This window comes from Ptychodera flava, chromosome 6 (assembly GCF_041260155.1).
Source record: "Ptychodera flava strain L36383 chromosome 6, AS_Pfla_20210202, whole genome shotgun sequence".
Classification (NCBI taxonomy): Eukaryota; Metazoa; Hemichordata; class Enteropneusta; family Ptychoderidae; genus Ptychodera; species Ptychodera flava.
Window position 1 is genome coordinate 10,695,922 of NC_091933.1, and position 129,686 is coordinate 10,825,607.

The 129,686-nt window shown below is 37.3% G+C and overlaps 3 protein-coding genes and 2 long non-coding RNA genes across 6 annotated transcripts; 4 read left to right on the forward strand and 1 right to left on the reverse strand.

Moving 5' to 3' along the window:
• The first annotated feature begins 939 nt into the window (after positions 1–939).
• LOC139134190 (D(2) dopamine receptor A-like) lies at positions 940–1,815 on the forward strand. Its single transcript, XM_070701104.1, has one exon. The coding sequence runs from the start codon at positions 940–942 to the stop codon at positions 1,813–1,815; it is 876 nt and encodes a 291-aa protein (XP_070557205.1).
• A 34,748-nt stretch (positions 1,816–36,563) lies between these two features.
• On the reverse strand, positions 36,564–38,271 carry LOC139134263 (uncharacterized). The gene is made up of 2 exons (XR_011552758.1): positions 38,183–38,271; positions 36,564–37,304 (listed from the first exon to the last, which is right to left on the reverse strand). It is a non-coding gene; the product is annotated as an uncharacterized lncRNA (long non-coding RNA).
• Positions 38,272–46,468: 8,197 nt separating this feature from the next.
• LOC139134804 (monocarboxylate transporter 13-like) lies at positions 46,469–116,634 on the forward strand. 2 transcript variants are annotated; one of them, XM_070701860.1, is made up of 5 exons: positions 46,480–46,593; positions 95,824–96,141; positions 110,609–110,752; positions 113,886–114,659; positions 115,087–116,634. In XM_070701860.1, exons 1-5 carry the CDS (start codon positions 46,575–46,577, stop codon positions 115,203–115,205), a joined length of 1,374 nt encoding a protein of 457 aa, XP_070557961.1. In that variant the 5' UTR covers positions 46,480–46,574; the 3' UTR covers positions 115,206–116,634. The 2 variants fall into 2 exon arrangements, 1 of the variants encoding a protein (XP_070557961.1); XR_011552876.1 differs by lacking the exons at positions 95,824–96,141; positions 110,609–110,752; positions 113,886–114,659; positions 115,087–116,634 and adding an exon at positions 62,110–62,249 and having other exon boundaries at positions 46,469–46,593.
• LOC139134801 (uncharacterized) lies at positions 48,885–52,508 on the forward strand. The gene is made up of 3 exons (XR_011552875.1): positions 48,885–49,508; positions 50,523–50,830; positions 51,129–52,508. It is a non-coding gene; the product is annotated as an uncharacterized lncRNA (long non-coding RNA).
• Positions 62,251–73,353, forward strand: LOC139134807 (monocarboxylate transporter 12-like). Its single transcript, XM_070701862.1, has 4 exons — positions 62,251–62,426; positions 65,578–65,721; positions 69,027–69,806; positions 72,951–73,353. Exons 2-4 carry the CDS (start codon positions 65,628–65,630, stop codon positions 73,097–73,099), a joined length of 1,023 nt encoding a protein of 340 aa, XP_070557963.1. The 5' UTR covers positions 62,251–62,426; positions 65,578–65,627; the 3' UTR covers positions 73,100–73,353.
• Positions 116,635–129,686: the final 13,052 nt, after the last annotated feature.

A 129,686-nucleotide genomic window follows, 5' to 3' on the forward strand; every position in this document is an offset into this window, starting at 1 on the left:
AAAAATTTTACTCGGCAGAGTCTCTCTCCGGTGAAGAGAAGTTGCTCAGATCGCACTGCGGTATCCGCTCTTTAGTTCGATGCCTGACCACTCCATCGAGCAGCAAGCGCACCATTCGGGAAAAAAAAACTATGAACGTAACACACAACGAAATCAACTTGACAACGGTAAAGGGTACACAATCGCGCGACAGTGTACCTACACCTGCTGCAGAGTATGTGTCTGATTTCCTGAATCATTCTCTGGTGAACAATCATTCCCAGCACGGAATACGCAACAATACAGGCATATTTAAAGTAACAACGCTTTTTAATTCAACGGATAACACTTCCTTGATCGGCAACTGGTCGATATCACAGCAGTATGTGACCACACAAAACTGGTCTGGAGCAGAAGATCACAGCTATCATCATGACAGAAGCGAGGTGACAGTTCTAGCGATAACAGTTCTATTCTCTGTGATTGCGATTATCACAGCTTTGTCCAACTTGCTAATAATAGTCGCTTTCTGCAAAACTAAGAAACTTCGAAAGGCAACGAATATTTCTACATCAGTCTAGCAGTGTTCCGATTGCCTACTAGGCATGACTGCATGCCCTTATCTTATATGAGTGGTACCACGATGAGTACTGGCAGCTCGGTAAGATGGTTTGCATTTTATGGCTTGTCTCAGACTATTTCTTATTTACAGCTTCAGTGTATAACGTAGCGGCAATCTGTCTGGACCGCTATCTAGGCCTATTCCACGGACTCTGGTACCGACGCATACGGACAAATCGTTTCGTCATCAAGTTGATCATCGTAGCCTGGCTTTTGGGATTAGTAATTGAGGTACCAGCTATTACTGTTTGGGAGTACATTATTGGCAATTCTACAATCGACTACAATGAATATTGCGCCGTTGAATACGAAGATCACGCTTTCTACACCACACTTACCATGTTTCTATCACCGATCGGTCCCTGGGTCTTCATTATCATCGTTTACGTACGAATCTATGCTATCATCCGTAGAAGTCAAACTGATAGGAAGCCTCTCTATGGAAGTGACAGCGATCGTTCTGGCATTGCTGTCACCAGTACCAATCCCACTGCTACAAGTTCTGGTTGTGCCGACAGCTCAGAAGTTGAAAACTTCAACGCCAGCGCTGGCCTAGGGTGCCCATCGTCAGCCGGCAAATATATACAACCAAGAGAAAAGCGTGTAACCTATTTCGTTGAATCTTCTCCCCTACCCTCTGATCATAAACAGGGAGTACATGGACATGAATGTAGCGATATGAAAACATCTAAAGTAGGCTTTAAATTTAGGGGAATGTTCGGGGAAGATGGTGGGATGGACATAGAAAAAAGTGCGACTGACTTGCAGCAAGGGATAGCTAATAATGTCTTTGAATTGGAAGATATAGGGCCCCACGAGACGTGCAGATGTACCCGTGTAGCAAATATTCCAGACGGAAGAAGTACAACAGCGACTACCTCACAGTCAACCGTCGCTTCATCCCAGGCCGGCTTCAGTCCAGAGGGCAAACCTCACGTTCACAACCTGAATAAAAAGGGGCGATCTCTCAGTGGTGACAAGGCCGCCATACTTGTCAGCATGTTAGTAGCTTCTTTTCTGGTTTGCTACACACCATGGGTTGTGATTTCTGTAGTAGAAGCTTCGTGTAGCGATGAATGTTTACCGTTCAGCGTGTATAATGTTGCAGTGTGGCTACAGTACGCGAACTCTCTGGTTAATCCATTCTTGTATGTGTTCCAGGATTTAAATTTCCGACTTGCTGTTATCAACATATTTTTCAGGACGAGTACATAACCCGAATGACACTATCAAATTTATGAATTTTTTGAGCACGGTTATATTACGAGTTTTTCTATGATGTTTCTGAGTACTTCTCTAGCTCGAATAGAAGTAATATAAAAGGATTGCGGTTCCTAGTAGCCAATGCCAACGACGAAACTCTGAAGGAAATGTCTCGGTATGGTTCAATTTGAGTGTCCCGAACATGCGATTGTCGGATCCCAAATAATACGTGTCATTAGCGGAAAGTATTCTCTGTGTCCTGTATATTTGTAAAAAGTTCAAGTTTGCAGTTTTATCTGTGAAAAGAGAATTCTGTCTTGATGCTAACTTTAGTGCAAGAAGTGAAGATTTTGAAGGTACATTAGGAGATTACTATTTCTGATACTTGTTTCTGCTACTGATGTGAATCGTTGTAATTGTGCTCGTAATGATGCTACTATTCAATTCAGGTCAGGTCAGTTCAGTTCAATTCAAATCGATTCAATACAATATCATTTATTCATCGCAACCTGGGCAATGAAATAAATATAACCACAAATATTTCAAATAAATATGACTCAAATTAAAACCATCACAATACAACAAGTACTCATAGTATACGCACTGCGTTAGAATGAAGAAAATTTGTGCCAGTCTGACCTGCAAACGGAATACTTAAAACAACGCCCTTAAGGAAGTAACACAAACTCTGAGAATAAAACGTGAGCTTTATGATACAGTTAAGCGGGCTTTCCTGAGCACCTGTTGGCTGTAAAAATTCGACAAATTTATATTGGTAAACCAATTGGTTTAAAGTTACTGATAGCAACAATTCTGTCCTGGGAATTCCTATTTTTGAACGACAGAAATTTGCAATCCAGCCAACGTGTACAAGACAATGTTCAAAAACTTTCGCTATCCGACCATCGCATGTTCGTGACACTCTAATTGAACCATACCGAGACATTTCTTTTGGGGTTTCGTCGTCGGCATTCGCTACTAGGAAACACAAAACAGGCTTAAAGCCTTTCTATAAATCTAGTTTTCTCAGAAACTACATGTACAAGCGTTGCGAACTCCTTTGAACAATGACTTCGGTATTGGCATCTCATTCAATTTCTTATCGAAAGTGAAAGGTAAGAATAAGTTGAAACGATTCTTACCTCTTGGCTATGTTTACTGGTTTTCCCGTGGGCAGGGTTCATGTCTGCTAAAATCAATAATCATACCTTTTGTCTTGGAAATATTGAACATTTAGAAATAACTAATCGCATCGGTCAACCATAGACTGTCTATGGGTCAACCAACTATAACTGTTTGTGATCATGTTTGTTTAGCTTATTGGAGAAGGTATATTTTGGCGCGCTAAATGTCATTATCCCACATTGTAAAGGCTCTTGCCCACTTTGAACGTTCGTCTGATAAGACTTGTTAGAGATAATTCATATGAAAAACTCAGTTTCTGATATTCTGCTGATGTAAACAATGTCTTATTTCTGTAATCTTCTAAATCTTCAAAGCTGTTACTTCAAAAACCAATGTCCTTAGACAAGCCTTCAAAGTACAGGGATTGAGTGTATTATGACACACACATGGAACAATTAAAAAGTGAAACAGGGATGCACACAAAGCATGGTTTGCGCAATAGTATGGCTGACATCCGACCTTTACCACTTGTCTGAGTAATTTTGCTCTATGATCAAACGTGGCTGTCAGGAAGCTACACGTTTCCTAGCCCTGAGCTGTCGCTTAAGTATATCTTCACAGGTCTTTCATCAGATTAAAGGCACAATGGTAGTAACGCGAACATATGTGGGTCTACTTAAGGCAAGTGGGTAAATAACGACATCTTGCATCTTCCACGTTAATCGAAAATACATTGATTCATATCGATAATAGAAACATGCATATGTTTTATGCACTTTTTTACATTAACAGGCAGTGTTACTGGGTTCTTTAAACGCCGTTATGTAATACAAACCCTTAGAATGTCCAACGAGCTGTAATTGAGCTCTTTACTGAGTACCTGCATCAATTTTGTGGTAAATATCTGTAACTGTAAAACATCAAACGATGCAACCCTCCTTGACCACTTTAAGATAGGACGAATCAATTTCCAATGGTCGTCTTTATTATGACATTCCTCAACGTGTGGAAGAGTCGCAGTCGGAAAAATGTAACAACTTAGCCCGGTAATTGAACCAATCTTTTTGAGAGTGTATATTTAGCCGAGCGGTACTGTCTGTTGCTTCCCCGCTAGGTGACTGAATGCCGTATGCAGTGACTTCGAACTCGACTGAAAACACCATATTTCCAAGTACATGGTGTGGATGGATCCTAGGCTCACGCCAACCATCACCGCGGAATACCACACTGGTCTCTCACATCTGACTGCAATTTGAAGACCACCTGGAAACGTTTCATATCCTATAGCATCACAGCCCAGACTATCTACTTCTCAAAACTTAAATGCTACATCTCTAAGAGACTACCTTTATGGAGTAATAAGCTCGGATGTAAAATTGATGGGCCAACCCCACCACGTTAAAATCGTACGTGCCTAGAATGTTTGGAGCCTAAAAACATGAACGAAAAAATATTTTTTTTAAATGTAATTAACACGTTTTAAACATTGTCAACCTGGAAGTAGATGAGATAGAAGCGGCACAGAACATGTTTGTGTGGTTTGTCGACTTATCCTACGACAGTTATTTGTTAATGTGATATAAACACGTTAAAATAATCATATTTTTCTTGTAATATTTATCAAACTGTGAAAGGCAAGGCTCTCAGATTAAAGGATATGCCATCATAACCATGTCTTACGTAATGTTTGTTTTTGTAGAATGTGAATGGGAGTGAACGTCTTCATTTCTGTGCGAAATTTTACATAATCAAAAAAGCCAATTATGCAGATACAATAATCGCTCCTCGGATATGTTTGTCTTGAAGAGCAAAGGAGGTGGCGAGCTATATTTTAAAGGTTCGTACTTGATAATTTTATGACAATGAATACTCAGTACGCTTACATCTTCGTAGAGACACAGAAATATAAATATTAGTTTCAATATTGACTCTAACGAATAAGTAACTTAGGACTTTATCTGATATGTTATCAATATGTTTATTCTTTATCTCGCCTCTATTGTCAACGTACCGCGTCTTCAGCCGATTTACCACTTTACTCTTCATCCAACTCCGTCGTTTTCTATTGTTGACATGAAACTGTACGGAGGAAAATGGGATTAGGAAATGACTGGCATTAGGAAATGACCAGTATTCAACTAGCTTGTCAACACTCCCTGCATATAACTTGAATTCCATTGTCAATGATAGTGCACATTACAAATATAGACAGCGTTTAGGATTTGAAGGATGAGTAGTGTAAGATACCTTTTTTGAGTAAAACAATATATATTGCAAAACTACAAGACAAAGTGCTGAAAGGGTATGTAGCCATGTGAGTGTATTACCAAGTATACTTCATTAAACCTTGCGAATTTGGGGCCTAATATTGCTTTCTATATTACTTTGACTATATGTTTTGGCTGTTTTTACCAGACTGTGTCTTAATACAGTTTTATACAATAATGTGCTGTGATCCAGGTGATTTTCTAATCATCAAGCAGACTAAGCCACGCATTCTACTATAGAAACTGCAGTTCTTACAGTTATTGTGCTGTAGTGAGTTCCGTCTCCTCTTGATTCATAAGTCACACCTTGTTGTACAAAAATCAGTATTTTAGAATTCATGATGGCTTAAAAAAGGGCTTGCTGAATAAAAATATCTGAAACAAAATTATGCATATAAAAGAAGTATTTGTGGTAATTTTAAGTGATTGCAAAAAAACCAAAACAAAACAAAACAAAAACCCCACAAACGCAAACTTACAAATTGGCGAATAAAAGTAAAGGGTGATATAGAGAAAAAATGTACTGGTCTAATCCTGTTTTGCAAAAATGGACACGGTACATGCAAGAGCAATTTCTGCAAGTATTGAAGATACGTAAGAAAGCTAACCCAACACATAAATTGGTGAGACGGAAAGTATTACTACTACATTCGTTCGGACATTTCTGTATTATTCGAGCTAGAGGCAAAAACTCCCTCCCTCTTGTCACTCTTTCCTGCTCAGAAAATTTGGGATGTAATTCTATCAGTACCTCTTTGATAATTGTATGAACCATCTTCTATTAGGAGCACGGTATGTGACAGGAAATCGACTCAACGGCAATCATAGTACTTCTTACATCTATAATGCATTCTTCATGTGCCAATTGGGATGAAAGTGGTAGAAGCAAGCCATCCATGGTCAGTAGTCAAGAATTCTGCACGTTTTACATTTTTTACATTTATTCATGCACGAAATACATTCTTTATATTTAATATATTTTTTATATTTATTACACGGAAGGTCTGCACAAAATACATTCTTTACATTTAATATTGTTTTCCAATGAATGTCCGTACGAAATACACCGAACTATCGGGCCTTCGTCGGGAGAATCGATCTGCACGTTGTACATTTTTTTACATTTATTCATGCACGAAATACATTCATTCGGGCCATCGTCACGAGAGCCGATCGGACATCATCGAGACTTTGGGTCGGTCTCGCACGAAATACATTTTTTACATTACATTTTTACATGAAAGGTCTGCACGAAATACATTCTTTACATTTAATACATTTTTTACATATATTACAAAAACGGTCTGCACGGAATACATTTTCCGATCGGCTCGGGTCCAGCTGGGCTTGCACGAAATGCATTCTTTACATTTGATACATTTAATACATTTTTTACACGAAAGATCTGCATGACATACATTTTATGATCGGGGCCGGGTCTAGATGGGCTTGCACGAAATACATTCTTTACATTTAATACATTCTTTACAATTAACACATTTTTACATGTTTTATATTGATGACATGAAAGTTCTGCACGAAATACATCATAAGCTCGGGGCAGGTTATTGATTGGATTGCAAAAGTTCTAAATACGCGAAAATTGTCCTAGCACAGCGTACATTTCCGCTGAGCATGTATGTTACATCCATGCGCTGAGCGATGCTTGGAACAAGTTTGACACGGCCAAGTGTTACATAATTTATTGTTATTCAGAACTCATTTACACCTTTGTCCATTTCGAAGTCCAGACGGTTAAACCACAGCCGCTGCAATGTGTCTTTCGCGCGGACATTAAAAAAATGTATTAATTGTACAGAATGTATTTCAGGCAAGGCCCGCCTAAACTCACGATGAGGTCCGATCGTCCCTTCCGGCCAAGTCCTGATAGTTAAGTGTATTTTGTACGGACATGTAATGAAAAATGTATCAAATGTAACGAATGTATTTCGTGCAGACCTTCCGTGTAATAAATGTAAAAAAATGTATTAATGTAAAGAATGTATTAAATGTAAAGAATGTATCAAATGTAAAGAATATATTTCGTACGAGCCCATCTAGACCTAGCCTCGATCGTATGTACTTCGTGAAGACCTTTCATGTAATCGGTCGTGCATGATCGGTCCAAACTTCCGATGAAGTCCGATTGGCCCTCGTGACGATGTCACGAAAGTTGGGTGTATTTCGTACGGACATTCATTGAAAAAAATGTATTACATGAAAAGAATGTATTTCGTGCAAACCTAGCTACACCCGACCCCGACCTTAGAATGTATTTGGAGCGAACCATTCGTGTAATAAATCACGGTCCCTCCGTGAATAAATGTAAAAAATGTATCAAATATAAAGAATATATTTCGTGCAGACTTTTCACGTAAAAATGTATTAAATGTAAAGAATGTATTTCGTGCAAGCCCAGCTAGACCCGATCCGATCACAGAATTTATTTCGTGCAGACCTTTCATGTAGAAAAATGTAAAAAATGTATTAAATGTAAAGAATGTATTTCGTGCAAACCCAGCAACGCCCGACCCCGACCATAGAATGTATTTCGTGCAGACCGTTCGTGTAATAAATGTATAAAATGTATTAAATATAAAGAATGTATTTCGTGCAGACCTTTCACGTAAAAAAGGTAAAACATGTATTACATGTAAAGAATGTATTTCGTGCAAGCCGGTCGGAGCTAGACCCCAACCCGACCTTCGAATGTATTTCGTGCAGACCTTTCGTGTAAAATGTATTAAATGTAAAGAATGTATTTCATGCAGGCCTTTCGTGTAAAAAATGTAAAAAAATGTATTAAATGTATTTCATGAAGACCTTTCGTGTGAAAAATGTAAAAAATGTATTAAATGTATTAAATGTATTCCGTGCAAGCCCAGGTAGACCCGATCCGACCTTAAAAAGTTTCGTGTAGACCTTTCGTGTAATAAATGTAAAAAATGTATTAAATGAAAGAATGTATTTCGTGCAGACCTTTCGTGAAAAATGTATTAAATGTATTAAATGTTAAGAATGTATTTCGTGCAGACCTTTCATGTAGTAAATGTAAAAAATGTATTAAATATAAAGAATGTATTTCGTCCAGATCGTAAACGAAAAAAGTTAAATCGGCAACTATTGGCCATAGCTCAAGCAAGCCAGAGTAATATGTCGGTGCTTCAAGTTAGTTGCGATAGTCACGTATGTTTTCACCAGAAATCACGGACGTATAAGTATTGATCAACCTATCGTATCCATCAATCCAGATGCAATAGTATGTTGGTCGAAGCGGTGTGGCGGTTCAGCGTTCTTCACAGTTGTCGGTCTGCGCAAAGTAGATGTGGCGGGAAGAAGGCCATCGAAGGAAAGACAATCAATATTGATCTTCGACAGTTTCCTTTAAGGGGGATATCGCGAAGTGCTGTAACATTATAGAAGAAATTTCGATTGGCTACTACGACTGAAAAAAGTAAGATGTCGCACGACTCGAACAGTGAATCCTTCGTTAGAGAAATAGTGGTAAACGTAAAATATCAACTGTTATTCGTCGACATGGAATTTATAACAGTCATAAAGATTAAAAATTGTATAACTGAAAGCTGTTTCGCCGAAGGATATCTGTCACTGAAGTAAAATATTAATTATTTAAAACAATGTACATAGAAAATTCGAGCCAAGCTAAACAGTTTTGACGGATAACAAATTTTGAAGTTTCTGTGACAGACCGAATCTTTGTCTGCGACAAACATGTTTTTGTCGATGAGGAATATGTCCAATACCACTTTAATTCTCTTGTCATGCCCTTGAACTACTTGAAGGAACCAGAACTACTCGGAATGAGGGTAGCCTTTTCACTGTCGATGACCTGTCGATGCTATCAAATCAAGCGTTTGTAAGTTGCAGTGCCCTTTCATGACAAAGAGTACCTAAATAATCATGGCGTACATTGAGTCAACACACTGGCCTTCTTTGATAAACCTCTCCGGACCCCTGACAGTACCCGTCACCAAGAATTATCCAGTTGGAAAAAGGCTATGCTTATTGCAATAAGAAGATGTTAAATTTATAGCTATAGTTTACCTCTAAAAATGTGCAGTGGCCTTGTTGTGAATATTGAGTCACACTTTCAAAATTTATCCTAGGGTCGCTTAATAATTTAGGTTGAGAGCTAATATTAATCATCAAACGATATTGATGTTGTAATTAGTTCGTAATTTCTTGTGACTTAATGCCTGTTTTCTACGCTCCCATGCCATTCTACTGGAGAAGCAATTTATCTTGCTCATTTCAACTCTTGCTAATGGCTTTCCCTCACGAATAATTGACACCTAATATAAACAGTGACATACAAAGTAAAAGTCGTCTGATACTTCTCTGTAATATTTACTCTTGCAATATAAAACGGATAGAAAAACAGCCATTCATAAAAATTCCATCTCTGTCAGATCGACAGGTAAGCTTTAGGATGGGGATATCGTATAGTATGGGCTAATTTTGTTACATGTATGTGTCAACGTCAACTCTACACAATTGCCTTCACTGCGCCTCTAGCATCATTTTCGCTCGAACAACAATGTTACATTTAAAATTATGTTACTTCCATAAATCATTCAATAAGAAATGTGGCATCAACCGATGAAGTAAATTGATGTACTATCATGCATCAAACTTTAATTCCAGTTGCTATGCCATCGAGTTCATCAACGAAATTGGCGCTAAGAAGCCTTACCAGACTAACATTGCAAGTAGGTTAGGGCCTTTAGAGCATGAGGTCCCGACATTGTCTAATAATATTGAACATCCAAGGTAGAATAACACGTTCAGCGCGGTATCTTTATCGGCCGACCTAATTATTTGTAATCATTAAATGCAATAGGAATTACGACTTCGCTACCCCCTTCTCTCTCTCTCTCTCTCTCTCTCTCTCTCTCTCTCTCTCTCTCTCTCTAGAAACGTTTTTGTAATATGACAGGTTCCCCAGTGTTGTGTAGCGTGGAAATGTATTATAATTGTAGTAGCTAATGAGAAAAATCACACAACTGCATCTGATCGTCTCTACACTGCAAATTTTGGGGCTTGAAAAAAATGACCCATGTAGGACATGAACCCTTGTCCCCTGAGTTCAGTTCGGATGCACTACCAACTGAGCTAACGGATCAGTTCTAGTTGGTTTGACGTGCGCCGTCCTGTTGGCCTTTTTTCTTCCCCGAAAGAGACCTCAGATTTACAGTGGTTTTTCACCCGAAGGAGTTGTTTTAAGGAACCGTAAATTTGTAACTAGCAACGATTTTGTAATATAACAGGTTCCCGAGTGTCGCGTAGCGTGGAAAAGTATTGTAGAAACTAATGAGAAAAATCACACATCTGATCGTCTCTACACTGCAAATTTTTGGGGCTTGAAAAAATGACCCATGTAGGACTTGAACCCACATCCCCGGAATGTATTTATAAATTTAATTAAGTGATATATATATATATATATATATATATATATATATATATATATATATATATATATATATATATATAACAATGCAAAATTACTTCAAGTACAAAGTAATGACATCTGTTGCTTTAGTTTCATGCATCCTGCAATCATCAGACAGAAGAAGTGAAATGATTCTTAGCTCGACAGTGTTATATATGTATGATTTAGACTATATAAGACTGTCGAGCTAAGAATCCTTTCACTTGTTCTGTCTGATGATTGCAGGATGCATGAGACTTAAGTAACAGATATCATTACTTTGAACTTGAAGTAATTTTGTGTTATTATTTATAACGCTCTGCTTTAGCATCGACGTGCACGACAGCGCGGTTATAATTTCATCTGTGAAGGTCATTCGTCCGGCAGTTTCATTCTAATCCCATGGACGCAGTATAAGTTTTTTTTTCTCCCTGTAAAACATTGGTTGCGTTTTTCTTTTCCGATCAGTACTACAGTGTCTTCCTGTAATCTGTTTTTAGCCATAACAATGCCAAAGTAAACTCACTTTACAAATGTTAAATATGCCAACTACCAATCAGCTGACGTGAATTTGTACAATCAATCTACAAAAACAGTTTCATTATCATTGATATTAATATGAAAGTCACGAAGTTGCTTACGCGAAAATACATGTAGTAAGTTTCGTCAGTTGTAATTGAGTTTTCCGGTATATACGATGATTTAGAAGAGTGTGTTAAATCTGAAAATTGGTTACTAGCTGATATAACGATACGAAATAACTGTTGTCATAAAACATCATGGTATCTTCAATGAACATAGCAAGTTTCATCTAAGATGGTCGAATCAACCAATAACCAATATACATCCCTAATTGGGAAAGTTCACTAAGTATATATACAAGTGAGCAGTGTCCTTGTCTTAAATTTTCAGGTTGATCTTGAAATCTGCTTACCTTGATTCACATCTGAGCAAGATTTATAATATGTTATACTATCATCCTAGGAATGTTATTCCTAAAACAAATGATTTTCCAAATTATTATGAGTCATTAAAGCCACTCGCATCATAACCTAATAGTTTCTTGCTATTCCTAAACAGATTGTATGTACCATATTTGATTCCAAAATTGTTGATTGGCAGTTGGCAGAGAGACATCGGTACGACATAAGCTCACGTGTGTGAGCACGTGAGCCAATTAAACCAAACACACAAGACGCGTTTGACAGCTTGGTATTGATCATACCTTTAATTTAATGCTTTGAATGTACCAGCAAAGAAAGGAATTACATTTGATCTCATTTATCTGGTGTATCAACGTTTCAGGAGATAATCGAGTATTCCTACCATCTGTTTAATTCAAATGTCTTTAATGCATCAATACAACACATTAAAACAAAGATTACCGAATATAATCGAACAGTCATGTTGCAGGCTTCCTACATCCCTTTTACAATTATTATGATATAGCTTATATGTCAGCGTCCAAGTTAGATTTATAAGCATACAGAGAAGCACTGTATTTAATCGCATTTGCACTTATAGGATGAAATAACATTGTCCCAATTTTTTGACTTGTTGCCTTTTTGTTTATAATCGGCCATGGTATGTACCCCTCCAGTAAAAAATTTCTTTTCAGTCTCCTCAGCTGTTGCCTTTTCATAGGCCACAAATCTGCATCCTTCAGCGACGACCATGGCAGACACCAGGTTGTTCCATTTACTACCATGCGTACGCATTCTGGTCCTCTCGCGAACTTCTTTTTCGATAGTTACTGTATCACCACGGCAATTATCCGCCGGATCATCACTGGCGATGTCATAGAGTCGAGCGCAGTCCGCTGCATCCAAGTCTTTCGGATCCGGGCACGCGGCGAGGCAGCTACCAAATAGCGCCAACATAATAACGATGAAGCCGAACTGCATGGTGTCAGCAACGCTTATTGTTCTTTCTGGAAAGGCATTATATAGTTGTGTATATACATTATTAACATACGCACATATCGTCTGAATGACAATGTCCATGGCGCCGAATGTAAAATAATTAGTTACAAACTGAAACACTTTTAACGTATTTGCAGTGAAATTAGATATTTAGTATATTAGAAATGAGATACATATCTTAAACAACACGTTTGGATGTACAAGTATGCATGTACGTAGCCAAAATTTCAATTGTGTACGCGTTACATGTTACCAGACATATACATTCAAACCTTTGTGCACATACATAGATAGTGTACATACACAAAGTGCATACAGACGTCGACGTACACATGCACATCGAAACACGCACACACATACACATCCATGCGTATGTACTGTTACAGAGGTCATTGACTCTGACGTCAATTCTGCATAAAGGTTAATTAATCAGGTTCAGACTTGTTACTTAGGTGCGATGACTATACCTTGTGTGAGAAATCTAGCAAGTACATACTGTTCTGGTGTTTATGGTCTTGGCCATTGGTACATGTAGGTACCTTGGCACTAAATACGTCAGGGAGAGACTTTGCATTTCATTTGTATGGAAATAAGGATTGTACGCATTGAATTGTATATACAAGGTGTCTTTACGAACACCAGCTCAGACGAAGGGACAACATCTTGAGAGAAGGAACTATCTGGCAATATGTAACATCCATTTATAAGAAACAAACGGTGTTATCTTTGAAGACTTGGAGTCTCTACGCTGTTTCTGTATCCCGACGTCCTCTCGCATGGCGATTCCCCGAGGAATGGTAATAGTACAAGCATAGAGAAAACTTATATACAGAGAGAAATATGTGAGTACATGTACATACGTACATGCATACATAAAATTCATACACACATGTTTATCTTATACACATGCAAATGTGCATGCGGTACAGACAAACGTGCAGCAAACGGTGATGAAGGGACCGTGAACAGACACGCATCTAGAATATTCTTCGCAAGATACTATGAGGTTATATATACGGGTGCGCGCCGCATCACACTCTTCTTCGACTCGTGTGATGCGGCTCGCACCCTCACTCGTGGCAATACGTCCCAACCAAGCGCTGATATCGTGGGATAACCGATTTATCATATGCCCATGACCGTATATTTATGTAAAAGGTAATAAAAATGAAGAAATTTTATTAGTTTTTGTCAGTCTTTCGAAGGGACTATGTTTTTATATTCTGCCGCTGGTCTGAGCGCATTGATACATGTTTGTTTACAACAGCTGATCAAGTCGTCGATCGCATCGTTTCGAGTGTATACAGTCTAAACAGGATCATTTCAGGGCAATTTACCGCAGTTCAGAAAAAGAATGGAGCCAATTTACTAATTCTGGTCACAGTCCCGGTGTTCTGGTGGATAATTATTACACGGACAATATTGTAAGTTTGAATTCACTTTAATAACTCTTGCTGAAACATGGCTGACTCGTGACGTGAACACGAACGACGAAGTAGCGCGAAATACAACAGATTGTAAACATCAACTTTTCATTTTCTACAACAACCTGTCCTGTAACTCTCTTTAGATCTGAAATAAAGGAACGTTAAATTCATATGTACTAGTAATATGTTTCGTTTATATCGGTAAATTTTGATTGAAGTGAAAAAGATGGATTTGATCGTTAAATGCAAGATGAACATCAAAGCATCAAAATCGGAAATAAACAACAATTGATGACGTATAACGTGCCGTATCAGACTGATGTTTTACGTTCCACGTCACACGACGCGTCAGAGGAGACACGGATACGGTCATGAGTATATGATAAATATAAACATAGGACGCGCAAACGAAAATCACACACATACACTCGATATTATACTGCACATCATTAATACCAGCTAAAACGTTTACTCATATCCTCGTACTTTGGAGATTTAACAGATGGAAAATGTAAAAACAGACATTTTTATCTCTCTTCCCTCCCTCCCTCCCCCCCCCCATCTCTCTCTCTCTCTCTCTCTCTTCTCTCTCTCTCTCTCTCTCTCTTCTCTCTTCTCTCTCTCTCTCTCTCTCTCTCTCTCTCTATATATGATAAATACACAGATACTGTACATCCAATATCCACAAATATGCATGCGTATGTGCTCAATACTAGAGTAGAGCTAAATACACAACTGAGTTGATCAGGATAATCTAAAATATTACATTTCCACTACAAATTTGTTTCGTATAGGCTGCAGAGCCGCCTACACTCATCGGGTGGCTGTGATCGACTGAAACTTTAGGCGGAAACGGACATTCCATTCAAAACAAGATGTAATAACCACATGCTATCATTCCGCAACACAAAATACAGAAACAGCACCGAACTGAGCAAGCACATCTGGTCACTGAAAGATGCAAAGACAGAATACAGGATTGACTGGAAAATAATAAAGCAATGCAATCCATACTCCAACGTCACAAAAAAAATGCAATCTGTGCCTCCACGAGAAATTCATACTCCTCAGATATCCAGAAATGTGCTCCTCAACAATAGAAACGAATTAGTATCGACCTGCAGACACAGGAGAAAATTTCTCTTGTGCAGTCACTAATTATTCAACCTTTTGCAACAAACAGGTGCCAACAAAACAAAACAAAAGAAATCGTTTCCCGCCTAAAGTTTCAGTCGATCACAGCCACCCGATGAGTGTAGGCGGCTCTGCAGCCTATACGAAACAAATTTGTAGTGAAATGTATATTTTAGATTATCCTGATCAACTCAGTTGTGTGTATATATATATATATATATATATATATATATATATATTATATATATATATATATATATATATATATAATATGTAATATCACATGAACTGGCCCCAATCTCCACCTGTGTGACGTAGAACAGGACGGATAAGAAATCCGAATTACCCCTGTTTTACGTCATCAACCGGAACTTTTTTCGTGCATGGTGCCGTTCATACATACATGCAGGCGTCGCGACAGAGACAGATTTGTTGTGATCGATGCCTAGATCTCACGTTTATTTTATAAAAAGGTGACCCGATAAATCCAGACATGGAAGCATAAAAGGCATATTTGTCCGACGAAATTTCGAGTCGCTAAAACTATAACTTTCCCAAGAATCGTATCGAGATATCGGGATTGACGAGTTGACACCTGCAGAGACCGGTGACGGCAGCGTTGTGGGCACAAACATGCAATGAGTGTGTCATCGAACGGAATCTTTCGCGCTCGCATCAAGGTCGTAAACTTGTGTGATATTTTGAAAGCCATGGTATCTCTAACAATGAGAATTACTGTTTCGATCGTGTCGTTGCATTTACTTCATAAATCTATTTTTCAATATTCTAAATAACTCTGAATACTATGGCTTATCCGTCGCTAGCACATGTGAAAGCTATGTCCGCCGACGGCAAACTTGCCTTGGCATCGGTACAGCGCGAGACAATGATTGACACGTTCACGTGACCGAATCCGTACGTCTGGTGGTGGAGATACCATTTATGTAGCAAATTTCAGCTTGATGGGATTTAGTATGAAGTATCTCCTGGGTGACGGGCCGCTTTACTCTTTAAATGAAAGTAATCCGCGTAAGTAAAACACAAATCGCGACGAAATTCATAGCAATTTGTTACGATAATTTTATCCATTTACGTCAAAAGAAAAATAAGAAGACTCTTCATGTGATAAATATATAATCCCATGGTATTTTTCTCTGTTTGACGTCATCGTATACTCGTGTTTTTCGCGGAGCCGCACAACTTCTCGCCTTCGGCTCGAAGTTGTACGGCTCCGCGTAAAAACACGAGTATACGATGACGTCAAACAGAGAAAAATACCATGGGATTATATATAAATATTATAATATATATCACATGAACTGGCCCGAATTCTCACCTGTGTGACGTAGAACAGGACGGATAAGAAATCCGAATTACCCCTGTTGTACGTCATCAACCGGACCTTTTTTCTTGCACGGTGCCGTTCATAGTGCACGCAGCGATACAGTCCGATTTGTCGTTATCCATGCCGTGCTCTCATGACATTTTTACAAAATGTTGACCCAATAAATCCAGACATGGAAACATAAAAGGCATGTCCAACGAAATTTCGAGTCGCTAGAACTATAGCTATTCCGAGAATCGAATGAGGATACCATCGATTGTTGTACTTGGGCCTCAGCCCAAGTACATTTGTTTTCATTCCGTGGGAAAAAACTCTGTAAGGTATAACCATTCCTGGCTGAGACCAGGGAGGGCAAAATGTCTTGGCTTCATCTTTCTTGGCATATAAATGGCGTAATGATGTTAACTGAATGGAAGTGCTGCTCTCAGCCAGTCTTGAATAAGTGAGATGTGAATATTAATGCTTCTCTATCTGAGTTTTTGCCACAAAATCTTCTGAATATAATCAAAATGTGCATCGAAATGCAACAATTAATGCACCCTCCGTTTCCTAGGCGATGGCACGACCCTTGCTACACCCACTGGACGAGCCAAAGTGGGAGGGGTAATTTCAGTTTGGTCGAACAAGAGGGCTCGAGACCAGAATTTAACATTTAAACTTGAAACATGTTTAATCGCTGACAAGATGTGGACTAGTGTTAACCGAAGTAAAATTGTGAAAAGGAAAGGTTTTATATCCCGGACACAATGAAAAACATTACGATTGGAAACTGTACCCCCAGTTGAGAATAGTAATGCCCACAGCGATGGAGAACACTTATCCTTGAGCTGAGAAAACCAGACCATCATTTCGAAATAGAGCTGCAGATTCGAGAAGCTCGTTCAAAATAGCTAGGTACAACCCCAAAGGGGTGGTTTCGAGTTTTGAGGGCAAATTTCGCCTCCTTCATATAGAAATCGTACGTTTGTTTTCCAGGAGAACACACCATTTGACACAAAATTTGCATGTAAAGGGGTCGCCAGTAAGCACGTGGTCAAATCTGGCATAAGAAACAAATGAAATGTTGGGTAAAGCCAGTCCAAAATAAACTGATTTGAACTTTTGTGTTTTGTAATTTATACCACTGCAGTAACATTACCTTTTTTGACAACATCACACAATGTAATACGTTTTGAAACTGAATACTCCGACGTATTCTGTGTCTCCTTGCTAAAAAATACGGTATGCCGATTACCATGTAAGGAGATGATGACGTCAAGACAGATTTGTAGTGTGTTTGGTCCTGGATGGTGCACGAAGTTTTGTCAAGGTAGCTTGTGTATTTATTTCCTAAATGGGAGAGATTAGGGTCGATCTAAACGAAGGCCGAAGAATGTTATGATCCTCTAAGCGAGCTGAACTCTAACGCGAATGGTTGGATAATTTGGAGGATGTCTAGAATGATTAGTCTCATTAAGATTATTTGGCGGTCAGTATTGAATTTCAACTGCGTCACAAGTTTGCGAAATGAGTATTCCGTCGAACGGTCAACGAACGATATTTTAGAAATCTGGAGACATGGCACATCGCATTTTTATATTAATATTTTATATTTTACAAAAGATGTAAGAAGCAATGATTTTGTCGAAAATTCTGAAAAAAATATAGGAAGATTTGATCGCGAACACATTTTCACTTGGGGTCAACTAGCTCTGCGTACGATGCGTGATGCTGTGTGTTCCGCTACAGCTAATCGCCCCGCTCACCACAGCCCTGCAAAGACCCGTACGCCGTACGTAGGGTCGGTGACTTCAAATCCATTTTGGGACTTGACGTAAAAAGCCAAATTACTGCCGAAATTCAGCGTTCTTGGGCCCAAGTCGTATCCCAGCCTACCTCAGCTACTCGATCGCTTCCAAAAATGACAGTCTTTTATTCACTTCTCGTAAATAACCGTCGATGTCGGCAACTCTCTCGCTAGCCCTGCGTACGATGCTGTGTGTTAGCTGTACCACATAGCATCGTACGCAGGGCTAGAGGTCAAAGGTATCTGCTAAAGTGCGGGCTGCGGGTTGCGGGCTGCGGGTTGCGGGCTGCGGGCTTTTAGAATTATGGCTAGATTTCTAATATATGTAATATGGCATTTAGTATATACGAAATAAAACCTTTAGAAGGTGTCTATTATCAATAATCATGATCAGGTCTATCGTACAGTATCCCTTTTCCTGCCAAGTCCATATTTCACCATCAGGTCAAGATGGTTAAAATTAATGAAACACAACATATTCCATATGATGTATTTTAACATAATACTGTACATTTGAAGGCTGTTGAAAACATAAATGCTGTAAACTTGATTTTTGGACTAAATATGCTATAACAGACCAAACCAAGTGGGTGAAAATACGTCAAGTTTCTGAAAAAAAAATCAAAATCTGCTAAATTAAAAGCGGCGATTCCGAGGACCACTTTATTTATTCCGACCTGCCTGGCCATTACAAATAATTTCGGATCTGAATCACTTTTCTTTCTTGCCATGGATGTCAGTGAGAAATATACGTAATACCAGACTGACAAAAAAAAATTCGCGCCTCGGAAATGTCGCCACTTATCGCGGAATGAAAATTGTTACATTTCTAGTATCAGGCCATAGGAAGTAAATTCTTTGTAATGCATCCATTCACAATTCGGTTCCAGGGCAACACATACAGAAAATTAAACAATGCCTACTTAAATGCAATGTGTAAGTTATAGAAAGATTTGACTTCAAAAAGCGTAGAATGAAGTGATGTGTATTTAAATGCCTTGTATTTTTCATGAAATCTTTAAAAAGAAAAAGACGTACAACAAAGGACTTAGTTTACTTTGCCGTTTCGGTTCAACCGAGGTCGCGACCGCAGAGAACGACATTCCGCTAACATTTTACGCGAGAATTTCAGCGGGAAAAACACACCCGGTGCGTGACTTATTTTCAGGAATCGATCTAATAGGAATATTTTTGAATGAGTTTGTGTTCTGTAGCTCTCAATAATTGTGTATCTCTTAATATCATGAACGTGGTATGACTTGCACCTGCAGTATGATAGTCGCTCCATGCATTTGATCTAGCGTGACTATGAAAAGTTTCCTAGGACTATTATCGTGTTCACCACAATAGAATAATTTTAAACGGCATTGAAACGATTTTGAATATTGTGCTTTTATCGGCGGTTGAACTAATCTGAAGTGTGAGAAGGGCATGGCATTCTATGAAAAAGTAACAAATTATTAGGCGTGTCCAGTTTCAACGAACTGAAGTTCATCTCCCAGTTCATCTGTGCTGTCAACGATCCGAAACTTACTTTTAAACTATCCATCCTAATCATAACATAAAAAGTTAATATAGCGAGTTGTTGTGAAATCTGTCTTGTGCTCATATTGTTACTCATCCGTGTTCAGTCATATCATTTCGAAAGCTTCGATCGGCAGTGCGCTGTGCAACGGCGAATGTTGGATGGGAAATGGACTGTTCTGACGTTGGTGGCGCTTTACCAGATGTAAGCTGAAATAACGGCATTATTCAAGAAGTTCACGGCTTTTATTCCATAAACAAATACATCTAGATACTATTTTGGCATTTATTCTAACTACTAGCGAAAATGATACCGAAAATCACGCATTTTTATGCCCGCACCGGCAGCCCGCAACCCGCAACCCGCAAAGTAGCGCATCCGGGGTCAACATGGGGTCGCAGCCATGTTGCCTCAAAACTTATTTCTGTCTGCACTCAAACTCAAAAATGTCGGATATGAACCTGAAAAATCGATGCAATTTTGTCAAACTTCGGCGAAATTTCAGCATATAGACAAAATTTCATCTAGGTAACTAGGTAAATTTACTGAAATTTGATCGACAAATAATCCTGAGCTTGAACGTGACAGCTCGCCTTCTCCGGGAAGTCAAGTATCCAGCTGCTCACACACAGTTGCCCATATGGCCAGGTTTATGAGATTGTTTTCAAGCGACGGCGGCAGACCGTACGGGGCTCTGGATATGAACCTACCGCCGGTGTAGCTGTAATAACTGTTGCGTTGTTTTTAGTGCCCACGGACGAAGTCCTGGGGGAGTTATAGGTTTGGTCATGTCAGTCCGTCCGTCCGTCCGTTCACGCAGATATCTCAGACATGCCCTGCTCAATTTTTTTCAAACTTTGCACAAGAATAGTACCCAACCCCATACAGATGCACGTCGATTTGTTTCACAATGCGATCGAATTTGGCCGTGTTAGAGGACTTTTTAGTTTACACCTCCATAGACTCCCATGTAAGGCAGTTCTCCATAGACTTTCATTTATAAGGCCAGAAAATAAAATTTAGTTTCTCATCGTATTCATATTGCCTAAAGGATGCAGTGACACAGTTTTTTGTCCCCACGGATAAAGTCCAGGGGGCTTATAGATTGGGTCATATCCGTCCGTGAGTCCATCAGTGAGTCCATCAGTTCACGCAGATATCTCAGACATTTTGACAAAATATCATGTGACCTTGGTGACCTTTGACCTCAAATATACATTATTGTCCATAACTCAGTAACCACAAGTGCTAACCTTTCATATTTGGTATGATGGGACACCTTATGACGCCACATATTGTACCTCATTAATTATGCGCATATCTAATTTTGAGCGAGCCAATAGAGCTAGAGGTCTGATTTTTGGTATATAGGGATAAGTTAACAATACAATTATTATGACAAAATGTAACGTGACCTCAATGACCTTTGACCTCAAATATATATATTTGTCCACAACTCAGTAACCACAAGTGCTACATCCTTCATATTTGGTATGATAAGACACCTAACGACACCACATATTGTACCTTATTAATTATGCACATATCTAATTTTGAGCGAGCCAATAGAGCTAGAGGTCTGATTTTTGGTATATAGGAATAACTTAGCAATACAATTAATTGACAAAATGTCACGTGACCTCAATGACCTTTGACATCAAATATATATATTTTGTCCACAACTCAGTAACCACAAGTGCTACACCCTTCATATTTGGTATGATGGGACACCTTATGACACCACATATTTTACCTCATTAATTATTCGCATATCTAATTCTGAGCAAGCCAATAGAGCTGGATGTCCGATTTTTGGTATATAGGGATAACTATAGGGTAGAAATCTAAATATGCCCATCTAAATATTAGACATCTACCATCGAGAACAAAGAAATTTGCTGTAATTTGAATATTTAAGGAGTTTAAGCAATTTCACTATAAATAAAGAACCCCTGCCTCAAACTCCCAAAAGTTGCTAGACATATTTTGCCGTTGTCATGCCATTGCTTCGTTTAATAACCAGTTAATCAAATGCCTAATTGACAGGAGGAAATTCAAGACCATATTTGAATAGTAATAGTCCTCAAAATTACTCTATCTTCGGCCCAAGTACCATTGCCTTCAGCATACTGCCTTGTTTTTATTTGTAATGGTTCAGTAACAACATCGCGACTCCAGTCGAGTCGTAAGGCTCAATGTGGACGCCGTTCCTGGCGATCCCGGTTGGAGATAAACCCGAAATCTACATGTCAACGTAAGTTCAAATAATCTTCGGAAAAACGACATAGGAGACAGAAGCATAAAGTCGTTCGACTAACAACGATAAATTTTCTTCATCACATAAAAAGTTCCGTAAGTTCTCGCTCGGAATCAAACCTGCAGCGTAAGGCTGTAGGGAAGCTCTCGAGCTGCTCTGCAGTGCAGCGCCGTAGAATCCGATGTATTTCGAAAGTTGACTCAGACAACACTCACAACAGAACAGAGTTTCCGTCAAGTAAAAAAATGCGGATGTATCTACGGGCGTGATATGTGTCACTGCAATCATCAAAGCCGAAAACATTGACGACTGAGATCGGTATTGACGAGTTTACACCGGAGGAGAACGGTGACGGCAGCGTTGTACTATGTGTCATCGAACGGAATCTTTCGCGCTCGCCAAGGTCGTAAACTTGTGTGATACTTTCAAAAGCCATGGCGTCTCTAAGAATGAGAATTACTGTTTCGATCGTGTCGTTGCGTTTATTTCAAAAATAACTCTGAAAACTATGGCTATCCGTCGCTAACGTGGTGAAAGCTAAGTCGATGGCCGACTTGCTTTGGCATCGGTACAGCACGAGACAATGATTGACACGTTCACGTGACCGAATCCGTATGTCCGATTGTTGAAGATACCTTTCGATGTATCAAAATTAAAACTTCTTCTGGGCGACGGGCCGCTTTACTCACTAAATGAAAGTAATCCGCGCAACTAAAATATAAATCGCGATGATATTCACGCAATTTGTAACAATAATTTTGATGCATCTACGTCAAAAGAAAAATAAGAAGACTGTTCATTTGACAAATACATAATCCCATTCGTGTACGTTTTTCGCTGAGCCGTGAGTATTCTAATATATCTCCAGTCAAAAATCTCTAATTACAGTACGACATTCGTTTCTACTTTTCTTATCACACATTCTCAAGCAAACAATAAAATTCTGATGTCTTTTTAGTATTTTTTATGCAATCCAATCTTTGTTTCACATCTTTTAATATGGAAATATATGTACGCTTATATTGTTGTCAGTTGCATTTCGTCCAATATATCCAGGGATAAACCTTCAAATCCCCCTTCTACTACCCCGAATATTTTCAAATCCCATCTGAATTCCTCCAGCCTTCCGCCAGCATTTGTCAAGGCCTCCTAAAAGAAGAGTATTTGTGCCATAAAATCTAAATATTACAAAATTCATCATTTTGTTATATGTAAGGAGTATCAGAAATTGATCAGTGATTCCTATCGACCTATAACGACGAGTGAGGATTTTCCTCTGCAGTGGGTATGTCCACCTACTCTGTTGCTGATTGGTTAGTAATTTGAAACTTCACGATCATTTCTAATTCGCCACACATGCCACAACATAGTAATCGCTTCGGCGCCTTAACGCCACCCGAAGTTACTCTGCGTTGTTGCCCTGTATGGCAGAAGTTTGTTGCACGGCCTCTCCTTCTGTAGTCGTGTTCACTGTGACTGCGTCCTCAGTAAACAAGCGCGTTCAGTCCAACGCTTTTTATGCGTTAGCTACCTCGTTCTCATTGTGCAACGCTGATGTCAGCCGACCGAGGTTGCGGCTAGCGTACTAGCCACTAACAAAAAAGTTGAAAACTTCAATCGCGCTTGCAAAGCTCAAACGCCACCATGTATCTGTAATTGACTGCAGCCTCGCTGGACAAGTCTTGCTATGTGTTATGTGTTATATAAGCGGACACTTTACTTTGGGAAGGACATTCTGTACAGATAATTTGGCTGCGACCTCTGTATGTACATTAATATAGAATTTTATCTATGGAGATACATACATACACACACACACACACACACACACACACACACACATATATATATATATATATATAATATATATATATATATATATATATATATATATATATATATATATATATATATATATATATGTACGTATGTATCTCCATACGTAAAATTCTATACTAACTGACTGACTCTATGTGTTACTATGTACACATACGAAATCAGTGACTCGCGTGTACCAGTGGTATTAATGTATGTACACTCATGTGTATTGAGTTTAATTGGAAAATGTACGTATCAAATTATTCTCATGTGTAAACCAATTATTTGACATTTTTGCGCCCCATACCAACAAAGTTATATTCACCTCAAATATCGTTGATACTTTTTGAATCGGGATATTGTCTTTAATGTAGTTGTCAAGTCGGAGGATTACAGAAGTTTGGCAAAGTGCATCTCGGGTAGTCAAGGCTGGGAATGGCTAATGACACTGGGCACTCATCTCAGCATAACACACTGGGAAGCAGTGTGGTAAGAGTACCACTTCTTTGATGGTAATGCCAACCTCATGAGAGTACAATGTATCCATTGAGCGTGTTAAGAAAAAAACTGTAGACTTCTATCATGATGATTAAACTATAGACCATCGTCGCAGACATGTGATTTTTGTATGAAACAATCCCTTGGTGAAAATGCACTTTTCAAAATGGGAAATATAATTATTATGTCTTTCGTAAACATTTGTATTATATTAACATGAATTTGTATGTAAATCAAATGAATTAAGTTATATAGCACCAACAATATAAAATCCCTTCAAAGTTTACAAAATACTCTAATTCGCAGATAATGAACTGCCCATCGAAACATTCAATAATTTGTTCCGATAAACCGAGTGATCTTAATATTTCAACAATATAAGGAAATGAACTTACCGAATATGAGGATGATTGTGGCAGAGTGTTCAATTTAGAGGCTAGCTGCAGTTTGATCGTGTAGGCGACCAAATAGAAGTCTTTATATAAAGAGATGACTCGACTGCATCATAAATTTATTTCACATTGAAGATGTTCTATAAGTATCTCGTGTATTTTGTTATTTTAAAAGTTTTGTCAGACAGACGCTCTACATCTTTCGAATGTATTATTGGAACTCAAATTGGGTTACCTACTGATTAAAAGTAACACCACGTTTACTATGGCAAATCAATATGGCGGTTTGCCAAAGTGAAGTAATTTCAGGCTTCTTGTATTTTTAATTTATTGGGAGCTGTTCAACAAGTTTCAGAATCCACACAAACTTTAAGCATGTTTTCCGTCCTTCATTCGAGGTAGTCTTAGCGTGAGTAAAGGTGCAGCGTTCAGCCCAATGTTAATGTTAAACGATCTATCATGACGTCTGCCCCATGCAGTCGAAGCAGAACATTTGTTTTGCTTGGGTAAACGTTTCTACATCTACATGGAAACGCATTGCTTGTATCGCTCACTAGACGGGCATGTAGCTTAGACTGGACAATGTACCTGTTTGCGGGTAGAATTATAGTAGGTGATTTCTGAAGAATCGTGTTTTTTGGCAGACGTCAGAGGCTGGCAAATGTGTCTGACATAAATGCCACCATTAGAGAGTGACTTCTACTACGATACCTAACACATAAGTACGCCATTGCATGTTGGCTTTGCCGTATACTGTAAAGGTCCGTAATCTTGTGACGTGATTGTATCTCGTCGGCAATGATTTGTCCTTTTTTTTCACTGTCAACTGCTTGCACCTTCGAATCATTGAAATTGTAAAAATAATATCGTATTCATTTATTTGCCCGATACTTTCACGTCGAAACTATCCAGTGATCATTTTAGGAGATTTCGTTCGTGTAATCCCTGTCACTTGATATTCATTTCAATTAAAACAAGGTCCTGGGATTGGCTTTGGCTGCTGTCCTGTCTCTCGGATCAGGATGTCTTCGTGCTACCCCAAAGAGAGATAAACAGATGTCGCCAGCTTAATAGTCACCCCTGCAATTAGAATACGGAGAAGCGCAAGACATTTTACGAAGCTGTCGCTTATTTGTTTACGAGTGTACTGTTACACAAAGCAACCGATTTATCACATACCAGGTGCCAGAATACTTGCATGTGATAGAAAAAACTCCAAATTTTGGTGTTTTAATTTTATTCCACCACGCTCATTAATTTTGAAATATTTATGAAAACATGCTTCATTCATAAACTACATGACGTTCCAACAGAAGTCAACACCAAGATGCGAAAGAAAATGGGACTCAAGAAATGTTACATTGTAAAAATGCTTATGGTACAATATGTTATTACAACCGTCGTTTATCAAAAATTCTCCTCTGCTTCAGATCTCTCCCGATTTCGATTGCGCCTGACCGTCGTTCGAAAAGGAGGGCGTAGTACCGTAAACCGTCAACTGAAATCGAGTCGCTATCTTACATACTTTTTCCTGCCCCGGGAGGAGGGGGGGGGGGGCAAACTATATGATATTCAATAAAATTGTGGGTGAAAAGTCGAATTATCCCCACAGCAACAGTTTTAGATATTTATCTCGTAAATACTTTTAAAACAAAATGCAATAGCTGTCACTAGCGAAATTCAGCGATATTTATCTTTTTCAGGCATTTCTGGCATTAAATTCCTGCATAAAAGTTTACTTTTACTTCGGTAATCTTATGTGTTTTACCCGAAGAAATCCGCCATATTGAAGACATGGTCAACCACAAGAGACATTTATGACACACATATAGGTGGCAAAGTTGAATTTAACGTAAAGAGAATTAAATACCAGGGCTATTTTAATGCAAATGATTATACACTAAAGTTTTTAATGTGTCTCTGAGCAAAATGGCTGCCGCTCTCCGCGATGCCAAAGCGGCAGCTTTTTGTACACCAAGGGTTTTCATGCCGACATGTAAGTGTCGCGCGAATGACGTGGCTTTCACGCAAGGTGCTAACTTCCTGTTTAGAGGTAGACCGTGTTGTACGATCTTATGTTTTTCTAGAACTTACAGATAAAATTACAAGAACTTTAATGGAACTACCATAGCATACAATAACAAGATTCTTACGATAATGTGTTTAGAGACCAAAAATATCTTTATCGCTGAAAGCCCTTCACATTTTTATGTCGGCAAAATTGCATTACAGACAGACGGCTGCGATCATTTCGTTTGTTTATTTTGTTAACTTTCAATATGGATAGTTCGGGAATACTCTAACTGAAGACATTTATATCGTGCACACATCGACGTTTACCGTAAAATATCTCGGCTGATATTTTACGGCAAACGTCGCCAGGATTGAGCGATATGGGCATGTGTATAAGATCACAGAGTAACATGGACAGAGTAGCAACGCTTGCATGCCTTTTGTTCCATGGTCGTCTCGGTAGACTATTGGCTTTTCATATTAAAATGAGCTCCAAAGGTGTTAAACTTTTTGGAGGCTTTGTTTGTGGTTGATAATTACACGAGATTATGCGAAAAATACGACGAGATGGCATCGTACTGCCAGTCGCGTAGCAACCATAGCTACTTTGTGAGCTCTCAGGCCAGAAACACTGCTTCACGCCAATCAAAACATAACACGGCAGCAGTTTCATAAACATGTCCTTCCTTGACGCACGTGTAAAAGAGGGTACGACTAACCGTAAACCATTGAGTAAAACCAGACAGTATCGATAAAAGACTTTCAAATTTGGTTCAAACACACTCATTATATATTCATGAAAATATGAGAGGAATCTTTAAAACGGTTAAAACTCATTTTCCTGAAGCTCAAAACACTCCCGTTTTCGCCAGCACGTCAATTCTGCTCAGCACCACACGACAACAACAACACAAACTTTGCCGAACATACTTTCGCTTAACAATTGGCGGAAATCCGAAAACTACCGAAGGATTCATGGTCGGCACTCTTCGGAAAAGAGAGGCGAGAGCAACCTGAGGCGAGGCGAACATGGATGGGCTACGTAACCGCTTCACGCCTTAAACAATACCCGTTGCCACTCTATCTATGTTTCTCTATGATAAGATGAATGGCCCGTATTGGGATAGAACACAGCGGTCAGCTTATCAGTGAACGCATGTGACCTTCTCATTGACGTGATAGAGAAGGGTGTTGAGAATAAGCTCCTGAACTGACGTGGCGTTCCTCCTGTCTCATTTTCGTAACAGTGATTGTAAGTTTTATCATCTGTTGTCGTGTAATCCTGAGATTAACATGTAACAGGTCTGACCTGAGAGCGGGTGCAACGCAATGTATTGATATTGATGTCACTATTCCCATCATCTTCATCATTATGTATTCTATGCCAATCACTATGTTCGCCGAATAGTTTTTCCATGCCAAAGTACTATAGAGGTAATAGAGAAGGGCTGTCGATCATTTTCAAAATTAATAATAGTTTCCAGCAATTTAATTTGTAAATACAAAGCAAAACAGGTAAGCAACGGAAACCATTTAAAATAGGCAAATTACATGGCTAGGTCAGTTAAGAGTTGTAACCCCGTAACTTGAAACAGAGACCGTGAACAGAGGACGCCTGACACAAAACAAGTGACTGTTATTGCTGTTTTTTCCTCGATTTTGAATTCAATGTGCAGTATATTGCATCAACCTTATTCTCAGAATATTTGGCTTGCTTTGAAAAGGTGATGCACAGCAATAAATGCGCACAGCTTTTAAAAGGGGTCTAAATAACCATTTTGAATTAAATTTTCTGATACGGTCTTTGGAACTGAGATTGCATCGTTTTTCAGCAAAACCCACAGTCGAGTAGAATTTTAGTAGATTGCATACTTTATTTCACGTAATCCCTGACAAGGCAGCCAAAATACCCTAACTTGCCGTTTATAATCTGTAAATGAAAGTTTGAGAGAACGAGCTGTTTTTCTAGATTTAAATTGTGTATTTAACATGCGGGTTTGGTTAGTGGCTTGTACATATATAAATATTAGAATGCTTTTGTTAAAAATAGCGTAGTGAACAGACATTTGTCAGCACTTTTTATATCATGTCATATTTTAAAGAAGTTCATCACATGATTAGACGATAACAATCTACTTTACCAGTTTGTTGAATATTTCCGTCATCAGAGCTGACTTGCTAGTCGTTCGCCTCATTTCCAGAATGACGTTGAAAAGGATGAAGTTTTACTTACGACAACGCAATTTTAATGACAGTCACTTCTGATAATTGTTATATCTGTTCTCTTTATGTTGTGATAGAAATTCCGTAGCTGATAGCTAACCAAACAAGGTATGCGCTTATTGTGATCTAGGTGACCCTTATCGACTAGAAGCCCCTACTTCTCGTGAATTTCAAAATAGCTTGGAATTACAACGTGCGATAGAAAATGCAATGACGCCACCTGCATTCATTACAAAAATTCTCCTTCAATAGATTTTGCAACAATTGAACCCAATACGACGTTCACTGTACCACAGTCAACCTCGTCAGTGTTGCCGTGCTCCCATTTAAAACACTCGCCCGTACACTGACTGCTTGCAAATTCTTATATTGCCGTTATTTTATATCACTTTTCCCGGCGATGAAACTGCACAGAACGCGTGTACAGTTTGTACGGGTCGGTACAACGATTGGTGTTCCGTACACTGAACGTGTTCTGTAAGTGAGAACAGTTGACAGTGGGTTCAATTGTTTCAAAATATATCAAAGGAGAACGTTTGCTATGGATGCAGTTGACGTTATTTTCTATCGCCATTAATGTTTTTACAATCACCCAAGCACGTTGTAATTCCAAGCTATTTTCAAATTCACTATAATGGTGATGGTTATGTGACCTAAACCACCAGGCCAATTTTTGGAACCAGCCAAAAGTAGCTACATGCCTTTTCACGTTCGATTCTCCCTATATTGACAATGATCAACACCACACGGCTCTAGACGCACACAAATTATTTTTCTAATGTAATATATCAGCGAACAACAGTTGATGCTGATCAATGATTATTACCATATGTCAAATCACCGCCTTATCATACAGTCAAACATTTAAATGAATTTTTGAAATGCATCTGTTATTCTTTTTCGATTTCAATATCAATTTTCGATCACACTTTTTAGTTTTTAACCTTTTAGGCCAGAAGTTGCATTTTGAGTAGTTGTTTCACAAAGGTGAGTGAGCCGTATTGATAAACTACTTGTACAGTTTGTTAGGGTCTGTAGCATTCACTTAGATTAACGGCAACATCGTTGTATAGGCAAATTTTCTTGAAATAAGTTAAAACCTCACTACTATGGAAAACTACACTACAAAATTTGTGAATTATATTATATTTAAAGAGCTATGAAACAATTAACGTCAGTATGGCCATGGTCGTCATTATCAATAATACACTAAAAGGAACACAATTTGTGTTACCTCTCTTGTCCTACATGACTGAATTTCACTACAGGCATGCAGAACAAAACCTTCTGAATCTCTTATCGAGTTGATTGTTGTTGACTGCATATTGAAGTATCAGCTTTATCTCTTTGGAACTTTTGTTTCTGTTCATTTCGATCAATACTGATCTATTGAATGCGGAAAACATGTTTTCGGAGTACAACTGCAGTGCGTTGGTGGCAAATCACCTTTCTCGACTGTCTATGATTTACGTTACAAATGCATGAAATGACGATGAGCTAGTCCCAGATATAAAAATATACAGTTTCTGGGGGAAAAACCTGCCCGAGAAGCAATAATAATCCACTCCTCTACCTTTAAATACGTTAAACGTTGGACACTTCGATGTTTTAACCAGAATCACCCATGTCAACATCTGATAGCTTCAGTTCTAGAATACGAGAAACTCAACAATAAACCACTAAAATGAAGATAAAATATCGTTATGGTCAAATAAACCGCTATAACAGCAACAAATTCCGTTTCTGATTAACAAATACACCCTGAAGTTACGGATTGTCGACGCTGCAATGGTGGCGGTACTACGTTCTCTTTGTTTGTTCCCCAAGTGGAGATTAATCGACGAAAGATGATAATTGGAATTATCAATTATTATTCACTTTGGATACAAATAACAATGAAAAGATGACCATGTCCAGTGAACGATGTAATTATTGTGCTGATTAATTGCTAACTTTTAAAAATAAGTCATTACCTTCGATTAAATTTCAGCTGTCTGCCTGTTTTGTTTGCGCACTCGTCCCTGTAAAGCTATCAATCATTTACTTAATTATGGATGCCATGAAAATTTCTAAATTAACATGGTCCGCACATTCATCTACGGTAATAGAGGCAAACAATGCATTTGATGCTTAAGTCTTCATATTCCGATTTCTAATTGAGCAAGGTAACCATAATGATACTTAACCTACCTGTTGTTACTAATTTACAACAACAAATCATTTTATTGAAGTGCGTATAGAGTATGTAATCATAACTAATGACAATATTGTCCACACTTTATAAACCAGCGAATGACGGTGTATACACAGCCGCTGTCATTCAGATGACCTCGGGTCCTCAGTTAAATGTAAAATTTTCAATTATGCCTTTTCAACACAAATCGACAGAGTCGACGCTTTGCATTGAAAAGTTAAGAACATAATATCCAACAACTCCGAACTGAATATTGTCATATCTTCAACATTTCTATTTCCACGGGACGCTACGCTACGCCTCGAAAAGCAATGAACGTGATATCTAACAACACCAAACTCATGGCGACGACAGTTAAAAGTATTTTATACCGTGAAGGAGAACTCCCAACAGGTGCAGTGTACTTGCCTGATATCCCGAGAAGTTCGCTAGCGAACAGTATTTCAAATTACACAAATTATGGCCGAGACAACTACACGGATTTTGACAGCGAAACAACGCCTTTTAATCAACTGAATAATTATAGTTCTCTGGTCAGCAGAATGTCAACTTCTGGGAGAGGCAACCAAAACTGGTCCACGAGTCATTTTGACGTTAAATGGGAAGAAAAGAGTTACTGGAGCAGAAGTGAGGTATTAGTTCTTGCATTAACAATTATTTTTCATTAATCGCCGTACTGACAGTTGTATTCAACTTACTGATACTGGTTGCTTTCTGTCAAACGAAGAAACTCCGAAGCTGTCCAATTACTTCTACGCCAGCCTAGCATTTTCCGATTGCCTCCTTGGTTTAAGCACGCCTTTGGCTGTATACGAGTGGTATCAGTATGAGTATTGGCAGCTTGGTAAGGCGATTTGCATTACTTGGCTTGTCCTTGACTACATGTTGACTACAGTCTCATTGTACAACGTGATGTACAACGTTGCCGCGATGTGTTTGGATCGCTACCTGGCTATATTTCACGCACTGTGGTATCGACGTTTCAGGACGAATCGTTTCGTCATTAAGTTAATCATCGTTGCATGGATATTTGGATGTGTTATTGAGGTACCCGCTATCACTCTTTGGAAGTTCGCTGTCGGTAATTCTACTGTAAATTTTGACGAATACTGCGACGTTGAATATAGAGACCATGTTTTGTTCACCACGACTACCATCTTTATGTCGCCAATTATACCGTGTACTTTCATACTTGTCATTTACATGCGAATTTACGTTTTAGTCCGAAGAAGAACAACGAGAGGTCAGAGAGAAAGAAATCCACCCCACGACATTAAAACTCACCACCTTGACGATAATAATATACGTATCACTACCACTGCCAAAAGTGAAACCTGCATAAACACACTTGATGCTAAAGCTTTCAATGACAGTGTTCGACCCTCATGCGCATGTAGAGAATCGTTAAGCACAGACGTAGCACAGACCGTAATACCCGGCAAAGATATCTATGATTCAAATAGTTCCGCCCGTCAGGGTATGGTATGCCTACAGAAAATAGGCTGCTGTAAATCTTGTAGTGACAATTTTCAAGCTGGAGGTACATATAAGCTCGGCCAAGGAGGTGAAGTCGACATTCAGCATTTCAAATCTGATTCTACTCTGGGCAAAGTAAATCACTCTTTTGAGGCAGAGGAAATGGCGTCAGGAGAGGTACTTGCATGTAGTGATGTAGCGAAGAATTTTGACAGAAAAGATTGTACAGAGAATGTCTCCGAGTCGCTGTCAGACGTTGACATGCAATCTATAGATGACCTCAGATTAAATGTCAAATATGCCAAGAGTTACGAGTCAATGAAAATCAACCGATCTCTCAGCGGTGAGAAAAAAGCTGCCTTTCTTTTCAGCATGTTGGTAGCTTCTTTTCTTGTATGCTACCTTCCATGGGTAGTGATTTCTATAATAAAAGCTTGTTGTAGTCATGTGCATATACCATTTAGCGTGTACAGTGTTGCAGTCTGGCTCGTGTATATCAATTCTTTTGTAAATCCCTTTTTGTTTGCGTTCCAGGATTATAATTTCAAATTTGCAATTATTCAGATTTTTTGTCAAAAGCATTCACATGCCTGAAACATTATTGGTATACCATGTTTTTAGAGCCTAATCAATGATATAAACTTAAAGCTTATATATTTTTTGTCACAACAACAACAACAACAACAACAGCAACAGCAACAACACGACAACGTCAAAGTTTGTCACATTTGTCTGGTATACAAATTTCTGTTGTAGGGTAAAATAATTTGTACCTACTATTGAAATACTATTGTCAATGTCAGTTTAAGTGTCACGAGCTTGTTTTAGGAAGATGTCAGCCAAATCTGAAAAGAACAATATAAATAGTCTCCAAACACCACTTAATGAATATTTATGCATTTTTATAAAGTATGAACCTATCAAGAATATTGCAAACATTATTTTAGAGGTCTTTTCTTAAGAGCAGGCAGTAACAAGTGTATATACGAAGTTGGCTGCATATCTAGAAGTTTCGTCATTCAGGTCGCTATTCGTATTCAGGAAAACCAACACCAAATTTAGTATAACACCCAATTTGTAATTTCCATTTGCATTGTTGATTACAAATAAGGTTGGCCGCAAAAGATACCGCCCTGAACGTGTCATTCTTAATTGAGAAATACAATGCTAACAGATCAAATTCAAGATCAAAATTTGGTCCTATTCTAATGTAAATGGTCAAGTGAACCGATGAAATCATGAAATTTGCCCATATTTCGACTTTCATTCTCTGATTTCAGGGTGACAAAATGGTTGGCCGAATAATGTCACGGATTGAAACAACATTCAATGAAGATTGATGAGCTTTGCCAAAACTTTATGTTACATCAGTTTTTGGTTAAATGTATCGAAGGAATTATTTTATTTTCAATAAATTATAGGGTATTAGAAAATTAAATATCTTGTGTTGTATTTTCACTAAAATTCTGTGTCAGATACTTTCTTCATTTCATTAGTACTAGAATAGCTTCACACATTGGAATTTTAAGACTTACGCAGAGGGATAGCCACATATTTGTAATATTGCAATGTTCAAATGTTCAAGGCCGCCTCTGATATATTAGGTGAATATTATTGCTTGACATAGGAGACATCCCTTTATATGCTCCTTGGTCACATGTGGTATGTCACGGGAAGATAAAATATCATATCTTCTGTGCAACTGAAAAGTCGAAGGCAACATGTGATATGCCACTGCAGGTTCTAGGACAGATGAAATGCTTTTAAAGAATTAAGACTGTAATCAAGATGCCCTTGAAAATTAGAAAATCGAGTAGTTTTTAGTATTAGAATGTCGAACGATTAATTAGTGTCAACCTTGGTTATACATGTATCTGATCATCACAGAGACGATTAGACCCATATCGATAGCACATCAGGCCTCATCCGTGTTGGCGCAATTTTCACGTGATAGGAAATTTCCATTCTGCTCTCTGTCATAATTACGATCATAATCATATATGATCTGAAACTCAGTGCTCAAGCATCTCAGTGTATGTTTTAGTTGTTTGTAAATTATACTTTTCTCTGACAGAATTCCATGAGTTTTTAAGTTTAAAATTCTTATGTTCACTATCACGATCAATATTCATCGCATAAGCTTCAATTGAAAATATCACTAAGTATGCAAATTTGTAATGAAATGAACAAATTTAAATTTCTTTCTTGCTTTTTATTTCATCACGTAATGTGGTCGGCTAGATTGTCTTAATTGTCTTAGGTCAAGTTCTTCAAGATTGATTTGCGAACTTTTGAAAGCTCGCTATGTAAACTAATATTAGCTAACCTCAAAATACAATATGTCTTTCACTTCTAATGTGCCATGTGGTATGATCAATATACGTAGCTCTTTTATCATCTTTAGTCAAGTTCCCCCAGATAATATCGATAAACTCGAAAGATTCGTTAAATAATTATTCAAATCAGGAATTTCCTTTGGTTAAAAATGCATAACTTCTTTTACTGTAACTATTCCACAGTCTCATACTAAACACCTATTGCCTGGTCATGACGGCTGTAGCGCCCGTTTATTACCCCGAGGGGCCGTGTGTTACCAGAAACACATCGCTATTCCCCGAGGCCGTAGGTCGAGGGGTATAGCGATGTGTTTCTGGTAACACACGGCCACGAGGGGTAATAGACGAGCGCTATAGCCCGAATAAAGACCAGGCTATAGGTGTTTTATAACACACCACATGCTCATGTTGTATTGTTATATAGTTTTTAATGTGTTTTGATATTTTGCACCGCAACAACCCATTGTGACGAGTTCACTGGGCGATGTTTCCACAGCGTTTCAGTTGTACGTGTAGTACCACTTTCTTTCAAAATATTCTAAACATACCTAGCGAAATCCTTAGTTGCACTTTAATCTTTTCCGTCGATGAGCTGTTCAAGTTCATACGCTGTTGGAATGTTGGAAAATGTTGGAAAATCTGTTTTAGAGAATGTGTCGTCACCTATCCCGGACGCACATGTACATCACGTTCTAGTCACCCTCCATTGTTGCAAAGATGCAGAAGACACTGCGGTCACGTGACCAAGCACTTTTCCAAATTGGATCAGGACTATTTCCCTAGGGAATAGCTTTTCAAAAAGTGCCCTCTGACGTCACTTTTGTCGATCCGATGGGGACTAGACGTATCTATTTTCTCGTCACGTGACGTATTCTGGCGAATCGCGACAGGGAATGAGCATGTGGCGTGTTATAAAAATAAATGGTAAATGTAATCCTTCCAGTGAAATAAGACGAATCAGGGCAGCTTATGTATGATATAACAATATGTCATAATGTGACAATGCTAAATTATTTGGTCGAGTCAATCAAGCTGTATATCCCCAAGTAATTCTCTTACTATATAAAATATTTGTGTCATTGTCATAAAATGACAATGTCAACTGCTCCGGGGGAACCGATTCAAGCGAGAGATGATACCTGTCATTGTAACAACCTATTTGTGAACAAATTATTTTGCAATGGGTATTATCAATGCAAACTGCACCAACCAACACAATCCGTGCTCGTTATTCTCAAAAAGAATCTATGTACCATACATGATTCCTATTCGAAAAGACTTCTTGAGATATATCGCCAACAGACTGACGGACAGACAGACCGACAAACCGACAGATGTCAAACAGGCAGACAGACACACAGATAAATAGATAGACAGACAGCCAGGCAGACAAACAGACAGAGACACACAGACAGACAGACAGACAGACAGACAGACAGACAGACAGACAGACAGGACATACAGACAGACGACAGGCAGGAATCCAGACAGACTCGACACACATTGGATGAAGTATGTGAACACTTCGGCAATGAAAGCAGATACAAAGGACGTGTGTAATAGCGCTATATTGATCATACTTAAATTTTAATGCTTTGAACGTACCATCAAAGAAAAGAATTACATTTGATCTCATTCATCAGTAAAATCAATGTTTCAAGAGGTAATGGAAGATTTCAGACTTCAGTTTAATTCAATTGACTTCGCTTCCTTGCAACAATTTAAACCAAGAACCATTGGATACAATAAAAATATGGCAGACTTTCAACAAATAATCTGGTAGAGTGCGTTTGTTTATATTCCCCCTTTTCTGGTAGAATTATTATAACATAGCTTACTGAACAACCAACATCCAATTGGTCTATTAGCATGGAAAGAAGCATCGAATTTAACACATTTGCAGGTATAGGATGAAATAACATTATCCCAATCTTTAGACTTGTCACTCTTTTGTTTATAATCGGCCATGGTATGCACCCCTCCTTTAAAGATTTCTGATCAGAATCCTTAGCTGATGCCATTTCGTATGCCACAAATCTGCATCCGTTAGCGACGACCATGGCAGACACCCGGTTGTTCCAGTTACCATGCGAAGCCAATCTGGTCCTCTCTCGAACGACCTTTTCGATGGTTAATGTTGCACCACGGCAATTATCCGCAGGATCATCACTGGCGATGTCATAGAGCCGAACGCAATCGCTTGAATCCAAGTCTTCCGGATCCGGACACGCGGCGAAGCAACTACCAAATAGCGCCAACATAACGATGAAGCTGAACTGCATGGTGTCAAGAATACTTTCGCCGTTTAACCCTGGAAAGACATAATACATTTTATATAGATAAATAGACATTACATACATGCGCAATATAAAGTATGAATTGTAATGTCAAGTAAGAAAGTTATATTTCGTAGCGACAATGTTTGGTATTTTGTTGAGTCTGGACACAGGGTTCTATATAGGTTGCAGTATTGCTGGACTTTGATACTTCATGACCCCCTACCCGGACATATACTGGAGGGCGAGTTTTGGCACATATCTCGTATCGCTTTCAACAAATCTTGTCAGCCATGCTAAAAACAGTGGCTTTCATTTTGAATATGCTACCACAGCTCAATTTTTCGTTTAACACATGTTCTTTCACTTTCAAGAATAAAGTGAATTAATATTTGCTACACTCAGCCGCACTACCTTATGGTGAAATGGCATTACGACTACTTAAAAGGCAAAACATGGCATATTTCATGTGATATTAAATGACGCCAGACATTTAGCACAGAAACACATTCTGGAAGGCATTGCTATATTGTTTTGAAATGCTCTGATAGTCAACCTCGTGAGAGTAATATTTAATCATAAAACATGCCAAGAACGAAACTGTATATTTCCATCATGATGACCAGACTCTAATCATCGTTACAGACGTATACGATTTTTCATAAATATTCACTTTCTACAAATGAAAAATATTATGTCCTTCGTTTATAAACATTTGCACTGTACTCATATTTGTACGTGTACGTCAAACGGATAAATTAAGTGACACAGCACGACAAATGTACAAAGCCCCTGAATCTCTAAATGTTATATCCTTGTCATGTTCAAAAGTGAAAAAATCGATATGCCCAACAATTTGATCCGATAGACCAAGGGAGCTGAACATTTCTACAATATAAAGATATAAACTTACCTAGTATGAGGAAGATTGTGGCAAGGTGTTCAATTTTCAGATGGTAGCTGTAGTTTGATCGTTGAGGCATTGAAACAGAAGTCTTTATAAAGAGATGAATCCGCTGAGTCATAAATTTATTTCACATGGAAGTTACTCTATCGCCTTTTGCTATTTAAATTTTCTCGGGCAGAGGCACTTAATTTTCACCTAATAATCTTTATTTACAGAAGTTATATTGTGTTAACGACTGATTAAAATAAAACTGTGTTTACTAGGGTAATATAATTGTGATGTTTGCTAGGGTGAACCTGCTTTAAGATTATTACAGTTTTAACATACATGAAAATGTTCGATAAGTTATGATAGTCGGACAAGTTTCAGCATGTCTTTCCTTCCAGTCGATATTATTTTTAGGTGAAATAACCTATTTCCTTTAAATTAGATTTTCTAAGATAATAAAACTTCGGCACAAAAATGCTTCAATATTTGTCATCTGACAGGTCTGAACGTACAAAATGTCTAACGATATGACAACTGATAGATGGTGTCAGTAAACAGTCGTTAAAGATTTTGTCACATATCAATAATGATAAAGCAAACTCTCAAATGTAATGTTAGCCTTTTCCATTGTCACAACACCTTCGTCTTCACTGAACATGATTTCATGTAAGATAAAGTAGTTTGAATGGCATACATATATGGTACAACAACTATTCGTTGAAACCTATTAAATATAAAAGCTTTCTAAAATATAAAAAAAATCCCTTATTTCGCATTTATTAAATGTTGTGCAATATGTGGTTACCTCTAATACGTACGAGCCAGAAGCAAATTTATCCCATTTTACTCACAGAATTATTTACTTACTGAATAATTTACTGCAAACATACGTTTTCGCTTACTGCAAAGAGCTTATGTGGACTTTTCAGATCAATAAATAAAGGTTGATGTGTTGTCATAATTGTCTCGAATTTAATTAGTATCAAATTTCTTAAACTCATGGAAGCTGTTATGTCAAAATGCTTTGTTACGTGTTAAGTAATAATTAACGACATCTGCCTCGTACGCCCCAAACACACTCCCATTCAATATTTACTACTTGCGTCTGAAATTTCTATCTTGTACATGGCAGCACAATCGACCATGATGCTATTTAGCTGCTAACTTGCTTTGAAGGACCTGTAGGAGCTATGCCTCTCGCATGAAGAGTTATAAATTAATTCTTAACAAAACGTTACAATGCCTTTGACACAATGAATAGAGTGATTTGAAAAACATGCCACTACCTGCTGTGCGTTTCCATTGACGTCAGTGAGATTATTTGTACTTTTAATTGAGTCGATTCTATCTTGCCTTTTTTTGCCTAATTTGTTAATTTGCTTATTTCCGTCTGGTTTAACAAGCTCAGAATTTGTAAATATAATATCATGTCCCTCGTGCGCAAATTGCTTTCATATGGACACAAACTGGTCATTATTGAGGGAGATTTCTTTCATTTTGTATTTCCTGTCACTCTTTGTCCGTTTCGAGTTAAGCATCCAGTAAACCATTATTGCACATTATGATTTATACTAACTGTCTCCATGCTCGCAAATATGGACAAAACCGCCAGGAAGAAAAAAAAACAACATAAAAGATCCATGACGAAGTTGCGTCCAACTGTTCTACAGCAGCGAATATTTTATAAACCAAAAGACCCATTTTGCCCATTATTTTATTGGCCCAAGCTGGTTTGTTTCCCAGAGGGGTCATAAACCGGTTACTGCAACCCTCACCTCTGGTTGATCGCTCCATGCTATTTATGATACGGGATAATGTGTCACTAACTAATATGAGATCTATGGGTGCTACATATTCAGACAGGCATTGTCGAGCTCAATACATCTTATTATAACATATGTATCTTCACACCTTTCATTTCCCTAGGGGACCTGATTCCCACTTAGAAACACTGTCATCATTTAAAATCCGGATTGAAGTCAGACATTTTCAAGAATTCTCCTGACATTCGTTCTCGTCCTGTGGTTTTGAATGTTGTCAGGTGCAATTGAATATAGACTGTCCTATTTAGTTTCTACATCTGATAGAGAACATGTTCGTTTGAACAGTCATTATATGATTATAGAAATGTGAAGTACGTTCACCCCCCGCATTGTCTACGTTTCAGACATCATAGCATGACATCTATTTGAGCGAGGTGCCTTAAACAGAATCGCACTGTTGCTTGCACAGTGTTTTGTATGGAAATGATATCGAAACAAAATTCAAAAAAAGCGTTAGGCTGGAAAGTTATACAGTAAATTAAAGTCTTCAGCAGTACGTCCATATTTAGTGTTAAATAATAAAATCTTGATTGATGAGAAGCAATGGTATGAACTTGGTTTTCTCTCGAGTCGATATTTCTCTGTGTCATATACTCATGCTAAAAACTATCAGAATATTATTTACATTATAAACGCGTATCTCTATATTACTGATATCTTCAATTTAATGCTTTGAAAGGGGATAACGTTTTAGCTGATAAATATTTCAAGAATAAATGGGATACTCAGATCAATGATTAAGCTCATGTGATTCGATGAGTCTATGACACATTTTACACCAAGGACCACCAACTTCAATAAGTACGTTGGAGTCATTTTACAAATTACCTTGTAAACGACGATCATTATATTTATTCTCATATATTTCAGGCATAGGTCATTGAAATACCAGTGTCCAATTGATCTATTACCAAAGAAAGAACAATTGAATTTATGTATGCACACTATTTTCATGTATAGGATGAAATAATATTATCCCGGGTTTTCGACTTGTCAACTTTTGTGTATACACAAAACAAGACACCCCTTCACCAAATATTTTTTCAGTCTCCCCAGCTGCTGCCTTTTCAGAGGCCACAAATCAGTATCTCTCAGCAAACGACCATGGCAGAAACTCTGTTGTTCCAGGCTCCATGTGAATTCATTCTTGTCCTGTCTCGCAAATTCCTTTTTGGGTGAATTATGTAGCACCGCAGCATTTTTTCACATAATCGTCACTGCCTAGGCCACGGAGTCGAGCGCAGTCTTATGGGTTCAAGTCCACCGGTTCTGGACACACGGCGACGGAACTACATAAGCGCAAAATTTAACATAACAACTAAGCTAAACTGCATCGTGTATGTCTTTTTTCACTTCAGTCGCCCAAGTTTGAAAGATATGAGTCCAAAATAAATATCTTCAATAAAATGTCAATTAGCGCGAAAAAAACATTTTTTATCGTGAGTGACAATTCGTGGTCAGAAAGTAATATTTAAGTAGTGAATATTTCCTGAGTTAGACAGTGAGTAATTAATAGAGGTGGACTACTGGCGTTTGGCGAGCCATGCTTGCCATGACCTGAAGGACTGATTTTCACAAGGACATATGCTACTTTTCTTCAGGCAACTATCATTCGTTGAACGACTGGTTCACATTTGAATAACACCAGTCATCTTTCTCAACATCACACACCTAAAGGCAATGCTATTAAGGTGTTACCAAACTGGTGGGGTACTATTGTCAAGAAGTCAAGACTGGATAGTCATCCATCACGAGAAGACTGTAGAGCGTAGTTACGTTTACGATGTCAATATATAAAAATTCTGGTAAGCATGTATTTTCCAGACAGTAACCATAGAAATTTCTGAGTCTTTCTTCTAGTAAATTTATATCTTTGTGTTAACTCTTTGGGAAAATATACGTAACTTTTCGATTTTTGAAAAACAAAGAAGATAAAAATACTCCAGACGTTTAAAGAGTTAAAATGAGTCCCACAAACGGTGGACCAGAAAAGAATTGTACAAAATTTGAGAGCCCTAATATTTGTCCCCGAGACTCACTCTACCTTAAAATTTATTATACAGATGAACTACATTTTTGCATCGTAATCTGTATTTAAGGAAGGCAAATTAGGTTGCACGCTATATTTAAAGTAAAACTGCGTTAACCAGGGCAAATCAACATGGTCTGCTTACGTGAACAGTCTCACGGGATTTACATTTTATTTTAATTTATTGGAAATCATTTGATTGACAGAAGAGTTTCAGTCCGGTCTTTATTATTTTTAGGAGAAATAACCTACTTCCTTTATATGACGAATTTGTATTATATGGCTGCATCAAAAGCGCGTAAATGTTCATCTGAACGTCAATCAATTCCTCAAAGAAAATGACATCGAATATTTCATTTCATCCTCTGCCGTCAAGAAATTGCTAGCGATGGGGTCGTCGAGGTATACGGACAAGATATTGGCTCTCTATCTTCTCAGCAAACGCTTCCTCGTCCGCAGAAGCTACGTACTGGTATTGCTTAACAAAGAAATGCCCTCTGGTGTTAAAATGATTCAACTCATCTACATTATCTTAGCCTAATCGTAATTGTACATTCAATTAAACTATCGCCAAAGATATGAGTTAATCGGTCATCAACTTTAGAACACTCTTACGGTTATACGCAGGCTACAGTTATGGTATCATTAATATATGTCGTAATAAATGATGTAATTCGTTAAATACATTTCAAATACCCTCATAAAATAATTAATGAAACACTATTGAAAACAACACATTTTATAGTATTGCCTACCCTTAAAATCTAGGATGTTCGAGGAGACACCCGCTCGTCTAGCTTTGAATCTCTTGTCGCTTTGCTAACACAATTTCATAATCAAGGTGAAGTGCACCACTTGTAGTATATGGTGTCGTATTTAATGTTCGAGTTTACAACATTACTGTTGAGTTGTAAAATTGAATTCATAACAGAATGTTGAGTTGTAAATTGAATTCAGAACAGTAAAAGAGAAATTAGGTATGTTGGCGTGGACTATACCACATGCAGCAGAGGCGTACATTGCGAGTAGCGAAGCCACGAGGAGAATACCACTGTATTGCATTGTTATGATGGAAACCTGGCCGATGAAATGCGAAAGTTTGTAAGTAAATATTTAAGTAGATGCATTTGTTGCATAGATAGCTCTGAAAGTTCGTCAGTATTTAAGTTGATACAGGGAGTCTATAGCTAGACCTGAAAGTTAATAAGCAAGTTTGTAAGTATAAATAAGTAAATTAGTAAATAGGTACGTTAGCTGATACAGGAGGTGCGTAGCTCTTAAAGTCGGAAAGAAGCAAGTTCGATACGTTGACACAAGGGGTGCATAGTTAGATTTGAAAGTTCGAAAATAAGTTACTACATCTTGAGTGTTTTAACTCCCGTTTATTTTCCCGAGTATAAGAGAAACACATCGCTTTTCCTTGAGGCTTTAGGTCGAGGGGTAAAGCGATGTGTTTCTGGAAACACTCTGCCACGAGGGGTAATAAATGGGCGCTAAAGCCTGAATAAAGACCAGGTTATACGTGTTTTATAAACACGCCACACGCCCATTAGTATTATGATTAAATGTGTTTTGATATAGTGCACCGCAACAATCCATTGTGAAATGTTTACTTGGCAATTCTCCACAGCGGTAACAGTAGTACCACTTTCTTCTGAAAGATTTTCTAAGTATACCTAGCAACATCCTTGGTTGCACTTGAATCTTTTTCGTCGATGAGTTGTTCAAGTTCCTACGCTGTTCGAATGGAACATCTTACTGTTTTAGATAGAGGTTCGTCGCTAATCCTAGTCACCCGCCATTGTTTCAAAGCTGCAGACGACACTACAGTCACGTGACCGGGCACTTTTCCAAATTTAGTCAAAAACTTTCCCAGGGAATAGTCTTTCAAAAATAACCTCTGACGTCACTTTTTCGATTCAGCGGGGACTAGGCGTATTTATTTTCTCGTCACATGACGTATTCTGGCGAATCGCAAGACGGCGTGTTATAGTAATATCTAAAAGTTCGTGGGAAGTCAGTACATAAGTTGATTCATTGAAGTATGTTCGTTGATACAAGGCATTTGTCAAAACTCTTGTTCAGGTAAAAATGCACTGGAGAAGGCTTTAGGCTCAGATTGAAAGCTGGATGACAGCTTGTGAAACTTTTCATCTTAACGTTGCATACATCAGCATACCATAGTCGGCTACACGGACTGTAGGCCGAATTGCATGGCTACCCATGCAAATGAACCGAAGTCAACTCAAGTCAACTGATTTTAGTACGACCAGGTATCATTCTCGCACACACTTTTTACAAGTGCGTCCGTCGTTGTTCTGCGTATTTAACATTTCCCTACATTCCAGGGTAAACCTGTTTCTTACACATAAGCTCTGCTGAAGAAATGGCATTCTGTTGGATCTTTTAGAAATACAGGGTTCCACACTCGAGAGAAAAGCCAAATTAAATTTTTCGGTACCGCCTCAAGAATCAACTTGAATTTAGGGAGGCACTATCAGAGGATGGTGAGTTCGGGACCCGGTTCAAGACCTAGAGGTCCAGAGTAACTGTTAGACTTACTGTCGGGGGACGGTGAGTTCGACTCGGAGACTCTGGCACAGTTATTGTGCCCCTGAGCAAGGTACTTTACTCCTCAGTGCTCCACTTGGGGTTAGAGGGTTATGTGTATCTCATCCTATAGTAATTTGGCTAACGCATGTTGGATGGTGGACTGATAAAAAATTGACTCTCTCCTCGCCCTCGCACATTAATAAACTTCACAATCAGTGCGTTTCCTCATTCCCTTATTAATCCCTTCTACCTTCATTTCCATTAAAGTTATCCCGAGGAAGCAAGGAAATTGATTCAAAGTATGAGCTTTGGCTTTGGCGATCATTCAAGTGTTTCGTTCTTTAACCAAATCTCAAAAATGATCATGTGGCAATTGACCAATCACAATGCGTCATTCGGAAGTCTTTATTTATTGGCAACAGTAGGGAGGGCACTAAAGAATAAGGAAATTGTGGGATGAAATTTATAAAAGCACACAGTTTCTTAAATGCTTTATTAATAACTCAAGAAAGTGGCGTATTTTATGTAATAGAATCCTTTACAAGGCCTTGGCTTTTTATATAACGACCTAGAGCTCACGATCCAGCTGGTAAAATGCTATTATTACATGTTCTCGCCATTACGCTTTTATGGACTTCCAAAAGAAATACAGCAGCCAAAAGGTCAGTTCGGAGCACTTACCCACAGATCAAGCAACATGGCGGCCAGCATTTCTTCCGCGATCGAAATTAGTGGCTGAGGTGAAATTTCGTAACAATCACTGTCAGTTGTAAGTATTCGAGTCCGACAAAATAAATCTACTCGACAAATTTTGAATTATTATGTTTTATTTTTGCCAATATGGAGGTTCGTATTCCTATATCTAGACTCAACTGTCGCCTGAACTTTCGACGCACCAGACTTCGTGCAGGAAACATACAGTAACTGTAACAAAAGGGCGGGTAAACCGTCTTGGCCGCACGCCGCGCCTCCAAAGTCGTGTCGTGAAATCAAAATTTCATAATTTGCGACAAATAATTATCCGAACAATGAAAAACAAGAGTGATATACCCGTATATTCATGAGGAATCTTACCTGAATAATTTTTCGGAAACAACGAACTCGAAGCAGGTCGCATCAGCTTACTAGGTTTCGTAAACATTGCAACGACGGTGAGGCGCGGCCGACTGGACCGCTGTTACAGTGTCCACTGTCATGATTCGTTTCTCAAAAAATAGGGTAAATTTGTTTGAAGTGAAATTCTCTGCCTCTGATAATTGCTATCTTAAATCATGTATAACGTCGCAGAAGGAATATGTAAAATGAGCGATCGTTTGGTATTTGTTCAGAATACTGTGTTTTCGCCGTTCCTCGCTCATACGACCGACGATTAGAAATAATTCAGAAGTTGCCCGCGGCGTACTTATACTTTTACCAAAGTAATTTCAATATGAAGAAATCCTCTATAAGGTAATTAAACTAGTATTACAGTAAACTTTAATGATAATAAATTCTTCACATAATGTAAAAGGTTCATAGTTGTGGCAAGCAACGGAGCACCAGCGATTGTTACCATTTGCATGCATGCAACGACATTATGGAAGCTTATATGGCTTATTGTAAAGTTTTCTTGTGGTTTTAAATGGCCAATCTAATTTGCGCGTTCAAAAATTTTGTCCTTGTATTTTCATATTCAGGCCACAGACACCAGCATGTAATCTGTGTATGAGATTTTATATCAATCCAATCATCGTATACGTTTTGTGATGCCGAGTAAATAGGAAAGGAGCTATACAACTATAGCCTCTCACAGCCCCTCGTTCGCTACGCAGCGGCTCCATCTCCAACCATATGGTGATGCGCCCTCAACGGCTCTTCTCGTAGCGAGGATAACAAAGCCAGCCGGATTATTAGATAGGGGCCGTAACTGATCATGTGGGTTATTACTTCAATAGTCGCCAGAGGCACATGTTGGCTTGAAAGACTTGCAATTATCCATCCTACAATGTCTTATTCTTGGGAGTAAATGACGCAATTGGACACAGGTAAGTACACAATACTTTAAGGTTTTTGTTATAATAAGACACGTTTTCTCGAAAAGATACATTGTGATTTCTTTCATAGCTCACTTGCCGACTACGATGACCTCATATCAGCAGCTTCAACAGAAAACTGTCACAGTAAATCTCATAACGGTATTCTACTACACACAGTGGTTTACAATGGCATACGAATATATAAGGTAATTTAACATGGTTTCCGTCCATCGAATCACGTACCATTAAGTGTATGAACCAGAAGCACCAGCTTCCGGGAGACATACTCGACCTTGTTATGATTTTTCTCAAATATCTAACTCAAAATTAAGGGTGACGAGACAGTCAGCGAAAAAGAAGTCAAATATAGGTGATAGAAACCTGAAACTTCGACTCAAAGTGACACAGAACATGTTAGAATTTTTTCGTATAGTACCCATCAGAAAAAAAGTTACAGTCTTGCATGGGTATTTTAAGACCACTGAAACTTAAATAAATCACCAAAATTGACTCAATGAATACGTTTCACATTGGAAACAGGTTGCTGATAACGAAGTAGATTTATTTTTCGTGCCAGTGCAAACAGGCTTACCATTGTTATTTAGCATATGTGTAGCCATGGAGTCTATACAGAGGAAATGCCAAACGGCCGCAGACTTTAATTTTACATGCGTTCACACGGCACGGATTGTAATAAGTTAAAAATTAACATTTAATTGACACAATCTCTCTATGCTTTTACCGATTGTGTGATTTGGACCTTGAGCAGCAGATAGCAGCAAATGAAGTCAATGTGAGTAAACATGGGCCATTTATATTCGCCAGCTTAAAACGCGGCGTGCAGAAGCGTAATCATATTGTTGCGCTCGTAGTTTTGGGAATTAGAGTTGAAGTACCAGTCTGGATCGTAATACTCTCTGCAACTGAAGCAAGATGTTTGGTGTAAGCACCACTTAAGATCTTTATTACAAGGTGGCAACCGTGACGTTATACGGGTCTCGATTTGCGTGTGTGTGTGTGTGTGTTGTGTGTGTGTGTGTGTGTGTGTGGTGTGTGTGTGTGTGTGTTTTCATCCTCTACAAAGTTAAATACTTTTCTAAACTTACATAAGTACAAAATTATCATGATACAATGGCCATCACATGTATATTTCTGTCAATGTTTGATCGTTTTCTAAGATTAAATACGATCACATCATGGAATATCCCGTTCTCGATTGTTGTTATTCACGATTTTACCAATTATTAATTAAAGATGTGACGTTCTCTCCTTGTACGGTCTTGACCAACGGTACACACCTTGGCCACATGAAGGACGCTTGGAGATAAAATGTTTACAAGAGAGGGCGTTACAATATCAATAAAAACATAAACTAAATATGTCTCAATGGGAAAGAGACGCAGGCTGAGTTTATTTGGTCTGCTGTTAAAAGTAAATTGGTATATCCCGTACGAAAGTTACAAGGTTGCCCCAACAAACTGCAACGTAGTGTAGACTTTGTGACATCCTTGATAAACCTGCCTGATACTGACTTAGAAGTTGCCCATCTTTGTAACAACCCTCACATGATATCTACAAGAATCTGGCTACCTTGTGCAATCCTTGTACAAAGTCCATCTTGCTTGTATGATATTCAGGCAGGGCGTATAAAGATTACATAAGGATGTGTGAGCCTTGTAGTATTAGTCCAATGTATAAGATTACCAGTGAGCTGGCAAATGTTAATCATGACAACATGATACTGAGATATTTCAGTTGGAAAACAATTGTTTGTAGTTTTTTCTAATTTCTTGAAATATTCTGTCTTTTGTAACAAACACAATTACATTTTAAGAAAACAAAAATACTTATTACGAAGTAACAGTTCACTTTTCATCCAGTGATATTCATGAACCTATAGTTGCAGCAAATTATTTTTATCAAAAAATGTATTTTTTTTTTCAGAAACATAAAATGACTGTCATGCTACAGAAATATTTTGAGATCTTTTTGTTATATTTTGAACAGGGGTATTCTAATACTGACCATATTTTAAGGCATTTAAACTCCATTCAGATTATAAATGTTAATGGTACAATGCAGGTGCATTGCCACCTACAATACAGATTCATTAGTTTTACAAAACTTGGCTGTCCTAGTCTCTTTCACATGTATTTGGAAATTTACTTCTAAGCCAGGGGCTCATCTGCACCTGTTTACATAAACACTTTTATCCTATACCACTGACGGAATAACAAATGTGTTTCAACCACAGCAAAGTTTACATTTTACAGCTACTTTCATCAATGTTACAGTAATTTGAAGATACTGGAAGAAAAACACCACACCTGACCAAAGCAACTTCTACCACATGAGACCTGCAGACTGCCATTATTGTTTACATCAAATCTAAGACTATAAGTCCAGTGGTCCGATGATGTCATACATCATGTGAATGTTTCTTACTGATTGGCCCAAATGAAACATGTGATATGCCTGTTATCTCTGGTGCCAAATCAACTACCTGAACAAAACAACTACAATCAACCTGATCAATCTGGATGACATCAGCAATCATATGAATGTTTCTTACTGATTGGTCCAAATGAAACACGTGATGTGCTCTGTTATCTTTGGTGGCAAATCAAATAACTGAACAAAGTTACCGTTGAAATATACTATATCTGCTTCTAGGTTCTGCTGCGTTAAATACTACTTCATTGTTATAATTTGATATTATTTCTCGTTGACTGATATTTATTTGGCTTCGAACAAGTTTGCTCTCGTGTATTGGTGAATTGAAGAAACATGGTCAGACTGTTTCTTTCATCGTTGTCACTGAGGACAAATGTATAAAGGTCGGGGAAAAATACTGGTACAGCATCCCATGGAAGTTTGGTGGTAATTTAAACAGCGTTATTTTCGCGCCATAGCAAAGAAATTGGGTAAGTGTTGTCTTCTGCAAGTTTATAGAGATAGCTTTAAGGTTGCAGTATTGGCTGGGTTTTGGAGAACTGTTTACACATTTAATCAAATGAAACAACAATTGACCCCATCAGTGATCTGAATGTCTCTATAATCATATTCTGTGCCCAGTATTCCGAAAACGTCAGGTTGGCAGTGCAAGAGCAGTGCAGTCTTGTGTGAAATACATTACACTCGATAATGAACTGGAATAAAATCCCATGTACATTTTCACCTATTGACAGTGGTTGTAGGGCTTCAAACATCAGATCATTGAGAAAGTCGATCAGCTTACAATTCTCCACATTTCAAGCATGATCATTTCATTCATATTTTCTGAATGTTGCATTAAGTAGTATGGTTGAGAATTCATACTGTGTGTCTTCCAAAAGTTCATTATGCAGAAAACTTTCTGCACGTCATGAGTGAATTATGTATTTCTCAACGTAATTTATACCATTGTACTTTGTGAGCTGAGGAATATTATCTCCTTCCAAATCTAAGAACGCATATCCACCCGGTATTATGTAACAGTCACCTACAACTAACCTTGCATTTGGTTCTGACTGCTCGTGTACAGTTGTGAAGTGAAATGACTGTCAGCTTACTATTGTAAACTTCAAAGAAAAAAGATTTCTATCTATCATTTTTGTTAACTGGTGAAAAATGCTCTGTCTTTATTTTTTAATACAAAACCAATTGAGCCATGATGAATTTTGAAAATGAATAATCTTGGTAGTAATTAAGAATTTTTCAGACTGTGTATATTATTGCAACACTATGAAGACCTAGAGGGAAGGTTGGTTCAAATATGCGTGGTTGTTTGTGAAAATTAACCTGACCAAAAAAATTGCGCTCATTTAATTATCATGGGGACTGCTAGTTGTATTATAAATTCTTTCCACTGCATAAAATTTTAGGACTCTGACACTTGAAGACTAATTTTTTTAAATTATCAAGGTTTTATGTTTCATGCATGATTTCAATTTTTTCAGGAGACAGGAAAACTCTGAATGAGGTACCTCAAACAGCAATGAATAAATGTCACACATGGGTAGAGGTCGAAGGTCACCAAAACCAAACCAGTAATACCCAATCAAGGAATCACACTGCCTGTGAACTGGTAAGAAATGGAGTGCAAAAGGCCAAAGTAAAATCATGGAGCCCAAGAAGCAGTGCAAATCATCACATCGCAAACGCCTTTGAAAGAAAAACTGCAGCCACCACTAAGGATAGGCAGTGGCAGAATTCTGGATATCATGGTTTAATACTGTAGAAGTTGAAATAACAGGATCGATAAAGGGTATGTATATTAATATGCAACTTTTAATTTATGCTGTCAATAACAGCTGCTTTATTGATCAAACAAAATTTTGTATCAATCAGTGTCATTGTAATGTAGATCTAGACAGGGGGACCAATTTCGTGGGGTTCTAATGCAATGTATGAATATTAATAGGCATAGTAAGTTCAACTTTTTTCAAATTTAAACAAACGTTGGCTGTAGTCAAGATGAAAAAGCAGAGGTTGTTCCTTGTACTCCTGCACTGGACAAAGGTTTTATTACTCATCATTTACGTTCCAAATTTCTGTCGTTTCAGCTTTCATCCACAAAAAATATCAAACTGACAGACTCAGTGTACCAAATTTCAACGATATCATCAACGATTAATGTGCTCCAGCAAGACAATGCAGAAAGAGAAAAACAGATAAATTGGTAAGCCATAATTCCACTGAGGAAAAATTTCAGTAATTTGTAGATCTATGGGACTTTTGACGCTACTGTACCGTGTGTTTTATTTCAATCAATTTGACTTCAATCATGACAAGCTACATCACTGGCACAAATATGTGCTTTGCATAATTCACTGTTTTTGTCTACAATTTTGTGCTGTCATCATAACTTCTAGCTTACTTAGACTTAAATGAGTTGCTTTGTAATGATAGGTTTTTTTAACTAACGAGAAAAGCACTGTTTTATGCTTTGTATTCATTTTTTTATTTGCAAAGGTAATTTACATTACAAGTCATACTGCCACAAATTTTTGATATTGCAGTTGCATAGTTTACATGAAGAAATATTTTTGTAGCTGACAATGATATGATAGTAAGATGTTAACTTCAAAGAATCTGATTCAAATACCAGCCTGATATAATTACTTCAGCCTAATGTTGAGAACTGTATGACATTGATAGTTAGAATTCTGAGTTTAATTTCTAAAATTAATATAATTATGAATAGAGGCATCTCAAATTTTACCAGGAACATAGAAACAAGTGCATGCAACAAATACCTAAATGATAGTAATTTTTATGATGAAGAAGGCTTCATAATATTTATACATTGGGCGTTTTACATTCACAAAATGTAATTGCTGTTACCAAACTCGTGTTTCAAAAACGAGACAAGTATGATTATAAGTAACCTTTCCTATTAACAATAATTTTTACATTTCCATGATGTAATCATTATAAACCTATCCTTCACTTTATAATGTACTTCATTCATACATTATATATTTATCATGTGTAAAAGGAAAGTATGTCAGGTTTTTTTAATGTATTGACAAGTTGGACCGGAATATCCTTTATTTTTGAGTGTATTGTAAGGCTGGACAATTTACAAAAGTTATTTCAACTCTCATATAAGCTTTGTCTCTCATTTTTGTAGTTTTATTCACGTACACTGCTATTCCTTTTCATTTTAGCAATAAATAAGTTCTTTCATCCTACATTAGGTCTTATCTGGTTCATGATAAAGAACTTGTACTTGACTGTTGTGGAATGTATGAGTGACACTGACCCTAAGTGGTAAGACTTTTCAAACATACTTATGCATACACCTGTGCAGTATTAATGTGCAAGTACCCCGGTATAACCATCACTACAGTTTGGTAAAGGAAAGAAGATGAGGATGCACTTGTGATGGTTCAATATATTGCTAGAATGCCTGCAGGAATATTGGTATTATCCCCAAATTAATGGAAAGGGTGCGGGGGGGGGGGGGAGTAGGATATGTAAAGCTGTTATGTAACATTATCCAATCTATGTACAAAGATTGCCATAAGCGATATGGGGAGTCTCCAAGGTTCAGGCAGGGTAAAGTTTACAAGCTTCTGACAAAGTTGGCACCAGTTCTAGCCATTCCATGTCAACAATGAATACCAACCTTGAATACCATTCTAGTAACCTCCTTGTAACAAAGTTGTAAGACAAATAATGTTGCAAACTTGCACCATTATCTTGTCACAACCTGGTAGCTTTCGTACGGGATCTGCTATTTCGCTGGCAGGAAGGCTTCGTTTTCTGACCCACTGGCATGATCTACCATAAAACTGTTACAAAACTTTATTCGTGTCATCCACGGAAAAAATAATCTCCCCTTGTGTGTGCACAAAGTAATCGCAGGGCAGTTCTCTGCAGAAATATGGTGAAGAATGTATTATCTTCAGCTTTGCTGTAAAGCTATATCAGCCCTGTTATAAAAATTTGCTGAGTTACTCGTTTTTTAAGGGCATGTAAGCGAAATTGAAGGTTTATAGGATGTTGAGCAGACGTCTGCATATAATTGTTTAATGCTATCCACTTGGCGGTTCACTACAGGCTTTTACAACACACTGTTTTCTAAGAATGTCACTCCCATGCAGACTGCCGTAAGGATGCGACTCAAGTTCATTGACACGTATTTTCAATACGCATTTTCAATGTGGTAGTTTTTATCAGCTAGGTCACCGAAGAGTTTAAAAATGTGTTAGCGTTTCAAAACAGTGCGCATACGTTTATTTTACTTAAATACGCATGTTTTTTTCGTTTTTTGCTAAAAATTGTACGTATAAATCCACCTTGGTGATCTGTTTACGCAAACAACAGCTTTGTTTACTGGGTAAAAACTGTGTCTTGGATTTTTGAAAGTCGCTTTGTTGTCGCGCAATGAGCCTTCAAGTGCCAACTTTACAACTTTACGTAAATAATGTGTCTTCGTTCACGTTTGTAAATATATCTTCACTTCCAGGCTTTCTAACAAAAATCTGAGACACAGTCTTTCAGATAAATTCTTTCACTGCCCGCAGGTGAAAAATCAGGCAAATCTGTGCAGGCGTCGCATACTTATATTTATTCGAATGAAGTACGCACCGCCTAAAACGGAATACAGAAAATCAACGATTTGTGTAAACGAACCATGCGTCACACACTGTGGCCAAGAAGTCCAGCTCACGCACTATTTTCTGCAAAATTTATTTCATCAATACTAACTTGAAATATTTAACATCAGCTCTGTGAATTTAGAACATGTTTGGCATTGCAGATTGTCTAAAAATAGAAAGAAATTATACAATGAAACAACTATTGCTTGGTGCAAGCAGTGAGTGGTATAAAACCACTGACCCCATCCCTCCAGGGTCTATGATAATACACAACAAACACAGAAGAGTAATTCACGGTTTAAACCATTTGTGGAACGCTAAACTAGCATATGAACTGTTAACTGTTGTCTCAACGATTACATTGTGGTTATTTGAGTTCACGGTCAAGTTGAAAATGTCAAAATTTGTGTAAAATAGTCTATATCTCCAACAACCGTGTGCTGTCGTCTCGCCGGGCTGGCATGCATTTGTTCTCAACCTTCAGTCAAGTGGTAACTTCCTATCTCGCGATCGGCAATTTATGCATTTTTTGTGAGAAGTGATGTAATTGTCAAGTTCATGTTAGCGGCGACTTCTGTGTGTAAACAGAACGTCAGTTGCTAGTTTTCCGACCTCAAGATGAGACGAACAACTCTTGACACCATAAAATCTTCAGTGTAAAAATGTATTTTGAAATTCTTAGCTTTTGCACTGCGCTGCAGACTTGTCCCCCTTCTTTTATACGACAGAGATTGAGTAGTGTTATTTTACAAAAACTTCATTTATGTGTTTCTTGCCTTACCAATTTGACACTAATAACCACGCCGTAGCGTAGAGTGTGGACTGTCATCGACGGCGTGTTCCGAAATTGTATCGACTACAGTCTATAGTGGAGTTACGCAATCGGAAGGTTTCACTCGACTAGCAATATAAGCATATTTTTATCAAAGTGAGGACAATTATTTTTGCATAGTGTTATCCAAATTTTATCTTCTTTCAATGTGAATATCATAACCCTTTGTTTTAGTTTTTCCCAATATAAGCGCACATGATTTCGGAAATTTTTCCCACGTTTACATTTAATAATCAAACTCAATGACCGACCATATTTTACCCCCAACTCTTTGTTCATTGTTAGTTGAAATTCTCGGCACCGCTAAAGTAAAAGAAAAGAGAAGCCTAATGTATGTTAACTAATGCAGACCGTACCGATCGATGTCTTATCAGTCATTTGGGCCGTCGTCGTACGCAGTGAGCACGTATCTTTGAGATACTTAATGAAGTTCCACAGAATATGAACACAAAACCATTGCAGCTACTATTTCATGAGTATATGTCTGACTTGCGTGAGTCAACCTCAAATAGCAAAAATTGCTAGTTTAGGCACTTCTAGAAATTCCGGTTTCTTTCGAGTTTGGGTCCAGCTGGAGTCTGTTCGGGTAGGTCTAACTCCCTGATGTCAATGAGGCTTGTTACTGGATACGGTAGTTCGATGTTTGTATAGTCGTACCTGAGCAGACACCGTGAAGAAAAGGCTGTGCGATAAAGGATAAAACTTCGAGTTTCAAAATACAGGTATAAAAGAACACGATATTTACACCAAGCAAGTACAGCCTGGGGATAAAAATACTTATTGCAACTAAGAGAAGTTTCGATTCGCCGGGGCTAATTTTAAGACTAGGGCATAGGCCTATACTACAAGCTGCTACCTTCTTCAAATGAACAAGATAATCAAGGTCCAAAATGTTAGAAATGCACCGGATCAGCGCAACCCACTAGTTCGAAATGCAACATCTTGGGCTTAAGAGTTTCATTGTTGCTTATTGTTAAGTGGGTACGTCTCGGTCTCGGCCATTCAAACTGTTCACCTTGTCCTTGATTGTTGTTGCAGTATGAGCCAAGGTCGAACTGTTTTAAATCCGCAGACAAGAAAAATTTCATACATACATACATACATACATACATACATACATACATACATACATACAAGTAGAAGGAGGACAAGAAACCGTTTGTCACATTTGAAATTGTAACTAGGGCAGGTAACTCACAATGCTGTACAAAAAAGTGTTGCATGGAAGTAGCCGTTATGGTGAGTGTACAAGAGGTTGTGACATGCAGATCTTGTAAACAACTAGCTTTTTCATTTACAAGTATGCAGAATGACATAAATATATAAAAACACAAACGAAAATATCATCTGTACAGATAGCGAGCTTTGCTGTTCAATCACTAAATCTTACATCTGTGAATGGAAATAGGTCAATGTTTTATTTGATAAAAGCTGAAATTGCTTTGAGATTGGATTTCAGGCTGTTTGTCAATTTCCATTATCATATAGTATATTTATGGAATTATTTGTCTCTGGAGGCCAATAATGGCTTCTGCATAAATTCCTGTTTTAATGCTTTCAAATTTGCTTAGAACATGAATGTCTTTGAAACAGATGTATATATCTGATGGCACAGGCTCCTTGGTAGATGAAGGTTTTTGTTTTAAAGTTTCCCCATTTGTCTACGATTCTGTATGGAAAGCAATGATAGACTTAAGTGGTGTAATATTATTAATGTCATGAGTGTTATCATGTTTTGATGTGCGTTTAACATATTTTTTAAAGCATTGCCAACGTTCTCCAGGATTTACCAATTTTGCGCAAGGCATTTGTGTTGTGCTAGGCATTCAATATGTTGTCCCAGGCATTTACCATATTGTCCTAGGCATTCAACATGTTGTCCTAGGCATTTAATATATTGCACTTGGCATTAGATATGTTGTCCAAGGCATTTGATATGATGTCCCAGGCATTTACCATATTGTCCTCGGCATTCAATATGTTGTCCTAGGCATTCAATATGTTGTCCTAGACATTCAATATATTGCCCTAGGCATAAGATATGTTCTGTTAGGCATTTAATATGTTGACCTATAGGTATTTAATATATTGTCAGAGGCATTTACCATATTGTTCTAGGCATTTAATGTGTTGTCCTAGGCATTCAATATGCTGCCCTAGGTATTTAATATGTTGTCCAAGACATGAACTATATTGTCCTAGGCGTTCAGCATATTGTCCTAGGCATTCAATATATTCTCCTAGGCATTTAATATGTTGCCCTAGGCATTTAATACGTTGCCATAGGCATTTAATATGTTGTCTTAGGCATTTACCATATTGTCCTAGGCATTGAATATGTTGTCCTTGGCATGACTGACTTAAGTGGTCTAATGTCAAATATAAAACATCTACATCAGGCCTGCAAATAGAGGTAGGGGTCTGTTTTTGGTATACAGGGACAAAGATGTCTGACAAAATGTCTAATGACTTGCCACTTCCTTTACTTCATTAATTCTGGGCTTGCAAATAGAGCAAGAGGTATGATTTTTTGTATTTATTGCTTCGATATAGTCTGTGTGCGAGGGGTGATAGATGAGTGTGCGAGCTTATGCATTTCACGAACTTTGCAACGTGTGGAGAAGTCGCTGTCAGAAAAACCAAACTACCGGTTATTGAACCAATCTTTGTGAGTGTGGGGATTTGGCCGAGCGGTTCTGTCTGTTGCTTCTCTGCTAAATGACTGGATGCCGTTTGTTGTGAGTTCGAACCCCGATCGAAGACACCGTATTTCGTATACAGGGATAAGTGTAGGAGGAAACTTTTTCGATGAAATATCACATGACCGGCCGCTTCCCGTACCACATTAATTATGCGCATATCTAATTCTGGGCTGCACGATAGTGCTAGAAGTCTGATTTTGGTAGACAGCGATAAATATGGAAGGAAAGATTTTGACATAATGCCACCTGACTGGCCACTTCCTGTATCTCAAAAATGATGCACATATCTAATTCTGGCAGTAGTTAGAGGTCTGAGTTTTTTGCCACAGGCATTATGATTTAACTATTGGCTCATTTCTCAAAACCCTTTTATAGCTTCTTTGCAGCTATATTTTCATCTTTCTATTTAGTGGAAATAATTAATGAAGGGAGCCAATATTAAATCTGACAGCGATGTTTCTATCTTAGATTTTATTTTTCATCATCTCTGAATATTGTTATGAATGGAGTTCAATTTGCATGAGGATATTAAATTCTGAGTGTTTGCCTTCAAAGCATTCATTGATCACTGCATATGCGCTATCACTCGACTTGAATACAGTATCGTCAACATGCCACTTCAATGTGGCACATGATGTAGGTGCGGCAGAATTGTTAGTTGTGGTAGCCCTTAAGAAACCCTTAACAGCTGACACCATAGCTTAAGTTTACTTCAATATACTCATACTTATGATCCTGCATCGATTTTGTCAGAGTGAACACTACTAAATGACCATATACATGTTACCTTTTCCTTCAATTGTACAACCAAAGACAGTAGAGGGACCAAATATTTTCTTAATGAATTCCATGCGATACAATATTACAAGAGGACACCTTTACTTTTTGTATGGTAGATTGCATCGCTAATTTTGATGTACCAAGCTGCATGGTGTTGTAACAGTTGCCAATCATTACATACGACGCCTTGAAATTTGATGCATGGTGCATCAAATGTGTTTAAATGCATCTTGTCCACATTATGAATATTACAAGCAACTAAAGGCCCATAGAAGCTACTAAATTATTGATATTCCCACACATGTTACTGCAACCACTTCTACTATTATAGACCATGCTTACTGTAACTTTACCAACCACTTCATTCACTCTGGCACCATTAGCACTGATATTACAGATCACTTGCCTATTTTCACCTTTATTGAAAATATTGACAATATTTTTACTAGGGATAAGCCTTCTTTATTGAGAGATTATTCACGTTATAGTATCCATAAGTTTCATGAAATTTTAGCAAACACTGACTGGTCAGAGGTGTATCATCTAACTGATGTCAATTCTGCATATAATTTATTTAGTTCTATTTTTGATAAGGCATGCACTCAAGTGGCTCCACTTTGTTTTGCGAAAAAAAGATCAAATGTCCCGAAAAAGCCTTGGATTACGCATGGCCTCCTAAACTCCATCAAGCATAAGCATCGTCTTTACTCTAGACTGATCAAGAGCAACTTTGAGCCTGTTCTCCATAACCAATACAGACGTTACGCAAATCTCCTGACAAAGCTTGTTAAGACGTCAAAGAAGACCTACTATTCAAATAAAATCAAGCAAAATCACGGTAATTCATCCAAGCTATGGAGTACTATCAACGAGTTGACTGGGAAAATTCACACCAATCGCAGAAGGCTACCCAAACACCTGGATATCAGAAACAGTAACAATGTTACAGAGACTATCTCTGATCCACAGCAAATTTCTCACTGTCTCAACAGTTTTTTCTCTCAAATAGGTTGCGATCTAGCCATTAAAATTAACAGTTCTGTCAATTACACTTCTTTCCTAGGTCCTTCAATTCAACATTCTTTCTTTCTTTCTCCAGTTTCTAGAGAAGATATTGAGGCTGTCGAGTTACGAAATTTAGACCAACATAAATCATGTGGCCATGATTTCTTTACAGCACGCCTTCTACGTGACGCAGCCCCCTTCATTGGCCATCTACTTGCATACATTATCAATTTGTCCTTTGAAATGGGCGTTTTCCCAGATCAGCTGAAAATTGCGAAAGTTACACCCATTTACAAGAAAGGTTCTCCCTATAGTACAAATAACTACCGACCTATTTCTGTTCTTTCTTTATCCAGTAAAATAACTGAGAAGGCCGTCAATAGGCAACTGTTGTCATTTCTTGAGCGTTTCAATATCCTACATAAGGACCAATATGGGTTTAGAAAATTTTTCAGTACTAAACTTTCACTTATTGATTTAGTCAGTGATCTTTTTGCAGAATTTGAGAAAGGTAACTTTGTTCTTGGTATTTTTCTCGATCTTACCAAAGCGTCCGATACCATAAACCACAAGATACTTCTTTCAAAGCTTTCACACATTGGTATTCGAGGTCCTCCTTTAAACTGGTTCCATAGTTACTTATCTAACAGACAACAATACGTTTCTGCAGCAGGATGCAACTCTTCTATTCTTCCTGTCATCTGTGGAGTGCCACAGGGATCTATCCTTGGCCCCATTTTGTTCCTTATCTTAAAAAGTTTATTAATGACTTTCCGAACTGTTCTTCCTTCTTCAACTTTAAACTCTTTGCTGACGATTCAAATCTTTTCCACTCTTATAATAAACAGGGCTTTGATGTAAATCAGGCAAATGCAAACCTCATGGATGTTGAAAATTGGTGCAATGCTAACAAACTGACAATTAGCTACTCCAAAACCATGTACATGTTTCTTTCATCTCTTTACAATCCATTTAATAATACTGGTCAGTTACGTATTAAGAATGTTTTATTCGAAGAAGTCGACAATACCAGTTATCTAGGAGTTGACATTGACAAAAATATTACATGGAAACCACAGATTAAGAAGGTTCTTGATAAAATTGTTCCCAAGATTCGTATTATCTCCAAACTAAGGCATTATCTCCCCAAATCCACTCTGTTACTTCTTTACAATGCTCTTATTCTCCCACATATTTCATTTTGTCTGGAAATATGGGGCAGTACTTATCGCTCATCTCTTGATTCAGTTTATAAGGCACAAAAGAAACTTGTTCGCATCATTTGTTTTAAGGATTCTTTTACTCATAGTAGGCCACTTTTTCAATCTCTCGGTATTCTTGACATTTACAGCCAGTTTAAATACCAACTCTGTACATTTATTCATGATCTTTTTCACAACAGATTGCCGAGACGTTTTGATGAGTATTTTTCTTTCCCACAACACCATTACCAAACAAGATGAAATACAAATAGGAATGTTCAAATCCCGAGAAGGAAATACACCTTGGGCAATTTTCCTTTGACTATCACGGTGGCAAAATATGGAATGAGATACCACATGATATCCGTAACATACCTAATAGAAACGGTTTCAAAGCGAAATTAAAAGACTACTTGATAACAAATCAGTGATCCACCAAATTTACCTTGCTACATTTTTTTCTTTTTCTCCTTGTTACGTGTTTTTTGTTCTTTCTGATAGCTCATTTTTCGCCTCAGTTCTTCACATTAATCTGTTTTAGTCAGTAAACACTGTGCATTTTACCATGCGTTAATTTACAAGTTTACTTTGTTTACTTATTGTAAAAGCCCTCTGTATTTTACGATTGGTTACTTTCTGAACAGTTAAATGGGAAACAGATGATGCAAGCTTCACTTAATCTTTTCCTGTTTTCCAGTCATAGATCACATTCAAATGATTATATAGCAATACTTTTCTGCAGAAATGTCACTATTACATATTCTGAATATATCTTTCAAATATTACACACTCTTGACATTCTGTACATAGTACATCGTATTTCTATGGCAAATAAACACAATAAAATATTGTACGTACACTCAATTTGGCATGCCAAAGGTAACTAAATGTGAGCACATATTTCACACAAGATACCTGGACGTTCTCGCTTTTCTTTCAGAAACTGTTTATATTGAGTACTTGTTATTCAATTTTTTGATTCGACAATGAGTATTTATTGAAACCGTCATTCACTTTGTAGTTGGTGTAAAAAAAACACAACAGCCCGTGAGGAATGCAACAAAATGCTTCGGATAAAGATGATAAACTAGGGACGTATTTTTGAATGGATTAAAGTAAGAAAATTAAAGAAAGCTGTACTGTTACACTCTTATTACAAGTACTGTAACCTCTCATCAACGTTAACAATAAAATCTCCTTGGATGCCAAACAGTAGTTATGACAGCATGAAAAGCTCTTGTAAGATTAAAACAGTTAATAAATATTAAAGCTTATGGCTTAACATTACCAATTACTATACTATATATTTCACTTCATAAAATATACGTGTTTCAACTCAATATCCTACGAGAAGTTCATCTCTAGAAAACCAAAACGAGGTACCTCGAAAGTAGTCCAAAGGCCTCTAAATACCTTATTCAGCTTTGTTAAATTCCTTTCAACAATATGGCATCTGACATAATGTCGGACCATGGAAGGAAATGCCAATAGCTTGAAAGGTCACACACATATTGGACGACAGCTATTGTTTCTCTATAAAAAAAAAAGCTTACTTCGTTTGAATACACCAGGGAAAATATAAAAATGATCCTATAAAATGAAATGCCGTGAACAGAAATCAAAACCCATGGCAAACGAAGACCTGAAACTTGAAACTTGCAGGCGTTTTACGACTGTATACTATGTATACTATGTCCAAAATTGCGCCCTTGTACCGCAATTGAACGGCCTGTGCATACAAAAGCAACATATGAATAATTATTAATTCAGTACGATTTTTGTTACAGTGATTCTTCCGAAGTTATAAGATCGGTTTTCCCACCAGCACCACTATCACCACATCAAACGAAAGTTCGGGACCTTACAATGATGTCTCACTTAACGTATTTCTTTCTCCTTCATTCCTCTTGATACAGCCTTGGCAAGGAAAGATGACTTCTGCCACCAACGATGACATTAACATAGACAGAATGCCCGACGATGGCAGAGGGCACTTTTCAGGAGATGCTATGCTTGGTAGCGAAAGAAGACTTGAGCGTCACGTTTCAAAGATGTTCCAGACGGTGGATGGGGTTGGATAATAACATTCAGCGCATTTCTCAATGAGGTATTCATTGATGGCCTCACTGCATCAGTAGGTGTTTTGATGCCGACACTGAAAGAGTATTTCCAGGAAGGAGCTGGAAAGGTTTCTTCATCGCATCGTTAGGTTTGTTTGTGTTTCATTGTGCAGGTGAGTATCTTCGTGCAAACACTGTCTTCCAAACAAATACTGGATCTCATAAGCAATATACATCCTTAATGTTCCTCTGTGCAGTCTAGCATGCCTTGCTTGTTTCTTAGCTGAATTTCAAGACAATCCACTAATTGCTTTTGTTTTTTCTTACACGATTTCAATAGGATACGTACTGTTTAAGGTAACTCGTTACGATGGCAATTCAAAAGTTGAAACATACAATACACAATCGAAAGAAGAGTGCGCGGCCGTATGTGTCTGTCTGTCTGTCAGTTACAGTAAATTCTCGATCAGATTCGACCTTGGGACTTACGGCAACTAGTCACCTAGTACTTCGGCTAAATCACTACCCCTAAAAACATGTTCAATAACCGAGCTAAGTCGTTGAAATTTATCAGAACGCGACCGTTCAACACGCTGTAAAGTTCAAGAAGCACACTTACACATACGGACTATTATACTGTAATTGTATTGCCCACGGCAAAGCAAGTGCAATTATTATTTAAAAAAATCTAAGGTATTTTAAAACCACTAATTAACAGATGTTGTGATACAATGGTATAACGTCTTATCGCCTCTGGCCTGTTACTGCATTCCACACTCATACACAAACACGTATAAACATATATTTTAGCTCCACTCTCAGCGACGCGGAGCTTATCAAATAGGTTGATTTCGTTGTCGATGGTCCATTGTCGATCAGCAATGGCCTTCTCCTCTGAAACCTCTAGTCAGATTACTCTTAAATTTTAATATGCAGCTCACTTTGGTGACCTCAGTTAGGTTTGTTCAAATCGTAGTGAAATTGCATATTTTTATTTTTTATGTAGTCTTTGCTGTTTTTTGGTTATAAAATCTTACTCTTTGAAACCGCATGTCCGATTGCTTCGAAATTTGATATTGGGTGACCTCGGTTGTGTTTGCTCAAAATTTCGGTGAAATTGACATATTTGTAATTTCAAGGCAAGCTTTGATATTTGGGATACAGGTCCCTAAAGATGGCCTATTGACAAAGATTTATTTCACCAAAACAACTTGTCTGACCGTTTTGATTTTTGGAATACAGGTACTATGTTCATAGGGATGGTGAAAATGTGATATATTCAATTATGATGAACTCTACAATGTTGTACTTTTCGGGTAACATTTGCAGTTTTGGTCAAAAAACTTTGTTTCTCAAGACTTCTAATCTAAAAGCTTTGATATTTGATATTTTGATATTTGGTATACAGGCAACTACAGATGAATATTAATATATGTGATCCGTTGAAATTATGATGAAATGCGCAATTTTGCTTTTTTAGGGCAAACCATTTGTTTATCAACACTCCTTGTCTGATACCTTTGGTATTCTGTATACAGGTTTCCAGGGGTTATCTTACTCATGATGTAGAGAAATAATGATGAAATCTGTAATGTTGTATATTTTGGGCAATTTTTGCCATATATGGTCAAAAAATGTGTTTCTCAAAAACTGCTCCTCTGATAGTTTTGATATTTGGTTTACAGGTTCCTAGGGGTATTTTAAGATGATAAAGTGACGTTATGATGAAATCTGCAATTTTGTTCTTTTCGGGGTAATTTTTGCCATTTCTGGTCAAAAAAATATGTTTCTTAAAAAACTACTAGTCTGATACCTTTGGTTGACATTTTTTTAGGGTTGGATTAATGCGATATGTTCAAATGATGATGAAATCTTCTGCGGCTTTATTTTTTCATTTGTAATCAGACCACTGAAATAAGCTATCAAAGATTTCCACCTTCTTCATCAACACATGTGTCACAAACAGTTATCCTCTACTAACACAGCGGCACAGTATCAGCCGTAAGGTCCCGTTTTATTATAAATATTAAGGAATAGTTTTTAGTGACTAGGAATTGAGGGGAATTACATTTTCCACAATAACCAAATATACTGTCATTATTTGCGTACAGTTCAACTTAAGCGTAACCTGTCATCCGGTGTGGATGTAAACAACCGACGGATGCAGATCATTGTGGATACATCAGTGCATAGCTTTGGGTCCATGGCTCTGCAGGAGTGACTGTAAATCATTGTGTGTAGAGTGTAAGAACTATTTGCCAAACATTCTGCAAGGTTGAAGGGTATCGAGATCACTGTATTTGTACCGCTTTTAATCAAGCAACATTTTTTCTAGACACATCAAAGTGGATTGAGCAGTTTCATGTTGTGCTAATCTTTATAATTATTAGCATTTACGTCTATTTGTACAATAAATAATTCAAAACTACAATTTTGTTAAACTTTATGTGTGTCTCCTTGTTCAGTACAAATGCTCAATCGTGATATTTCTGATCAGCTGCATTATTGGCCCACTCCTTTCAGCAGTCCATCGGAACAGTAAAGTCCCCAAGGGCTCAATGCCATCAATATTTTTAGTTCTGCTGTCAGCGACTTGGCAAATAGGCCGATTGCCCGTTGTCGTCGGTCAACAATTGCCTTCCCCGAAACCGCATGTCCGATTACTTTGAAATTTGATATGCAGTTAACTTGATGTGATTTCAGTAAGGTTTTTAAAATCGCGGTGAAATTTGCATATTTGTATCTTGGGGGAAGGTTTAGCTATTTTCGGTCAAAAACCTTGTTCTTAAAGCTACTCATCTGATAGCTTTGACATTTGGTATACAAATTCCTACAGATAAACTGAATTGTTATATATTGAAATTTTGAGTAAATCTTAAATTTTATATTTTGGGAGAATTTTTTGCCATTTTTTGTGATTTTTTGTCAAAAAATCTGTTACTCCTAAACTACTTTTCTGATTGCTTTTATATTTCGTATACAGGTTCCTAGGGGTTATCTTATTTATGATGTATTGAAATTATGATTCAATCTGCAATTTTGTTTATAGGACATTTTTGCCATTTCTATCAAAAAATCTGTAACTCGAAAACTGCTTGTGCGATAACTTTGATATTTTGATATTTGGTATCTTTGGTATATTTGGTATACAGGTTCATAGGGGTACAACTAAAACTACTCGTATGATAGCTTTGATTGACATGTTTTTGGGGATGATTTTAATGTGATATCTTCAAATTATGATGAAATATTCAATTGTGTATTTTTGCAGCTATTTTTGCCCTGTTATCAGGCTATCGTGACTGACGTTTATATCTTTCACAGGTCCAATTTCAGTCTCGATCGGAGAATACACTGGGGAGAAAAAGGCTGCTATGATCGGCGTTCTCTTGTGTTCTGCGGGTCTTTTCATCAGTGGATTCGTGTTGAATGTAATGATGCTCTACATTACGATTAGTTGCTTAATGTGTGAGTATCGTCTAACCATGCTCTGATTATCACGAAAATATCATATTATTGGTCATTCTCTTCTCAGCGCTGTGCCACACAAGTACAGAGGATTTCATTCAACCCGTTGACATTTACAATAATTTCCAGAAATAATGCTGCCATAAGCACACTATTAACAAGGCAGTTTATTTGTTACTAGAATGATACGAAATGATTTGTGTTGACAATGCTTGGCTAAACTCCGAAAAAGGTGGCGGTGCACATTAGACAGCGCTTTCTTGTGCAGTATAGCTCTTTCGCAAACGTTCAATAAACGTTCAGAATTAAGCTACGTCGAGATTAAAGTTGTGTACGATTTATAGGTTAGAATGTAAAGCAGACGTAAGCTGAGTGAAATGGAAGTGTAAGTTAATGTAAAATATGCAAATCTCCGGATTTTTTGGGTTCATTTTTCTCCCCTTTTCACATTATAAAAGAATAACTCCACTCTGGCTATGTCGAATTGCGTTAAATTTCACATTTTCATTTGTGAGAAACTATGCAACAGAACCATCACTTTGTTTATCGATAGATTTCGTACATTCTTTGAAGAAAGTGTGTGTGCTAATTGAAACCTCCCGAAAGTGTCCTTAAGTTTCTTTATCAGTCATGTTTGATTCCCGTAGTTTACACAGCAACGAACTGAAAGAAACCTAAATCTTTACTACTTTTTGGTATTTCCCATGGTTGAGCTTCCTTTCTGCTCTGCAAAACTGTGGAAAGTCGCACGGTTCACATTTGGCATAACGGTAAGCGGAACATCCAATGTAATGTGGGTCGTATTAATTCATGCACTGTACTTGACACGCCATTGCATGTAAACCTTTAGTCCTCTTAGTTCTGCGTTTCTTAAACTTGTATACTGTTGAATACTGTTGAATATTTAAAAAAAAAACACAGAACTTGCGTTTTCCATGCAAGTGTTTTAATTATGTATCGTACTAGTGACAAAAAACAAAACAAAACAAAACAAGTCATCGTTGATGACACAGTCCCCGCTTGTCCATTTTGTTATAATCTTTGGTGTCTAGGTAGCTGTGGTCTAGGTAGCTGTGGAATGACATTGATTCAACTGGTGTATCAGGCCTGTGACTTGCATAATAAAGTAATCTGAGGAACGTTCAATAAATGACTCATCTCTGCGGTAATGACCACTGAAGGAACTTTTGATTACATCACACATAACGATGCCCTCACTGCCTCTAGTGTCATGACGGCACATACTATACACATGGTATGGTGGAATTTTCGAAATGGTATGGGATCGGGTATGTTGTTGTAATCAGCCATTTTGGATCATATAATGAAACAATTAATGTGCACAAGAATGCAGTCATAGTATTTTATCTTCGTATCACGTTTAAACAAAATCAGTCCATTGAGGGACAGTGACCTATGTTTATGTTTCAAAGACATAAAAAAATCACACCAAAATTGAAATCAAATGGCTGTCTATTGACCATATGTATCATAGCACAAAATTAGTAGACATGCATATGTATGCCATAGTACTTTATCTCTGTACCAAGTCTCAACAACATTGGTTAAGGAATATTTGCATATGATTAAGCCTCAAAGACCATCTGGCAGCGATATCGGAAAAAAATGACAATCTGGCAGCCATATTGGAACATGTCACGAAGTAAATTGACATGTATATGTATGCCATAGTGCTTGATCTGTGTGCCAAGTTTGGACAAAATGGGTGTAATGACCTTTGAAGTACGCTTCAAAGACATGCAAAATTCCAACAAAATGGCAGTTCTGAAGCCATATTGGATCCCATCGCAAGGTTAATTGATACATGCATATGTATGCCATAGTGCTTTGCCTTTGTGCCAAATTTGAACAAAATCGGTTCAAGGATGTTTGAGTTATGGTTCAAAGACATGAAAAAATCGCAACAACATGGCCTCTCACGCCCATATTAGATCGTATTGCAATATAATTCAACATGCATATGTAGGCCATAGTGTTATGCCTTTGTGCCAAGTTTGAACAGAATCTGTTCAAGGATGTTTGAGTTATGGTTCAAAGACATCAAAAATCGCAAACAAAATGGCCGCCTCGCGGCCATATTGGATACCATCGCAAAATAATTTGACATGCATATGTAGGCCATAGTGTTATGCCTTTGTGCCAAGTTTGAACAGAATCTGTTCAAGGATGTCTGAGTTATGGTCCAAAGACATGAAAAATCAAAACGAAATGGCCGCCTCGCACCCATATTGGATCCCATCGCAAAATAATTTGACATGCATATGTAGGCCATAGTGTTATGCCTTTGTGCCAAGTTTGAACAGAATCTGTTCAAGGATGTCTGAGTTATGGTCCAAAGACATGAAAAATCGCAACAAAATGGCCGCCTCGCGCCTATATTGGATCGTATCACAAAATAAATCGATGTGCATCTGTAGGTACTAGTGCTATGCCTTTGTGCCAAGTTTGAACAAAATTGGTTTGGCAGTGTCTGAGAAACTGTTGGTGACGGACGGACGGACGGACGGACGGACGGACGCACAGACGGGACCCAATCTATAAGTCCCCGCCGGACTTCGTCCGCGGGGACTAACAAAACCACGGAGATTACTACTAGTATTTACCTAAAGTATTCTTCTGTCACGGTGTCCACCAATGCGCGATGGTTAGCTAGTAGGGTAGTGCTCGGCTATGACTACGTCGCAGCCATGTTATAGCCCTGCCACGGCGGACTAGTGCGCGCATAGACGCCAGAGTATTAGCCGATGGCCTATAGAACCAACTGAGAAGGAACTTGCCATGGCATCTCAAACGAAACTTTGTAGTAGTGTAACTGCTTTTTTGCCGTTTAAAACTTACTTATAAGCATCATGATGTCTGACATTAACACCTACGCAGTACACAGTACGGAGACTTGAGGCTCATATGGTGAGAAAAGCCATTTTATCCTGTTTCGTACGCGTTTCGTGAAAGGTGTCAAAAGCATTGGACAGATCTAACATTTCTAGACAATCATCGACAATAGTGGTATTAGTGGATGTGTTATAATATCAATCCCACCAGGCCTGTTTCTGCGTAGAGAAAAGTTGGAATGTTCGTATCGATGGATGGTAGGGATTGATACTGTAGCCAGGGAGGAGGCCACAAGAAAGTATCCTCGTTCACGCAGACTCTACAACTGAATGACCGCTAAAATTATATAGAATAGCCAGTTAGTCTGTCAAAAGTCAGGGAAGAAGTGAGCAACCTTATCTGTATCATCTGCCAATTAGAAAGTAAGTACGTTCTTATCTTCATTGTTTCAGATTTTGGTTTAACCCTGTCTTATTTGCCAACTTTTACCCTGCTCGGAAAGTACTTCCAAAAACGCCATGGTTTAGCCAATGGCCTAGCAACAGCAGGGTATGGACTTGGTGTGATGGGTTTGCCACCAATCTGTCAATTACTCATCCAGCGTTACGGTTGGCGAGGAACATTCATTATTCTATCGGGCATGTCTGCAAACCTTTGTGTGGCAGCGGCGTTACTTCGCCCACTTCCTACGAAAGAAAAGAATGAAGACATTAACACCAATTCCGTAGACAGGGGGGACACGTGTTTTAGCTTCATCCGTCGGTTCGGTTTTCATATCATTTGTCTGCAACCTAGCACAATTGGAATCTCTATAGCCAACAGCTTCCTGGGTGCAACGAATGGAACATTCATCACTTTTTTCATGCAACGAACCGTTGACATCGGCATTGGTAGAATGGACGCTTCGCTATTATTGACTGTACTCGGAGCTTCTTCATGCCTGATGAGACTGACACATGGCTGGTTCATCGACCTGAGAATAGTATCACCTGTCAGCGTACTTATAGGAAGTATTCTTATGTGGACTGTGTTTCTTTTGATATCTGTGTTTGTTGTTAACTACTGGGGATTAATGATACTGTCTGTGTGCTTTGGACTGACAAGCGGTCTGTATAATCCACTGCCCTTCGTAGTTTACAAGGATGCAGTTGAACGGAAGAACTTATCCAGTGCATATGGATTACATCTGTTTTCTTTTGGAGTTGGTAACTTAATTGGAATAGCAATCACAGGTAATGAACTACATAAACAACTGACTTTGCGTTATTAGCGCCTTTCATTAATATTTAACTTACAAATTATCATATATCTTGAGCCACGTTCATCGCTTTGGGCAAAAACGCCCTCACATTTTTTAAAAATAATTTGCCATATGGCTTACTTTTTCCAAATATGGGCAAGCAAGTGCTTGTCAGAAAATAACATCTATGAAACTTTCGATTTTTCCACATTGTATACCACAATACCACATGATAAATTGAAGAACGCTTGAAAAACATCATCAACCAAGCATTTTTCTACAAAATGGTTCACGCCGTTACAAATATGTGGTATTAGGGTATAATTCTACATATTTTGTTAAAAATATTACTAACGCTAAAGTGTTTTATACCGAGAAAGACATTATCAGTATGCTTGATTTCCTCATTGACAACATATTTGTTGAATTTGGAGGACACATTTTCCAACAGTGTATAGGAATTCCCATGGGCACTAACTGTGCTCCCTTACTTGCCGACTTATTTCTGTTCTCATACGAGGCAGAATTTATCCAGAACCTTATCAAGCAGAAAAAGGTCTCTGTAGCTCGTACTTTCAACCTTACATTTAGATACATAGACGATGTTATTTCATTGAATAACTCTGAATTCAGTAAATATCTCGCTATGATTTATCCTCCAGAATTGGAGATTAAAGAAACTACAGAAACGGCCTCTTCTGCTTCATATCTGGACATTTTACTTGAATTTGACTCTAATGGTCACCTTTCTACTAGGCTATATGACAAGAGAGATGATTTCAACTTTAGTATAATTAATTTCCACACCTCATCAGTAATATTCCACTCTCACCTGCTTATGGGGTATACATTTCCCAGCTTATTCGATATGCAAGAGCATGCAGTTCATATGGTGATTTTGTAGAGAGACATGGCCATCTCTCTTTCAAACTGTTAAATCAAGGTTACACCAGAGCAAGACTTGTCTCTACATTCAAACGCTTTTTTGGCAGGTATCGCAAGCTGGTTGATAAATACGATATCTCTCTTCGACAAATGATCACTGATGGCATCGGTGACATGGGGCCTTAGTGACCACTACCTATCTGACTTACAGATTGATATATGGCGGGTGCCACATGTGGGGCAGGATGCGCTTACTATTTTCGAAACACCTGACATCACTTCTTGGTCTTTGGCCAGAGGTCCATATATCTTTCTTTCATGAATTTGACTTTGTTTGTGTACCGTCTATTTACTGTCTGTTCTGTGCTGTTTTGTGTCTATGTTTACAACTATTGTCTTACAAATTTTGACCTAGTGTTATTGGTTATGGATTGGTATGATTGCGATTATTTTCATTCTGGATACTACTCTTGTTGCCATCAGCAAATATTTAATTTGTAAACAAAGCTAGAGCAAGATTCGAACGTCTCCTCGTTCTGATCGTACAAGCGACAGTGAAGTTTGCAAAATTGCGTGATATTTCTCAGGATTTCATATTAAATTTCAGTGTTAAGGGACTGGTCAGTTTCTTCAGCCGGGGGGGGGGGGCGGTGGATTCATGGAGGGCCACCCAGTTTTTGACTTTGGTAATGGGTCACCATGTTTTTGAAATGCCCAATAGGGGGAGTCAGTGTGTTTTGAATTTCGACACGGCCTCATTAAAAATCCATCGTACTAGTACCAGCCATGAATTTCAGTTGCATATTTCAGCGCGCTTTTTGGGCGGGCATATCAGACATATCATATATCAGGGATATCTGTATGTTTCGGTGCGCCCTTCGAGCACATTACTTTAATACATCGGACATATTTTTCAGCGCGCCCTTCAGGCACATGGGTTTAATATATCATGAGATATTTATCAGAGATATCTGCATGTTGAATTTTTTCGGGCGCGAAGGGGGCAGTACTTTAATAAATCAGAGATATATGTCAGAGATATTTTGATGTTTACAAAGTGAAAGTCTGTTTTGCAATTGTACCATTATGAAATCTGCAGTTTATATGAAAGCATGACAAATTTCTTATATTTATGTTTTCTCGATGAGTATTCAGAGAGCAACATACACGAGCATGCACTAATTTTTCACAATATATATACAGTGACATATTTTAGAAAGAGGAAAACGACAAGATATTTTTTCTCATTGATGCAACTATTTCCTTTGTGTCACAGGTTTTCTATAAAAAGGTACTTTTTCATTACTAAATAATAGTTAACAAACGGCAGTTTTGGTCGTTATCGGCTGTGCTCTTATAGTTTCAATGTTCGAAAAGGTCCTCTCTGACACTGGACACGTCAGATTTGGCAAAAACTTACAAAAAGGCTCTCCATGCTTCTCAGGAAATGTAATTGGATGGCTGGCAGGTCTAAACACCATCAAAGGTTTTGATTTACTGCTTTTCTCTCTTTGAGATTAATGATTGACATGCATTTCTGTACAACAGTTCTGGACATGTGGTTACATTCACAGCTCATTCAAAATACTGTGTTCAAATTTTGAAACAATTTTACAATTTGAAATTTCTATCTTACGACTGAGATGTCAACAATTTCATAACACAGAATGACTGAATGCTTAAAACTCTCTTAGTGAACTTTTCGTACATACTGTTGCCATACCAAAGTTGATTGGGCTATACGGCTATTGTAATAGCGTGTGTCAAATGGTCACCAAGACAGGGCGCACTAAATACTGCAGATATTATGCTAACACTGAACCGTCAGGACTCAATGAACAAAGCGAGGAAACATAGGGCAAGAAGGGGAAACAAGGAAAAACAGGCTCATATACACAAAAAGGGTTTAATAGCAGTATTCATTATTCTTTCTCATATTTCAATTGGCAATACTCGTTTACCTGTGACCTTCATGTAAGTTGTCCGCTTAAAATAGTTCTGGCATTATATTAAAACTATGCAAGGAGAGGTAGTACATAAGTGTTACTGATGTAGAAGAGAAATTGTATCAATATACATGCAAAATGTACAGGTGCATGATCAAATCATACGTCATATAATGCGTCAAACTCACCTGCATACCGTTATAACAACAAATCTCTCTATTGTTATGAAACTATGATCTATTTGTAAAATTCATTTTTGGCTTAAATGATATTTGTTATATCGTGTCCTTTGCAATTTCATCTAGGAGCCCTGTATGATGTAACAGGAACCTCAGACATCATGATGTACTCAGCTGCCACGTGGGCCTTTCTCTCTGCTGCAATTCTTGCCATCACCAAGATATGTGCAAGAGATAGCCTTGAAGTAACGACCAGACTGTCCAGAAGCCACTGACTGACAGTTTTAATAGCCCGTCGAATATAGATTTTAGAACACAATGAGTACTAGATAATACGTCAAAGACAATAAAAATCAGCGGTACCACTCTAAGGATGTTCATATCACTTGACAACTGACCAAAATATGGCTCCAAAGTTGATTAAACATGATAAGTATATGTGAAAGATTCGGACCTAAGGTTTTTTTAAAAGTATCCAACACGAGTATGAGTGGGAAATTTTCACTGCTTCTGCATTATACGGACTGTAATAAAGTTAAAAAATAATGTTGAATCGACTCAGTCTCTTCATGCTTTGCACGATAGTGTGATTGTGACCTTGAACTCAGCAGCAAATGAAGTCAAATCTGAATTCGACGTGCGTAAAACAAGTTTATTTCAGACTATATGTCCAAAGTCGCATCACACAAACAAAATGAATGTCATACTGAAATGATTAAAAAAGAAGGGAAAAAGAAATAGATATTATGAGTAGATAATCACTTGCGAGAGAAAGAGTTAAATTGTATACAACTGCTTCCGGAGGACACGGACTTTCTTATTGTGGCACAATTCCAGTCTAAATTACACATCGCAGAAATCAATTGTAAATACTACTTCCGATTACATTGTTAGACACAAACATATTTGAAACACTGCTGCCAGCAGAAACACCTAAAAGCCTCCTTCAAACATTATTATACATAACTTTCTTATTTGTAGTTAAACCATAAATGGAAACAATAAATATTTTACGGTAAGCACAAAACAACACTAATATTAACAGAAAAGAGTATACATTGTCTCATTAGCATATTGGCTGTAACACAAAGAGTACGTCTTCATATCGTTCAATATCGGAAGTATCAGCCTTATCATTAGTAATTACATGCCCCTAGTGACTGTGCTGAATAACAAATTCTACCTTGCACCGTTGAATATTACTTAAGGTGTAATTTTTCTTCCATTTAAACCATACATTCCGTTTTCTCGAAATTACAGATTATGTCGTTATGGTCAGAGGAGAAAGTAACATAACTTCTCCTCTATATCCCTCTTCCCCGAAATAGATGACACTGAATTGGAATTGCACTGAAATGATTCTGCCACATTTAAACAACATTAGCATGACCAGATGCATCGGCCACTGTATATGCTAAATGAGCTTTAGTGTTCGAATATTTTCTAACCTCTCGTTCCAAAACTTCTTCCGTTTATTGCACTTAAGTTATCTGCCACTTTATCAGCTCTAAATTGATTTCATTTCTCCTACAAACACGGAAACGAACTTGAAATTAGCCCGGGATTTCCTCATTTTTTTCAAATAAGGGATCGTGTTTGGGGTTCCCCTCATTTACCTATAAAGCAAGAACATTTTGCAGGCAACTTAATGGACATCGCTGACACAATCATCCCAACCAGGGACGGTGTTATAATTACCCTTGGATGGAGGTTTTAAAGTCTCGTGTGCTGCGTTAGTCAAAGCGTTTAATGTTACCGTATATAACACATCGAAGGCTTGTTAATGCGAGTAATCTTTACAATTAGTGCACTTGAGGCACTCGGGTATATTAGTATCATCCGGGAGCTTCTTCCAGTCTATCCGGGAGTACTGGCTGTCAGAAAGCCCTGGACTTTCCCGCACATGATATCAACAGTCTATAGTGATGATAATTTGTAACAAGCTAACGGTAGATCATGCCAATGGATAGCCATTTATCATCACCAGCTGGAAAACTAGCTAAAACGTAGGCAGAAGATTCAATTATCCGAGTTTCATTACAGCCCTATTAAACCATATACGGCAAATTATATTTAGGATAATAATATTAATAACAGTTTAACCTAAATATGTCTCAATGGGAAGGTGACACAGGCGTATGCTAAGAGTTTCTCTGATTTACTGTTAAATATACATTTCTCCTCCTTATATCTGCTATTTCCCTTGTAGGAAGGCCCTGTTTTCTGATTCAATGGCATGTTACAAAACTTTATTCATACCACCCATGATAAATAAACTCCCCTTGTGTGAGCACAAAGTAAACGCCATGCACCTCTCTGCAGAAATATGAAGAGTGTATTGCCTTCAGCTTTGCAGTAAAGCTATTTCAGTCTTATTAAACTCTGCCGAATTACTCGTTTGCCGGGGGCATGTAGAGAAATCGAGGGTTTACAGGATGTTGGGCAAACGTTTGCATGATTTTCAAATGCTATTCACTTGGTTTTTCACGGTAGGATTTTTCGACACACTTCTCTTCAAAGAATGGCACTCCCTTGCAGACTGCCTTACGCCTTGCTTAACGGTCCCGAGCAAGTATCATCAAGAGTTGTAGTGTCGGCGCTAAACTCTTTGTTGGATACGCATTCTTTGTTCATTAAATTGCTTCTTCTAGCCATCGTAGTTACATACTACTGTTTTCATCTCATGGATTGGAAGACTGGTCTTCCGTTAGTTCATCATGCAGCCAGCACAGATAACAGAGTTTGCATTTTCGTGTATGTTTAATTTGTTTGTAAATTTATACTTTTGCTTTTACATAAATTCACACGAGTTTGCAATTACTTTAATTTTTATGATCAATGTAACGATCAATATTCATCATGTACATCTTCAATTGAAAATAACTCTAGGTATGCAAATTTGTAATCAGCTGAAATGAACATTCTATTTTTTCCAGCAACTCTCATAACATTATGTCATCACGTAATGTGGCCAGTCAGATTGCCTTACATTAGGTCAAGTTCTTCAACATGAATTTGTGAACCTTTGAAAGCTCGTTAAATATGCAAACTAATATTAGCTAACATCAAAACATCGAAATGTCTTTTACTTCTATGTACTATATGGTATTATCAATCTACGTAGGACTTTCATTAACTTTGGTCAAGTCCCTCAAGATAAATACCGATAAACGTGAAAGCTTCATTAAATATGTAAATCAGGAATTTCCTTTTTTAAAATGCACAACTTGTTTTACTGTAACCATTCCACAGTATCAAACATGTACATAGTACCTCTCGTGCCACCAGATAAATAAGACGAATTAGAACAGCTTGTGAATGATAAAACAATGTGATATAACAATGTGTAACAATGCTAAATTATTTTCGTCTTAGTTGGTCGAGTCAGCCAAGATGTGTATCTCTCATTACGGAATTCTTTAATTATACAAAGCATTAAATGTTATTGTTATAAAATAAAATTTGATCTTGAAAGCTGCCAAAAATGTTCCTGATTCACAACTAAAACGGGATACGTTACTGTCATTCTAAGAACAGCTTCTTTGTGAACAAATAATTTTGAAGTTGGGTTTTATGCAAAACGTATCCACCGACACAATCCGTGCTTGCTATTCTCAAACAGAATCCATGTACCACACATTATTCCAGCCAGGAAAGACTTCTTGAGATATATCGCCAACAGACGGACGGACAGACAGAGCAAAAGAAAGTCGAACATACAGACAGACCAACGGACAGACACACAGATAAACAGAGACACAGACTAGATTGGCAGGAATCCAGACAGACACACATCGCTATGACAGTAGATGAAGTATGTGAGCTCGTGAGCAATGAAAGCAGATACTACAGCGCTGTATTGATCACACTACAATTTTAATGCTTTGAACGTACCACCAAAGAAAAGAATTACATTTGATCTCATTCATCAGTCAAATCAATGTGTCAAGAGGTAATGGAAGATTCCAGGCTTCAGTTTAATTCAATTGACTTCGAAGGTTCTTTCCTCAATTTAAAGCAATGACCATCGAATGCAATAAAAGTGTGGAAGACTTCAACTAATTATCTGTTAGAATGCGGTTAATTTGTTACTATTTTCTTTTTCTGATAGAATTATGGTAATGCAGCTTATTGAAAAAGCAGCGTCAAAGTGATCTATTGGCATTGAAAGAAGCATCGAATTTAACCACATTTGCAGGTACAGGATGAAATAACATTATCCCGATTTTTCGAAGTGTCACCCTTTTGTTTATAATCGGCCATGGTATGCACTCCTCCTTTAAAGATTATCTGTTCGCTATCCTTAGCTGATGCCATTTGGTATGCAAGAAATCTGCATCCCTCAGCGACGACCATGGCAGACACCCGGTCGTTCCAGTCGCCGTGCGAAGCCATTCTGGTCCTTTCTTGAACGACCTTTTTGATGGTTAATGTTGCACCATGGCAATTATCCGCCGGATCATCACTGGCGATGTCACAGAGTCGAACACAGTCGTTTGCATCCAAATCTGCCGGTGAGGCAGCTACCAAATAGCGCCAACATAACGATGAAGCTGAACTGCATGGTGTCAATAATACTTTCACCGCTTAAACCTGGAAAGACATGATACATTTTATAAATACAAAGAAACATTACATACATGTGTAATATATCGTCTGAATTGTAGTGTCCAGTAAGGAAGTTACATTCCACAACAACAATTGCTGATATGTTATTCTTGACAAAGTGTTTGATGTAGGTTACAAATCGCAGTATTGCAGGAGTTTGGTACTTCATGACCCCCTACATGGACATATACTGGATGGTGATTTGCTGCATATCTCGTATCGCTTTTGATAACAAATAAAAAGAATGGTTCATGTAAAGAAACAAAACTGTAGATCAACAGCACGATGATTATAGATCATCGTCACGGACGATATACGATTAGGGGCGGGGTGCACCGTCGCACCACTTTCTTACAGATTTCTGTGATCAAAAGGTAAGAAAGTAGAAACAAATTAATTATTGGTGTCTTAGTTGGTGACAACGAGTAAAAGGCGGCGGTATGGCATACTTTTTGTGCAATCAAATAAAATGTCGTTTCAACGAACAATCAACGAATTAATCGACTAATGAGAATGCAGTTCTGTAATAACGGCCTCTGACCACATGACCATGTGACACTCATTTTGACTGACTACCCGCTACATAGTGCTTGAAATTAACGTAGTAGACCATGGGAAGAAATTTACACTCTCAACTTGTAGCATTAATAAACAAAATGTAGGCATAAATGTTACTTATTGGCCAGAATGGATAAGAGGTATACGTATATATTGCTATGTCGACATTAAAATTGAAGAATATCATAATTCATGTTACTGCAAAGATATTCTCCAAGTACTGTAAAATATCATATCACCTGGATGTAATTAGTCACCCTTCCATCTATGTATAGACTTTTAATCTGTAGGTTATGATTTGGATTCTTTGATTGTGAAATAATTAAAAAGTGGGTCCTGTTACATTTCACTTCTGTACATTTCACATCGGAAGATAGAGGAAGTGCGCCTGTGAACATTGGTAATCTTGACAACAACAAAGCTGAAAGGGCCAAAGGGATCTTTAGGCCTATGGCTTGTGATGTAGTCCCTACCACAGAAGGGTTGGACGCACTTTGTCACGGTCAATTAGAAACACCTAGGTCAAAGTAATACCTATTTTTCTACTGGCTGAGATATTTCTCATTTTTCTTTCCAACGGCTAATTCTGTAGTCTGTAGACACTGCTCAATGTTTCATAGCACAATTGAACATTTATCAGAATAATATCTGTAGCAGGTTTCACCAAATTTGGTACCGTAATTTTAGAGTTATATACCAAATTACAAAGTTAATTTAAATATGTAAATGAATCCTTAATTAACGTTACACTACTAAATGCTTTACACCACAGTTAGATATCTGTCGGATCAGTATCTGCAGCAGATTTCATAACATTTGGTGCATGTATTTCGGAGCTACATGACAAAACTTCATAAAATATGCAAATGAGCTATTTATTAATTTGACACTCCCAACGCTTTTCAGTACAATTAAATATTATCAGATTAATATCTGTAGCAGGTTTCATCAAATTTGGTGTCGTAATTTCAGAGTTACATACCTAATTACAAAGTTTGTTAAATATGCAAATGAACCCTTAATTAACTTCACACTAGTAAATGCTTTACACAACAGTTAGAAATCCATCGGATCAGTATCCGCAGCAGATTTCATCAAATTTGGTACAGTTATTTCGGAGTTGTATGACTAATTACAAAAGTTCAATAAATATGCAAATGAGCAGATAACTGACATGACACTCACAGTATCACCATAATGTTCTGAGATTGTCATCTGTGAAAAGTTTCATGAAATTTTCTGCAGTATTTCTTGATATATGTCGACACTGTCATTAATGCCTCCATAAGGAAACCATTATATAAAAAAATGATATTGCATAACTTCATTAATATGCAAGCCACAATAACAAAAATCTAATCAGTTCTTGCAAGTAGCTGTCTACCAAATCTGACTTGAATCTGTTCTGGCGTTTTTGAGTTATCGTGTTAACAGACAGACAGACACACACTCACACACAGACACACACACGGACAGACAGACAGACAGACATCGCCATGACATTAGCTCACGTGAGCTAAAAAGAACACATGTCATGAAAAAAGGTTTCGTTTTATCGATCATTGCTATTCTTCCTTGTGGGGTAAAGTGTAAATTTCCTTTCACATTGCAATATCTTCCCATCTTCACTTTTGTCCCTAAAATAATAGGATGTCCTGCTTGAGAGATCAGCATAGATAAAGTTCTTGTTACACCATTCGTGCAAGCTGTCCGGATTTGACAAATTGTCTCAGAAAGAAAACGACGTTGGAACGACGTTCCGTTGCGTATGGTAAATTTTCAGTTAGAATACTCCTCAGGACAAATATTCGGTCTCTCAATTTTTTTCTTGTCTACCACTTGTTGGGGCTCATTTCATAGCTGCCGGAGTCAGAAATATTTTCACAGTCTTAGTTTTTCAAAAACCAAACATTTTCTTTTTTCCACACAGTTAAGGTGGGGCTGCATGTTGCCAACACAGTTTTTTTCAAAGCAATATTTCTCATCAAAGATGACAAGGAAACCTCATATTATATATTTCCAAAAAGCAGAGACTCTAAGTTTAGTACGGTAGCAGTAATTTACTCAAAAGATGAAGTGGGTGTATATTTGGGCTAAAAAACTTGACATTATATTCTGAAATGTAATATTTCACTCGAAAGAAGAGTATATGTAGAAAAAACGACTATTTTTTTTGCATTATTTATCCTCAATCTAAAATGGCAAGGGTTTAAAGACTGACAGTCAAAAAAATTGATCAACATCATGATAAGCAAAATTAAAATGCCTCTTATTCAAAATGTCAGAACTTTATTGCCAAACAAAATAATCATTTATTATATAGCATTTAGAGAACATAGTGTCAAAATTTTAGAAAATTTGACCCAGCCAGAGTGGAGTTAAATTCTTTGGAAATTTCAAAAGTTGAAGGAAAAAGAAGCCAGGAAATCGGGTGATTTGTATACATTCGCATAAATTAACACTTTATCACGCAAATTTCGACTGCTTGACAAGCTACAAGGTGAACCCAAACAATATTTAATCTCGGGTTGACAAATTAATTAAATTTGAATAAATATTTCCAAAAAAGTGATTTTTGAGCAAAATATACTGTGTTGGGTGCAGCGTTCCCTTAACAAATTATTGGCAGCTTTTTTGAATTTTAGATGTTGATTCATTGTTAGCAAATCTGTTTCTCTGGTATCTTATTTGCAAAGTGACTCCCGAATTTATTTTTGATTTGGCAAGAGGATGTTTGAAAGTATCTTTGAGGAAAATTTTAGCAAAAGTTTAAGGCATTTTGTTACGTGCAGAGAAAACGAACAAAAGGGTGAACTCAGCAGTTAACGTTTAAACAAAATTTATATCGAAAAGAAATCTAATTGCTACGTCAGGGATAGAGTACAAGATTTAAAAGTGTACAGACTACTTATCTCAGCTGGGACGGCAAAGCTTCAGTCTCAGAGTTGTAACAGTCAGTCGGATGAATGAACAGTCCTTTGGCTTGCAGGCTTGAAGTTGCACAAAGTCCACAGTATAAATCCAGCGTTGGCAGTGAAGGCCTTGAAAATCTTGAGAATGACTATTGCTGGAGTTTCCAAACACTTGTAGTAACACACAAGAGACACGATCCCAAAAGTCTGACTGGAAGCTGTGCACGTCCCTTTTATACACATTTGCTTACATAAGGGCATATAAGAACAATCTAGAACTTTTATTGACATGCTAATTACTGTTCTAAAATTATCTCTCTTACACAGCTAACTGAATTTCCAGAACATTCCAAACATGACTAATTGAATTCAAGGTTGTGAGGTCATTAAGGGTAGTGACCTTGAGAATGTTCTAGACTAATTGAACTCAGGTCATGATGAGTGTTGAGGAAATGACCTACATAAGACTTTCCCTTTCGAAGCGCATACTACCTAAAAGTAACAAAAGGCGACCCTCATTTTTACAGAGATTAAATCTCGATGTCACAAATACATAGAAAGGTATTCTTGTCTTTTTAGAGTCATAAAGAAGTTGAAGCTAATTGGCGGAGTATTTCAAACCAATCTGTTTGATGTTGCATTATGTGAAAGACAGAGAGCGGAAGATATAGCAGCCGAAGCACTTGCCTCTTATGTGACAATGAAAATACCTCATTTTTGAAACGAACAAAGAGTGACAGGACGTACACATGAAGTCTCCCTCAATAATGACAACGTTTGTGTCCACATGAAAGCTATTTGCTCATATTATGGACATGATATTATATCTACAAATTCAGAGCTGGTAAAACCAGACGAAAATAAACAAATTAATGAATAAGTAAAGGCAAGATAGAATCGCCTCAATAAAGTACAGATAATCGCATTGACTTGAATGGCGACGCCTTTGAAGTATTGAAATGCTTTTCAAAGCAACTCCATGCATTTTGCAAAACATATACTATTAGTAATAGAACATTTTGCTAAGAAATCATTTATAATCCCTCGCAAACAGGCATACCTACAGGTCCCTCAAAGCTAGCCAGCAGCTAAATAGCATTATGGTCGATTGCACTGTCATGTACAAGATAGAAACTCCACACGAAAGTAGTAAAATGCAACAGTTGGGAGTGTTTTTCGGGTATAAAGCCGAAGTCATTAATAGTTACAAAACACCTACCTAACAGTGTATCTTGACACACAACAGCTACCACAAGTTTAAGAAATTTGATACTAATTAAACTCGAGACAATTATGACAGCAGATCAACCTCAATTTATTGATTAGAAATGTCTCCATAAGCTCTTTCAAGTAAGCAAAAACATATGTTTCATTTATTCGATGAGTAAATGATTCTGTGAGTATAATGTGGTAAGTTTGCTCCTGGCTCATACGCATATTTCGTAACAGCATATTTCACAACATTTGATCAATGTGAAAATAAGCGACATGTTATTTTAGAAAGTTTTCATGTTTAATATGCTTTAATAAATATTTGTTGCACTGTATATGTAGGCCCTTCCCACCATTTTATCTTACATGAAATCATGTTCAGCGATGACGAAGGTGTTGTGACAATGGAAAAGGCTTGACATTACATTTCAGAGATCGTTTTATCATTATTGATATGCGACCATTTCTTTAACATATGCTTCACTAACAGTATTTATTAGTTTTCATATTGTTTCTACATTCAGACCTGTACGGTGCCAAAAATAGAGGCATTTTTGATGCAGCAGTTTTCTTATCTAAGAAAATGTACTGTTAAAGAAAATAGGTTATTTAACCTAAAAATAATATCGGGGAACGGAAAGACATGCTGAAACTGCAGATACATTGAAATTATAAGAATCCTAAAGCGAGTTAACCTTAGCAAGTCGTCATACTTATATTGTCCTAGTAAACACGGTTTTACTTTGAATCAGTCATTTACTGAATATAACCTCCGTAAATACAGATTATTAGGTGCAAACTGAGAGATTTTAAATAGCAAAAGACAAATAAGGCGATAGAGAAACTTCCATATTAGTTAAATTTATGATGCAGTGGATTGGTTTCATCTCTTTATGAAGACTTCTGCTCAATTGCCTACACGATCAAACTGCAGCTAGCCTCTGAATTGAACACTGTGCCACAATCATCCTCATACTCGGTAAGTTCATTTCCTTATTTTATTGTAGGAATGTTCAGCTCCCTTGGTTTATTTGATTAAATTGTTGGGCATATCGATGTGCACTTTGCAATATGCAAAACAGAGATTTTAAAGATTTAGGAATCCTTGACACATTGCCTCCAAGTCTTCCAAAGCATGAAAACTACATAACCATACGCCAAAATACCCATATTTCGCCCTTTTAACGTTGTTGTTTCAAAGATTGCAAATGCAGAGAGGCAAGCGCCCTTTCTCTTCGGCTCGCAAGTCTATACACAGTTTTTAGAATTACCAACTACCCAAAGCAATATAACAGTGTACGGTTCTTGGAAAACTCTTGACAGCAAAGTATCTATGATAGTCTTCATTGATAAAGTTTAATAGCAACATAAAGTTACATGCAAATATTATACTTAGGCCTTCATTTCTGTTAGTTTTATGCTACTTGTTGACATTGTTATCATTCCATCCTATAGTCTACGATGTTGATTTAATACCATTACTATGTCAGTTAAAATGGATCTCATATGGTCACGTGGTCAGAGTTGTTATTACAGAGTTGCATTATGGTTTGTTGATTAATTAATCAATTATCCGTTGAAAGTGATTCTTGTTTTGAGTGCATGGAAATTCTATCATACTGTTTACTAGCGCTAACAGTCTAAGGATAAGTAAAATTATACATTTGTTAAGGCCTGACCCCAACCCCAATAGCTTCGTTGGCCATGCGATCGAAAAAGAGAAGAAAAGGCTAAAACGCGGTCGTTTACAAAGTTCATTAAGTTAACAATGCACATCTTTTACGATGTGGACTACTGCTTAACGCTGCTGGTCCTTGTTCCATATTCCACTTCCGTCGTCAATGGAAATTTGCTTTACTATTCCTGCCATACTACCCGCTGCACAAACGCAATCTGGCGCTGCATGTGGCGTGGGCTGCCTCCGTCCATTTCTGTGCAGCACCATCGGCTGCCATATCCAGCGTAAGCGTACTCGTCACTATATAAATAGTGGACGTATCGCGAACATATCGTTTATAAATATAGTATGTAATCTTAAAGCACTTCATGCAAAATAAGCTAACCTTTGATAAGATTGATTAGTCATGTTTAGATGACGCCACTGTAAATAATTATCATAGTTGTATCGAGCATACTCTAAGCGGTATCAATCTTGATGCAAATGCTTTTGCAGAATTCACGCTTGAACAATATTGATGAACTGTGCAATGACTTTGTAAATGCGCATGCCGCTAGTGCGTTAACGTTAGCAGCTTCACAAAGCATTTCACCATCTGCGAAGCGTAATTTTGATAAGTCCGTATCTGGTTTGAATTATTGTATAAAAGAACATATTTCCCTGTGTCAACATGCTTTTCTTCTTCAGAGAAAAATAATAGCCATCGTCAAGGGATACTTTAATTTTTGATCATATGGAAAAAAACACGTTCTAAATTTAAGTACTTCTTGATTTTTTGTGAAAGGAATGATGAGCAAATGCAGGATGAAATAGAAATGCGAAGCCATTTTGCAGAGGAGTCAATGGCAATAAGATCTCTGATCCCCTTTCTTTATCTACTGTCGGTTGTTATGACAACCTAAATATCATTAAACCGGGGCGTGACCATTTTGTGGGTCTTATTCTATCTATTACCGACAAAAAAGTGAATCTCATGTCGTGGATGTTATCTCGAGAGTTGGCATGTTACGTGTGTCAGTAACTAGCTGTTGGAAACTATTGTTGGAACAGTAGAGGGCCTGATGATATGAGCGTTGGAAAAATGCTCACAGACGTCTTCAGCTACTGCTTTGAATTTTATATAAAAGTGTTCATATTTATGGTTATTTGCCATCTCGCGTACTTGTTGTAATCTTAATTCCCATCGTGAAGGATGCGGCGATGTGACATTTACTAGCAAGTATCGCCCGATTGCTATTGCTACTACTATTTCTAAGATTTATTGATTTTTGTTGCTCCACATATGTGAAACATCTTGATCACGAATTTAGTTTTGAGATTCGCAATTCTACAGACTTGTGTTTTTTTTCTTTTGAAAGAGACTGTAGCTTCTTACAAACGCCATAACAGTTCAGTTTTCTTGTGCTTTTTAGATGCAGCGAAAGCGTTTAACAGAGTAAATCATTAGACTCTGTTTCTTGACAGGAGTGTTCCTCTGTATATTGTTAGAATCTTAATATGTTGTACCGAAACCAAGGATTTTATGTCAGATGGGGCTCTGTCATATCTGAAGCCTGTCATGTTTACAATGGTGTTATAAAAGGAGGTGTATTATTCCCTCGCTTACTTAATATCTACGTGGATAACTTCAGTAACTTTCTATGTAAACTAAAACAGGTTGTCACTTTGCGGGACATTGCCCCAACCATTTGATGTATGCCGGTGATAAAATCCGTATTGGTCATCCTGTTTTAAATATGACTAGACTTTTAAAAAGTTGTAGTAATTTGCAAAATCTCATGATATGCTTTTCAATGCAAGTACCTCGAAGTGTCTATGTATGCTGTCAAAGCAATGCGGAATTACCCAATACCTCATGTGTATTTAAATATCTCAATACTTACATTTGTAAAGTAACATTTGTACCCTCTGGTTATGTTAAATAATTTAGGAAATGAGGTAGATGATGATAAGTCAATATGCCTTTTTAAGGCATATTGTTATTCTCTGTACCTTGCTTACATTTTGGAGTACATATACTGAGAAATTTATCAACGATTTAAGAGTTTCATAAAATAACGCTTTTAGAATATCGTTCGGCATTATACCCCGATTGAGTATTTCAGAAACATTTGTCAGTCATTGCATCATGACATTTCAAAGTAAACAACGGGTGGCCTGTACTAAGGACGTTCGATTGATGGAAAGCAAAGATCACCTAATCGAAGTAGTTTTATCCTTTGATGTAATTCGACACAGGAACTGTTTTTAAACTTTCTGTACTTGTGTTCTAAGTGAACAGTATGTCTACTTTTATTATTTTCTTGCTTAGTATTTTTTCCTTGGTTTTATGAGCACGTTCTAAAATCATAGAATAAAAGGGACGTTTTACGACCTGTTGAAACTGTCGCAGCAAAGCATAGGATCTCACCTTTATTTGATCTCACCTTCCTCAGCTTCATGGTGAGATGTCGGGTATGAAATATGGAGAACAGAAAAAGTGAGCGTCAGAAAAAGTTATAAGATTTTACATCGATAAGTTAGGCCAGTTCCTTCTCGTGGTCTACTATTTTGATTAATTACAAGCACCATGTAGCGGGATGTCTGTCAAAATGAGTGTCACATGGTCACTTGTTCAGACGCCGTTATAACAGCGCTGCATTCTCATTAGTCGACTAAATGGTTGATTGTTCGTTGAAATTTATTCCGCGGCCTTTTACTGCTGTAACCAACTAAGACAAGGATATTTGTTTCTAACTTTCTGATCCCAGACATCTGTAGGAAAGTGGTGCGACGGTGCACCCCGCCCGAAATCGTATACGTCCGTGACGATGATCTATAGATCGACTCTATGACATCGCCAGTGATGATCCGGCGAATAATTGCCGTGGCGCAACATTAACCATCAAAAAGGTCGTTCAAGAGAGGACAAGAATGGCTTCGCACGGCGACCGGAACGACCCGGTGTCTGCCATGGTCGTCGCTGAGGGATGCAGATTTCTGGCATAGCAAATGGCATCAGCTAAGGATACCGAACAGATAATCTTTAAAGGAGGGGTGAATACCATGGCCGATTATAAACAAAAGGGTGGGATAATGTTATTTCGTTCTATACCTGCAAATGCGGTTAAATTCTGTTTCTTTCCGTGCTAATAGATGATTTGGACGCTGATTTTTCAATCAGCTACACTATGATTATTCTGTCAGAAAAAGAAAATCGTAACAAATTAAACGCATGCTACCAGGTAATTTGTTGAAAATCTGCCATATTTCTATTGAATTCGATTGTCCTTGCTTTAAATTGTGGCAAGAAGCATCGAAGTCACTTGGATAAAACTCAAGCCTGTTATCTTCCATTACCGATTGAGACATTGATTTAACTGATTAATGAGAATCAAATGTAATACTTTTCTTCGCTGGTACGTCCAAAGCATTAAAATCTAAGTGTGATCAATACAGCGCTATTACTCACGTCTTTTGCATCTGCTTTTATTGCTCGCGTGCTCACATACTTCATCTCATGTTTTAGCGATGTGTGTCTAACTGGATTCCTGGCTGTCTGTCTGTCTTTGTGTCTGTCTGTCTATCTGCTTAAATGTGTCTGTCTGTCTGTCTGTCTGTCTGTTTGCCTGTCTGTCTGTTCTACTCTCTGTTGGTCTGTCTGTCCATCCGTCTGTTGGCGATATATCGCAAGAAGCCTTTCCGGATTGGAATAATGTACGGTACATAGATTCTGTTTGAGAGTAGCAAGCACGGATTGTGTTGGTGGGTGGGGCTTGCATTGATAATACCCAACACAGAATCGTGTTGACATCCGAATAGATCGACAGGAACACTGGGAATTTACGGTGCAAATTGAAATAAGTAAAATTGTATAAAATAAACCAACTCGAGCACTTATATAAACTACTACCTAAAAATGGCCTAGTAAGCAAAATGGTGCTGGGGTAGCGGAAAGCAAGATGTCTAAACTGTGGAGGAGAGGAGCGCCGGGCAGTTGACTTTTCCTGCGTGGTCTTCAATCGTCAAGGGTTCTTTTCCAACGTCGATGCTCGCCAAACGTTGATCCTCCAAACTCCCTCTTTCTCAGTCCTTTTTATTCTTATTCTAACCTATTGTTTACACCCGCACGTTTGCGCTAGTCATGTTATGAACATGTTGTGAAGGTTGGTTTGCACTGAGGCGTCAGCGTCGTTTATCACCAGCATGGGGAATCTTATGTATGTGGAAGTTGGAATTTGGCTTGAATTTTGAAATACCCATAGCCCTTATCCAACTTCAGATTGATACGATAACACTAGCATGTGCTTTATTGCATAATTGCTCGAACGTTTTCTGACCTCTCCTTCCAAAACTTCCTTTGTTCATTACACTTTGAGTTATCTGCCATTTTATCAGCTTTCATTTGGTTTTCATTTTTCCTACAAACAAGAAAAACATACTTGAAATTAGACCATGTTTAGGGTTGCCCCTACCATTTACTCAAAGCAAGAACGTTTTAGCGGGCAACTTCATGGACATCCCTAGCAGTGTCATTCCAACCAGCAGTTCGGGCAATATCCAAGTCTAGTAATATTCCTCACGTGACGAAGTTTTACCAGATCAAGTAATATTTCTCAAAGTGAGGCTATGACCTCCGCTGTTAACCCTGCTTTTCCTATGACTCGAACGACGCTACAAGATGGCGGTAAATTCAACTGTGTCGACACCAAATCATGTATATACAAAGACGACTTAGCAGAGAGAGATGAGAGCGGTTTTATTCATCCTTCAACAGCTCGCATGACAACTGGTAGTTGTTGATTTAAGAACACTTTCGAATAAAATCGTCGAGCGCAACATACAGAAATCTTCTGGCTACAGTGCTGTAACTTGATGTTTGTTTTGTCTGCGAGTCACATAAACATCAGGACTTTTTTATATGCGATAGTGCACAGTTAACAGCATTGGATTCCGTTTGTTCTCCAAATCTGACTTTTTGTTTGTCACTGGCCAATGCCAGGCAATGACGTCGTCGAACAACACATAACATAAAGTGTGGTGACCAGAGTTACTTGAAGTGCGGTTGGGATAGTCTGTCCGTTTATATATATAAGCTCCATGGTCTGTCGGATTGCGGCCGATCAATACTGTCACCGTCAGGGTCAGCCTTCGGCCTCCCATCAAACAGACTATTCAAACAACACTTCGAGCACCTTTTCTGGTCTCCTAGCAATGAGTAAACGACCCTACTACGACCATTTGCCTGTAGTCATTCTTTGAAGGGTACCACAAAATCACTGTATTGCCCACTCGCATACTCGCATACCTGTCTTCTTGTAAGTCGTCTGCTGAGCTTATTTTTCAACATAGCTAATGGGGTATCATTAGAAAGGTAATATTTATTCTTCTTTGATATGACATGTTGTAAAATACAATATCTTCTTTAGTGTTAGTGAAATAAGACCAAAACTTACCCATCACCTTTAAGTTTATATTGCAAATTAGTGTCACAGCTAATCTCAAATTCTACCAAACCTTTACCTAGACATATTACAAAAGGCAATCCTTTTTGTGATTTTTTTTATTTGCTACAGGGACGTGTCACAAATATGCATTAGACTTTTAGCAGACAAAATATTGGGATTGAATGGTTGTTACTGTTGTGTTTTGAAAGTTACAGTATTGTCAACGCGTCCGCTCGCAATTACGTCCCACTAACTACCTGATTTCAGGGAGCATCCAACTGCCCGGACATGAGACCTTGGCAAGCGAAGATAAGTTTTCTCCACCTGATCGTACAGTTCAAGTGACGTAACAGAATTTAATACAACAAATGGTGCTCGTCAATCAGCGATAGCTCTGAACGAACAAATACGTTTCTGTTTGATATGTACAGATACAGATCTGGTCTTTGGCCAGAGGTCCAAATATCTTTCTTTCAAGAAGGTGACTTTGTTTATGTACCGTTATTTACCTTCTGCTCTGTGCTGTTTTGCGTCTATGTTTACAACTATTGTATTACGAATTCTGGCAAAGTGTTATCGGATAATGGATTGGTATGATTGCGATTATTATACAATGTGTACTGCAACGTCAAATAAGTTACGCCAAGGTAGCGTACAACTATAGACTCACAGCCCCTCGTACGCTACGCAGCTCCATCTCTAACCAATATAGCCATGCGCCCTCAACGGCTCATCTCTTAAGCTCGGATAACAAAGCCAGCCGGGTCATTACCCAATTATTACCAGAGGCACATGTTGGCTGGGTAGACTTGCAATTATCCATCCTACAATGTCTAATTCTTAGGAGTAAATGACACATTTGGATACAGGTAAGTTCACAATACTTACAATGTGTGTGCTATACTAAGACAGGTTTTCTCGAAAAGATACATTTTGATTTCTTTCATAGCTCACTGGCCCACTCAACTGCGATGACCTCATTTCAGCAGCTGCAACAGGAAACTATACTTTAACAGTCACAGTAATAGGTATTCTACTACATACGAATATATGGGGTAATTTTACATGGTTTCCGTCCATCAAATCACGCTGCGTTGTAAGTATGCACCAGCTTCAGGGAGACATACTCGCTCTTGTTCTGATTTTAATTCAGTTGTCCCGTTCAATGTTTAGGGTGACACGACAGTCAGCGGAAAAACAAGTTGAATGCACGTCACAGAAACCTTACACTTCGACTTTAAGTTACAGTCACAAATCATGTCAGAGTATTTCATATAATACCCATCAAAAAAGTTACAGCCGTGCATGCATATTTTAAGGTCACTGAAACATGAGTAAATCATCAAAATTGACTCACTGAATGCTTTGTATTTGACATTACCAAAAAGGTTCAGTGATATCGAAGTAAATTTATTTTTCGGGCCAGTGCAAACACGCTGACCATTGTTATTCAGCATATCAATATTGCCATTGAGATCTTAAAAGATACTACGGAGGGAATACTAAAGGGTGGCAAGTTTTAATTTGACATTTGCATTCACACGGCAAGGATTGTAAAAGAAATTAAAAATTAATGTTTAATTGACAAAGTCTCTCTATGCCTTGACCGATAGAGTGATTGTGACCTTGAGCTCGCTTAGCAGCCAATGAAGTCAAATATGAGTTGCGATGTATCATCACTAGATAAAATGCGTGCATAAGATTCAGTTATCTGCACTTTTTTGCTCACGTGTGCATATGTCGCAGCGATGTCTGTCTGTCTGTGTGTCTGTGTGTCTGTCTGTGTGTCTGTCTGTCTGTCTGTCTGTCTGTCTGTGTACTCAATATCTCAAAAACGGCTCATCAGATCAGAATCAAATCTTGTACATAGATTCAGTTTGCAAATGGCAAGAACTGATTAGTTTTTGGTGGGTGTGGCTTGCTTACTTTTTGCTCATTTGCATAATTAATGATTTTAGAAAAAAACTGATATATATTGACAACGACTGCACATAATTTGATGATATTCGCTACAAATGTTGATCACACCAAGATATATCAGCTTTGGAAGATATTAAGGGGTGACGTGAAAGATAATTACTAATTTGCATGTTTAATGAAATTTCCTAATTAGGAGTATACATCTGAATTTACTCGATCAAAATTGACGAAACTTGGCATGCATATTGAAGATACTATGATTTAACATTATTGAAAGTCATTAAGCATTTTTACTTCATCCAAATCCTAATTTGCATATTTAATGACCTTTTGAAATTAAGGATATATGTTTGAAGTGACAAGGCCAAAATTGATGAAACTTGCTATGTACATTAAAGATACTATGATAGACCATTATTAAATGTCATTAAGCATTTTTACATCTGCCAATTCCTAATTTGCATATTTTATGAACTTTCCTAATTAGGAGTATTGATCTGAATTAACGAAACCAAAGTTGATGAAACTGGCTATGTACATTAAAGATACTATGATAGAACATTATTGAAAGTCATTAAGCATTTGAACTTTAGCAAATTCCTTATTTGCATATTTAATGAACTTTCATAATCAGGGATATTTATCTGTATTGACTTGACCAAAGTTGAAGAAACTTGCTATGTACATTAAAGATACTAGGATACGACATTATTGAAAGTCATTAAGCATTTTTACTTCATCCAGCTCCTAGTTTGCATATTTAATGAATTTTTGAAATTAGGAAAATATATTTGAATTTAATGACCAAAATTGTTGAAACTTGCTATGTACATTAAAGATACTATTATGTAGGCTAACATTATTGAAAAGCATTGAGCATTTTTGCTTCAGCCTATTCCTAATTTGTGTATTTAATGAACTTTCCTAATTAGGGATACATACTTGGATTTATTTGATCAAAGTTGGCATAACATGCTATGTACATTGATGATTATACAAGATTATACCAACATTGGAAGTAATTTCGCACTTAAGTTTTCATTTTAGCTAATTTATAGTTTGCACATCTAAAGAGCTTTCAAAGTTTGGAATATATCGTTTGAAGGACTTGACCAAAGGAAATTACACTTGCTATGTAAAGTGGTAATACAATGACAGCAGTCAAAGAAATTAATGATTATTATTTCAGCTAATTGCATATTTGAATACTTAATGACCTGTAGAGTTAATCTGTGGTGAATATTGATCATTATGCTGATCCTAATACTTTCAATGAAGTTGCAAACATGTGGCAAAGGTTCAATATCCGATTGAAAACTATCCGAATTTACACATAACTGCAATATATAATGAAACACGTGAGCATTTACAGTTCATATCTGGTTCATTACAGCCTACTCAAATCATACACAGCATATCATATTAGGCGTACAGCGTAATCATATTGTTGCGCTCGTAGTTTAGGTAATTAGAGTTGAAGTCCCAGTCTGGATAGTAATGTTCTTAGTAACGGAAGCTGACACACACAGATCAGCAAGATGTTATTGTTGGTTGTAAGCACAACTTTTAGCTCACGTGTTCACACACGTGAGCTAATGTCATAGCGATGTCCGTGTGTGTGTGTGTGTGTGTGTGTGTGTGTGTGTGTGTGTGTGTGTGTGCGCGCGCAAATCCTCTACAAAGTTATATACTTTTCTAACCTTACACAACTACAAATAACCATCATTATACAATAGTCATCACATGGATATTTCCGTCAATCTTTGATCGCTTCTTAAGGTTGAACAAGATCACGCCATTTGATATTCCATTCTCAATTCTCAATTATCATTCACATTTTTACCAATAATTAATCTAATATATGAAGCAATCTCCTTCTTATACGATCTTGAACCAACCTTCACACTTCTTGGCCGTGTGAGAGACGCTTCGAGATGAAATGTTACAAGAGAAGGCGTTACAATATCAATAAAAACTTAAACTAAATATGTCTCAATGACAGAGGGGCGCAGGCTGACGCTTACAGTTTCTTTGGTATGCTGTTAAATGTACATTGATATATCTGCTATTTTGCTGGTAGGAGGGCTTCGTTTTCTGAAGAACTGGCATGATCTACCATAAACGTGTTACAAAACTGTCTTCATATCATGTCATCAAAAGCAAAATAAACTCCCCTTGTGTGAGCACAAATTAATCGCCGTGTTGTTCTCTGCAAAAATATGAAGAGTATTTTATATTCAGCTATGCTGCAAAACTTTGTTGGCCTTGTTATAAAGCTCTGCTGAGTTACTCATTTGCTGAGGCAATGTAAGCGAAATTTACATGATGTTGATATTGAACCATCCATTTGGCTATTTCACTATTGACTTTTTTCAACACGCTTCTTTTCAAAGAATGGCACTTCCTTACAGACTGCCTTAAGCCTTGCTTTCAAATCCCGAGCAAGTTTCCGCAAGAGTTGTAGTGTCAGCGCTAAAATCCTTGTTGGATACGCCAGCTTTGTTCATTAAATTGCTTCTCCTAACCACCGTAGTTACATACTTTAATTTGCTTTTCATGCACTCGAAGACTGATCTTCCTTTAGTTCATCATTGAAGATAATCTCACGACGAGCTCAAGCATTCATCTATAATCTGCATTGTGCCTTGGGAACAAGTTTGATGAAGACGTCTCATTAAAATTTCAGCTACATTTAATATATTAAGACTATTTCTGTGTTTCAAACTCTTGCAACTATGGTCTGCTAAAGACACTTGCTTTGGCAGTACTTCAATTGTTCTCACTATCAATATATATTTGCAAGATGCAAGTATTGGCACCACCCTACAAAATAGACAGGATGACATAAATATGACATAAATATATGTACATGGAATACAAAAATGTTATATGTAAAGATAGCAGACTTGTCTGTTCAATTCAGCAAGGTCAGGCTAATAATCCTAAAATCTTACATTCTTGATGTAAATAAGTCAATATGTTATTTAAAAAAGAGCTGAAATTGCTTTGATATTTGTCTTGCGGAGTTTTTGTCACTTTCATTGTCATATTGTATATCTATGGAATTGTTTGCCTGTGTAGGTCAAATAATGACTTCTGCACAAATTTCTGGTTTGATGCTTTTGAATTAGGTTAGAACTTGAATGGCTTTGACATTGATGCACAATATATTGATGGCTCTGGCACATTTTTAAATGAAGGTTTGTGTTAGAAAGTTTCCCCATTTGTCTGCGATGCTTGGTCAACTTGGTGACAGTTTGGCACATTTGTCATGTAGGTGTGGCAGCATTGTTAGTGGTGGTAGCCCTTAAGAAACAGCTGAACACTATAGCTTACGTTTACTTCTTATGGACCTGCATAAATTTATTTAAAAGTGCACACTTGTACATGTCAATTTACATGTTACCTTTGTCTTCAATGGGAAAACAACAGAATGTAGAAGGACCAAATATTTTCCACATTAATTCCATGTAATACAATATTACAAGGAAACACCTTTACTTTGATATGGTAGTTTGTATCCTAATTTTGATGTACCAAGCTGCATGGTGTTGTAAATTTAATATATGTATCCTTTGCAACAGTTGTGCACGGTGCATCAAAATGTGTATAAAAGCAGCTTGTCGACATTATGAATATTACAAGCAACTAAGGCCCATAGAAGCTATTATTAAATATTGTAAGTACACTCACTCTGGCTTGCCTTAGGTTAAAAGAAATGAAAGGACATATTTTACATTAGATACCTTAGCTCGCCTTTCTTTCAGAAACGATTTATTCATACAATTATTAGACTAGGCAATGAGTATTTATTGAATAATCATTCGCTATGTAGTTGTGATAAAACACAGCTACCGCGTGGAATACAACAATATGTTTTGGATAAAGATAAACTGAGACGTATTGTTGTAAGTAGATTAAAGTAACAACATAAAGAAAGCTGCACTGTTTCACTCCTATTACAAGTCATGTAAAGATTACCTCTTATTACTGTTACCAATAAAATCCCTTCGATACAAAACAGTATCTATGACAGCATTAAAGGCTCTTGTAAGATGAAACGGCTGAAAAGAAGCTTAATGTTCCACTTTACCAATTATTCACATACAATACACGTGTTTCAACCTAATATCCCACAATGAGTTCATTTTTAGAAAACCAAAACGACGTACCTCAGCCTTTTGGAATTCGTCTGAACAATATGGTATCTGATATTGCAACGGCCCGTGATCGGAAATGCCAATAGCTGGGAAGGTCACACACGTATTTGAAGACAGCTATCGTTTCTCTATAAAAATAGAATTACTTATTTTTTGAATAAATCAGGGAAAATACAGATAGACAATCCTATACAATGAAATCAAATGCCGTGTAGCGAAATTCAAACCGATGGCGAAGGAAGACCTGAAAAGTGAAAATTGCAGGCGTTTTACAACTTACGTAGTACTACTACGTCAAAATTGTGCCCTTGTACCGCAATAGAATGGTATTGTGTTAACGTCTTCCAGTGCATATAAAAGCAAATATAAACAGGAGTAGTTATTAATTCAGAACGATTTTTTGTTGTGATTCTTCTGTAGTTATAGAATCGGTTTTCCAACCAGCACACAAAATGAACCTTCAGGACCTTATCATGATATAGTCTCACTTTACGTATTTTCTCATTTTCATGTCCTTTGTTACAGCATTGGTGTTGAAGATGACTTCTGCCACCAACGATGGCATTAACATAGACGCAATGTCCGACTATGACAGAGGGCACTTTTCAGGAGATGCAATACTTGGTAGCGAGCGAAGACGTGAGCGTCGCGTTATAACAGACGTTCCAGACGGTGGATGGGGTTGGTTTATTACATTCAGCGCATTTCTCAACGAGGCATTCCTTGATGGCCTCACTGCATCAGTAGGTGTTTTGTTGCCAACATTGAAAGATTATTTCCAGGAGGGAGCTGGAAAGGTTTCCTTTATTGCATCGTTAGGTTTCTTTGTGTTTCATTCTGCAGGTGAGTATCTTCGTGTAAAGACTGTCTCCAACACAAATACTGGATTCTCATAGGCAATAAATCCTTGCCTCATTGTTCCTCTGTGCAGTCTATAGTCCAGTCAATCTAAGCCAAAAATGGGGTCAACCTAGGACTAATTGCAACAGAAATTATTTCTTCACCATGCATTTTGGAAAGGTCCTAGAAATGACATACTAAAAGTATATAAAATCTAAGGGGTGCAACTGTGCCTAATTTGCATAAATGTAAAGGGGCTCATGGGTATAAAATTGTTGCTGATAGATGGTTTCTACTTAAAATGTGTGGCTAAACATGATTTTGATGCAGGTTTTTTGACTTATTTGCCTCATGTTTGGTCTAGGCAATGTTTATGGAAATATTTTGTCGTCATAGAAATATTCCTTATTTGCATAAATCCAATATGGCCGCCACAACACTTCTCTTTTCTTTGTTTTTCTCTAACTAATAACTTTTGTTAAGCTTCTAATGACAGCAATAGAATATTTTTTTCACCTTGTATTTTAGAGAAGTCCTAGAATAACATACTAAAAGTATAGTACAATCTAGAATTGTAAACAGTGCCTAATTTGCATATATGTAAAAAGATTATGGTTACAAACTTAGTGCTGATAGAATGTTTCTGCTAAAAATATTTAGCTAAACGTGATATGTTATGCAGGTTATGGGCTTATTTGCCTTGTTTTTAGTTTAGGTAATGTTGATGGAAATATTTTGTCGTCATAGAAATATTCCTCATTTGCATAAATCCAATATGGCCACCACAACCTTCACTTTTCTTTGTATTTTCCCAATTAATAACTATTTTTAAGCTACTTCTGACAGCAATAGAAGAATTTATTCACTGTGTATTTCAGTGAAGTCCTACAATGACATACTAAAGAATAGTATAATCCAGAAATGTAAACAATGCTTAATTTGCATAAATGTAAAAAGATCATGGTAACAAACTAGGTGCTGGTAGAATGTTTCTGCTAAAAGTATTTGGCTAAACATGATATATGCAGGTTTTGGGCTTATTTGCCTTGTGTTTGGTTTAGGTAATGTCGATGGAAATATTTTGTCATCATAGAAATATTCCTCATTTGCATAAATCCAATATGGCCTCCACAACACTTCGCTTTTCTTTGTATATCCCTAATTAATAACTATTTTAAGCTACTTCTGACAGCAATAGAGTTATTTTTTCTTTGTGTATTTAGAGAGGTCCTAGAATGACATACTAAAAGTCTAATACAATCTAAGAGGTATAATATTTACCTAATTTGTATCGATATGAATGGATAAAGGGTGCAATACAATCACTCATAAAAGAAATATGTATATTGAATTGAGAAAAACGCGATATTATATTCAAGAAATGTATGCATTTATCTTATATTTTGTCCGTGCAATATTTTTGAATCTATTTATCGCGCGAGAAATATTCTAAATTGCGCAAATCAAGTATGGCTGCCACTGTGTTTCACTTATCACTGCATCTCACTTAAAAATATATTTAATCTACACAAAAAGTAGTTTATGTTTCCACTCTGTATTTCGGGAGGCTCCCAGAACGACAAACGAAATGACTAAAAAACTTTAAGAGGAAGAGGTGAGAAAATGCATAATTTCAATAAATGTAAAAGTCAGTAATTGGAACAAAATCTTTGCTGTTAATAAATTTCTTAAAAACATATTGAGCAAATTGGCATTTTATTCAAGCAATCTGATTATTTAATGTTTTTTTTGTGTAGGCAATGCATCATATCATTTAAGATTCCTCATTTTACATAACTGCAATGTGCCCCTCCTACCACTTTACTTTTCCCTTTCTTTGACCTATAAATGACTATATATAATGTTAAAAAACAACCGAGATCATTAAAACTATTTTTTCATTGTAAATTTAGTAGGGTCATGGAAATTACATACCGTAAGTTTAATGAAGTTGTGCATAAGACAGCTCATTTACCCAAATGCTAAACGGATCATAGATGCTATACAAACCTGGTGCTGATAATCTATTTACGAAAGTGATTTAAGAGATAAGCTGACATTGTAATGACTATGTAAGATCATTTTTGTGTTTTTAGTTTAGGCAATGTTTTCAAACATATCTTACAGCAATAAAAAAGTTCCTATTTGTATTAGTCCAAAAGTCAACCGTATCACTTCCTTTTCCTAATCGGAACATGAATTATTTCTTCACCTTAAATATTTAAAAGGTCCAAGAAAAGGTATATTCAAAGTCTAATACAATCTACATTGTGCAACAGGGCTAATTGTAAAAGATTTTATAGGAAATGCCTACACTGTATTAAATGTAATACTTGAAACTTGAAATGATATACAATATCGTAAAGAAAGATTGCAAGTCTTTACTAACATTGCTAAATATATTTTACCTATTTTTGAACGATTCCTCATGTTCATAAATCCTATATGATGATCATTAAAATCATTTTCTTTAATTTTTTAAATTGACGTCAATTTATTTTAGTTATCTATATTATCAGTAAAATGAGAAATTACATTAAGAGACACTACTTGTTTAAGTTATTAATTACTTTAAGTACTTCCTATCGAAAAATGATCATTTTATAACTTGAATGAACATTTTGATCAGTAAAAAGAAATTGACATGATTATTTATTTTCTGTGTACTTTAACTTATTGTAATGATTATATTTTAATAGGGCGTACAGAATGGAAAGCCCTGTGAAACAAACAATGATTGATTCGTATAGTTTGTTTCAATTATCTAGAGAATTTGCATAATGTCAAGACAATTTAATCCCTATACCTGCATATAATATTTGGAACTTTCTGCGGATTCGGATTATCTTAATGCACACCAAATGCTTGGTAAAATAACCAACGCTTTGTACTAAGAGAAGCTGAAGAAAATTTGTTTCAGCTCTAATGGTTTCTTCTATTTTGACCCTTACCCGTATTATTAAATATAGATTAAGTGTTGGTAAAATGTAATTAAAGACCAGGTTATGTGGTCACTGTAAATCAGATATACTTTTGACTGTGTTCAACTTGCCTGTTAGTGCCACGTACAGAAATTTATGATAATAATGAAATAGAAATACAATTATATAATGATCATCATGATATAGAGGTACAATTATTATACTATACTGCCAATTATCATAAAGTATGTAATGAGCAAAGCTGTACCTTAAACAGCTGAAAGACATTACGATAATCAAAGGACTCTGCATTCCTCAAAATTTTGAAATTTCTTGAAGACAACAATTAAAAATTAATATAAAGCCATATAATGGACTGAAGAGATAGATTTCCTGTTTAATCTTAAATTATACAGCCATAGCATTTAAGGAAAAACTGAAAAAAATCTATTGACCGAATCATGACAATCTAAATCACAGGTAAACGCAAATCTAGACACTTTTCGTAATGTTACATGGTCTAGCTGCTCTTTCTAATTTTTATAACCGTGAAACAAGAAAACTAAAATGTGAAGGTATTTGCACCACAGAGGCTACCTCTAACGAGTTTATCAATTCATTAAGATATCAATTTTTTTACATCAAATTATCATATAATTGGTCATCCTGTATTTTGAACCTTATGGAAGTCTCACCTCAGAATGATCGATCTTATTGGTAACGATACAAAGTCTAATAATTTGCAAATGGAAAGTCCATTACATAAACAGCCCCATGAGTGATACTTGCACATCTAAGATCTGATATGATACGCGGTACAATTATATCATCCCTTGCTTCACATCTTTTCATTTAGTTACCTTTCCCCATTCTTATGGGTTTAACAATGAACTGCAGCAGCCTCAATAACCCTGGCTTAAAGCAAAATCTAGACTTTCTGTTGTCAACGAAAGGATTCTGGCTGTAAAAAATGAACCACCTAGAGGAAGATGTGAACAGGGAGGAAGAGAAGAAGTTTATGATATGATAATGACCATCATAACAATTGCCATTACCACCACCATCATCATGATGATTCAAATGATTTTCGTATTTATACTAATGATTGCTCAATAATGAGAAAGATGATTAACAGGCACAGCTGTTAAGTGTGGTGAACCATTTATTAGTAACTGAATATTTCCGTCATCATTGAAAATAGTGACCAAAAGCATAAAAAATTCCTTCAAAAATTTTTACTGCAATCGAACATGTTGTAGGAGAAAATGACTGAACTTTTGACAATAGATGTCAAAAAATTGAACCATCCAATGATTTTTCATGAATAACCTTAACGTCGTAAAAGAAAGACGAATATCCAAAGAAAGTATTCTGATTCCCTCTATTGAAACAGTAATGCTCTGAAACTCTTCTCTATATTCATTGCATTTCTGAATAACCAGAAAATGTCAATGGAAGCTATTGTAGTTGTATTGTATTCATAAGACAGTTTGTGTCGATTATGCAAATTAGGCCTTCTGTATTAAATGATAAGCATGCAAATTAGGTGAACCTCATATTTTTTTGGTATGGAATTGATAAATCTTACAAACCTTAACAATTTCATGAGAAAATTTTTTTTATATATGAGCTTTAACATTCATTTTGTCTAAAATAATGAAAAAAACTGCGAATATATGCAAATAGTTAATTTGCATGATATTTATTGTTCGAGACATTTAGAAATAACTTGTTGAACCTTACTAAATTGTGTTACAATGAAAAAAGTCACTTGAATTAAGTTTACATGCCAAAATGTGAGTATAGCAGTCATTTTAAAGGCGATATATAGCTAATTTGAATATATGCAAATTTAACCAATTTGCACCCCTTATATTTTCCTATACTTTTAATATGTCATTAGTGAGGCCTTTCAAAGGTCATGGTGAAGAAATAATTTCTGTTGCAATTAGTCCTAGGTTAAACCCTAAATTGACTGGACTACTAGCATACATTGTTCGTTTGTTTTCTTAACTGAATTTAAAGACGCTACACTAAACCCATCGTTTTCCTTAGGTTTACCGCTTTCAATGAGGCCAGTATTGTTTGAGGTCGCTGAACTTAATATTAAAGAGTCTGACGCTGTTACTGTAGATGTATCCTCAGTGTTGTCCTTATATTTAAAAGTAGCCGGGTAATTTAAGAAAGTAGACGGGTGGAATGCGAGTGAGCATAGCGAACGAGGGGGAGAGCGCGAGAAGGGGGTGTCCCCCCTCTCGCAAGGCGAAAAATGAAATTTTGGAGTCGAAATGGTGTTCTCTGGTGGCATCTGAGGTGACATTTAGCTGAGACTGAAACGGTACTTTTGTTGTGTGTCTTAGACGTGGCTCACATACAACATAACAAACAAGCACGATTTTGTTTTGTTTGTATTATTTATGACACATGGTTTTATTTGCAGTATAGATTTAACATTTAATCTTAAGTCACCTGCAGTCTGCTCATTTCATTGCTCATTTCCCAATCTTCATTACCACATGGATGTAAAAAAATAGATTTTTTACATCAATGATTACCACATAGTAGTTTCCCCAAAACCATCAAACTCATCGAAAGACACTATCGGGCAACCCAACATAGAGAACATGGAGAAGCGCAGTGAAATTGAACCCATGCCGGAATCCACGATGTATTGTCCTGTTGTCTCAAAAAACGGGGGCTCAGCGCCACCGTGAAGCCGTGAGCCGTGACGATGATGCGCCGGTCGGCAACGGTCGGCAACACACATGCCTGTGACCGTGGATTCTGGTACCTAAAAATAATCAATGAAAATAAAATATCCATCCAAATAAACAGTTGGTTCCAAAAAAAATCAGTTCCAGCTCATTTTTTTAAATCTAGAAAATGCGTCGGTATTGCTCTGAGAATAACTTGATTTGTTGAGAAGATCATATTCGTAGTGACGTTGGCAGCCAGCGCGGCGGCAGAAAACTAGCTTGCCAGTCTCATGAACTTCAAGTTCGAATCGTCGATCAAAATCACATCTTTTCGGCGCTTTTCTCTCACAAATTCAGCGAAATTGAAGTTTTTCATACATAAACTAAATGTATTGTTGGAATCAAGTATACCTTTTGAAAAAATATTCCATCGGCAAGGAGCCAGTGACCGACGCCACATTTCTTTTGACGCCATCGTTAACCAGATATGAACTGAATTGCCTCGCGTGCACATTTTGTAAAGTACTTCTTGGGGTATTGGCTTTTATGACATTACATTGTTTTTATTCCCGAAATTAATCCAATCTATCTAAATTTGACATTATCCCCACTGTATTACGCAATGAAAAAAAAGAAAAGAAACCATTTGAAAAATTATGATCCAACAATATCTGTCGATGCAAGTGCAAATGGCTGAGCAGGCTCTTAACTGGCAGAGGTCGCGTTTGCGTATAAATTCTGCATATTTCACATATAATTGCCATGTAGAACGAGTTGACCTACTTCACAGTATCTCAATGCGCCCAAAAACGATACAATCATCTGTGCCGCGCCGTGTAGCAGCAAAATGAGTTCGTGACCTTTGAAGTACGCGTTTCAAAAAATAAATACCCATGGGAACCTGCTCACCACGCCACGCAACTCATGTACAGCTGACTATGGTGCACTTGTCAGGCGATGGTCGATGATTCTGGTTATTGCCTATATTGTCAAGTTCAATGCCTAATTTACGGAAACACGAACTCTGTCTAGTGTATTCGAAGCTCTGCGTACAGGTTGTGCACACGGCCTCTACCACGTGCTGTCCTGTGGACAGTGTGGTACAAGCCGTCGGCCTACCACCGTACCGCCGGGAAACGCAGACCTATTGTATCACTGTTTGCCGGTGTATTGCATAATATCATGTGTAAATTTACAGACAAAGCTTTACTAAATTCTCATAAAATTCATAGGAAAACAATTTTTCATAATAGAAGTAACATTAATATCTGCTCTTGGAATGTACATGGACTTAACAGTAAAGCTGTTCATGCTGATGAATTTTCAAGTTTTATCAAACAGTTTGATTTGATATGTTTACAAGAAACATGGTTGAATTGTAACAAAGAATTTTTTCATGTTGATGATTTTAGTGTTTTCCGATCCGAAAGAAATTGTATTTCTAAAAAGCGAGGTAGAGCTGCTGGAGGGTCAGCAATTATGTTTAAGTCTTCTTTGAAAAAAGGCATTACAAAGTTGAAATCAAAGATATCCGATTTTTTATGGTGTAAACTTGACAAAGAGTTCTTTTCTTTGAAAAATGATATGTACATTTGCTGTGTTTATATTCCACCAGAGAACTCTTGCGTACATGTTAAAAATGATTATTTTGATGTATTAGAAAGTGAAATTTCAAATACTCAGTGATGGGTGATATCATTCTCATGGGTGATTTAAATAGTAGAGTTGGATTTCTCAAGGACTTTATTAAAGACGACGATATAGTTTATACTCCTGTACCAAATTTCTATACATCTGATGATTTTAGAGAAAGAAATAGCAGAGATTGTTCAATGCCAAATGGTAATAAGTTTGGTAGGCAACTGATTGACCTTTGTTTAATAACAATTTGATAATTGCTAATGGGCGAACTGTTGGGGATTTGTCAGGGAAATTTACCTATCATCATCCAGTAGGTTCAAGTACTGTTGATTATTGTATAACTACTAAAACAAACTATAAGAATTTGCAGTATTTCAGAATTCATGATATCAGTGCCATGTCTGATCATTGTGCTATAAGTACTTCATTACGTTGTAACTACACAGTAGTCTGTGACTCCGTACCGAATAAGCCTTTACCAAGTTATGTTTGGGAAAATGACAGTGCTGACATTTTCAATGATACATTTAGTAATGAACATTTCACTCATGCCTTTGATAAGTTTATGAAATATGATTTAGATAGTACAGATACAAATACAGCAGCTATAGAGTTGACAAGGATATTTTCAACAGGCGCCAGGCGATGTCTGAAAGTTAAATACAATAAGTCTAGGAAAAAGAAGACAAGAAATCAGTGGTTTGACAAAAACTGTTATAATTTACGCAGGGAACTAAAATATGCTGCTAAAGCCTTTGATAAAACCCCTAATGATCCAGTTTTGAGATGTAATATTTCACCCTGAGGAAAAATACAGAAAGCAACTTAAATTTAATAAACAGCAGTTTACCAAATCATTGATAAACAAACTAGAATTGGCAGATGGAAACAGTTCAGGTGAATATTGGAATATCTTGAAGAACCTTAGGAAGAAATCGGGTGTCCCATTGGATGAATCTATACAGAGTAATGATTGGATTTCATATTTTGAGTCATTGTATAATAATAAGTCCACAACAACTGAAGAAAAAATTGTTTCTGAAAATTGGGAGAGTTGGAAAAAATAAAGAGACTAAATACTTACCTTAATACTCCAATAACACATAATGAGTTATTATCTGCCATTAAACAATTGAAAAATAAGAAAGCACCAGGCGAAGACTGCATAAGAAATGAGATGATTAAAGCTAGCAATAATGTGTGTATAAGTAGCATTTTAAAATTGTTTAATCATATACTGGATAGTGGTAATTTTCCTGCATTCTGGAAATCAACATTGTTAGTTCCACTTCACAAATCAGGGGACAAATGTGATCCAAACAATTACAGAGCAATCGCACTTTCAAGTTGTTTATCAAAACTTTTCACATTGGTATTGAACAAGCGTCTCATTAAGTATCTAGAGGTCAATGATCTTTTCTCACCTTTCAATTTGGTTTTAGAAAGAATAGACGTACTTCAGACTGTGTATTTTTGTTAAAGACTGTAATTGATAAAATGTTTTCTACTAAAAGTTTGAAAAACTCAAGCTCAAACAAGCTTTATGTAGCTTTTGTAGACTTTAGGAAAGCTTTTGATTCTGTTTGGAGAAAAGGATTATTTCTTAAAATGCAGAGGTTGGGAATAACCGGTGGTTTCTATGATGTTGTAAAATCTATGTATGATAACACTCAGTACAAAATGAAACTACCAAGAGGTATTTCTGATGGGTTTCTTTCTACTTGTGGTGTTAAAAAGGTTGTAACCTTTCACCAACTTTATTCAATGTTTTTCTGAATGATCTCCCAGGTATTTTTGGTGATATATCTGATTTCCCAATAGAAATTGGAGACCTGAAAATGAGTTGTATTTTGTATGCTGATGACTTAATACTTATGTCAAATCTGCAGAAGGTTTACAGAATTGTCTGAATAAGTTACTTTCTTATAGTAAATTATGGGGTCTCACAGTTAATGTAGACAAGACAAAACAATGGTATTTAACAAGAGTAATCATTTCATAAACAATGTGCAATTTTACTTTGAAAACAATTTGATTGAAACAGTGAAACATTTTACATATGTTGGTGTTCTTATTACACCTAATGGAAAATTCAAACAAAACCAGAATAATCTTAAAAACAAAGCAATGAAAGCTTATTCAGCATAAAAAAGTCAATTTTATGTGAAAGAATGTTAAATCCTAGACTTTGCTTAAAACTTTTTGACACATTGATTGTTCCAATTCTTTCATATGCTTCTGAAATTTGGGCAACAGAAATCACTAGTACTGATAATTGTCTTGAAAGTCTTTGTATGTCGTTTTACAGATTTATTCTAGGAGTCAGTAAACGTACTCCTTTGGAAGGCATAAGAGCTGAGTTGGGTAGACTACCATTGAAGATCTCACTTTATATGTCTGTTATAAGATATTGGTGTAGACTGAACAGTTTGCCTTCAAATCACATTCTTAAAAAGGCACTCACAGAAAACAGAAAAATTCAATCTCCTTGGGTGAAATTTATTAATCGCAATTTGGGGGATTGTAATCATATGCATGTTTTCAGTTCATTGGGAGTGAAATCATATTGTCAACTGAAGAAGAAAATAAAAGAAAATCTTACAAGTGAATATTTGGGTTCATGGAGGAGAAATCTGTTTGATGATGTAAGAAAAAATGGAAATGGTAACAAATTACGTACATATAGAATTTTCAAAACTCAGTTTGTCTTCGAAAATTACTTAGAATGCTTGTCTGACTTTACACTCCGTAAACATTTGTCCAAATTCAGATTGAGTGACCATAACTTGGGTATTGAAATGGGAAGAAAAAGTAAACCTAGATTACCTTGAATGAAAGAATCTGTCAGAGATGTGATTATAATGAAATTGATGATGAGTTTCATTTATTATTTTCATGTAAAAATCATACTTCAGAAAGAATTTTATTGGGACAAAGTAGGTACAGATTTTTGTAAATGTTATAGTCTCTTAGAAAAAGAAGAAGTTGTTAAAAAGTTAATGGAACAAAATGTTCTTGATCTAGCTGTATTTCTAAAAATACAAATGTATGCTGAACCCTCCAGCAGCTCCGGGCTGAAAAATGTCCTGGTAACTTTTGTTCATTTGTTGTTCAGACTTTTACTGTTTTCTTAAAGAGCACATGTTTATACTGAGCTGAAGCAGCTCCAATGAATGTAATTATTGCATGTTTTCGTATTACAGAGATGAATGGTTGTTTTTCTTTCTCTGTATTGTTCACTTACATTTGTAACACATCTTGATGTACCATACCATACTCTCTGTTAGTATGTGTCGAGTAAATAAAGATTGTATTGTATTGTACGCAGGAGCATGGCAGGAGCTAGCCTACTGCTCCTGATTTAACATCAATGCCAACATGGAAATCTCATGAAAAATTTGTCATTGTTGGTTCTGTAGCTAATACAATCTTGAAAAGCAACTTAAAAGACACAGACTGTTATTTTCTCGATCCGCTATCTGCGGACTACGTGCTGAAGTACATTGACTGTTCATGTCAACGATCGTTTCTCCTCTGCAGAGTTTCTGTATCCCGTTCAACAACGCTGTACCTCGATCACACGATAGTGACGCTATGTAGCTGTGCAGTATTGAAACTTATCATAAAATGGCCACCTCGTCTAACAGTAACACGTATTGTCAGGATTATCGTACGGAAAAAAGACTGCAAAACTAAGACTTATGAATCTTCATCAGAATTGAACACATCATGATTGTACACGAGTATCAACCGTGAATGCACGTTGAGCTCGGCAGTTACACAAGCATGGTACGCTACATGCATAGCCCTACGAGTATGGCGACAGTGTCCGGCTTTGGCTACGCCGGGGGCTACGCCGCCTACCGGAGGTGGGAGGCGGCGTAGCCAAAGCCGGACACTCTCGCCATACTCGTACGGCTAGCTACATGCACTGCCGCGATGCCGATCGTATGCATTCCAAGGCCTATCCCGGAATTTGTTTCACAAACAACCTCAAAGGAGAGCAAACATACTTCTATGGACAATGACGAATACGTTTCTTGGCGAAGCAAAATCAAAACAGTGCAGCAGTACATGAAGTAGGTCATGGCCTTGGACTCTGTGCACGAACCTGATTGGACACTTCAATACCTTTGACCCAAAGTTATTATTCATCAGCACTTCCATGCCATGAGGCTAGGTAGAGAACGTATTACGTACGCAGTGTACGCTGTGTGTTAGGAACGCACACAGGGAATGCACAGCGTACACTGCGTACGTACGCAGGGCTAGCGAGAGAGTTGCCGACATCGACGGTTATTTACGAAAAAAGAATAAAAGACTGGCATTTTTGGAAGCGATCGAGTAGCTGCGGTAGGCAGGGATACGACTTGGGCCAAGAACGCTGAATTTCGGCAGTAATTTGGCTTTTACGTCAAGTCCAAAAATGGATTTGAAGTCACCAACTCTACGTACGGGTCTTTGCAGGGCTGTGGTGAGCGGGGCTATTAATAGCTGTAGCGGAACACACAGCATCGTACGCAGGGCTAAGAACGTATGTACTCATTCTGGCGATCGAGCAGCGAGGGAAACAATCAATTACCAAGGATGAAGCTAATTTGCTAAACGATATTTTATCTTGAATAGTGAGTTGAATGAGTAATAAAATATCATATTTTTAATGTTCAATACGAGGTTGAAACACAGAGGGACCGTGGTTGAAACCAGAGCTATCCAGCTGTAGCCACCTGGACAAGCACATTTCACAGCGCCCTCAAACAGTCGATTGTTTTCACTTGTCATACGCGGCGTAACAGAAAAATTAAAACTTTCATAACTTCATTAATATCCAAGCCACGCCCACCAAAACCTTTTCAGTTCTAGCCATTTGAATTCTGAAGATGTCTACCAAATTTGACTGAAATACGTTCAGCCGTTTTTTGAGAAAATGGACCAACAGACAGACAGACACACAGACAGACAGACATCGCTGCGACATAACCTCGCTGCGCGGATGCGCACGCGAGGTAAAAATGACCTAAGATGACCTTCATACTAATCAACCAATTACACTGGCAGCACAATAGGCGCGTCCATCAGCCAATCACACTATTTAACAAGTGAAAGATCGGGCTCAAAAAGCCACAAATGGGTATTTAGAAACTGTGTTATGTTTATGCAGTTCCATGCGAGGAAAGGGGTAACGAAACCGCTAATCGTACGTGTACCGTCTAACAGCTGGCAGTGCCATCCCGAAGTTAATAGGTAATAGGTCTATAAAAATAATCTAATTACGTTAAAAGTAGCCGGGAAAAAATGCAAAACAGCCGGGTTATTTAGCCGGCACCCGGCTTCTAAGGACAATACTGTATCCTTACAGTGGCAATACCAAGGTGGTAATATACAATACACCATAGAAACAAGAATCCGCGGGCGTGTGTGTGTGTACACGTGCGTTCGTGCGTGCGTGTGTATGTCTGTCTATCTGTCTGTCTCTCTGTCTGTCTCTCTTTCAGTGTTTCAGTAAATTCTCCATCGGATTCGATCTCACGACGCACGGCAGTTCAAGAAGCACTCGCACATACTCGCTATCGCACACAAATTTTATATCAGTCTATCAATACTGAGAGCCCTGGGAATATTTTTAATGCTGTAATTGTATCGCACACGGTAAAGCACGGGTCACTATTTCATTTAAAAAGTATATAAGGTATTGGAAAACATATATTAAGACATATTGTGATACAACGGTACACAACGGTATAACTCATTTACCTCTTACATGCACACGTGCCACATACATGCACACATGCACACACAAATAAAATATCCATTTTTCATTATAAAAATGAGTTAAAGTGACTCGGGCAGAAGGGAAATTTTCCGCTCGTATCAAATATACGGTCATCATTTGCATACAGTACAACTTAAAGTTAATCTTTTACTCAGTTGGAATGTCAAGAATCGACGGATGCAGATCATTCTGGATACATCAATGCTCAGCTTTGGGTCCATGGCTCATTGTAGATTGTAAGAACTATTTCCCGAACATTCTGCAATGGTTGAAGGTATCGAGATCACTGTGCTTTTACTGCTTTTAATCAAGCAACAGTTTTTTTGGACAAGTTTCGTGTTTGCTAATTTTTAAAATTATCAGAATTTACTTCCTTTAATGTATTTGTACAATAATAATGCACAACTGAAAATTTTGATTTTGTTAAACATTATGTGTGTCTTCTTGTTAAATATAGATGTCCAATTGTGATATTTCTAATCAGCTGATTATCAGCCCACTCCTTTCAGCAGTTCATCGGAACAGCAAATTTCCCAAGGGCCTCATATACCTTCAGTTTTTAGCTCTGCTGTCAGCGACGTGAAGCTTCGAGTCAAATAGGCTGATTGTCCGTTGTCGTCGGTCAACAATTACCTTCTTCTCTGAAACCGCATGTCCCATTGCTTTGAAATTTGATATGCCGTACACTTGATGTGACTTCAGTTAGGTTTTTCAAATCGTGGTGAAATTTGCATATTTGTATTTTGGGGGCATTTTTCGCTGTTTTTGGTCAAAAATCTTCTTCTCTGAAACTGCTTGTTCAATAGCTTCGAAACTTTATATGCAGTTCACTTTGGGTGACCTCAGTAGATTTTTTCAAATTGTAGTGAAATTTGCATATTTGTATTTTTTGGGAAATTTTGGTCAAAAATCTTTTTTTCTCAAAAGCTACTCGCCTGATAGCTTTGATATTTCGTATACAGATTTATACAGATAAACTCAATGTGATGGACTGAAATTATGGTGAAATCTGCAATTTTATATTTTTGGGCAATTTTGCCATTGTTCGTCAAAAATATGTAACTAAAACACTGCTCGTCTGAAAACTTTGATGTTTAGTATATTTGGTTTACAGGTTTTTAGGGGTTATTTAATGTATGATCTATTGAAATGATAATTGTAATTGCAATTTTCCGTTTTGGGGGCAACTTTTGCCATTTTTGATCAGAAATTTGTTTCTCAAAAAACTACTCGTCTGATAGCTTCAATTGACATGTTTTTTGGGGTTCACATTACAATGAAATCTTCAATTGTGTATATTTGCTGCAATTTTTGCTATTTTCTGTCAGGACATCTACATAGCACAGTGAGTGCTTGTTACAAGTCCCTCGTCCATTTATAGGCATTTTGTGAACACAGACTTATTCTAGTCGGTGACTTACGTTTCTTTCTTTTCACAGGTCCATTTTCAGTCTGGATCGGAGAATACACTGGGGAGAAAAGGGCTGCCATGATCGGCGTTCTCTTGTGTTTTGCCGGTCTTTTCATCAGTGGATTCGTGGTGAATGTAATGATGCTGTACATTACGATTAGTTGCTTAATGTGTGAGTATCTTATCACTACACTTTCATTATCGCGAAAATATCATATTATTGGTCAATTCCTTCTTAATTCTTAGCCAAATAAGGGAATGTTCGGTTATTACGGCCGGGGGCGGGCCGGCAAAATCCAGGGGTCACCTTAAATTTGAAAACTGCAAAGGGGGGGGGGGGGGTCATGTATTTTTCATACAGCTCAGAGGGGGGTCACTTGATTTTCATAAGTATCCATCCCGTCAAAAAAACTTTCAGTGTTCAGAAATATTCTGCGAGATAAAAATGATTCGCTGCATGATTTCATTCTCTGAAGTCATTTAACTGTAAATCTGAACAAAAGTATAATTATCTGTCACATGAACATATTGACTTGGCAACTCTGAGGCTTATCTTATTGTAAACCGAAGTCACTGAGGGTATTCAATTACTATTACTTATACATATTAGAGATATAGCAAGTTTTGTCAGGGAAATTATTTGACAGTTAGCTGCAGACCATTAGTACCATGAAAAGTGAAGTAATACTTTTAGGTGAAATTCCAATATAATACTTGTTGTCAAAATCTGAAGTTTCAAATACCCTATTTTGATTAAGTACATTTGTATCAATTCTCAAACATCTATGAAAGCATGAATTAATTAGTTCAGCATTGTAAAAAAAATTATTAATTGTGTTCTCATAGACTCCGATGTATAGTTAATCAACATTTCGGTGAAATTCCGAAATACAATTTCTTGCACACATATCAACCATTAACCATCCTAGTCTAACTAAGTACCTTAAAATGCATCATTAAACGTCTACAAATGCACAGATTTGGATAGTTTTGTTTTGGAAAAAAATATTCAGTTTCCTCATAGACTCCGATGTACAGTGAATCTACATTTAGGTGAAATTCCAAAATCTAACAAATTAAAAAAATCAAACAAATCACCCTGGTCTAATCAAGTATATCAATATTAATAATCGAGGGTACATAATTACACAGATTTACCAATTTTTGTATTGGAAAAAATATTCATAGTTTCCTCATAGACTTCCATGTACAGTGAATAAACATTTTGCTGAAATTCTAAAATCCAATTTCTTTCACACATATCAATTTGTAATTACCCTTGTTTAATCAAGTACATTAATATTAATAATCAAGAGTAAATAAATACACAGATTTTAAATTACCCATTTTTGTTTTAGAAAAAATATTCATAGTTTCCTCATAGACTCCCATGTACTGTGAATCTACATTAGTGAAATTCCAAAATTCAGTTTCTGGCAAACAAATCCATTAGTAACCACCCTAGTCTAATAATCGAGAGTACATAAGTACTCAGGTTTACCTATCAGGTTTACCTATTTTTGTGTTGAAAAAATTAATTATTCATAGTTTTCTCATAGACTCCCATGTATAGTGGATGAACATTGTTGGTGGAATTCTAAAGTCAAATTTTTTGTCCACATACCAGTTGTAATAACCCTATTCCAATTAAGTACATTTATGTCCATTATCGAATATCTATAAATGCATAGATATAGTTTTGTATAGAAAAATTATTACCTAGTTTTCTCCTGGACTACCATGTACAGTGAATCAACATTATCAACAGCTGATTTACCATTAAATCCAAATATCCAAATTTTGTGCACACATGTTTGCGCAAAAATATTGCGATCCACCTGTAATTTCTGTCCAATCCCTTTGAGGGGTGATTACAAAATTATAGCAAGTCAGAAGGGGAAATTTGAACATTGAAATTTGAAACACCTTGTGAGTTTGTAAGGAGGGTCATTTGAAATAATCTGAGAATCTTTTGGCTTTTTGGGGATTATATCTTGTTCCCTCCGGAGGTGTTTGTGTGTGCAGCTTTACTCAAGCAATATGCGGCGGGGGGGGGGGGGGTCATGAAATTGTTATCACCTTAAAAGGGGGGTCATCAATATTTTGCTACAATGGGTAGGGGGTTCACTTATTTTGACTGATGCGGAGAGAGAGACCTTGCCGGCCCATCCCCGGCAGTAATCGATCCCTAAGTGCAAAGGATTTCATTCAACTTCTTGACAGTGACATTAATTTCCAGCAGAGTTGCTGAAAGATAACTGACATTTCATTATTAAACAAGGCAGTTCATTTGCCATTAGGGTGATACAAAATGATTTGCATTGACAATACTTGGCTAAACTCTGAATTAAGGGGGCGTTAAATGTCCGTTTTACATTACACAGCGTTTTTTGCCTAATATCACTCTTTCGCTAATGTTCAATAAATGTTAAGAATTTTTTACGCCAATATTGAAGTTGTGTACAATTTACAGTTTAGAATGTACAGCAGACATAAGTTGGGTGAGAAAGAAATTAATTAATGCAAATTAATGTATAATATGCAAATCTCCGGATTTCCTGGCTTCATTTTTCTCCCTTTTCTTAACATTGCAAAAGAATATAACTCCACTCTGGCTATGTCAAATGGTGTGAACTTTTCACATTTTATTTGACACTGTGCAATCGAACCAGCAGTTTGATTATCAACAGATTATTACATCATTTGGAAAAAGTGTGTTTTCTAAGTGCAACGCCATCCTAACTGCTTGCTATTTGAATTCCATCCCAAAGTCTTTAAGTTTATCTGTAATTCATGTTTGTTTCCCGTTGTTTAAACAGTAATGAACTAAAAGAACCCTTAATCTGTAATACTTTTTGGCATTTCACAAAGTTGAGCTTCCTTTCCCTATTTCCGCTCTGCAAAACTGGAAAGTCGCACGGTTCACATTTGACATAACGGTCTACTGAACATCCAATGCATGTGTGGTATTAATTCATACACTTTACTTGTTGCGCCGTTACAGGTAATCCTTTAACCTTCTTTATGCCACGTTACCTTACTGTTGCATACCTGAAAAATTGTGTTGAGTTTTTAAAAGGTGGCATTTTGTTTCGTATTGATGGATGGTCAGGGTTAATATTTTAGTCAGGGAGGGGTCAACAAGAAAGTATCCTCCTTCAAGCATACAACTGAATGACTACAATTATTATTGAATGGCTGGTCAATCTGTCAAAAGTCAGGGTAGAAGAGATCATTCTTATGTGTATTGTCTGTGCATTAGAAAGTTAAGTTTACTAAAAACATTCTAATCTTTGTTGTTGCAGATTTTGGTTTAACACTGTCTTATTTACCAACATTTACCCTACTCGGAAAGTACTTCCAAAAACGCCATGGTTTAGCCAATGGCCTAGCAACAGCAGGGTATGGACTTGGTGTGATGGGTTTGCCACCAATCTGTCAATTACTCATTACTCGTTATGGTTGGCGGGGAACATTTATTATTCTATCGGGAATGTCTGCAAACCTTTGTGTGGCAGTGACGTTACTTCGCCCACTTCCTACGAAAGAAAAAAATGCAAACATCAATACTGTACAGAGAAAGCACAGGTGTTTCAGCTTCATCCGTCGGTTCGGTTTTCACATCATTTGTATACAACCTAACACAATTGGAATCTCTTTAGCTATCAGCTTTCTGGGCGCAACGAATGGAACTTTCCTCACCTTTTTCATGCAACGAGTTGCTGACATCGGCATAGGTGGAATGAACGCTTCGTTATTATTAACTGTACTCGGAGCTTCTTCGTGCCTGATGAGACTGACCCATGGCTGGTTCATCGACCTGAGAATTGTATCACCTGTCAGCGTACTTATAGGAAGTATTCTTCTGTGGACTGTGTTTCTGTTAATATCTGTGTTTGTTGTTAACTACTGGGGAGTAATGATACTGTGTGTGGGCTTTGGACTGACAAGTGGCCTGTATAATCCACTGCCCTTCGTAGTTTACAAGGATGCAGTGGAAAGAAGGCACTTATCCAGTGCATATGGATTATATCTATTTTCCTTTGGAATTGGTAACTTAATCGGGACAGCAATCACAGGTAAGAAACTATGTTGCACGAACAACTCACTTTGCATTATGAACGTCGTCATTCATATTAAAATATCAAAATATTAAAGGTTAAGCTGCGGTAAGTGTTAAGGAAGATCTTTTTGTACGAAAAACGGCAGTTTTTTGGTCTAGTCTCAAAATTTTCTGGCTTCATCTTACTCGTCAGCTTGAAATATATATAATATTTTATATATAAACTAAGTAAGGAGAGATAGTCCCGAAGTGTTACTGAGAGAGAAAAAACTGTATCAATATACACACAAAATATACAGGTCCATGATTAAAACATACGTCATATAATGCGTCAAACTCACCTGCATACCGTTATAACAACAAATCTCTCTATTGTTATTTGTAAAATTAATTTTTGGCTTAAATGATATTGGTTATATCGTGTCCTTTGCAATTTCATCTAGGAGCCCTGTATGATGTAACTGGAACCTCTGACATCACGATGTACTCAGCTGCCACCTGCGCCTTTCTCTCTGCTGCAATTCTTGCCATCACCAACATATTTGCAAAGAGATCGCCCTGACAGACTATCAGATCGCCAGACTATCAGAAGCCACTGACTGTGGGCTTCAACAGTCTGTGGAATACACCTTCTAGAACACAATGAATAGTAGACAATACCAGTACAGTGGCACCACTCTGAGGAAACTCGTATCACGTCAGCAACTGAACAAACGTTTGGTGATTCATCCAATTTTTAACATAATGACAGAAGGTCATCATGTTATTGTGATAGGTTGACTTGACGTCGTCCATTGAAAATTTTCCGTAAACGACAAAAAGTCAAAAACGACTGAATAGACTGCGTTCAATATTTAGTACAGATATTCAGATTGTGTCCAAGGTTATTATTCCTAAAAATGGAGTTAAACGGTTAAGCGGTTAGATAGTTTTGGGAAATTGCTACCCCCCCCCCCTTTTTAACTAATTGATTTTAGGGGTCTTTCATGTAGTTTTGGAAGGTACATTAATCCTGCATTTTGGACTGTTTTATGAGTTGTGGTACAGAAACGTGGTAATGGTCAATGTTAGAAATATGCAGTACGGCTGATTCAAGTATCAGAGATTTCCACGCTCTTTTGGGTAACAAAAGCGATAAAAAAACATATTTCCAATTTAGATTCTCACATTTGAGACGACCCTAGGCATTTGTAAAGTAAACGTCCTTGAGTCAATATACAGACTTTGACATTCACATTTCAGAGATTAAGTATCCACGACCTCTCATGTTACAGTCAATAGACAATGAAGTTACAAGTTTTATGTTAGTTATCAAGCTAGCACCAGCATCTGTCCTGAGTATCTGTCTGTGTGTGCTCACAGGAAATTACAGGGAACAAAAATTATTTGAGAAGTTTCTCTCCTTTAAATAGAAGTTATATTACAATTTAAACCTGTCATGGATGGATTGCTCTCAAATGAACTGAAACACAGTTATTGCCCATAAGCAACAAATCTATAGCAAGATTTATGTAAAGTTCATGAACTTACACAAAGTATTAAACAAAAAGATGACAATGACTTTGCTGTCCTACTAGATCATCTTGCCCCTTAAATTGACTAATATCTATAGAGCTTTTTGTAATAAGGGTGGCAGGCAAGATTGACTTTACGTTTCCAACACCATGGTATTGAGCAATTCTTGTGATGGCCTTCTATACCAACCTTTTAGCAGTAATTCAGTTCATTCCTATCTTAGCATTTACAAATGTCTTCTGCTTTTTTCTCCACATACATTATACATGTCCCTTTTTTCATAAAATTGGCTTAACATCGCAATGTGAAAAATAGTCTTTCAGCTATATGCTGCACATTGACTTCGTGGTCTGTCTAATTCTAATTTCTAGTTGCATTTGCAGCTGTATCTCGAAGTGTGAGATATATTATTCTTGGCTTTTGGAAATGTTCATCGCTTAGTAATGTCAAAGTAAACGTCAATACTTCACAAATTCAATATTATAATTGACTGAATTTATGCGTTGTAATTTAAAGCGTCGTATATATTATATATATATATATATATATATATATATATATATATATATATATATATATATATATATATATATATATATATATATTTGATAGCAAGCAGAAAACAGGACTTAGGCGTACAATATATATATATATAAATATATATATAAATATATATATATTTATATATATATATATATATATATATACTATATATATATATATATATATATATATATATATATATATATATATATATATATATATATATATATAATATATATATATACCCGGCATCGATTGTAAAAAAGTTAAAAATTAATGTTTAATTTACAGTCTCTTCATGCTTTGCACGATAGTGTGATTGTGACCTTGAACTCAGATAGCACTAATGAAGTCAAATCTGAGTAAAGGTGAACCGTTATTGAAGTTTATTTCAGCCAATGTTTCCATACCAGCATTACACAAACAAAAGGAAAGTCATACTAGGATGATCAAGAAAGAAGGCGAAAAAGGAATAGAGATAATGAGTAGATAATCACTTGCAAGACAAGGAGTTGCTCCCTCCAGGAACGGAAAATCTTATTGCGGCAATTCCAGCCTGAATTACATATGGCTGAAATCAGTTGTAAATACTATGTCGGAAACCTTTTTTGAGAGATATTATATTGTTAGATCCAAACATGCTTGAAGCACTTCTGCCAGCAGAAACTTCTAGAAGCCTCCTCCAAACATTGTTATACAAAACTTTTAGCTTTTTCGAAACCTTTGATTTGTAGTTAAACAATAAATGGTAGCAATAAATATTTTCACAGTAAGCAGAAAATAAAACTTTTTTAATAATATTATAAAGGGCTCATCCCTTAGTGTCGCGCCAGGCGTTAAGATTAGAAATTTTATTTGTATTGATTCGTGATTACAAATAGAAAAGGATAAACTAGAATTAATTGTTACTTGCTATATATATACGTTTGTACGACCACTATGCCCAGTTTACCCTCTGATGAAAATAGTTCCCGTAAACTTACATGATGTCAGACCCTGCAGGTAGAGATTTTCTGTTTCGTGTGTAGGGCCTAAGAGAGTTTGATATAAATTGGCAATATTTACCATGATAACTACCTATTTTGCCATCATTATCGTTGTTATTGTAACTGCACGGCCCAACTTCATATTGGAGGCTGAAAACTAGCGTTCCGTTTAAAAACCGGCAATTTTTGCGTCTAGTTATTGACACAGAGAGCGCTTTTCTAAAATTCGATCCCAGCATTCTTTGCATATGTCCTCGTTCATATGCACGAGTTTCCTCTCTTTTCCTATTTTTGAGGCGTGATTGTAACGATAATTTGTGTCAGTGACAAGGTGGATAACAATAAGTATTGGCTGATAAAAGAGATGTTTTATTAGTGGCATGTTATAAAATAATACCTTGCATGTTTCGTACTCCCTTATTTACGATTAGTCAAAAAAATTCACGGCGGCGTCCATGAATTAAATCGGGTACACTTAAGGTTACTCGCATAGTACATCATGAATATGCGCATGTGTAGTCAGTAAGCCACAGGCGCGACTAATATGTAACAGGTCTGACCTGACAGCGAGTCACCTTATTGTACTTGGGCCTCAGCCCAAGTACATTTGTTTTCATTCCGTGGGAAAAAACTCTGTAAGGTATAACCATTTCTGGCTGAGACCAGGGAGGGCAAAATGTCTTGGCTTCATCTTTCTTGGCATAATAAATGGCGTAATGATGTTAACTGAATGGAAGTGCTGCTCTCAGCCAGTCTTGAATAAGTGAGATGTGAATATTAATGCTTCTCTATCTGAGTTTTTGCCACAAAATCTTCTGAATATAATCAAAATGTGCATCGAAATGCAACAATTAATGCACCCTCCGTTTCCTAGGCGATGGCACGACCCTTGCTACACCCACTGGACGAGCCAAAGTGGGAGGGGTAATTTCAGTTTGGTCGAACAAGAGGGCTCGAGACCAGAATTTAACATTTAAACTTGAAACATGTTTAATCGCTGACAAGATGTGGACTAGTGTTAATCAAAGTAAAATTGTAAAAGGAAAGGTTTTATATCCCGGACACAATGAAAAACATTACGACTGGAAACTGTACCCCCAGTTGAGAATAGTAATGCCCACAGCGATGGAGAACACTTATCCTTGAGCTGAGAAAACCAGACCATCATTTCGAAATAGAGCTGCAGATTCGAGAAGCTCGTTTAAAATAGCTAGGTACACCCCATAAAGGGGTGGTTTCGAGTTTTGAGGGCAAATTTTGCCTCCTTCATATAGAAATCGTACGTTTGTTTTTCCAGGAGAACACACCATTTGACACAAAATTTGCATGTAAAGGGTCGCCAGTAAGCACGTGGTCAAATCTGGCATAAGAAACAATATGAAATGTTGGGTAAAGCCAGTCCAAAATAAACTGATTTGAACTTTTGTGTTTTCTAATTTATACCACTGCAGTAACATTACCTTTTTTTGACAACATCACACAATGTAATACGTTTTGAAACTGAATACTCCGACGTATTCTGTGTCTCCTTTGCTAAAAAATACGGTATGCCGATTACCATGTAAGGAGATGATGACGTCAAGACAGATTTGTAGTGCGTTGGTCCTGGATGGTGCACGAAGTTTTGTCAAGGTAGCTTGTGTATTTATTTCCTAAATGGGAGAGATTAGGGTCGATCTAAACGAAGGCCGAAGAATGTTATGATACTCTGAGCGAGCTGAACTCTAACGCAAATGGTTGGATAATTTGGAGGATGTCTAGAATGATCTCGTCTCACTAAGATTGTTTGGCGGTCAGTATTGAATTTCAACTGCGTCACAAGTTTGCGAAATGAGCATTCCGTCGAACGGTCAACGAACGATATTTTAGAAATCTGGAGACATGGCACATCGCATTTTATTTTAGTATTTTATATTTTACAAAAGATTTAAGAAGCAATGATTTTGTCGAAAATTCTGAAAAACATACAGGAAGATTTGATCGCGAACACATTTTCACTTGGGTCAACTAGCCCTGAGTACATACGATGCTGTGTGTTCCGCTACAGCTAATCGCTCCGCTCACCACAGCCCTGCAAAGACCCGTACGTAGGGTCGGTGACTTCAATCCATTTTGGGACTTGACGTAAAAGCCAAATTACTGCCGAAATTCAGCGTTCTTGGGCCCAAATCGTATCCCAGCCTACCTCAGCTACTCGATCGCTTCCAAAAATGACAGTCTTTTATTCACTTCTCGTAAATAACCGTCGATGTCGGCAACTCTCTCGCTAGCCCTGCGTATACGGTGGACGAAAACGACAATCGCCGTGCTGTGTTAAAAAATGACCGCGCTGTGTTAAAAAAAGCCCCGCGCTGTGTTAAAAGCGCCGCGCTGTGTAAAAATCACCGCGCTCTGTTAAAAAAATGTCCGCGCTGTGTTAAAATCGTCCAGCTCTCGCTGCATCGGGCAACACACTCTGCACAACTGTTCATCACAGTTGCAGTCATCGCAAGTCTGGATTCTTTCAAAACTGCTTTTTTTCTGATACAAAATTAACGTCCAATAGATCCAAAACTACACTGTGCCACCTCTGAATGTCGCGACGGTCGATACCGTATACGCGTACCGCGGTACAGAATGAGATAAATCTATTTTTAGTATGTCAAAAAAGCCAGGATTATTGTTCTCATGTAAATTTACGAAAAATATTGTAATATTGTTACTTTTTTCTTTTGATTTTATCTCTTGACCCATTTGTGTGACTGCAGCAGGTATTTTTTGACAAGTACCGGTATTATAAGTGTTCGTGTTGCATACGAATAAAATGTAATGTCGATATCTGTACGTAATCCCAACTTTAAAAATGCTCGGTCTCGGGAGCAGAATTTCCGACGTTTGATCTATCGGACTTTCGTTTTCGGCATTTAGGGCTTAGAGTGATGAAAATAGTCCTCCCCTCCCCTGTGCCCTGACTAAAGTTACTCAACTCTGGTCTAACACAGCTAGTCTGCATGATTGATTCTTTTGAGTCCTCCTACAACTAACTCAAGCCCTACAAGTAAGACAACAAAGACACGCAAGTTGATATAATATAATACCAATAACCCCCTTCGCCAGGTATACACTCAGCCTTTGTTGAACAAATATGCATAAAAATCATTGCGGATTGCTTGCTGTTAACACTTTGGTTTCCAAGCATCCCACAGAAATTTGCTGTTTTATACGAACTTGTTAAAGGTGCAGGTTTTTTATCAACTTTATCTCTGAGCAAATTGAAGAATGCAAAGGAGAATGCTCGGCATTCACATAAGGGGTGGACCATTTGATATCCTGGGGGGGGCTTGGAAGATTTGGGGGGAAAAGATGCCAGGTGGAGTTGCTCGAAAAAAAAAATCTGGCTTTAAGTGGCTGATGGAAAAACAATTATGGACCATTGCGACTCGGAAAAAAAAAATTTGGCAATTGTTCGATGCACACTGCAGCATCAATAAAAATCAAGCAGTAGCTCTGGAGTTTTATAAAGCATAAACCATTTCAAGCTTGAGGAACAATAACTGAATATGAACAATTGTACAGTATACATGACCTTCTGATTAGAGGAAGTATGCTGAATTGAAATTGCTCACCAGTGTTTTCCAGAAATGTGTAAATCTGAATGTATGGATTTTGTCAAAATACCACAAGAAGAGAGACAGCCTGCCATGAACTGGGTCAAGTGGACTCAGTCAGTCAAGTGGACTGTTCAACTTGCTAATATCACTCAAACCAGGACACTTGTCAGACAATGACATATTTTTTTCAAGCACATGTAAATGCCTGGTCTGATGTACATGATTTTACAAATATAGGTAGGATACCATCATCTCTTCTGATGACACCAGTGATGTTCTCAGAAAAGTTTTCACTGTAAGTTTGTTAATGCTTAATGTAGAACTCAGTAATCAGGTTGTTTGATTTGTATTTTCAGTGTGTTACCCATGGTATAAATGAGATCTATAAACTGATATTTTTGTAAAGTGAATCAAAAATGTACATGTATTTACATATCTTTATTTAGTTTCTTGAATATAGTCTGTGTGCGATAGAACAGCATCTTGTTACTGGGTGTGAAAAACCAAGCAAACAAACATTGCACCGAAATTTGGTAAAAAAAAAATATATCTCGAAGAAGGAAAGTGAAAAAAAAAAGTTGCCAGCATATGCCCTGTAGAAAAAAAAAAATTCATGGTGAAGCAGGTGGGAAAAAAAATAATGGCTCTCCACCAATCTTCCAAGCCCCCCCCCAGGATATCAAATGGTCCACCCCTAATTAGACAATGTCAACAACCACCGATGCAACAACCAGGGATTTAAGACTGCCCCTTTTAGTAGAAGTTTTTGAATGGAAAAAGTCCCTCCCCCTTTTACCTCTTCCTGAAATACAATACATATATTTATAGAGATTTTTCTAACACAGCGCGGCGATTTTACACAGCGCGGACATTTTTTAACACAGCGCGGCGATTTTAACACAGCGCGGACATTTTTCTAACACAGCGCGGCGATTTTTTACACAGCGCGGACATTTTTTTAACAGAGCGCGGCAATTTTTACACAGCGCGGCGCTTTTTTTAACACAGCGCGGCGCTTTTTTTAACACAGCGCGGCGCTTTTAACACAGCGCGGTCATCGGCGATTGTCGTTTTCTTCCACCGTACTGCGTACGATGCTGTGTTAGCTGTAGCACATAGCATCGTACGCAGGGCTAGGGTCAACATGGGGTCGCAGCCATGTTGCCTCAAAACTTATTTCTGTCTGCACTCAAAACTCAAAATGTCGGATATGAACCTGAAAAATCGATGCAATTTTGTCAAACTTCGGCGAAATTTCAGCCTTTAGACAAAATTTCATCTAGGTGAGGTAAATTTACTGAAATTTGATCGACAAATGATCCTGAGCTTGAACGTGACAGCTCGCCTTCTCCGGGAAGTCAAGCATCCAGCTGCCCATACACAGTTGTCCATATGGCCAGGTTTATGAGATTGCTTTCAAGCGACGGCGGCAGACCGTACGGGGCTCTGGATATGAACCTACCGCCGGTGTAGCTGTAATAACTGTTGCGTTGTTTTTAGTGCCCACGGACGAAGTCCTGGGGGAGTTATAGGTTTGGTCATGTCAGTCCGTCCGTCCGTTCACGCAGATATCTCAGACATGCCCTGGTCAATTTCTTTCAAACTTTGCACAAGAATAGTACCCAACCCCATACAGATGCAAGTCGATTTGTTTCACAATGCGATCGAATTTGGCCGTGTTAGAGGACTTTTTAGTTTACACCTCCATAGACTCCCATACACTCCCATGTATAAGGTCAAGAAAAATAAAAATTTAGTTTCTCATCGTATTCATATTGCCTAAAGGATGCAGTGACACAGTTTTTTGTCCCCACGGATAAAGTCCAGGGGGCTTATAGATTGGGTCATATCCGTGAGTCCATCGGTTCATGCAGATATCTTAGACATTTTGACAAAATATCATGTGACCTTGGTGACCTTTGACCTCAAATATACATTATTGTCCATAACTCAGTAACCACAAGTGCTAAACCTTTCATATTTGGTATGATGGGACACCTTATGACGCCACATATTGTATCATTATATATGTGCATATCTAATTTTGAGCGAGCCAATAGAGCTAGAGGTCTGATTTTTGGTATATAGGGATAAGTTAACAATATAATTTGTTTGACAAAACGTCACGTGACCTCAATGACCTTTGACCTCAAATATACATATTTGTCCACAACTCAGTAACCACAAGTGCTACACCCTTCATATTTGGTATGATAGGACACCTTATGACACCATATATTGTACCTCATTAATTATGCGCATATCTTATTTTGAGCGAGCCAATAGAGCTAGAGGTCTGATTTTTGGTATATAGGAATAACTTAGCAATACAATTATTATGACAAAATGTGACGTGACCTCAATGACCTTTGACCTCAAATATATATATTTGTCCACAACTCAGTAACCACAAGTGCTACATCCTTCATATTTGGTATGATGGGACACCTTATGACACCACATATTGTACCTCATTAATTATTTTGGGCATATCTAATTTTGAGCGAGCCAATAGAGCTGGATGTCCGATTTTTGGTATATAGGGATAACTATAGGGTAGAAATCTAAATATGCCCATCTAAATATTAGACATCTACCATCTAGAACAAAAGAAATTTGCTGTAAATTGAATATTTAAGGAGTTTAAGCAATTTCCACTATAAATAAAGAACCCCTGCCTCAAACTCCACAAAAGTTGCTAGACATATTTTGCCGTTGTCATGCCATTGCTTCGTTTAATAACCAGTTTATCAAATGCCTAATTGACAGGAGGAAATTTAAGACCATATTTGAATAGTAGTATATATTGTCCTCAAAATTACTCTATCACGGCCCAAGTACTCATTGCCTTCAGCAATACTGCCTTGTTAACATTAAGGTTATTATTCCCATCATTGTACGTAGCATGCTAATCACGATGTGTTGCTGCTATTTTTTTCCAAAGTACGAAAAGGGAGAAGATCTGTCAAATATTTTATCAATAACAATAGATTTCAGCAATTTAACTTGAAAATGCCCAGAAATCAAGTTTGACCGACGAAAATTAATTATAATGGGCAAATTACATGGTTAGATCAGGTTAGAATCGTATTAGAGGACCCGAACAGAGGAATACTAAACAAATATTAGAATAGTTGGTGGCGCTCCGAGCTCCGTAGCTGATTTTGAGTTAGCAGTTTGTGATGCATCAAGCTATGTAAGTCTCACAAGAGTTGGCTTGTTTCAAAATGGCGTTGCACAGTGATTACGGAACCTGGCTTTTAAAAGTGATGGAAAATAATCATTTCAAAACAAATTACTTTCCGTTTTTCAAACAGAGAGCTTCGCTTCCCAGAAAAGTTCATTTTTGGGTAGGAATTGTGGTAGATGACATCTTTTATTTCACGTAATACATGACAATGTAGTCAAAATGGCCCCCTCCTTGTAAAGACCGGAAGCGCGTTCCTCTCAAACTCGTAGGTATATAGGGAATCTATTCCACTCCAAATACGAGTACATACGTTATCTAAAGTGCTCGCCTTCGGCCGCTTTCGCCGCGCTCGCCATAAACAGAACAATGTTTACATTGTCTCGATGACATGTTTACTCTTAGCACATTAAAAAACCATGCATTCTGTTTTCTCGGAATTATAAATTATGTCACTCTTTATCGTAACCTTTACATATATGGAGGAGATATTGTAAACCCTTGCTACTTCGACTGAGAAGTGTCATATCGTCTGCACAGCTTAAGTTATTTGCTACGACACCACAAATATTACAGCCAGTGTTAGCTTCTCAAAGCTTCTAAATTAGATCATCAATGGAAAAGTTAACCAGATATGAACTGAAAATACTCACGTGTTTCAGTGTATATGACAGTTTAACTTTTGCAACATGTTTCAAACTTCATTAAAAGTAATATGATCAACATTATGAACAATATTCACCACAGATAAATCCAAAGGTCATACAATACATTATTCAATTCCAAAAAGGCTGCTTGAGATATTATTGCCAACAGACTGACGGACAGACAGACCAACTGTTACAGAAAGTCAAACAAACAGACAGACAGACAGACAGACAGACAGACAGACAGACAGACAGACAGATAAACATAGACAGACAGAGACAACTGTCAGACAAACAGACAGGCAGGCAGGAATCCAGACAGACAAAACATCGCTACCAAATTAGATGAAGTATGTGAGCACGTGAGCAATAAAAGCAGATAAAAAGACGTGTGTCACAGGCGCCGTATTGGTTATACTTAACTTTAAATGTTTTTGAACGTACCAACAAAGAAAAGAATTATATTAATTTGATCTCATTCATCAGTCAAATCAATGTTTCAAGAGATAGTGCAAGAATCCAGGCTTCAGTTTAATTCAATTGACTTCGATGTTTCTTTACCACAATTTAAACCAAGAACCATAGAACACAATAAAAATGCTTCAGAGCTTCCACAAATTATCTGGTAGAATGCATTTAATTTGTCACGATTTCTTTTCCTGATAGAATTATGATAATATAGCTTGTTGAAAACCAGTGTATAAATGATCTATAAGCATGCAAAGAAGCATAGAATTAATCGCATCTGCACGTATAGGATAAAATAACATTATCCGAATTTTTCAGAGTGACCAATAACGTCGAAATGCAAGGCGATGTCATATTCTAAACAGACCGCGAACAATCTTCTTAGTAACAATATCTACATCTTTTTCCTTATCAATTTTCAACTTTCAATTAAGTAATATGCCAGATTTGCTTCTAATTATTAGGAACACTTAGGCCAGGGTACTTCCTACTTGTTTTCCTACTGGCTGACATTGTTGGCAGTTTTTTCCTGTGGCAATAATAAATTGCATGTGCTATATGAATTGGTGTCTGTTGAAATGCGCGTCAAAAGGTGATAGCTCTGTTTTTAAATGCTTTTCAAAAACAACAGATATCATGAAAAATGTTTCGTTTAGTGGATCACGGTAGTTCTGTGTGGAGTAAAATATGAATGTAAGTTGATTCTTGCACAATTAAATTCCTTCCAATCGTCACTTTGTCCCTACAAATAATAGGATGTCCTGATTGAGCGGCCAGTATAGTTAATGAAGTTGTTAAGCCACAAATCGGCATACGTGTAATCTGTCCGGATGCAGCATGAGTCTCAGAAAGAAAAAGACATTTCAACATCGCATTAATGGGTAAATGTTCATTTGTTGGTGTGGCTAAACGTATCGACTGAAAAATTATCATCCGCCCCTTCTGACGCTCTTTTTTATGCCCTTCATACCCTTCCTACCCAACTTACCATGAAGTTGAAAGTCAACGATGAGATCCCATGCACTACTGCGACATTTTCAGCTTACATTAATTTAGCTTACATACAGTGGCGTCATCTAAACAGGACCAATCAAATTTATCTAAGGTTGGGTCATTTTGCATAAACTCGTACTTTTGAAGGTCCTCGTTGTAAAAATTTCTCTTCCTTGTTGGCATTGTCTAGTATGCTACATCATACACACCAACCGTACAAATGAGTATGTCCGTTACACACTTTCTGTACATTACATAATGCATTTTGCAAACAACTTAAACATTCAGGTAGAACGCGGCTCAGGGACAGATATTCGGACTCAAACTTTTACAATTTTTTTCTGATGTATCACTTGTGGGGTTCATTTGAAAGCTCTTAGTGTCAGAAATCTTTTCACCGGCTTACTTTTTCGAAATTCAAAAATTTTCATTTTTCTCCATAGCGGCATTATCAAAAGGATGGCGGCCATTTTGAATTTTAAATATCGGTAAATCTGGGGTTCTTTGTTTCTTTATTACCAAAATATGCACGGTGATCCCCGATTTTTATTCTTGATTTTCAAAGAGAATGGTTGAAAGACTCCTTAGGAAAAGTTTGAGCGAAAGTTTAAGTCTTTCACTTTCGAGGAGCACACTACCTTAAACAAGGGGTTAGCATTTACGGGGAAAAACAAGAACAATATAATTTGTCTAACTTTCCATAGGTCGTCGCTTCGCAGACAAAATTTCATAATCAAGGTAAAGTGCACCACTTGTTGTAGGGACGTATAAGAGTAGCGAAGCGACGAGGGTCTTGAGACTACCGCTACTTTACATGGTTATGATGGAAACTGGGCAGGCGAAATTTGTAAGTAAGTATTACTTAAGTTGATAAATGGGTGCATACTTAGCTCTTCAAGTTCGAAAGTAAGTTGATACAGGGGTGCATTGTAAGATCTGAAAGTTCGTATCTAAGTATAAATGCGTAAGTTGACAATAGGGGTGTATAGTAATATCTAAATGTTCGTGAGGAAGTCAGTACAAAAGTTGGTTCATTGAAGTATGTACGTTGATACAGGGTATGCATTGAAAATGCAGGGAAGAAGGCTTTATACTCGGATTGAAAGTTGGATGACAGTTTGTGAAACTTTGTCATGTTGCAAACATTAAGCAGCTACATTGTCAGCTACATGGTTAGCTAATTGCCTGGCTGTGCAACTGAACTTAAGTCAACTCAAGTCAACGGATTTCATTCTTGCACACACTGTTTACGAATGCAAATGACCCAAAATATGAGCTTTTGCCGTCTTGCAAGTGCTGAGTTAAACCGAGTCTTAAATCCTGTCATGTGGTAATTGGCAGAAAATAATGCTAAATTTGTAACTCTTTATCTCTCCATAAGAACAGGGAAATTGTTTGTAAAAGTAAAAAAGCACACAAGAACTGAGTTTTTTTTGAAATGATATTAATGCGCAAGAAAGTGACGTATCGTATGTAATAGGAATTCATTCCAACGCCGTATTTTTGTACAAAGGCTTATAGCTTTAATATAAAAGCCCTAGGGCTTTATTAGAATAACTTGTTCTAATTGACTTTGATATTCAAAGCCGAGTCAAACCTTAAGCGTGCATAATAATCACCATAACATCGAGAATTCGACAACTTGGGACAGAGGCCGTGTCATTTTTGGCTAAGAAATTCCAATCAAAAACGCCCAAAATAGTCTCTTAAATGCGTTAAGAGCCAACACGCCAGATTGTAAAGTGCATTTGCTATATATTTCTTGCCATTACGCTGACGGACTGCCACGAAGAAAGAGTGCAGCCAAAAGGTTAGTAGGGAAGCACTCACCTCACTGATCAAGCAACATGGCTGCCGGCATTTCTCCCGCGATCTGAATAGTGACTGACGCCCTAGATTTCATGCAGAAGACATACAGTCCACAAGCAAACCCCTCCAAAGTCGTGTCGTGAAATCGATATTTCACAAGCTGCGAGTTAGCACTCTCTTATTTACCAACTTTTACCCTACTCGGAAAGTACTTCCAAAAACGCCATGGTTTAGCCAATGGCCTAGCAACAGCAGGGTATGGACTTGGTGTGATGGGTTTGCCACCAATCTGTCAATTACTCATCCAGCGTTACGGTTGGCGAGGAACATTCATTATTCTATCGGGATTGTCTGCAAACCTTTGTGTGGCAGCGACGTTACTTTCGCCCACTTCCTACGAAAGAAAACTGGAAGACGTCAACACCAACACTGTACACAGAGAGCACACGTGTTTCAGGTTTATCCGTCGGTTCGGTTTTCATATCATTTGTCTGCAACCTATTTCTATAGCCAACATCTTCCTAGGTGCAACGAATGGAACTTTCCTTACTTTTTTTATGCAACGAGCCGTTGACATCGGCATTGGTAGAATGGACGCTTCGCTATTATTGACTGTACTCGGAGCTTCTTCATTCCTGATGAGGCTGACACATGGCTTGTTCATCGACCTGAGAATAGTATCACCTGTCAACGTACTTATAGGAAGTATTCTTCTGTGGACTGTGTTTCTGTTAATATCTGTGTTTGTTGTTAACTACTGGGGAGTAATGATACTGTGTGTGGGCTTTGGATTGACAAGCGGCCTGTATAATCCACTGCCTTTCGTAGTTTACAAGGATGCAGTTGCACGGAAGAACTTATCCAGTGCATATGGATTAACATCTGTTTTCTTTTGGAGTTGGTAACTTAATTGGAATAGCAATCACAGGTAATGAACTATATTGCATAAACAACTCACTTTGCATTATCAGCTCCGCTCATTAATATTGAACTGCCAAATTAGGCCAAAGTAATTAAATTCTTTGTTTTTCGTCCACTCTGAATAGAAAAGGTACGCGTCTAAGCGGCTGAAAAACACACACAAGAAAATTAACACAATGTAATTTGATTGCAGCAAATAAAAATTGTAACAAATTTTAGTTCAGAAAAGCTAAGCGGTTATGTCCTAAAATTTCCTATTCAAATACAATGTGTGTGTTTTTCATGAAAACCTTAAAAACCTACGCGGCTGGGGACGCAAAACAAAGAATTTAATTACTTTGGCCTTATCATATACCTCGAGCCACGTTCCTGTGTAACACTATA

Excerpts from the sequence above, each read along its gene's own strand:
- LOC139134190 (XM_070701104.1), top strand. The coding sequence starts at position 940 with ATGTTTCTATCACCGATCGGTCCCTGGGTCTTCATTATCATCGTTTAC.
- LOC139134804 (XM_070701860.1), top strand. Across the intron at positions 110,753-113,885 it reads TACGATTAGTTGCTTAATGT|ATTTTGGTTTAACACTGTCT; the intron begins GTGAGTATCTTA and ends TTGTTGTTGCAG. Across the intron at positions 114,660-115,086 it reads AATCGGGACAGCAATCACAG|GAGCCCTGTATGATGTAACT; the intron begins GTAAGAAACTAT and ends AATTTCATCTAG.
- LOC139134807 (XM_070701862.1), top strand. The coding sequence starts at position 65,628 with ATGATCGGCGTTCTCTTGTGTTCTGCGGGTCTTTTCATCAGTGGATTC. Across the intron at positions 65,722-69,026 it reads TACGATTAGTTGCTTAATGT|ATTTTGGTTTAACCCTGTCT; the intron begins GTGAGTATCGTC and ends TCATTGTTTCAG. Across the intron at positions 69,807-72,950 it reads AATTGGAATAGCAATCACAG|GAGCCCTGTATGATGTAACA; the intron begins GTAATGAACTAC and ends AATTTCATCTAG.